General features: G+C 35.8%; 2 long non-coding RNA genes across 2 annotated transcripts; one reads left to right on the top strand and one right to left on the bottom strand.

The window, feature by feature from the left end:
- The first annotated feature begins 81,325 nt into the window (after positions 1-81,325).
- Positions 81,326-134,677, top strand: LOC134472123 (uncharacterized). Its single transcript, XR_010041987.1, has 2 exons — positions 81,326-81,463; positions 132,703-134,677. It is a non-coding gene; the product is annotated as an uncharacterized LOC134472123 (long non-coding RNA).
- LOC134472124 (uncharacterized) lies at positions 132,725-142,580 on the bottom strand. The gene is made up of 3 exons (XR_010041988.1): positions 142,488-142,580; positions 136,974-137,055; positions 132,725-132,859 (listed from the first exon to the last, which is right to left on the bottom strand). It is a non-coding gene; the product is annotated as an uncharacterized LOC134472124 (long non-coding RNA).
- Between the last annotated feature and the right edge of the window lie 1,599 nt (positions 142,581-144,179).

Here is a 144,179-nt window from a genome sequence, read left to right as displayed (position 1 = left end):
TTTTGTGTGAATTTTATTTTAGAAAGAAAGAAAAAACAGATACATGCACATGTAAATGTTTCCTGGTTATTATTTTCTAAGTCTGCTGGTAATCCCTTACAGATAATTAAATGCCTTCAAGATATGAGTAAATGTTCAGTTCAGCAGGATTTCTCCAGAATGCTTTATAGTGCTTCAGCTTCCAAATTAACACATTTTGCTTTATTCAACCTTATAAAATATTTAAAGGAACATAAAATTTTCATGATGAAAATTTTGCCTACATGATAATAACCTACAATGACTCTTATATTCCTTTTGGCAGTGTCTACATCTTTTCTTTAGCATACAGTTTTACGATACAGAGAATAAATGTACAAATCATGTCCTAACTCCATACAATCTAAGATATTAGATCAATATTGTCTTTTTATGAGATATATTTTAAAAGACAGCATTTGATTATTTTCTAAGAAGAATCCTCCAGGTCTTTTCTATCATGCACTTTGTACTATTTCTTTTGCTCTTAATTTTTTAAAAGGCTTATATTAGTTTTCTTAAATATTACTAAGAGAAATAATTAAATATTGAAATGCACAATCAGCATTGATGTAGCACATTGATAATATTTAACTATAACAATAAACAGAGTTAACTTTAAAAATAAGAGTAAACGTGAATTGTTGACTTTAAGAATTCATTTAAAAGTATAAAAATATTACTCTAGTCTATACCTTTGAAATTCACAAATGCATAGTCATTTTGTAAAATTAATAGAAATCCTATTCTTTAAATTTATTTGCACACCTGTAGCATTTCTTCAAACATAATCAAACTGAGTAAGAAATCAAGATACCTTGACTCTTGGAGCATGGGCTGCCAGTGTTATCTCCTGGTAAACAGGATTCCCGGGACTCCCCAGCTCCTAAGTACTAACTATCTTTAATCTGTCTCTTAGATTCAAATTTTCTTCCAAAATCAAACAGAAACAGAGTGTCAAGAGACTCCTCCAAGTGTGATGATCTTGCATCTGAGTGTGCAAAAGAGCCAAGGAGAAGCAGGGTGGAGAAGAAAGGGGAAAACAAAAGAACAGAAGAGACAGTCCCTGCCAGAGCTCAATGGGTTTAGGAGCTATTTTTTCTCAGGTTTGCTCCTTCAAATCCATTTAGTGTTTAAGATCCAATTCTTGGTTTGATCCATCCAGCATTCTTTCTTCTTCAGGCATCAGGGTACAGAACCTCACTCTATTCTGCTTTTAGGCAAACTGATCTCTTATGTCACATGGTTCTGCTGGCTGTGACTGTCAATCCTACTTGGTAACCTTCCTTACCCTGACAAATAAAAAAATGAGATGCACTCTGTCCCATACAATTTCATGATGATCACAGTTCTGAGAGCTAATGCCAGCTAATTAAATGTCCTTTGGACACAGTACACCTACAGAGGACACACATACATGCAGAACACAGCACACGGACATTGGGCTTCAGGTTCCTGGGCTTCAGGTTTTGCCTCTGGTGAAGTCTGGTTTTTCAAATCTTATTTTAATTCTGTAAACAACCCACCCAGTGTACAGCTTTCCTTTACTGGCTCAAACACAGGCAGTTTGCTTTGTTTACAGAAGAGAACACCTACTGAAGTGCTAAGGCTCAGATATAACCCATTTTGAGACAAATGTAACTTGTAGGAAAAGCCTTGGTTTTGGCAAACGAGATGACAGAAAGCATTTCCAATCTTGGTTGAACTCTCATTTTTTTATGTGACTCTGAGCAGAGAACTTCTCTGAGGCCTATATTTAACACCAGAAGAATAGTTTTTTTTCCAAACAAAAAAAATCTAAAGTTTTATTCATGAAAGAGGATTGAATGGAAGACTAGTCATATAGTATTTGGCATATATTTGTTTGACCAATAAAACTTGCAGAACACTTAGAGGAATAGTTTCAAAAGAGTTTCAGAGCATTTCAGGCTTGCAGCCCATTACAACTGAGAAATCTCAGTTACCAGCTGACTGAAAGTTGCTTCCAAAAAGAGTATTTGCCAATAGGACCAGATGCCATCTTAAAATGCATATCATGCTAATAGAAATTGGTGCTGAAAAGAAGCAGTTTCCTAGAACTTAAACTGGCCCTTCCAACAGCAGCCATTTCTGGAGAGATGTCAGTCTGTGGTGACCTTATATTCTGACATATTCAGCTTTTTCCACCTTAGTATGAAATTCTCTTCTGTAGGAGAAAAGACTATCTGATCTGGAATAAATTTCTAGGGGAGAATGAGCACAAGTTTCAGCCAGTTAGCTTCATGAGTTTTACTCCATGGAGATACACATGGAGGAAAACAGATGGATGTGTGAAAATGTCTCCAGGCAGTCTTCACAGTGGGGACTGTCGAACAAACATGCCACAGCAGTGCCAGCGGAAAACCAGATGTGGTAGAAGTTATCACTAAAGACCACAGAGACACAAAACAGGAGTTGTCACAAGATGCAGAAGGCTGGGACCAGATGGAGCCCTCTCTCTGGAAAAGAAGAAAACGACTGCTCAACCATTACACTGTATTTATACACTCACGAGGCTGATGTCAATTTCAATTCCTCTGCTTTACAACTTGGTATAGCTCACCTGAGCACCTCATGTTCTTGGAGCTGTAACAGCTTGTTTACTTGGTTCACCTCAGGTTTTCCACGTTCTCAGGGCTGGCTGTGCTTTAGTCCTGCACATGAGACTGACCTCAGGTTTCAGCTGCTCCCCATATCTCCTCCTTTTTTGTTTTGTATTTGCAAGTGACTAGTGATCAGTTGAAGTTGGAGGAGCTGTGTTTGAAGGACCCTGTAGAAGACCTTCACATTCTTGAACACTTTCCATTCTGAGTGAACTTACTTGTTTAGCCTAAAGATTTCCATTCCAAGGATTTTAAGTCCCTGCGTTCAGTAATTTAATTATGTACAGTCCATTAATCCATAATAGTAGTCAGTTTTGAGTGGAGCTGGAAATTGTCAGAAAGTGTTAGTAATTTGATAGTAATTTGATAGCTACCATATTATTATTTTGTTGTTTTATACCTCTTATAGTCAATATTTTTCTGTAGGATGCCCAAAACCAAATTAAGGTGATACTTGTATTAAGTACAGTCAATCTCTTGCTATCTTTCAAGGTCAGTTAAATCTCCTTAGGAATTACCTGTGAACCATGCACAGCACCTCTTAGTACTTATGTCAGTGTGAACTATCTGGATGGGTCACTGCCATTGCTTAACCAAGTTGCTCCCATGAAAGTTTGTGAGATTTTTATCTCCTGGTGACTCTGCTTAGGCACACTACACATTATTCATCACTTATCTTTGTGATTCCATAATCTCTTAGGTCAGAAGACTGAGGATTTGCTAAATAATAGGATCTCAAAGAAGAGGCTCTCTTATGTCCTGGGTCCTCACTGACCGTGGATGGCAGGGACCAAAACATTGATTGTTCTCCTACTCTGTCTATCTTTCTAATTTTTGATCTCTAAATCTCAGTTGTTGAACATCCAGAAGAGTATGTTGATGGCATTACATTGTAATTTTATCTGGAATTCAAGAACTTTAAGATACAAAGTAAAACTACTATTTCCACTTAATCTTGAATAGTCTAGTATTTGAATTCTTCTCGAATGTTAACAAAGTTGCATATTTTACACAAAAAAATAGGAATCAAACACCATGTGACAATCATGACAATCATGGCAATGTGACAATCATGATGGCATTTTGTAATATTCTTAAATTTCCATTTTGACATAGTATAACCTTTAATCAATCATGTCTATCTGAAACATAAGAAACTTTTACCTGGCTGCGCCTGGCCACAGGTCTGCAGAGGAGGAGCTGGGCAGATCTGGGGTGCCCTCACTGGCCTCTCTGCGTGTCTGGAGGACTCTGGATTTCTGCGCCCAGACTGCTGGAGTTCCCTCAGGCTTCCAGGTGCAGTGAAGGAGAGAGGTGGGTTTGAGGCTTCCACATCAGCCTCCCCATTCCCGGCTTCATTTGGAGACCTGCTGAGCTCCCGATAGGTGGGCTGGCCCACACTACCAGCCTAGCCCAGCCTGTTTAGCAGCCGCGCCTGGCCATAGGTCTGCAGAGGAGGAGCTGGGCAGATCTGGGGTGCCCTCACTGGCCTCTCTACGTGTCTGGAGGACTCTGGATTTCTGCGCCCAGACTGCTGGAGTTCCCTCAGGCTTCCAGGTGCAGTGAAGGAGAGAGGTGGGTTTGAGGCTTCCACATCAGCCTCCCCATTCCCGGCTTCATTTGGAGACCTGCTGAGCTTCCGATAGGTGGGCTGGCCCACACTACCAGCCTAGCCCAGCCTGTTTAGCAGCCGCGCCTGGCCATAGGTCTGCAGAGGAGGAGCTGGGCAGATCTGGGGTGCCCTCACTGGCCTCTCTGCGTGTCTGGAGGACTCTGGATTTCTGCGCCCAGACTGCTGGAGTTCCCTCAGGCTTCCAGGTGCAGTGAAGGAGAGAGGTGGGTTTGAGGCTTCCACATCAGCCTCCCCATTCCCGGCTTCATTTGGAGACCTGCTGAGCTCCCGATAGGTGGGCTGGCCCACACTACCAGCCTAGCCCAGCCTGTTTAGCTGCCGCGCCTGGCCACAGGTCTGCAGAGGAGGAGCTGGGCAGATCTGGGGTGCCCTCACTGGCCTCTCTGTGTGTCTGGAGGACTCTGGATTTCTGCGCCCAGACTGCTGGAATTCCCTCAGGCTTCCAGGTGCAGTGAAGGAGAGAGGTGGGTTTGAGGCTTCCACATCAGCCTCCCCATTCCCGGCTTCATTTGGAGACCTGCTGAGCTCCCGATAGGTGGGCTGGCCCACACTACCAGCCTAGCCCAGCCTGTTTAGCAGCCGCGCCTGGCCACAGGTCTGCAGAGGAGGAGCTGGGCAGATCTGGGGTGCCCTCACTGGCCTCTCTGCGTGTCTGGAGGACTCTGGATTTCTGCGCCCAGACTGCTGGAGTTCCCTCAGGCTTCCAGGTGCAGTGAAGGGGAGAGGTGGGTTTGAGCCTTCCACATCAGCCTCCCCATTCCCGGCTTCATTTGGAGACCTGCTGAGCTCCCGATAGGTGGGCTGGCCCACACTACCAGCCTAGCCCAGCCTGTTTAGCTGCCGTGCCTGGCCATAGGTCTGCAGAGGAGGAGCTGGGCAGATCTGGGGTGCCCTCACTGGCCTCTCTGTGTGTCTGGAGGACTCTGGATTTCTGCGCCCAGACTGCTGGAATTCCCTCAGGCTTCCAGGTGCAGTGAAGGAGAGAGGTGGGTTTGAGGCTTCCACATCAGCCTCCCCATTCCCGGCTTCATTTGGAGACCTGCTGAGCTCCCGATAGGTGGGCTGGCCCACACTACCAGCCTAGCCCAGCCTGTTAAGCTGCCGCGCCTGGCCATAGGTCTGCAGAGGAGGAGCTGGGCAGATCTGGGGTGCCCTCACTGGCCTCTCTGCGTGTCTGGAGGACTGTGGATATCTCTGCAACCAGGGAGGGTCCACAGGTTCCTGAAGCACTGCGGCCTGTGGTGAGTACCCTAACCCGGCTGCGATTGAAGAACTGTGGAGCTTCCAGGGGGCAGGTGGGCGCACAGTGTCCCTGAGGCCCAGCTTGTCTGGAACTGCGGAGTTCTGAGCAGGCAGAGGAGGGCCACTGGTTCTGTAGGCCTAATGGCTTGGAGTAGCGCGGCGCCAGAGTCCCAGTAGCTCCAAACATAGAAGGGGATTTTCAACAGATCCTGAGGAAGCTTTCAAATAACACTTGAAACACAGAAATATAGGAAAATGACAAAACGAAAGACCAAATTACAACCTCAAACCTCCAGCCCATTTCAAGAAACCCTAGGAGCGATGTATATAGAAGAAAATATATCCCATCCACCTCATATATCGGACACAATAGCCACTGAAATTGACAAGCAACTCCAGGAAGCTTTAAAGAAATTCAAACTCGAAATAATCTCCCAGATAAAAGAAGAAATGATAAAAGAAATGAAAGAGATTCTAAATATATCTAAAGAAAATACAGATAAAAAATTGGAGGAACTAAACAAAAAGATAGAATCCCTAGACGAGCAATATAAGAAACAAACAGAATACATAATGCAGATGCACAGAGATATACAGGAAATAAAAAACTCCACTGAAAGTTGTAAAAACCGCCTTAATGAAAGTGAAGATAGAATTACAGACCTTGAAGACAGGATTGCAGCTAGTGAACAGGAAAGGAAAGATCTTTCGAAAATAACAAGGAACCAGGAAACAACAATTCAACAACTGCAAGACGATGCAAAGAAGAATAACATAAGAATGATAGGGATTAATGAAAGAGAGGGAGACAACATGAAGGATGTCAGGAGGATATTTAGAGAAGTAATAGCTGAAAATTTCCCAAGCATGAGATCAGAAACTGACATCAGGATCAGTGAAGCATATAGAACTCCAAACAGTCATAACCAAAATAAAACTACACCCAGACATATAATAGTCACCATCCCAGAAATCCAACACAAGAATAGATTATTAAAAGCTGTCAGAGAGAAAAGACAAATCACTTATAAAGGAAAACCTATCAGAATCACAGCAGACTTCTCAGCACAAACGATAAAGTCAAGAAGAACATGGAGTGAAGTATTCCAGATCCTAAAGCAAAATGATTTCCAACCAAGACTGATATATCCTGCAAAACTATCATTCAAAATAGATGGTGCAATACGATACTTCCATGACAAAGAACAGCTGAAGAACTTCATGAACACCAAACAAACCCTGCAAAAAATATTGAAAGACAGGTTAGATACACAAAGGAAAAAACAACTAAGCAAAACAAATAATTAAACAGAACCAAAAGATAAAGATGCAACAGCAGAGAGATAACATTCCTACAATTAACCAGCATTTAACAGTAATAACCATTAATGTAAATGGTCTCAATGCACCAATCAAAAGAAACAGACTAGCAGAATGGATCAAGAAACAAAATCCAACCATATGCTGTTTACAGGAAACCCATCTAACCCAGAAAGATACTCACAGACTGAAAGTCAAAGGATGGAAAACAATTCTTCATGCAGCAGGAATCTAAAAAAAGGCAGGAGTAGCCATTCTGTTTGAAGACAACGTGAACTTTAAACCAACAATGACCATAAAGGACAAAGAAGGTCACTACATACTCGTAAGGGGAAAACTCCAAGAGGAAGAGATAACTATCTTAAATATATATGCACCAAACTCCAGAGCACCCAGTTATATAAAACAATTATTAACAGAAATGAAAACTCAAATTATCAGTAACACAATTGTAACAGGAGACCTTAATACACCACTGACACCAAGGGACAGATCAACCAGACAGAAAATGAGCAAAGAAATGACAGAACTGAATCACACCTGTGAACAAATGGGTTTGATAGACATATACAGAATGTTCCACCCAACAACATCAGAATACACATTCTTCTCAGCAGTACATGGATCATTTTCTAAAATAGACCATATATTAGCTCACAGAACATATTTAAGCAAATGCAAAAGAGTTGAAATCATCCCTTGCATATTATCGGATCATAGCGCTCTGAAATTAGAAATTAATGACAAAGGATACTGCAAAAATTCCGCAAACACATGGAAACTAAATAACACACTCTTGAGTAATCAGTGGGTCACAGAAGAAATTAAAGAAGAAATTAAACAATACCTAAAAGAAAATGAAAATACAGATACAACTTACCGGAATCTGTGGGATGCAATGAAAGCCGTTCTGAGAGGAAAATTTATTGCACTGAGTTCCCACATCAGGAAAACCGAACGAATACAAATAAATAACTTGATGCTACACCTCAAACAGCTAGAAAAAGAAGAGCAAGTCAAGCCCAAAGCCAAAAGAAGAGAGGAAATTATAAAAATCAGAGCAGAAATCAATGCAAGAGAGACTAAGAAAACAATCCAAAGAATCAACAAATCAAAGAGTTGGTTCTTTGAAAGAATAAATAAAATCGATAAGCCCCTAGCCAACCTTATTAAAAAAAGGAAAGAAAAAGCTCAAATTCATGCAATAAGAAATGAAAAAGGAGAAATCACTACAGACCCCATAGAAATACAGAGGATCATCAACACCTATTTCGAAAACCTCTACTCTCAAAAGTTTGATAACACAGAAGAAATAGACAGATTCTTAGAAGCATATGAAGTACCAAAGCTAGATCAAGAGGATATAAAACTGTTGAATAACCCAATCTCTGCTAATGAAATTGAGAATGTAATTGGGTCCTTGCCCACGAAGAAGAGCCCAGGCCCAGATGGATTCACTGCAGAATTCTACAAGAAATATAAAGAAGACCTAATGCCGACACTCCTCAAACTATTCAATGAAATTGAAAGGGAAGCAATCCTTCCTAAGTCATTCCTGGAAGCAAATATTACTCTAGTACCAAAACCTGAGAAAGACCCAACTATAAAAGAGAACTATAGACCGATCTCCCTAATGAACACAGATGCAAAAATCCTCAATAAAATATTGGCAAATAGGATCCAGCAAATCATCAAGAAGATTATACACCATGACCAGGTGGGATTCATCCCAGGAATGCAAGGATGGTTCAACATACGCAAATCAATAAATGTAATCCACCATATCAATAAAGCCAAAAATAAGAATCACATGATCATCTCTATAGATGCAGAAAAAGCCTTCGATAAGGTCCAACACTTATTCATGATAAGAACTTTACAGAAAATTGGAATAAATGGTCTTTACCTCAATATAATAAAGGCCATTTATGACAAACCAACAGCCAGCATCATACTAAATGGCCAAAAATTGAAAGCCTTTACTTTAAAATCGGGTACAAGACAAGGATGTCCTTTATCACCACTCCTATTTAATATAGTACTGGAAGTACTAGCCAGAGCAATTAGGCAAGAAAGAGAAATAAAAGGGGTAAAGATAGGAAAAGAAGAAGTTAAATTATCATTGTTTGCAGATGACATGATACTCTACATAGAAGACCCCCTAAACTCCATTGAAATACTCTTAGATACAATAAATAAATTCAGTAATGTGGCTGGATACAAAATCAATACTCAGAAATCAATAGCATTCCTCTACACGAACAACAAAATTACAGAGAGGGAAATAAGAGAAACTGGACTATTCACATTAGCAAGCAAAAAAATGAAATATTTAGGAATTACTCTTACGAAAGAAGTGAAAGACTTATACAGTGAAAATTATAATACACTGAAAAAGGAAATTGAAGATGATCTCAGAAAATGGAAAGACATCCCTTGCTCATGGATAGGAAGAACAAACATTGTGAAAATGGCCATTCTCCCAAAACTGTTATACAGATTCAATGCAATCCCAATAGAAATACCATCAACATACCTTATAGATCTAGAGAAATCACTCCTAAATTTCATCTGGAACCAGAAGAGACCTAGAATCGCAAAGGCAATTCTAAGCAGCAAAGACAAAGCAGGAGGCATCACAATCCCTGACTTGAAGTTATACTACAAAGCAACAGTAGTAAAATCAACATGGTATTGGAATCAAAACAGAGCTGAAGATCAGTGGAATAGGTTAGAAGATACAACCACAACTACGAACACACTCAACCACCTTATTTTTGATAAAGGAGCCAAGCAGGTTCACTGGAAGAACGACAGTCTCTTTAATAAATGGTGCTGGAAAAACTGGCTGTCCATTTGCCGAAAACTAAAGCTAGACCCATGTCTATCACCATGTACTAAATTAAAATCTAAATGGGTCAAAGATCTGAATATTAAAACAGAAACACTAAATCTATTGGAAGACAAAATAGGTAGAAACCTTGGAGACATAGGAGTAAGTAAAGAATTCATGAACAGGACTCAAACCGCACGGGAAATACTTCCCAGAATCAATAACTGGGACCACTTCTTATTAAAAAGTTTCTGCATGTCAAAAGAAATCTCCAGCATAGTGAAAAGAAAACCCACAAACTGGGAAAAGATTTTAGTGAACTCTCTCTCAGACAAGGGCCTCTTGTCTAAAACATACAAAGAATTAAAGAAACTCAGACCTCCGAAATTCAAAGATCCAATCCAAAAATGGGCATCTGAGATGAATATGCAATTCTCAGATGAAGAAATGCAAATGGTAAATAAATACATGAAAAAATGCTCATCATCATTGGTCATTAGAGAAATGCAAATTAAAACCACACTGAGATACCATCTCACTCCTGAAAGAATGTCCAGGATCAAGAAAACCGACAACAAATGCTGGAGAGGCTGTGGGGAAAAAGGAACTCTCCTGCACTGCTGGTGGGAGTGTAGACTGGTATAGCCTTTGTGGAGATCTGTCTGGAGATTTCTCAAAAAGTTGGGACTGGAAATCCCATTTATTCCAGCTATTCCACTTCTAGGCATATTCCCAGAAGAACTGAAAGCATCATACCACAGTGATATATGTGCACCTATGTTTATAGCAGCACAATTTGTAATCGCCAGATCTTGGAAACAACCCAAGTGCCCATCAACTGAGGAATGGATAAAAAAGTTGTGGTATTTCTATACAATGGAGTATTATTCAGCTATAAAGAAGGATCACATTGAGATATTTATCAATAAATGGGCACAGCTTGAGACCATACTCATAAGTGAAATAAATCACTCTCGCATGTGTGAATACCGAGTAGTTTCCCTAATGTAAGTAATGATTCAAATATATAAAAGTATGTGGTAATCATGATTCCCCATTAGGTGGCCTTGAAGCCTTATAAAGTTTTCACTCATTAATTAGAAAGGCTTTATTCTGGGCTTCTTGATATGAAAATATTTGAAGCTAGAGTATATGAAGTTTTACCCAAATATTTCAAGGAAAAAGACACTATGGTAACTACTATTAAGTCAGGTTATAAGGTGGTGAAGTACTAGGTTATTGAAACAGTCATGCTGTGACCTCTATTGTTATATTGTTATGTCCTGTTTTATCTCAATCTCCCCCTTATTGTTTCAAAAAAAAATTATTTAGTCATTTCTTATGTTTGTCTTAATTAAAGAAAAAATTCAAAAAAATTAGGATATATAAATAGTAACTCTTTTCGATTTCCTATTAACTTGTTTTGAAGTCCTGTAGTACTCCCACGATCTAGTTTTGACTGATTAGACTCTGTTCCATTCTATATGATAGTATCAAGTTTGAAGACATAGGCAACTACTTTGAAGACAATAAGATTCACTAAGATACCCATTCTGGTTTGACTATTGTCTTCTTTGGAAGTCCTGTAATGTTTACAATGCCTAAGTTTTATTGGTCTTGTTCTCTACTGTTTTGTCCAACTTTATAATATCTAATAAGATAGACAATTCTTTTTAAGGAAACAAGGGACAACGTTGATAACCATTGTTGATAAACTTGTACTCTGTTCTACACCATGTGCTATGTCTATCCTTGGTATTGACTGACAACTTTGTTTTGCCATATTTGACTGTATTCTCCCCCCCCCAAAGAAAGTAATAAGCACTAAGGAGTAATAAAATCCAAGATGTGTAAATTTTGTTGTAAAAAAGAGAGGGAAAAAAAAAGAAAAAGAGCTCTAACGGATATAACAGCAAGTGTGTTTGGGGGTGTTAAATAGCTGACTTTATCAATGTTTTTGGAACATTGAACACAGCTGTTTGCAGTCTCCCTGTTTGAATGTCCACCTTGTGTTCTTTGATACTGTGATTTGAGGAACTATTTTCAAGAAAATAGTGTGTAATCTACTAGCAGGTAATTTCTTACTGTTATGGTTTTTTGTTTTGTTTTGTAGTTCTGTATTGCGTGTACCCTTATGCCGCTTTGGTCTGTTTTGTGTTTTTCTCTTTTTCCTCTTAAATAAAAAAAAAAAAAAAAAAAAAAAAAAAGAAACTTTTACCTAACTTCTTGTCATTTAATGAAATGTACACCATGTAAGTTTTTGTTAAAAGCAGATATCTGAATCTGAAAGGAAAGTCTATCACTAGAAGCAATCTTCTTTCCACACTTTGGAAGACCCACACATCTGCAAGCATGAATGCATTCAATACACTACAAAAATCAATGACAATTATAGCCACATGAAAACCTTTGTAACAGAGCATCTTCAAATCAAAAACCTTACTGCCTAAAAAGCTTAATTCATTGATGAATGATCATTTTAAACATATTACAACAATATATTTTAATAACATTTATTGGAGTGTTTCCCATTCATTAATTAATAAGAACTTGATAATGTTTTCAGTCAGCTGTTTTCTTATTCATCAATTGGAGTCCTATTCAATTATTTCTCCCCACTGTAGGGACTTTTATTTAATTATCTTAACAACTTTTGATGACCTATAAGAAAACCAATTTTGAAATCATTTTGCCAGTTGTAAACCCCGATGGAATCATGCTTTTTAAAATAATAAACTAAATTAAATCACTAATAAATGGTTCAATATGCAAAAGAAAAGAAAAAAATTGATGACTTCAAACAAAAAACAGCAGACAACTTATTAGGCAAATGGACAAACAGATACACATCTTAACAGACTGTACAAATAGACAAATATCTGCACAAGCAGACTGACACACATCTTACAAAATCAGAGTGCACTCAAATTTATTTTCCCCAAATTTAACTATCATAGCTCTCTTACAATTTTTGAAGTTTTCAATTATAAACAGACTAGTCAGAATTATTTATAGTTTATTAGAGAATTTGAAAGGAACATAATCTTTTATTTATAATATATAATTTTTGCATTTTATTTAGTCTTTAAAATATTGGTAAATTTTTATGTCTCCTTCTTTCATGTAACTCAGTTATCTCCAAAAACTCTACCACCTACTCATTCTCATTTTTAGTTACCACCTCCTGGGCATTCTGAGTCGATTCCTTCCATTGGCTCCAGGTTGAGTCTAGCACCATCCTTGTCTATTGGTTGTAGAGCAGTCTCCAAGGCATCACTCTCATAGGACTGCCTATCAGCTTCTTGAAAGGTGAAATTGACTCCTCCTCCAGATCTAAGCCAATGATATAGCTGGAAAGCATGCTCTGGCATCCAGATAGGCCATTCATGTTCTCTGGAAAAACACAAGCATACCCTTGACCCCAAATTAGCACTGGCTGGGTCCCTTCCATTGTTCACTATGAAGATCTTTTCCAAGGACCCTTCCTGACTTTTTTCTATGACATGATTGAATTGTCTGTCTGCTGCTGATGTCCCATCTCTCACAGGATTTAAAAAGTTAATAGTATATACTGCCAAATTAAGTCTACTATGAGGTGTAAATTTTATAGGAAAGGATTCCCCTTTTTGTTTTTGCAATTGAATTTTGAGAATCCATTGAGCATATTTAATAATTTTTAGACCTTGAAGAGCATAAGGAATTCCTGTGGTAAAGGAAATAAGAAAAATTTTACAAAACCTTTGGAAGACAGCACTTGGATAGACAGGGCCATTGTCAGCCTTAAATGCTCATGAGCAACCATCGGCACTAAAGGCATCCAGACATGCTTAGCTGCTTTGCAGGCAGGAGCAAAAGTAAATCTGGAGAAAATGTCTACTTAAATGTAGACCCAATATCAAGAGGTGAACTCAAGAATGAGTGACATCAATTTGCCATTGATAACAGAGGTGTAACATTTGAGAATCAACCCCCACAGAGTGTAAGGGAAAATGAATTATGCATGGAGAATATTGTTTTAAAATTTGTTGAGTTTGTTCCTGGCTTAAATGGAACTGTTTGCATCAGACAAAAGCATTTTGATGGAAGGAGGCATGGGAAATAAACCTGTTGAATGACATTTGGGGGAGTAACATTTCATGGTAGAAAAAGACAGTGAAAGCAGCAAAAGCAGAGAGAGGAACCATAAGCACCCAAATAATTCTGACCAGTCTATTTATAAGCATAAGCATAAGCATGCTACAATGCAAACAGACTGCCCCCAAGAGTGGGCAGGATATGACCCCATCTCCATACCCTCCTCCTGCACAGAACAAGGATGTTTATAAATGAGACCCCTGGCCCCCTGCTAAGTCACTTAGGTAAACTTGTAAACTTCTCAAGTTGACACAACAAGCAACATCCCAGAGATGTAAGTGTATGTCCTATAAATTCTATTGCACCCAAGGTCAAAAAGGCTATAGGACCTCAGTAGCAGCAGCCTGTTTTAATTCTTCTAAAGTCTTAAAGGTTACAAGATTATGAAGATGCACAATTTGTTCTGGGTTTTTGGAACTTGAACTTCAGTAGCAGAATAACCCTTCATGGACTGCCCAACTCGTCTATCTTGTTTTAATGCCAGCTGCAAGGAAGAGAGAAAAAACAACTCTACTCCCCAAAAGGCAGAAGTTCCAACCTATGACACAAAACTTTCTCTGAACTAAAAAGCAGAAATTGCCACTGGTGGCTCAGTTAAGGTTATAGGAGTGGCTGTTACTTTGCCATACTTTTCCCACTGATGACAATTTTAAATAGTGTTTTGACCCAAATCTTTGTGATCATCCCAACAAACTTATGACTTTTAAAGCATACCCTAACACAACTCACAAATGTAAATACAGAAATCAAGAATATAACAAGCATTTCTAAATACATCTGTGGTTCTTCACAACTTATTTGTCCTATGTTTTACACCTGATATGGGATTAGTATTGATGATATTGATAGGCTTGCTATTGAGGATATTAATAAACTTTTGGGCTCAATATTGATGATATCTATGGGTTCAGCACTGAGAATATTGATATACCTCTGTCTTTTGTTTGCCCTCTAGAGGTATTTCGCACCTGCTAAATGATGAATTTCCTCGAGTCCCTCGAGGAAACATTCTGCCACAACCTACATGGCTCTCAAGCTTCCCAGGATGAGGACCATGAAGGGCAGCAAGAAGATGAAAAAATAAAGACAAGACACGGAAAGCTAGGATCGTGTGGAGTCTTCTCTGCAGGTGGGAAAAAAAGAAATACTCAACCATTGCACTGCATTCATTTATACATCCTGCAAGTTGATTTTTTTTCAATCCTTCTGCTTTTCACATTTGTATGACTCACCTGGGCACATCATGTTCTCCAAGCTTGTACGGCTCACCTGAGCACCTTGTGTTCTTGGAGCTGGAACAGCTTGTTTAGTTAGCCTGCCTCAGGCTCTCCATGTTCTCAGGCTGGCCTTGCTTTAGCCCCACACTTGCAGTTGACCTCCAGCGTCAACTGCTTCTCATAGTTCCTCATCTTGTTTCTGCACCTGTCTTTGGAGAAACTCTGTGGAACAGAAGGTATTTTGCAATAACAAACAGCCTGTATGCATTTTCCCAAGAGTGTAGTAAACCTCCTAAATCCAATGAACCTCAGTAGTGGCCCACAGGAACCGAGATAACTAAAACGCCATTTCAAAAATTAAGTGCTATGTAAATTATCCATTGAGACAATGAGAAGTATTTCATGAAATCATTTTTGGTAATAACTTATAAAACATTCTTCTCATTAAAATGTTCAATGCATTTTATCATCTTAAAATCTCTGGGCAGCCCTACATTAAAGTAGCCTGTTTACCTCCATGTAACTAGTGCTTCCAAAATTTATTTCGCTATTAATTATTTTTTTCATAAAATTAAAATCTTTCTATGTAGCATTCAAATATAGCTGCATAAATTAATTAAATTTACCTGAAGGTTTAATTTCTAAAAATGGTAGATGTGTATTTTTAAAAATTTATAAATGATATTGAGCTTTATTCATAAGAGCTTTTGTGAATTAATATGCAATGTGTCATCACTGGAAAAACAGAATTCTAATTTTTTCAGTCACTTACTGGTTATGAAATTGAGCAATGAATCTATCTTTAGAATTCAGAAAATTGCCATATAAAGTATTTGTAAGCCATTTAGCACTCTATCTAGCACACAGTAAGCACTCAATACCATAGCTACTATAAAAAAGTGACAAAGAAGTGGATCCATAAATATAGAAAAAGACTGATTTTCAACAACAACAGAATTTTCTTAAAATATTTCATTTTGCCAGTGTCCCAACAGATTACTGTTTAACAACCAATCAGTATTTTTATTATTGCATATTGGTTATACACACAAATGGGTTTAGCTTGGTAGATTTGTGCATGCAGATAGACATGCTTTAAATTATTTTTACATGATAATACTACCATTTTTGTATGGTAATTTACTTATGCTATACACCATGAAATATTTTTTTTTGGAAAGCGTATATATCTCTGAAAGATACCAAATATTCTCCTGAATTAGACTTCATATTCATTCCCTTTGTCTGGAATATTTTCTCCATGATTTACTGTAGTTTCTTTCCTGTCTTTCTTCAAAAGCCCTTTATGTGCAGCACCTTAACAGTGCTGTCTTCCATGATTACTTTATACAAAATAACAACAATCCTCACCCATCCACGAAAAGCAGTATTCTCTGGTGCTTTTCTCAAGAATCTTACATATTACATAACTTAACAGTCTTGGTATACTTATTTGCTTGTCTTTTCCCTGTTTCTTCTATAAAAATAAAATTTATTGAACTTTGTCTACTTTGTTCATCTTCATACCTTAATGATCTGCTTCTGACCCTTAGTATATATTCATAAATAATTAAATAGGCAGTTTGAAAATAAATCATGTCTACTTGTCTTTTCTCTTAAACTCCCAAGGACAAAAGTGAACAGGAGATGCCAATTTTAAAGTCACTGCCATTATTCTTATTCTACCTTTTATCTAAAAGAATTTAAAGTTTCAAGGTAAAAACCTTATTAACATAAATATTTATTCCTCATCAATCATAAAGTTATCTGTTTTACTTCTTTTCCACACCATACACAAACCTTATATCAATAATTAACCCAAAGGCAGTTCCTGGACTGTGTGTGCTAACCTTCACAAATTCTCACTAACTCCTAAAATTTTAAATAGAACACTGATATGGGACTTGGTCTCTCCATTTGGGCAATCTAAGCAAACTAGCGTCTGCAAACTGTCCAATGAACTTGCAATATTATAAATTTTCCTTATTTAACCTTCCTCTTGGCTCATGGCTTGTCTGATCTCTAATACTTCTAACCAGCCAGTCTCGCACTGCATCTTCCTTGGAATTTCCTTTTTTTAAAAAAATATTCTCACGTTAATCATTCACAAAATGCCAGTTTCCAGGTCCTCCACTTATCTCTCTTTAAAACTGCACTACTACATGGAAATAAACACAAGCAATCGATGGTTTCTTATGCATTTAATGGCAACTATTTTTGTGTTAGCCTTAGAACACATAGTTTTTAAAAAGTACAGTTTATCTTTATTCACCTTAGCATGAGACATTCTATTTAAAATTTCTACAGCATAAATTAGTGTTTGTCTTAGTTACTTTCTCTTGATGAGACAAGCTATGACACACAGAGTTAAAGGAGGAAAGTTTTGTTTCAGCGTACAGTTTGTAGAGATTTTGGTCCATAGTTGGCTGGCCCGAAGGCAAGGTGCTATGGCAGAGGGGATCACAGAGCTCAAACAGCTCATGGCATGACAGGCAGAAGGCAGCAGCAAGCAGCAGCTGCAAGGGAGCCTTCCTTTCCTTTTTGTCCCAAACAAGCTATGTCCACATCCAGGTTGGGGCTTCCGTCTTCAATAAAACCATTCGCCTACACCTAGAGCTATGCTAACTCTACTGAATTAGTGCCACACGTCCTTAGTCCCTGTGTCACATACCCTAGATCCAGCCAACTCTGGAAAGCATCATCTATGCTTGAGTTCATGTGGCTTTGGATAGACACCTAGATAAAAGACATAAGCATATTTTATCTAAATTCTCCATACTACATAAGTGTCTTTGCATAACAAAGAGATTATTCAAATTACTCTAGTCTTCCTTACACTTATACATCCATTCATCTTACAGTCTTAGTATTCCCTCTCTAATCCATACATCTGCATGCTCAATAGCATCAACAGTAGTTTCTATGAATAGAACATTTTCTGTTTCCAGATCAATCGAGTACATACTTTAATTTTTGTGGTCATTACGCCAGTGATATTTACAGAAATGTCAGTGATCCATGATGTTTTTTTTCTCTTAATTTTTTCTTAAGTATTTATCAAGTAAGAAATACAGGTCAGAAATAGCACTTGCTTGGCATGTGCAGTACTCTGGGTTTGTTCCCAGGTCTATAAAAATATTATGAAGCATTATGTACATATATATGTAAATATAGATAGATACAGATACATACGGCAAAGTAAAATGCTTTTAGCATACAAAAATTGGGATCTCTATCTACATAAATCTGCAAATAAGGAAGATGATTGTCATTGGTGAAATATTAGTATTCCCAACTTGTAAGTCAAAGAATAATGCAAGTTTCAATATATGCAGCTTTCATAATATTAAAATATATTAGAAGGGCTCCTAAGCCATGCCTGAAAGCTGTACTTTACATGAAATTTAGGAAATCCAAACACAATGACTGTAATTGTTATTAATCTTTAGTCATCTGACCAGGAGCCTATCCTGACCCTGAGTCACCAAGTAAAAAAAAAAAAAAAAAAAAAAAGGTAGACATTCATCTTTCCAGATTTGTTTAATTTTAAGGTAGCCATGAAACACGATTCTGGAAAAAAAAAAACTCACTAACAAAAACCTGAACGGCTTCGGAAAAATATTTTAGCCTTGAACATGGAATGATTCTTCTTCTCTCCCTTTCCTCTCATTGAGTTCCAGGTGCCATCACAGCGAGCCTCATGCCAGGAGCGAAAGCAGTTTTCTGTAAACATTTGTGAACCAAAGACCAGGACTGACACCCTCACTAAAGACTTAAACATGTCAGGATTCCCCCACCCTCTTACTGCCTATTCCTATGCATCCTAAATAGGTTTTAAAACACCTTAGGTTTTGTAACCTAAAGTTAAAAAAAAAAAAATCTTCCTGATTTATTTGAATCTCTTTTATGTATGGATCTCAAACAGAAACAACTATTCTACCAAAATAATGATAAACTCTACCTTCACATAGTGAATCAGGGTAAGCTGACAGCAGATAACATATATATAACCAAAAGGTGTTCACAGAGTTCCCAGGTCAAATAATTGACCACAAAAAGATTCATTCGTTAAAGTCCTCAGGATTTCTGCAACAATAAAGAAATGAAGCAATATGTTTATATAAATCAGTTGATAAAGACCATAACTGATCAGCTTCATTTTAAAAATTAGAAAAAGATCAAACACTGAAGAGGGACAATTACAAAATTTCCATAGAATCCCTAGGAAAAGATCAGTAGAGCCAGGGCAACATAAAGAAAATTAAAACCCCGAGTGACTAAAACAGTTTCACTCTTAGGACTTCTAGCTATGGGTCATCTTTATATATAAGATTATTTTTAGCTATATCATTTATATCATTCTATCAGATTTCTTTTATATCTCTACATGATTTATATCTTTAGTATCTCTCTCTATAGAAGAGTTATCTTTAGTATTGTTGGCCAATGAAGAAAATTTTTAAAAATTATGTTTGTGCTTTACATTAGCTTATAATAAAACTAATATTGTTTTAAGATTTAAGTATATTAAATAAATCTCCTAATTAATCCAAGTTTAAGAAAGGAGGCTGCTGTTTTACACTGGTATATAAAAAGATTTCTATGAAAATTTCTACCTAACAGAAATTGTTCCAAATTTTGCTGACTGTAGCAAGTAGCCTCCTTGTGTCCAGATTAAGTATTTATATAAAGTTATTTTTCTTTCTTGTAACTTCTCACAATATATTTCTCTAGGTCGAGGAACAGTAAAGTCTTATGACATTGTGAGAAACTGGATTGTCAGCTTCAGTGACAGTAAAGGTATATCATGGATTGGTAAAATGCACTTGTGTTAAAGATTGATGACCAGGTTCTATGTCTGGTCACTGACACCTTTTGCTTTGGTGCTATTCCCCTGTTCAGCTTTCCACCCTGCACAAACTAAGTGGCTTTGCCTCTTCGTGCCCTTCCACAATCATGTTTCTGCCTTGGAACCAGCTGACTATGGACTCAGTCCCCTGAACCTCGAGCCAAATAAATCATTTCTCCCTTTTAAACTGAAGTTGCCAGATATTTGGGCTCAGCAATTGGAAAGCTGACAACACAGATATTCAAATAGGTGCTTGAGGGCTGGGGATTTAGCTCAGCGGCATAAGCACCTGCCTTGCAAGTAGGCAGTCGTGAGTTTGATCCCCGGTACCATTAAAAAAAAAAAATAGGTCCTTGATGCAATGTCTCTTAAGTAAAATGTGAGCTAATAACTTCAGGGCAAAATCTATAGTTCCAGTCTTTTGCCACTAGATCCAGAAAATATAGACAAAACCCTTTCTGAAAGGACTCCCTATTAAAAAAGGGAAAATGCTAATATGTAATGACATAATCTTTAAAGTACCCAGATCTTCAGTATATTTAAGCCTTTATAGATTTTAAGATTTGTAAAATAAAACTAGTTAGCTGCTCCATGGTCCCAGCCTTCTATCTCAAATAGCCTTTTGCTGTCTTTCCTACTGCATCTCAGAGTTTGAACATTCACATGACAAATTCAGCATGTGGACTTAGGGAATACACAGTGCCCGATATAGGAGAAACTCATAAAAGGCTGGTTTCTTCTGTTTAAACAGATGTATCACTGTTGTTTTTTTAACAGTATGGAAACTACTCAAGAGCATTTTCTTGAGCATAAAGGACAATTGATAACACATTTCAGCCTGGTAAATAATGGAAGAGAAAAACTAAGACAAAAATGTTCCTCTTTCAGAGATCTCAAGAATATTTCCATGCAAATGTAAAAATATTACTTAAATTCTGGGCATTTTTCATAATGTTTCCATTAATATACACCCAAATTCAATTAGCATTTAGTTATCTGAAAATAATGCAAGGGTTTTGTTTTGCATCTTTTCTGTCCAACCTAATTTGAGTTATTCAACTCACATTTGCTATCACTTGGTAGGTTTTCTACTAAAAATTTATTTTTGCCATCTCTAGCCTGTCTTGGACTGCAATTACTATGTTAAAAAATGAACCATCAGTACCTTAATTAGAAAATCTTCTGAAATCTGAGTTACATATCTGTAAATTTGAAAGCATTACACTGAATAACAAACCACTGATCACGATTCTTGAGACCATCAATAATTAGTAGCTTGTATTTGAACCAACTGAGTGTCAGGAATTGTCCAAGCCATAAGATAGACCATAATTTATATAAGATTCTTCTTTCCGGATGTTTTGATACTACTTACATTTTATTTTCATGTTGATAACTGTTAGACATATATTATTTGTTTTCTTTTATACATGAAAAATTTTGTGACAAGCTACATGTCTCTGTACAAAAATAAAATAATAGCTTAGTGTTGCAAAGACACCAAAGGAAAGAACAAAGTCTAATATTATATGCTTCTAATATTTCCACATAAAATAATTTTCCTGAAATTACAATACAATTACAATATATTTCTGAGTGTTAATTTTTTATAGTGCTTTTCATACATTATCTTATTTGAACCTCACAACCATACTCGGATGTGTGTCCACAAATTGTTTTTATTTCCCCCCATGTGGGACAATAATATTTTAGTTCATCTAGCAAAATTAAGCATAATGTAATTTCTAAGAAAAAATACTAAATGAAATTATTGTGGCTTATCTGTGTTCACTTGGACTTGTAGTAGGTATCATACTCTTTACCATGCACACTGTAACCGAATTTTCACTCTTTATTTTTCTTTTAAAGTGTTGCTCCCATCTCTTAAAATCACTGAAGAATCTTTCAGTAGCCATTAGCATTTCTTTAACTCTCATTTGAGAAGTGAAGACCATAAACACCATGACATGCTAGAAATGGTAGCCAGCATAACAGCTACTAATTCTAAAATTATCCTTCAGAGCAGTCACCTTGAAAATCTTAAGCCCCATTACAAGAATACCTCCCTATTCAAAACGTGCTTAAAATGCTTTGGAAATTACTTTGAAAACCAGGTTACAAGCCACAAAAGAGTATCATTTTCTTTACTTAATAATTACACCTCATTTTTTAAAAGTAGTAACAGTTTAATCACTCACTTTCTTTACAAGATGAAACTCTGATTTCCTTGGACCATTTCCAGGTATAATATTTTTGTTCCAAGCATGATAAAAATTCACTGTTAAATAGAATTTTTAAAGTTTGCTGTAATCTTGAGGGACAATTCCACAAAAGAAATTCCAAGAATAGCTTATCCAAAGGCAGCATGCCTGAAATGAAATAGAAGGTCTGCCGAGGAGATGTTTTTGATGGGACTAATGTTCTCTTCATGTATAAGTTTTGAAGTTTTATTCCAAATTAAATTTAATTCAATAATAAGTCACATGTCATGTACTTTGTGAGTTTGTAAAACTACAGTGCCTAAGTAAGGATTTGACATGAATTTTATCTAAAACAGGGAAGCCAAATACATGATTGTCAAAATTAAGTCCTCTAGAGGCAGAGCTTTACTGAACCAGCAATGATTCAATTGCCAAATAACCTCTGCTTCTTACAACTTAACAAATTTCAATTTGATCTATCAATTTTCCCATTATGCCACTTTTAAAGAGATCATTTTAACCCAGTGGAGTTTTTCAGTAAATTGCTCACTCTAGAAACAGTAAAGATGTGTTATAACACCTCTTTTCTTCCACAGAAATACAGCTTTCTGACATTTTGATGAGTTAATGAAAGATCTCTCTTCCATCTGAAAAATATCTGTTGACATTCCTTTATCAACCAGGTAAGCTTCCAAGTGTTGCTTAATTTGACCTTCAAAGCACCTTTTAAGATTTCTCTTATGAGTGATGTCAACTGACATGTGAACGACTTGGTAAATTCCCACACCTTTTAAAAATAATTCCATCACATTGGTTAATCCTAGGGGTATCTCCAAAACTAAGTTCACTTGTAAAACTATTCGTAGAAAAGGTCTCTTATTTCTGACTCTCCTTCCTTTAACACCTTGGTTGTATTTTTCTTGGACCAAGAAATGCATGAAATCTCAAAATGTACACTGTTGATCCATTTTTCAACTGCTACAAGTACCTTGTTTTCCGCACTCCCATCCTTCTTACTAATAAATTTGATTAAAGTAAACTCCCCCTTTATGAAACCAGAAACCAAATTTTTCAGCTCCTATTCCCAAAACTTGCATTTGGCTTCAGTCTCCATTAACTGGCTTTTTAAAAGTCATCACCTTTATTTTTCCTAGTCTACATATATATTCTTTCAAAGCCTGTCAACATTCAGTGCTACGTTTAGTCTTGCTTGAAATTAATTTTCCACTTTTATTGTTCCAATTATTTGGCAGGTTTTATGGCTTTCTATTAATTCCCCAGAGCCCTTTGAACCTGTTATGTATTATATGTTTGTACTTGATGTGTTTCCTTAGCAACACATTATTGATTCCACTGTTTGTGTCATGGGATTCAGACAGCAAACACATCGAAGATGTGACTATGAAGATGAGTGTCACAGGTGTTGAAGTTTTGATGGCCTAAAACAATTTTTAAACTATGGTGGGAAGTAGAAGTTTTTTTAAAAACTTCAGCCTTATGTTAGTTTAACAAATGTGTTTCCTATATTTCTTGATTCAATGCTGCTTTCTTTATTCAAATAAGCCAGTAACACTCAGCTAATTGATGAAATCAGAGAAATATTGCAATAGGAAAATCTTTGTCAATTTCAGAAATATTATAGTATTTTATCAATTCTATTTTATGAACTAAAAAGTTTTCTAAACTAATAAAGTGATCACACTAAAATCTTATGATAATATTATTGGACTGTACACATATTATCAATTCATTCAACAAGTATGTGGAATTTTTAAAATTATAAAACATCATATTATTACAGACTTTGCCTGGTTTCCTTGCAGACATTCAGACCATACTAGCCTTTGTGGCATCTGTAGAAAGGGCGAATCCCTCTTCAAAATAAGTGAGATCATTTTTATTAATTCTCTCCAACTAAAGTAATTAATCAATGACTGGTATTCCCTTCCTTTCCAGCTTCCTTGTCAATTTGAGAGACGACCATCAGTTACAATGAAATACAAATAGAATTCAATTTTTAAAGATTACTTCAAGTCATGTGTTTTCAAAGAAGAAAATAAGCTATGGATTTATTGGATTTATCAAATGAATTAGTCTCTGACCAGGGTACCTGATGACAGTGATTGGGAACACAAGATGGTGCAAACTGTTCATCACCTGGCCAGGAGACGAAATAGATGAGAAAGATCCTGTGTCTCACACTCCACTTTGAGTTAAAGCCCCCAGAGTCTAAAGGATCTCCCACAAGACTCCACTTCCTGAGCGTTTGACCACCTCTCAATAGTGCCAACCTAAGGACTAAGCCTTAACACATGAATCTTTGGGGGGCACTGAAGACCCCAAATACAGCACTGATGAACAGATCTGAGTTTAACCTATCTATGTCCCTTCTCATGTGACCTTGGGAAATTGTATTATCTTTTATGTCCCAGTTTGTATGCAATATGGATTAATAGTCTGAGTGACAGAGTAGTTGGTTTGCAGTTGAGATTTTTATTGGCACATGTTTGCAATACATAATGTTTATATTTCTTGTGTGGAGTTTTTACATGTACATAATATGACTTAATTCCTTTTTTGATTGCTTTTCCCTCCTCTCCTTCACTTTTCCCTCCATCTCTTGATTCTCTTCTCATTTGAGAAAGATCTATCTCTTTACTTTTTATTATCTTTTATTTTGGTCTTTATTTATAATCTGGACTTGTCATACTAGAGAAACTATACTAATGTTTCTAATTTATTTTATTGTGGAAATCTGATAGCAGGCCAAGTGGAGAACCTTTTGCACTGAGGAATTAGAAGGCAACTGCTTTTACGCTAGCAGGCTGGTGGGCCCAAGCCCAAATCACCAGCTCTGTCTGAAAGTGAAATAGAAACTCATATACATTTGTAAGCAGGAAGTACAAAAGCTGATGGTATGTTATCCCATCATTAGTTACATAAGTAAACTCTTACGTTGTCAGGCAGGTTTCCTCTGGGTGGGGTCATCAGCAAGGTTGTTTATCTTAAGGAGAAGAAAATAAGGAGGGAGTTGGGACTGAGGAGGTGGCAAACTCAGCATGTCCTTGTCTATATTATATCGGATGGACAGTCCTTGAAAACATAATACATTTATAAGTCAGACAGTCCAGGCAGTCCAGATGGATGTGGCCAGAATGAGTCAGGTGAGACTATCTCTAAATTGTAGCTGACATGGTCAATCGAGAATAACTGAGTCTAATGGTCTAACTATGTGGTGGGCTGGGTGAGCATGTCTTGTCTTAACACAGCATCAGACTGTTGATTTTTAACTTTCCTGTCACAATTTCACTTAACTAAATGGTCTCATGCTACATCCATGTTCTCACATCTGACTCAGGTTAATCTGTGTTTTTTAATAAGTATTTTAACACATTCCCAATAGAATTTCTTTACAAACACAGAGTACATGCTAATACCTTAATTGTTATATAATATTTCCTGCTCATCCATGAGATTTACATTCATAAAAGAATCCAGTGGTAGGAGAATTACCATTAAAAAGCTTAAGAAATTCCAAAAAACAAATGTGTAGTTATATCGGTCTTTCCTATGTCAATTTTGAACCTGAATTATTAGTTGTAAAGTAGGATTTTCTTGTCTTCTAATAAATTGATAACATATAACTACATTATTATATTACAATACATAAATATAATACATAACCTACCCATTTAATGTTATATAAGAGCTATTTATTCCTGCTAATAGTCCTTGTTTGAAAAGATGCTTTTGTATTAATACAGCATCTCCTGGTTTATTTTGATTTGTATCTGTGTGACACACTAGTTCCCATTCTTTTGCTTTAACTCTTATGTGACTTTATATTTGAAGATTTGCTTATGTAAGCAGGGCATAAAAGAGGATTGATTTTTATTCAGTGTAATGATTTGCTCTTTGTATATCATATAATGCATACACATTTGTATATTAGCATATTAAATGCATTTTGTTCTACCATTTGTCTAATAGTTTCCAAACTTGTATCTGTTCTTCATACCTTGAAGACATTGACCATATACCACAAGCATACAACTAAAACATGGAGGAGAAGAAATAAATGATCTGCCTTATTGATAACACTTTTGAACTCACAAAGACATTCCAAGTAATGTTTTCTGGGAATTTTCAAACTAAAAATTGACACAATTTCTCTTCCACTTCCCTCACATTTCTTCACTAATCACTTTAGAAATATTTGTTTAATTAAATACTTATATAAGATAAAGGCTGGTTCTTTTTCTAAGTAGAGCTTGTTTTTAACTTCAAAAATCAAAGCATTGATTGTGAAAATGTCATTGAAAAAACATGTTTTTGCTTCTCATGGTATTGCTTTTGTGGAAAAATAAACATCCCTCCTCCCTAAAGATATTCAAGTCTTTATTTCCCAGAAACTGTGAATACATTAGGTTAAATGGCAAAGGCAAATGAGAATTGCAGATGGAATTAAAATTGCTATTATGTGAATTTTAGGTGGGGAAGAAATATTGCATTACCCAGTTATGTCCAATGTGGTCACAAAGATCCTTGTATATGGAGGAGGAAGACAGAAGAGAGAGACAGATGGAAACACATATGAAGCACTTGGTTCACTGGCGCTGCTTTGCAGGCAGCCTCTGGAGGCTGGAAAAGGCATTTATCAAAGAAATTTCTTCTTTATTCTTTTCTTTCTTTCTCTCTCTCTCTCTCTCTCTCTCTCTCTCTCTCTCTCTCTTGCTTTCTTTCTTTCTTCTTTGATTTTGTTCTGACTTAAAAAAATATGGATATGTACATGTATAGCTAAAATCATATAATTTAATAGTAAAAACTATTAAATTTCAAAAGTCCATGTAGTCTTATTTTAGAATATTTTTATTACTCCATAATGTGGAGAAATTGGACCTCTTTACATTGTTTTTGGCACTGGTAAGTGATGGAAGCACTTTAGAAAATGATTTTGGGAGTTCCCGAAAATAAACAGACATATAGTTAACATTACAACATATAATTAAACACATTCTATTCCCAAAAGAAATGAAAATCTGCAGAAAAGCTTAAAAATGATCACAGTATCATTATTCATAAAGCCAAAAAGTATAAACAACTGAAATTCCCATTAAATGATGAGTGACAAATGTGATGTATATATGTAATGGAATATTAATGGGTTATAAAAACAAATAAGTTACTGATATGTGTTACAACATATAAAATAATTACAAGAATTGTGCTAGGGGAAACTAGTATGATGAAAATATATGGTAAATATTAAAATTAAAAATAATTATTATGATAAAAGACACATTGTCATTAATCCTTCCCAAAGTACTTCCTCTTGCTTCAAACACATTTATCCCATTGTTCTTGCCACTTTCTGAAGCTGTGCTAGGAGCTCTTTCTTGTGTATTTATGTTTGATTTTAAAAATACAGGGAGTACAGCTGTTGAGTGCCATCCAATGAAAGACAGGCTCATAATATTATTGTAGTGTGTTCTCATCCACCTTAAGTATCAGATCTGGCACTGTGAAACTTCCAGCTCTTTTCCAAAGTCAAATTGACTGTAAAAGGTAAATATTTTGAATTGATTCAGAGCTTTGAGTCAGTCATGATAGCTCAACTAATCACATGGAAAAAGACTTCCAGAACTGCTTCTGAAAGTGGCCAGAACAATGGTTAATTGCATTCAAAGTAATATGAAAGTATTTCAAGAGGATTAAAGGCAATCTTTCTTTTACTTTAATATTTTTAATTTAAATATTCACTGTATTTTTATAACACTGGTATATTTTATGATACCATTGTATGATACATCCTGAATAACAGTCTATGATAGAAAATAAATGAGTAGTTACATGGGGCCGTGAATCAGGCTTTCAAGTCTTAGTTTTCCTGGGGTGGAGTAACAAATACTCTAAACTTGTTACAAGTGCACGATGATTCTTTTTTTTTTTTTTTTTTTTTTTGGCTGAGACAGAAAATCTCACCACGTTGCCCCAGCTGGCCTTGAATTCATGGAAATTCTCCTGCTTCAACTTCCTAAGTGCTGGATAGTGCATAGTTCTGTGAATATACAGCAAACTATTAAATTGCATACTTTCATTTGGCAAACTACATAAAATGAGTCTTAAGTTTTAAAAGCTACTTTCAAAAAACACACAGGGGAAAAGATAGACTTCTCTTTTCTGCAATAAATATAAACTCCTAGTGAGCCAGAACAAAAATTGTAACATTTAGATTCAACAACAGTATGGGTAAGAATTCCATCGTATAATCAGATGGCCAAAATAAAATATGACTTACATTGATGGTTGAAAGCAGACTGGATCAAGAAGTCTGCTTATTGTTGCTCAGTTTGGTTTAAAGTTAGAACAAATGTACTAAGGAATATTCATTCATATTTAACATTATAGAATTACTGGTCTATTTTATCTCTAAAAAGGCAGGTAGAAGCAGGTTGGTTTTTAATCTGCAAGGAAATATAATTATTTTGTTCACTTACACTCCATAAAAACAGTGATGTTTCCCATAGTTTATGTTCCTAAATTTGTACTTAATTTATCAATGATTTTTCCCACTATCCCTATCATGGAATATGGCTTTCTAACATCCTGAACCACCCTCTCTCTAATGTTTAAGAAACCAAAAATAAGTGAAGAATCTTTTATGTGTTTTGGTTGACCAAACTATAAAATGGAAGAAAATCTTTCTGAGAAATAATGTTTCAGTCTTCCATATAAATTCACAAAATTCACATCTATTTACATATTACCCAGAGATAATGTATAACATATACTTTCCATCCAAGGCCAGGTATTATTTAAAGCATACAAAGCCATATTTTTTTAAAGTTTCTATTCCTTCATTCAAAGCATTTGTTTTCCACCCAGAATTTAATTAGGATTTAAAATAACCTGATAGTCTATTTTTCTTACTGGTCTTCACAAAGAAGTGTGCTTCTCAGAATTTGTCCCCCAAAAAAATACATCCTAGACCTTAAGTCTGAGGCTGATATTGTAGTGAGTTTAAATCTTAGAGTGTGACTTTCTAATCCTCTTTTAACAAATTGTGCTCCCGTATTCTCTACTATTTCAATTCTGCTAGTAAGAGTCATAAAGGAACCTTAGAAGCAGGTAGGATAAACTTTTCACCAACAGGGATTTTTAGTTTTTTCAGTGTACATAAGCTATAAGAATGATTTTCTTAATTTTAACACATTTGATGAAGTTATGTCTTCAATAATTGCTTCTGTCCTCCTTATTCACAATTTTTAGCTTTTACAAAATCTTCAAAGGTTTTCTGGTAATGTACAGTGTGAAGTCTCCATGTGGTTTTGTGACTTCATTGGCCAGAAGTTACAACTTACAAAAAGTGGGTTTAGAGAAGGTGAATCACCTGTTGCAATGAACTCATAATTAAATAGAATTGTTGATATTTTCTTTTAAAAGCAACTGTTACTCTTTAGCAGTCTTAGGGTCTTCTACAGTCTCAGCATTGAGTCTTTTGCCATTTTCAAAGAAGCTATTCAGTGATATTTGTTGTTTTATTTATTTTGGTCAGGATTAGCTTATCACCTTACCAAAACTGAGACTAACAGAAGTGCACAGTGTAGGAAATAGGAATAGATCCAAGTGGTAAATAAAATAAAGTGGACGTCACCCATGAACTAAAATACATTTGCCACTATAAAGTTGTCTCCAGATGTAGTTTAATTGTCAATGGCCACTCACTGATAGAGTTTTAATGGGAGTCTGCAAGCAACTGATTTAGTATAGTTTCTTCCCAGTCAACCTCTCTGCTAATATTAATCTGTATTTGCAACTGAACCTTAGCAGTAGCATCACTACCTCAGCTCCACATCTGATTATCTGGCATTAAATTCTCAAGAGGAATGTGAAACCCACATCTCTTACATAGACAGTTCACAGTTGGGTGTTCATTCTTATGAGAATCTAATGCCCCCACTGACTTGATAGGAAGCAGAGCTCAGGAGTAATGAGATTAACAGCAATTAGCTTTAAATACAGATGAATCTTAATTTCCTCACCCACAGCTTACCTCCTTCCAGGGGTCCAAATAGTGTATCCTTTTTGTACACAGCTAAATAATGAGCAAATGATGAGATGAAAACATCAGTAATTTTAGATGTTTTTTTCTATCCACCATCAATTTCTTCCCATACTTGATATATTTTGAAAGTCTGATCAGCACACAGGCTACAGGAAACACAAGTTAGGATTAAAAGTGCAGAGAGTGAACAGATGAGAATGTAATGGAATTAACTAATCGAGAAGCACAGAGAGAAAGGAAAGGAATTTGTAGAGCTCTTATGAGTTAAGAGAAAAACTATAGCCTATCCCATGAATCAATGCCAATCACTGACCACAGAGGAAGAGAACAAGAAGCAAGCCCTCCCTGCAAATCAGTGCCTTGTGCCACCAGGGGGACAGCCAGACCTCAGTCTTTTCCATGAGTCAGCATCATTTGTGCACTATGGGGGAAGAGAATAAGAAATCACCAAGGAGCAAGCATTCCCTGTTAATCAGCACCATGCTTGGGTTGCCAAGGACAGCCAGATCTCAGCCCCTTGTGGCTCATGGACTGGGAAATAAGAAGGGCCAATATCACAACCACCACTCCCATAAGTGCCAGACTGATCTGGAGAAACACAGGTGGAGGTGATAGGCATTGGCCAAGGAACTTCTCAGCTTCCTGTCACATTCAACTGGCTCCTCAGGTCTTGGGCATGCCTGTGCCACCTGCAGTGACCCTATCTCAATCCTGGGAACTGGATGGCCTGAGGTGAATGTCTGTGCACCCTCCGAAGCCCCAGGAGTTTAAGATCATGGCTCCCAGTGGTCAAGGAACCTCCCAGCTTCCTGCCACACTCAACCAGTTCTGCAGGTTTCAGGCCTAGCCTGCCTGAGCCACACAGTTAACTTCCATCAATACAGGCAACTGGGTGGCTGGAATCCCAGGAGCTAAGGACATAGAAGATGATTGCCAACAGGCCCAGGGGAAGCCTTGTAAAAACACTTGAAACAGGGAAATATAGGAAAAGGACAAAATAAAAGACCAAAATACAATCTCAAACCTCCAGCCCATCCCAAGAAACCTTAGGAGCTATGTACATAGAAGAAAATATATGCCATACACATGGAATACCTGAAATAATAGCAACTGAAATAAAGAAGAAACTCTAGGAAGTTTTAAAGGAATTCAAACTAGAAATAATCTCCCAGGTAAAAGAAAAAAATGATAAAAGAAATGAAAAGAGAATTAAAAAAATAGAGGAACAAAACAAAAAGAGAATACCTGGATGAACAATATAAGAAACAAACAGAATAAATGAAGGAGATTCAAATAAATATACAGGAAATCAAAAATTCCGTTGAAATTTTTCAATGCCTCATTGAAACTGAAGATAGAATTTCAGACCTCAAAGACAATACTGCAGCTAGTGAACAGGAAAGGAAAGATCTTGTATAAATAACAAAGAATCAGGAAATAACAATTCAACAGCTACAAGATGATGCAAAGGAAAAACAACATGAGATTGATAGGCATAAATGAAAAAGAAGGGGATAACACAAATGATATCAAGAGACTACTGACAGGAATAATAGCTGAAAATTACTCAAAAATGAGAATGGCCACTGACACTGGGGTTAGTGAATGATGTAGAACCCCAAATAGCCATAACCAAAATAAAACTACACCCAGACATAAAATAATCATCATCCTAGAAATCCAACATAAGAATAGAATATTAAAACCTGTTAGAGAGAAAAGACAGATCACCTATAAAGGAAAAGCTATCAGAATCACAGCAGACTTCCCAACCCAAACAATGAAGTCAAGAAGACCAAGGAGTGAAGTATTTCAGATGCTAAAGAAAAATGATTTCCAACCTAGACTGATGTACTCTGCAAAACGGTCCTTCAAAATCAATGGAGAAATAGGATACTTCCATGACAAAGAACAGCTGAAGATCTTCATGATCACCAAGTCAACTCAGCAAAGCAAACTGAAACACGGTTTAGATACACTTAGGAAAAACACCACTACGCAAGGCAGACAATCAAACAGAATGGAAAGATAAAAGTGCAATAGCAGAAAGATAACATGTCAAAAATAAACCAATATATAACAGCTATAACCCATTAATATAAATGGTCTCAATTCATGAGTTAAATGAAACAGACTGGCAGAATGGATCAAGAAACAACATCAAACCATATTCTGCCTACAAGAAAACAATCTAGCCCAAAGGAAACTCACAGATTGAAAGTGAAAAGATGGAAAACAATACTTTGTACAACAGGAACACCCCCCCCCAAAAAAAAAGCAGGGGTAGCTATTCGGTTTGAAGGCAATGTGAACTTCAAACCAAGAATGATCCTAAGAGATAAAGAATGTGACTACATACTGGTTAGGGGAAAACTTGAAGAGTAAGTGATAACAATCTTAAATATATATGCATCAAATTCCAAAGCACCCAGTTATACCAAGCAAATATTAATAGAAATAAAAAATCAAATTAACAATAACACAATTATAACAGGAGAACTTAACGCACCATTGACATCAAGAACAGATCAACCAGAAGGAAAATCAGCAAAGAAATAACAGAACTGAATCACATCTGTGAATAAATGGACTTGAAAGACATATACAGTGTTCCACACAACAACATCAGAATATACATTCTTCTCAGCAGTACATTAAATATTCACTAAAATAGACCATATACTAACCCACAGAACTTATTTAAATAAATGCAAAAGAATTGAAATTATTCTATATATGTTATCAGATCATCGCTCCATCAAATTAGAAGTTATGCTAAAAGAAACTGCAAAAACCCCACAAACACATGGAAATTGAATAATACACTCTTGAGCAATCAGTGGGTCACAGGGGAAGTTAAAGAAGAAATTAAACAATACCTACAAGGAAATGAATATACAAATACAACTTACCGGAATCTCTGGGATGAAATGAAAGCCGTCCTCAGAGGATAACTTATTGCACTGAGTTCCCACATCAGGAAAACAGAACGAAATACAAATAACCTGATACTACAAGTCAAACAACTAGGAAAAGAAGATCAAGTCTAGCAAAAAGCCAAAAGGAGGGAGGGAAATTATAAAAATCAGAGCAGAAATTAATTCAATAGATACTAAGAAAACAATCCAAAGAATCAATGAATCGAAGAGTTAGTTCTTTGAAAGAATAAATAAAATTTTTAAGCCCCTAGCCAACCTTGTTTTAAAAAAGAAATAAAAAACTCAAATTCATGCAATAAGGAATGAAAAAGGTGAAATCACTACAGACTCTGTGGAAATAAAGAAGATCCTCAACACCTATTTCATAAACCTCTACTCTCATAGGTTCAATAACACAGAAGAAATAGACAGATTCCTAGAAATATATGAAGTACCAAAGATGGAGCAAGGAGATGTAAACTGCTGAGTAAACCAATTTCAATTAATGAAATTGAAAATGTAATTAAGTCCTTACCAGCAAAGAAGAGTTTAGGCCCAGAGGAATTCACTGCAGAGTTCTACAAGAAATACAAAGAAGACTTAATGCTGACACTCCTCAAATTCTTCAGTGAAATAGAAAGGAAGCAATTCTTCCTAAGTCATTCATGGGAGCAAATATTACTCTAGTACCAAAACTTGAGAAAGACTCAACTAAAAAAGAGAACTACAGGTCAGTCTCCCTAATGAACACAGATGCAAAAATCCTCAATAAAATATTGGCAAATAGGATGCAGCAAATCATCAAGATTATATACCACAACTAAGTGGGGTTCATCCCAGGCATGAAGGATGGTTCAACATAGATAAATAAATAAATGTAATCAACCATATAAATAAAGCCAAAACTAAGAATCACATGATCATTTCTATAGATGCAAAAAAAGCTTTTGATAAGGTCCAACATTCATTCACGACAAGAACCTTACATAAAATTGGAATAGATGGTCTTTACGTCAATATGATAAAGGCAATCTATAACAAACCAACAGCCAGTATCATATTAAATGGCCAAAAACTTAAAGGTCTTTACCTTAAAATCATGCACAAGACAAGGATGTCCCTTATTAATGTCCTATTCATATAGTACAGGAAATACTAGCCCAAGCAAATAGACAAGAAAGAAAATTAAAAGGGGTAAAGATAGGAAAATAGGAAGTTAAATTTTCATTATTTGCCAATGACATGATATTCCACTTAGAAGACACCCAAAACTCCACTGAAAGACTCCTAGATATAATAAATAAATTCACCAATGTAGCTGGATATAAAATCAATACTCAAAAATCAATAGCATTTGAATACACGAACAACAAAATCACTGGGTGAGAAATAAGAGAAGCCACATCCTTCACACTAGCATCCAAAAAAAATGAAATACTTAAGAATTAATCTCACGAAGAAGTAAAAGTTCTATAGAGGGAAAATTATAATGCCCTGAAAAAAAGAAACTGAAGAGGATCTCAGAAAATGGAAAGACATTCCTTGTTCATGGATAGGAAGAATAAATATTGTGAAAATGGCCATTCTCTCAAAACTGTTATACAGATTCAATGCAATCCCAATGAAAACACCATCAAAATACCTATATATCTAGATAAATCATTCCTAAAATTCATCTGGAACCGGAAGAGACCTAGAATAGCAAAGACAATTCTAAACAGTAAAGGCAAGGCAGGAGGCATCACAATTCCTGATTTGAAGTTATACTACAAATCTACTGTAATAAAACCAACATGGTACTGGAAAAAAAAAAACAAATCTAAAGATTAGTGGAATAGATGAGAAGATATAGCCACAACCTTCAACACACTCAACCACCTTATGTTTGATAAATGGGCAGAGCATGTTCACTGGAAGAATGACAGTCTCTTTAATAAATGGTGCTGGAAAAACTGGCTCTCCATATGCCGAAAACTAAAACTAGACCCATTCCTATCATCATGCACTGAACTAAAATCTAAATGGATCAAAGATCTGAATATTAAAACAGAAACACTAAATCTGTATGAAGACAAACTGGATAAAAATCTTGAGGACATAGGGCTAGGTAGATAATTTATGAACAGGAATCAAACCACATGGGAAATATGTCCCAGAATCAATAACTGAGATCTCATCTTATTAAAACATTTCTGCATGTCAAAACAAATCTCTAGCATAGTGAAAAGAAAGCCACAAACTGGGAAAAAATCTTAGTGAACTGTCCCTCAGACAAAGGACTTCTGTCTAAAACATATAAAGAATTTTAAAAAATCAGACCCCTGAATTTCAAAGATCCAATCCAAAAATGGGCATCTGAGATGAATACACACTTCTCAGATGAAGAAATACAAATGGCAAATACATACATGAAAAAAATGTTCATCATCATTATTCATTAGAGAAATGCAAATTAAAACAACACTGAGGTTCCATTTCACTCCTGAAAGAATGGCCAGGATCAAGAAAACTACCAACAACAAATACTGGAGAGGCTGTAGGGAAATAGGAAATCTCTTGAACTATTTGTGGGAGTGTAGGCTGGTGCAACCACTCTGGAGGTCTGTCTGGAGATTCCTCAAGAAACTGATTGGAAGTCCATTCGACCCAGCTGTTCCATTTTTAGGCATATTCCTAGAAGAACTGAAAACATCATACCACAGTGATATACATGCACCCATGTTTATAGCAGCACAATTTGTAATAGCCAGATCCTGGAAACAATCTAACTGTCCATCAACTGAGGAATGGATAAAAAATTTGTGGTATTTTTTACAATGGAGTACTACTCAGCTACAAAGAATGATCACATTGAGATTTTTATAAATAAGTGGACGCAACTTGAGACCATACTTATAAGACAAATAAATCAAACTCCACATGCATAAATACCATATAGTCTCCCTAGTGTAAGAAATGGTAAGAAGACATGAGTTTATGGTAATCATGATTCCCCATTATCTCGCTTTGAAGTCTTATAACGTTTGTATTCATTAGTTGGAGTGATTTTATCCTAATTTTTTATTTTATTATCTGTGATAATATGAATAGCTATTTCGAAGAAAACGAGACATTATAAAAGCCAATGCTGATTTAATATCATCTTAATCTGAAGACCTACCATGATTTTTTTATTCTATTTTCATTGGTTCTATCATATTGTATCTTATTGGATTTTATTATGTGTGATAGTATAAACAAATTTTCTATGGAAAATGAGATAATATAGTAGCCATTGTTCATTCTCTGTTATTTGGTTATGAATGCCCTGTAATACTTTCATTCTCTTGAATGGTTTAATACTATTCTGTTATGTTTAATACTGTTGTGTATGAAATTATGCTCAACTATTTCAAAGAAAGTGACATTATAGTAGTTACTGTTAATTACGGGTTGTCCTGTGGTGAAATATTGTGTTGCTTACATTGTTCTGTTCTGATCTGATTTGTTTGTTCTCTTTTGTCTTAATCTCTTTTAAAAATAAGACAGGCAAGGCAAAGGGATAATCAGAATGGTATGACACACAGTGACTTTTCAGATTAAATGATTGCTCAGTGCTTCGTCCAAAAGAAAAATAAACAGAAAGCCTACAAAAATTTTAATAGATATGTAAGAAAAATATTTTAGGACAAATGAGCACCTAAAATTGTAGCAAGAGAGACTCATGGACCTTCAACTAATTCCCACAGTTGAGCAACTTTACAGAACCAAAATGACTCAAATGAAAAAAAGATTGCATCCCCTTAGGAAGGACTTGGTGCACTTCCAAATGTTATCCTGCAATCCTTTCCCTTCTTCTCCAAAAGTCACTAAGGCCTTTTGCCAAGGTAACTGTACTTGTAGAGGTAAATTATTAGACATTTAGAAGACAATTGGATACTGGTTCTGAACTAAAACCAATTCCTGGAAATCTCACATGTCACTCTGGCCCTGCAGTAAGCATAGGGGCCTGTCTAGCTCAGGACAATGGAGATTTTGCCAATGTCCTGCTCACGTGGGTCTTGTGTGATTCCAAATTCGTTCTGTGGTTATTTCCTAGGGTTTAGAATGCATAATTGAGGTACATAGACAAAGGACTTGGCAGAATCTTTACAGTAGTTCCCTAATCCATAGTCTGACAGTTTTTTGAGTTGAAAAGGCTAAACTGAAACCATTAGAGTTGCCTCTCCCTGGGAAAATAGTAAATAAGACAGTATCACATCCCTGGGGGTATTCTTGAGATTATCACCATCAACAAGGACTTAAAAGATATATGAAGGTTATCTGCCACCACACACCCACTAAACTCTATTTGGCCTGTGCAGGAGAAAGATGAGCCTTGGAGAACGATTAGCCTCAGAGAATTATGCTGGATCACCATTAGATTAATTAAGTAGTGAGTACAAATTCAAGGGTGCTTTCCTTGTGTGAGGAAACTAACACGTCTCCTGGTACCTGGCACGCAGACTGATTTGAGAAATGTAGTGTTCTCCATGCCTACCTATAACTCCTACTGGAAAGGCAGCAATACACCTTTATTTTCCTACCTCAGGGATATATTAATGCCCCAGCCTTGCATCACAACCTATTCGCTGATATCTTGACCATTTTTCTCTTCCATAAACTATCACATTGACCATCACATGGACAAAATTATGTTGACTAGATCAAGTGAACAGGAGGCAGCTATCACCTGGGACTTTTTGGTAAAGCATTTGTGTGCCAAATGATAAGAAGTAAATCCAACTGACATTCACGCCACTCTAATCTATGAAATTTCTAGGAGTCTACTTATACAGGACATAGAAATATCTTTTAAGATGAAAGATATTTATTATGTGTGATGATATAAACAGCTACTTTGAAGAAAACATGACATTATGGCAGCCATTGCTGATTTAATTTGATCCTGCTTTGAAGGCCTACCATGCTTTTGTTCTTCTGATTCCTTTCTTTGTACCATGTTGTGTCTTATTGTATTTTAACATGTGATAAAATAAACAAATTTTTAGAAAAATGAGATATTATAGTAGCTATTGTTCATTATCAGTTATTTGGTTTTGAATGTCCTATAAAACTTTCATTCTCTTGAATGGTTTTATACTATTTTGTTATGTTTGATACTATTTTGTGTGAAGGTATGCTCCACTATTTCAAAGAAAAGATACAGTAGCTACTGTTGATATCTGCTTGTCTTCTTGTGAAGTGCTATGTTGCTTAAATTGTTTGGTTCTGATTTGTTTTTTCTGTTCTCTTTTGTTTTATTTTCTTTAAAATAAAAAGATGAAAGGTTTTTTTAAAGTACAGTTTCTAATGACACTTAGTTCAGATCATTTCCTTTATATCATTCTATCCATGCATTGCAGGATGAGACTGTACTGACGGTGTCGCTCCCGGCCGGCAGGAAGAACACGCAACAATATCTGGCGGTGGTCAGGCTTTTCTTTATTCTCTCCTTATACAGTCTGCCCCGAAGCCTCTACCGGTCCGCTCTCCGCGGCTCCTTCCGTGCTTCTTCTCTACAGTCTGTCCCGAAGCCTCTACCGGTCCGCTCTCCGCGGCTCCTTCCGTGCTTCTTCTCTACAGTCTGTCCCGAAGCCTCTACCGGTCCGCTCTCCGCGGCTCCTTCCGTGCTTCTTCTCTACAGTCTGTCCCGAAGCCTCTACCGGTCCGCTCTCCGCGGCTCCTTCCGTGCTTCTTCTCTACAGTCTGTCCCGAAGCCTCTACCGGTCCGCTCTCCGCGGCTCCTTCCGTGCTTCTTCTCTCGTGGCGGGAGAGGCACTCACTTTTATAGGGTTACAGTGGCCAATCAGTTCAAAGCGCGTGATGTGGGCTGATTGGCTAACATCAGTTGTTGCTAGGCAGACTATCTTACAGGGCGGGTTGTTTACCAAGCAGGAAGCAGGAGATAAGCGCCATCTTAGCACACTTGATGGGAGGGGTAATCTAGCTCAGGCTTTGCTCTTTCTTACAGGCCTCACGTCCGCCAAGTAAGGCGACCGGGCTCGGCCGCGGCTCCCAACACTGTACACTCTCTCAAAAATCTGTTCCCTGTGTATATTTCTTAAATCTTCAGGACTTCCTTCCCTGCTTCTCTTGCCATTTTCAACTGCCATTAATTCTACTACAAGCTATCTTCTACCATGTTCACCTGGGTAAGTATCTAATGATACCTTCTAGGTATCATGGATTAGTTCAGTTAGACAAGACTGCATTTTAACAGGCATCACCATGACCCATACATTGTAGTAATGTAATGTAGTAATGGTAAGAAAGACCTTAAAAATCACCAAAAACTAAATCTAAACCAATCTCCCATCCTCTACCATCCTGGTTCTACACCCAACCACATCTGCATGGATGTTATGTGTACTAGTCTCTCTCCACTCCGTGGTTTCAAACAAAGGATCCCAGGATCAATGCAGGTTTCCTAGGGATATTTTTGGAGCAAAAGAACTTTACTAGCAGCCTTAAATTTACATTCCCTGAAGATTATCATCTTTGTGACTCACACCTTAAACTTTACTAAAAAAGCAGACAGCAGTATCTTTAGTTTGGATATAAAAATTATATTTGTTATAAAATCAGCAAGTACACTATTATGTTAGATATATTAAAAATTTTGGGTGAAAGATCCTGGATAAACAATCCACCTTACATTTTTACTATATTCTAAAATTTCAACAAGCTTCTTGTTCATCAAATTTCTTTGAATTTGAAGACAATCCTGTGAGATAATTGAAGAATTAAAAATATTACACTTTTTTTCTTTTACCTATTAAAAGTATTAATTTAGATTATAATATCTGGGCTAAATTACTCTGAATTGAACTCCATCTCTACTGAAGTATTACTTAAAGGAAAACAAAATTTCCCAGCTTTGAACAACCCCTCAAACTCCTTCTCCCCCATGACTGTAATTCCTTGTTCTCTTACAACATAAAATTTGCACCTATGTGCATATAAACAAGATTTATGACACCCTGAGACCTATGAGGAATATTGACAAGGAAGATAACTAAGTTCCTAGAAAGACCATGAGCAAGGATCCTGCAGCATTCAATAATTTGCCTTCTACCAAGGTTAACTTACAAGACTATTGGCCCTTGTTCTCTTTCTGTAAACTTACATGCCCACCTACAAGTTCTAGGCCAAAGACCCACACCCATCTTGACCAAAACCGTGAAACTAGATCCTTTCCTTTGTTCTAACAACCAGCACATTGGACATGTCTATAAAAGCAGAGGTTAAAATAATAATAAAAATAATAGCTATCTCTTAGAGTTTCTTGACGTTAGAACAAATTATGCAATAATAGTGTTAAGAACAGTGCCTAACATCTGGAAAGAACTTAGTCAAAGGAAGTTTGTTTGTTTTTCTTTAAATTGTCACTACAACCACTATCAGCAGCAGTAGCAGCAGCAGCAGCAGCACCAGTACCAGTAGCATCATAATCTGTGATGATTTACTAAAATAAAATTGAAGTCACTAGATGCCCATGAAGATGTGGTCTTAAAGCTATTGTTCACTGATAAGTTTATCTCTCCATTATTGACAATTATTGTCCTCTACCTTTGCCACAGTTTCCCAGGAATGTTGAGTAGTTTCATGCACCTAAACAACTTTAATAAGTCATTAATGTCTTCATTAAGAAGAACAGAGTAATATTTGAAGTGTTTGCATAGAAGAATAGATAAGCATTGTTATGACTTATTTCTAGATGTTCTCTCAAAGCTTCAGGTATGCACATGCTGGGATTTTCAGGAATGACTGGCTCCAGGGTGTGTAAATGTATATTCAGGGTATGTGGTACTGGAGTAGTCCACTATCGGTTTACACGTTTCTAGGTGTGGAAAATGGGAAGGTCCACCTTGCATGTGGATGTTACCACCCACAGGGCTTGTGTCCTGGATGGATTGGACACAAGGAAAGGAACTGGAAAGGAAGTCTCGCTGCTGTTACTACCACTGATGCTTTGCTGCTTCCTACCTACCCTGCCACGGACTGTTCGTCCACTGTGATCACCCTCTGCAATGCCACCCTGCCTTGGAGACAGCCAACTATGAACTGGAAGTTCTTCACACTGTGAGCTAAATAACTTGCGTTGCTGTTGAATATTTTGTCCCAGCAATGAGAAAAGTAACCAGGACAAGTATACACAAAAATGTTCTCCCTATCAGGAATATAATAGTAAAATATTCAGGATTATGATTTAGTATTATACAATATCCAAAAGTTTTTAAATACTCTTATATTTGGTTTCCATTTTTAGTTATATTGTTCCTTATAGGTGCTCTTATAGATTTATACGATGTAATGAATAATATATTTGTGCTGAGGTTTGAAGTGGTTGAACCCAGAAAAATAAAAAATGGCTGAGTGTCTGCCTCCTGATGAGCAAATAAAGATTAATTACTCACAATGATTGTCATAATGATAATGAAACTGATAGGCACTGAATCCATTTAACAATGTTAGGATTCCAAAAATAAAGCTATCTCAACCAGTCGTTGCACTAGGGATGAAATATTTAAAAGAACAATTTTCTGACTTTTTGCTCTTTAATAGAATTCCAAAAAGATACAGGCACGAAAACGCACAGCTCCTGTGATGGTAAAGTTGAGTGTGCACCCTTGGTAATTTGACTTAGGAAATTGAGTGACGTGTATTACAAATGCCAATAATTTTCATCAAAGATAATTTTCTGTATTAATCCCTTTTCCATTCTTAATCGATTGCCTTTATATATTATTTAAGTAGTCAATGTAATACCAAGGCCAAATATATTTTATTAAGTGTAGTAATACTTTTTATACATTATCTCTTCATTTGAGATTGATGAATTCATATTCTGCAAGGTGAGGAGGGATGAAATTGCCCCTGGGCACCCATCTTTCTTGACTTCTTCATTTTCATTTGATAATGTAAATCTAAAGCCAGTACTCCCGTCTGCTAACACAAATGTCCCTGATGCCTGTTCTCCAAGTTCTTTTCAGGAAAGCAATTTTATATGAAAATCCCTCCAGACTGTCTGATGTCTTTTTTCCATTGTTAATCACTGTAAAAAAAAAAAGTATTACTAAGTATTGCTCCCTCTGATTCTTCATATTCTAGTGAACAACCAAATCTGTAGATTGTCTTGATCCCCTGAGTTATACATGTAAAGTTATTGCAATAGAAAAAAAACTGAATTCTTAATGAAACAATATATCTGTATGGATAATTAGCTCAGGAAAAGATTAGCAATACCATTAGGCATCAAAGAAATACGGATGAAAACCACAACAAGATAGCACTATATAGCTAATCTAAAATAGACTGATCAGGAGTCAGGCATGTTGGCTCACACCTGTAATCCTAGCACTCAGGAGGCTGAGGTAGAAGGATTGCTGTCAGTTTGAGCCCAGTCTGGGGTACATAAGGAGTTGAAAATTGGCCTGAACTACATAGTGAAAACCTGCCTCCAAAAAATAAAAATTAAAAAATCAGACTATACTAAATATCAGTACTACGATTTGCAGGCTCTCCTTCTAGGAAGGTAAAATTTTACAATAACTTTGCAAACAGTTTCATAGTTTCTTAAAAAGTTTAACATGCACTCATTCTATGATGTAGCCCTTCTCCTGTTAGATTCAACCAAGAAAAACAGGAAAATATATTCATACAAAGAATCATCACTTCAGTTATCATATCAATAAATAGAAATAATTCCTATATATAGCAACAGATAAAAGCATGAACTGTGGTGTAGCCATTGAGTATAAAACTCAATAAAAACAAGTGAATTATTTATTTATGGGACATCAGTAAATGTTAAAATAATTATGCTGAGTGAAGAAAACAAGATAGATGAGAGTATAAATAATTTAATATCTTTCATGAAAAATCTTAGAAAACACAAACTAATCTCCAGTCCCAGAAAGTAGATCTGTGGGGGCTGGGGATTTAGTGCCTGCCTTTCAAGCAGGCAGTCGTGAGTTCGATCCCTGGTACCGATAAAAAGGAAAAAGACCAAAAAAAAAAAAAAAGGAAAGAAAGAAAAGAAAAGAAAAGAAAGTAGATCTGTGGTGACCAGTGAATAAGGAAAAGGAAAAAGAAATGAAGGAGGAAGTTATTAGCAAAAGGCACAGAAAGTTCTTTGGCATAATAAACATGGTAATTATCCTAACAGCAGTGATGACCATATTTATTGCAAAGCATATAAAATTGTACACATTAAGTATATGCAGTATATTAGGTAACAAAGACCATAAATTTTTCTCAAAAATGTTCACAGCTAGTCATGCTGGGCTCAGGTCACAGCCTGTTGGTACCACCCATTTTAGATTTCTTGTGCTAGTAAATGTAAAATTATTAGTGGACATCTCAAAGCAATAAGAATTCTGGTGAAATATTAGTAAGGACCATATTAAAATATTTAGCAAGAGAGAATGTACTAAAATTTGATTCAGGTAGAAAGAAATAAATTTTAGAAAGAAAATAGAAAAAAACTGCCAAAATTTAGCTATGTAGCTATTAGACACTATTATATAAACTCACAAGAATCTTCTAAATCACTGTCTTCACAGTACAAACTTGTCTAGCTATAAGACTTCAACTACTGTGGTATGCATTAAAATAAATATAGATAATTTTGTAACTGGTTAATATATACAAGTCTTAGCTGCATTCTGAACTTAGACATTTCTAAAGACCTCAAGGAAATGATTAATTACAAAACATAGGAAAGAATACATCCTGAAGTGACATCCTGAGAAATTAAAAGAACCATAATGCTGAGAAATAAAAGACTGGATTTGCTTTTAAAAAATCGAAAAAGAAATACTTAATTTTAAAATATAGCTGTTATTTCTCTCAATTGTTATATTTTTAATGAAATAATTAGGATATTATCAAGCCAACTCCAAACACTGTAAATCTATTATGTAAGCATTTTTAGAAATTTATAGACAAATTTTTATAGATTTTGTGTAATGTTGGCTAGTAGTGATTTTGGACTGAAAATATTAATAGTTTTGAATAATTTCAATTAACTGACAGATATTAGCAACTGGCAGTTAATTTTCCTCATGTTATGCATTAAGGGAGTTTATAGAATAGTTTACAATCCTATCTATGAATTTGATCCAAGTATCAAGTAAATGTTCCCAAATTTTTTTATGTGTACATTTGTAGAAATATTATTGAAATAAAAACACATTTATTGAAATAATAGCAGTGTTTATAATCGTAATATTTTTAAATGAGCAAAATCAGATATATAAAAAACATGTTTCCATAATTTAGCTTAATTGGTACATGTATAAATCTTGAGAGAGCCTACAAGATGGCAAATAACAATTTTTACCAACTATTCTTCTGACAAAAGATTAATATCTAGAATATATGAAAAACTGAAAAATTAACTGCAATGATGACTAAACTTATTGCAAAGCATATAAAACCTCCCAAAATAAATGGAAAAATGAACTGAACAGACTTTTCTTTTAAAAATGCAAATAGACAGTAAGTACATGAAAAAATATTGAACATTTTTAACCATCAAGGAAATGCAAATTGAAGCTACACTGAAGTTATATCTCATCTCAGACAGAAGGTCTATCATCAGGTATACAAAAAAAAATATAAAAGCAAACAACAAATACTGGCTAAGATGGGGGGAGGAATTCTATTCACTACTGGTGGGAATTTAAATTACTAGAGTGATTATGGAAATCAGTAAAAGTTTCTTTGGTAAACAAAAAATAGGTTGACTGGTTGATCCCACTATAAGACTCCTTGATACAATTCCAAAGATGTTTTTCTCAGTCACTTCAGAGATTGTAGTTAAGAGAAACATGAGCTCCACCAATTCAAAATTAGACTCTTTCCTTGGCTTAGGTTTCCACGTCATGGGAAGTGGGTGAAGATGTCTGGGGTTGAGTTGGTGGTTGATCTTGGGTATGGCCACCCTTCTTTCACTGAATTAGGATTCAAGAGTTTTCCCTCCTATATCAAAGAGGAGATGGGCACTTCAATTCAGTCTGCCGGGTAAGCTCTTGACTCATAGCGTGGAAAAACAATTTTAGGGTATTTCAGTGTGAGGAAGGCATGGAAAGGTTAATTAAGCAGAGGTAAAAAGAGAAAAAAAAAAAGATGCCAGGTGGAGTAAACTACAAGTAACTGACACAGAATTTCAGACGTTCAAAAAGCACAAGGATTAGCAAAGGTGAGCAAGGATTCAGTTAGTCACTATCCCAGTTCTGGTTGCCGTAAATCCTGAAAGGTTCTCATACTTTAAGTGACAATTGAGTCTTATGAGATGACTGTCCTTGATAGAAGGCGACTTACTTCATTCCAGTCATGGAGTGACGGTACCTGCTTGGGAGGGTGATCAGTCATGGAGTGGTCTGTAAGTCTCATTATTCCTGGAATCCAAGGTAATTAGAGGTTTGTGGCTTTCTGGAGATCACTTCAGGCAGGACCAGAACTGGACCTCGTGAAAGCTGGCAATTTGAAAAGCCTTGACAGTTACTTTAGTTACTCTTAGGTCGATGTCCTCAATCTTAAAAAGAGATGAGATCAACTATGTAAGTTGATGAATGAATTTGGTAATAGAGACACTCTGTGTGATTAACATGTATACCTAAGTGCAGAACTGAGCAGGAATATGTCCCGAAGCTTTCAAATAGGGAAGACAAAAAAACGGACTTTCCTTGTGTCTTTTATAGTAGTTTTCATTTCTTCTGTCCTGTCACACTTGTACCAGTGCAAGACACTGTCCTGTCTGTTGTGTCCACTTGCACTGTAGCCTCTTTGTCCAGTCCGGATTCCTCTCTCAAATCTTCTCTTCAAAAAATGGAAAACTCTTCAGTGATCACTGGCTCCTGAGTGACTAGTGCTCTCTTTTAAAGTCAAATTTTTTGGAATCATGTTGATATTGGGCCTCACAAAGTAATCGGGCACAGTGTTCTTAGGCATTTTCCTGAGCTCCAAGGAAGCAGCAAGTAAAGATCTCCAAACCACCGTATTTTAGAACATCTTATTACCTGGTAAAAGTGGAGCAGGGATAGGGGTAAATCCTATTGTCCTCCTGAATTTCCTAGACTCCAGGAACTCCCAAATCTTGCTTTCACTGAAACTCCTCTTGCACACTTCCTCCACTAATGCAATATTAGGTTCTCAACTAATAAATCAGGCATGGCTTATAACAAAAGTTATGCCACTATAGGCATGGATCCAACAAATGACACTTGCAAACAAAAGGGACACAGTTTGGCTGATTATATCATACTCCAAATGCATTCAAAGCAAGTGGCTGATACATTTTGCCATCAGTCTCGAAAATTGCTACATAAAATAGCTAACTGCCTTTATAATTTTCTGAAAACAAAAACCTTCACTTCTCAGTATACTTTATCAAATGTAACCTTCCCAGATAAAATTTAAGCACCGTTTTTCTTTCTCTGGGTTCAGAGTTGTTGATACATGATAAATCATCAATAGATGAATAGCCTTCTCTTGAAGAAATTCTTTCCAAATAATTAATTGTGGTATTTCATTCATAACCTGAAAAAAAGGTGAAGTTTTGACAGTATCATCACCTATCTAACTATCTTAATTTGGGGTCATACTGGTTCTAAAATAGCTTGCTCCTCTGGTAAAATGTTTTTATTTCTCACGCATGTCCTCATTTTGGTTAGACCTAGTACCAGAATGAAATACTGAGCAATTCCAAGATATCCCAAGCATTTCCAAAAGAAGGGAAATGATCAAATGAGGTTTCTGCTATGTTCCTAAAAATATCAGTCCTTTGAGAAACACACATTTTCTTTCACTGCATTACAAGGCTATTTGGCCATGTTACATATCCAGAAATTATAGGCATCATAGAATTAAATGGATGCCAGATGAGGCACTTATGCCACTTTCCAATTCACAGTGGCCTTAGAACTACAATCTTTCATTATCTATTAAAGTATCCGGGGAATTTCCTGAGTCAATATTTTTATTTCCTGTTTCAACCTCCCAGTGATGAATGCTTTTCCCCCCATTTTCTGAACATCCGACTAAATTTAACAGGGAAGCTATGACAAGACATGCAGAAAGCTTCCCAGGCCACGTGAGCTGAAAAATCCAAAACATGCTTGAGTGCTCTGCAGGAAATCTTGAAGTTCAGAAGATCCTCATCATAGTCTATAACTTTACCATGCTATAATTAGATATGAAACAACTTCCAATCCCTTAAAAAATTTAAATCTAAAACATTTCAATTCTATATTATAAATATGTGTAAAATATTTCGTGCATTTGCTGTTGCTGAATTGTAAACATGTGTAATATCCACCAGTTTTTACTTTAGTTACTGAAAGCAGCATAATGCAACATTTGTCAGCTAAACATTAAATGAAATACTAAGCTGTTCACTCGTAATATTTAGTTTTGCACATGAAATCTTTAAAATATTTGCAATTTTTCTTAACATTTTATGACTTAAAATGCAATTATATTCAGTTTGGGATAGCAAGTCATCAGACATGTAATCTCCCAGTAAATAATTGTTCACCAATTCAACATTTTTATACAAAGTGAATGTGCTATTCTAACAAAGAAAAATATACTGATTTTCATAATCCCCTTTGCATTTTTAAATTTCATAAAATACATATATAAAATGTGTATGTATCTCTTTTTGTATAACCAGTTACACTAAACCTAAGACATTCCTACTCAGGACTGAAATTCAAAATTGAGTTTAACATAAGAGTAATTGGGCTTTTCTTGAAATGCTTCATAAAATGTGCATGATTAAAGTGAGTCTGATTTCTCAGCCAAAGTTGTCTAGCAGAGAAGGGGACAAGAAACAACTGGCGCCTGGGGAGATGGCGGACTGGGCGATGATGTGTGGTGAGGGCTCCTCCTGAAATAGATAAGGACAGAGGTAGCAAAGTGGGAAATAGAGTTTAACTTACCAGTTGCATAGATGATGATTTGAAGTCACTGTGACAGACAGACAGACCTCCAATTCATAAGGCATCTAAACAAAGCCAAGAATTTCTTATGCTCCTGCACTGTGATAGGTTTTCAACCATCTTAATTCACTAGACTAGATTCCCACCCACACTTATCATAATGGGAAAGTGAATTTTGTGTGTGCATTTTTACCTTTGTTAAACTATATTCATTTTGAAGAACAATTCTAAACACTCCCACCTGGGCTTTAAACTATTTTTGTATCTGAAGTTTCATAATTCTCAGTGAAAATCACCCATTCTCCTCATTAGGAAAAAACCTACCCACCAGTGTGAACATTCAGGTGAAACTGATCTTTTCAGCTTGATGGAATTCTGTGAACTAATTTTGTATCTGAAATTATTACTTTGACATAGAGAAGGTTGATAGAAGGCTGAGAAATTATCCAGATAATGCAACATTTTGAAGAATGTTAAGAGTTTATGTACAGTGCATTTACAAACATTCTGCGTAATAGAATGAATACAAACTCGTAAAAGGGAGTCTTTGCTACTGAGAAAGTCATTTTTAGCCTCACAATAAAAGTTTACAAAGTTATTAAGCATGAAAAGGTACCCAACATTGTTCTAAGTATTTGCTATGTACTGTCTCTTAATTCTGAAAATAGTCCTGTAATAGTTCCTACATTTTGGGCATTCTGTTCATCAGCCAGGTAATAGATGGCAGAGGCAGCATACATTCCCAATCAGTTTGCCTCTGTCATATTTGCTCTTGCCACAGCACAGTACAGTTTTTTATGTCATTTAGTTCATATCAAACTTCCATTTAGGTGTGATCAAAAGACCTGGGGGATATCAGTACCACTGCCAAGTGTCATCCAGTGGAAAGGCAGGAATCTCCCATACAAGATGCAAGGCATCAAAACTCAGAAACAGTGTGTGACAATTTATTATGTACAGTCAGTATTATTTTACAGTGTGACCTAAATCAAGGATCGCAAACAACACATTAACATGAAATATTGACAATTTCATTGGAGTTTCAAGATTATGCCACTTCAGGTTCAATTTTTTGAGAAATACCATGATGGGAGACAAAACTTAAGTCTGTGATTATGATTCTAAAACAAAGTCTCGTAGCTCTTAATGAAAAACATCTGGTTTTCCTCATAAGAAAAAGTTCATCTACCAAGATCCACTAAGGTGAAGTTGGTTGCTTTTACTTGGATGAAATTATGTGAGCTGATTTTGCATTTATAAGGACAACAATGCACTGAATATTCTATACCAGTTTATTACAGCATTTAAAAACTGATATGCATAGAAAACAGATTGGTTCCACCCTCTATCATGATAATACTTTGTGCACACATCACTGCTGATACAGCAATTTCTGTCAAAAAACATTGTGGTTTACCATCCACCACCTTATGCACCAATCTGTCACTGCATCAAAGTGAACATGAAAAGTAGACATTTTGAATCAATTCAAGACATTGAGGCAATCAAGATAGCACAAGTAAATAACTCATGAAAGATATCCACAGACTGCTTCAGAAACGCCAAGATGGAGAAGTATGTTCAAAGTGAGAAAATTTATTCTGAGGCAGGTTAATAGTAATGTGTATTTTACTGGAATGATTTTTTTAATTTAAATGTTCACTGTGTTTTTATAATACCCTCTATAGTAACTATTACATATATTTTTCAGATAGAGAAATTAATGCTCATTGGGATTAAATACCTTCCAAGTTTCCTCTAGTGAATATGTGAGAGACAAGAGTTAATTTTTTTATTTCAAAATCCATGCACATAACCACTTGTGAGATTATAAATCAAATATATAAATTTGTAAATTATGAAATCTTAAATACAGGACCACTATGTGAAATGTGAATGCTACCAAGACTATTAAATACAACCAAAGCAAAAGTGAGCAAGTTATCACAGTGGTCTGATCCACATCACCTTACTGATATGACTCAAGTCTATATACAATCAGTATTTCCATGGCACTGACCACAGGGCAGTGGTTCCAAGCCAAACACTTCATCTGGCCCAAAGCTACTCTGTCAACACTAGTAACTGACTTTATTTTAATAATCCTTATAAATCCTCATGGCAATTTTGCTGTCTCCAGGAGTGGCCACAAGACTAGCCAAAAGGAAATTCAACCCAGGGAGCCAATATTGGATTCAAAATGGGAACTGTCCACAAGCCTAAGTCAGGAATTGTGTGCCCACAGAGCTCTTTGATCCTGGGAAAGACAAACTGACTGGAACAAAGGAAGAGCAGCGTAACACAGATGAGAAGCTCTTTTTTGCTAAAGGTCTTTCTCTCTGGAAAAGTATCATTAACATTAGACGGGCTGTTCCTGCTGAGCCTCGATGAGTCGGGCCATTGCTCCTACACAAATGAGCAGAAGTTTGAATTCAAAAACAAAAGCACAGCAGCAGGCCATGGAGTGCACAGCTCTGGCCTGCTGGGAGCCCCAGCCAGTTCAGACACCATATGTGCCCTGCTTATCCATCTGGTTCTTTGGGTAAAACTAAATACAACAATGAAAATGAGTGGCAGGTTGGAGTTTTTTCCTCTTGCCTGACTTCATCTTACAGTTTCTTGGTAAGTCATTTTGATGACAAGTAGTTTGATACAAACAGTAAGAACCTAATCTATATAAAACTTTAAAATTTTCGTCTAGTTATCACACTAGGCATCTTACATGTACACACTTAGCAGTGTTACATCACAAAACAAAATCTGCAAATCAATGAATTCAAAGTATATTGAGCACATGAGAATCCAAACCAAATACAGCCAAATCATAACTCATATGACTGCCACAAAAGCTTCTACCTTATTATATTATTTCTTAAAATGAGAATTGGGCTCACTCATTTAAGCAAAATTCAAAAAATAAGTGAACTTTAGTGTGATAAGAAGATTCTCTGAAAAGCCATTATTCTACATTTTAATCGTGTGACATGTAATTTGTAGTTTGATTAACTGTAGGTGATTGCTAAAATTAATATATGTTTAGGGCTAATATTGTCATTAAACTGAATGTGTGTGTACATGTGCATGTGCGTGTGCGTGTGCATGTGCATGTGTGTGTGTGTGTGTGTGTGTGTGTGTGTGTTTAAACTTCATGTCAACAAAACAAACATTAACCTTGGTCTATATCTAGTTTTTCAATATCAGAGTTATTTCGGCTGGACAAGTTTTTAGTGAGGCACTATTCTATGCCTTGTAAGCGGCCAGCACACCTGTCCTCTACTTACTAAATGCCAGTTTATTTGTGAAAATCCATGATGTTTCCATATATTAGCAAATGACCCTGAGAGCTGAGTCAGAAACATCTTTGGTTGAGAGCCACTGGCATGTGTGAAACTAAGAATAAGTTTTAAACCCTGATCAACTCCTCATTTACACATGCTCATCTTGTACCTGGTAATACTCCCTATTAGTGGTATAAGATAATGACGAGGCTTATTTTTAAATTTTTAAAATAAATTTATTGGTACATTTTAGATACATATAAAATCATATTCATCATAGGAAATTTCTACTCATACATGGTATATTTTGGTTCTCCGTCTTTTTCCCAATACCCTCTCCTTTCTTCAACCCCTTTTCACCTCTGGGTTTACAAAGTTGTTTCCATTTGATCCCTTTTTTAACCTTTATTTTTATTTTCCTTCCTTCCTTTCCCCCGACCCACTCTAGTTCCTCTTTCCTTTTGAACAATTTCTTCCCATTTCACAATATCTATAGTACATTTTGGTGCTTATTTACTCTTTCAGTTTCTCATACTAGGCAGACAATGTGATGTTTACACATGTGACTAGATTTATTTCACTTAAGAGTATATTCTCAAGCTGAATATATTTAGCTAGAAATGTCTTAAGTTTATTCTTCATTTAAATCTAAGGTTGATACTTGGAATGTTGTAATAGTTTGGCATTGCTGAGTACCATGAAAATATGGGTCACACACAATGCAACCAAATATAAAGTTCTTAAAATCTTGATTTTATACTGCTTCTAAGCTTGCTAATAAAGCACATACTTCAGCCAGAATGAATATAGTATTTTTCAAGTCTAATGAAATACGCAAAATATAATGTGAAAAAAATTAGAGGGGTTTTTAAAATATAAGAAATGTCAATAAACTAGAATAAAAAGAACAGTCCCTGAAAACCTATATTTTTGTCTGGAATATTACATTGGACTTTATGAGAAATATATGAGAATGAGGCAGTCCAACTGCAGCCTTCACTTAAAAAGGCAACTCAATGATAAAGAACAAGAAAACCTAATTACTTCCAAAATGTGGTATTCGATAAATATTCCTACATAAGTGGTACCTCAGTTCATGAATATTTTTGTTGGAGAACAATTTGCTTTGTGAACAAAACATTTGGCAAAGTTTAGTTTTTGTTTGCAAAACTGTACACTGGATGACAAACACAACCTTGACCATCATTCCCAGACAAACACAAACATGGGCATCTTTTCCAAAACCATGGAACAAATTAAGTTGGTGAACCAAGGTACCACTCCAATGAGTAGAAATAATAAAGCAAAAGAAATGCATAGAAAACTATAGATAACAAATAAGCTCATGCATTGGAAACTTAATCTTTAATGCAACCATTGAGAAATGAAACCTTGAGGACTTTAAACAGGTAATTAGATCTTGGGGGTTCTGCTCTCATGGATGGATTAAGGCTACTGTCATGGGCATGGGTTCCTTATTTCCAGAATATGTGATTATAAAATGGCTGTCTTTCTCTCCTTTCCTCCCCTCCCCTCCCTCCACCTCGTTTCCTCTCCTCTCCTCTCCTGCCCTCTCCTCTCCTCTCTTCTACTCACCACTTTTCTCTTCCCTCCTCTCCCTCCCTTTGTCTCTGTCTCTGTCTAGATCTCTCTCACTCTCTCTCAGGCACACACACACACACACACACACACACACACACGCACGCACACACACACGCACGCACACACCCTCGTCTCTCACCCCTCCACCTTCTGCAGTGTAGTGATACAGAACAGACTTCACCAGATGTAGGCTTCTTAATCTTTCATGTACCAACCACCATAATCACAAAAAATAAATCTTTTTTCTTTGTAAACCGCCTAGACGCAGGTGTTCTGATGAAGCAAAACAAAATGTGCTAAGACAAAAAACTGGTACTGAGAAGTGGCGCTGTCGCTATAACAGATACCTGAAAATGTAAGAGCAATGCTGGAACTGCATATAGAAACTGGAAGAATTTGAAGGCACAAACTAGAAAAAAAAAAGTCAGCATTGCTATAAATGGAACACAGCAATTCTCATAAGCACTCAAAGAGTGAAAGAAATACAGGCAAGGTCTGAGAGCATGACTCTAAGATAAGAGGTTGTAGCGGTTTATGTCTGTGGCCTCCAGGCCTCATGAGTTTGCAATGGGCATTTGTTATTCATTCTTGTCTAGTGCTTGGATTGATGGTGTCAGTGCTCCACCCACAAGGGGGTGGAGCCAGGATGTGATGTAATGGCAGGAAGAAGGTGTGTCTTGCTCTTTGCTGGTTCCTGCTTGCTGTTTGCAACTGCCATGAGCTGCAACCCAGCCATGCCCGCCTGCCTTGGAGCCAACTGAGTATGGACTGAAACCTCCAAAAACTATAAGAAATAAACCTTTCCTTTCCCAACTTTGGGCTTCAGGTATTTTGTCTCAGTGACGAGTAAAAAGTAACTAAGAGAGAGGTTTAGAAAATACTCAAGTGGTCATGACAGGAATACTGGTAGAAACGTGAGCATAAAAAGTCCATCTGATGAGGTTTCAGGTGAAAATGAAGAACACAGGAGTAAAGGCCATTCTTACTACACGTTGCAAAGAATTTGGATAAATTTTGCCTGTAGCCTAGCACTCTGTAGAAGGTAGAACTCCAAAGTTATAGCATAAAGGAAACTTGGAAGGAGTATCTAAGCAGCAGTGTGCTCATGATGCCCACTTAGAGGAGAGAAAATATGTGTGAAGATGTAATTTGAAAAAGTAAACAGAATGATTGAAAAGATTTGAAAAATGCTCAGTCTGTCAGTCTAAAGAACAAAGATACATGATTAGGAGAGAGACTGTTAAGGACACAGCCAAGAGATCCTTGGCTACAGATTAGTGCATACAGAAGGAACATGTGTTCTATTTCCCAAAACAACACACGTTCCAAAGGCCTTTCCATCATTTTCCAGGTTGTCCCTTCCATTGCAGACAGTAACCTAAGAGTAAGTTCACCAAATACAACATCTCAATAAACTCAGCATTCACTAACTATAACCGACATCTTCGGATTCTGTTCCCTGAATTCTAGTCTAGCGCCCTTCAGCTTACCTGCTGTGGCTCAAGTGGGCCCAAGTGGAGTTTGACCTGCTGCTGTGTAAGGTATAAGCCATACACCTTAGCAGTCTCCATGTGGTCTAACTCTGCTAGTATACAGAATGCAAAAGTTATGGTGGCCTCATCTAGATTTCAAAGAACGTTGTGAACAAACAGAAACCTACAACAAAGACGTATCTATCACAAACAGCTCCTAATAAGTCAATTCCCAGCAGAGTGTGAGAGTGAGGCTATGATAGAGCTGGTCCCTGAGCGCATTGTCTCGTGGAGCCATGATAACCAAGCAGCATCCAGACTCCAAGACATCAGTGGACCACTGATATGCAGCTCCAGCCATAGCTGCTGCATAGGCTGAGCCCAGCAGAGCCGTAGAGCAGGGGCTGCCTGAGGACGTGGGGGCCCAGGTTTTGCCCTAGTATGGCCAGGACTTAGGACAATGGAGATTATGTTCCAGTTATGAAATTTAATACTTTCCCCACTGAGTATTAGTCTTACTTGGGAAAGGTACTCCTCTTTCCTTACCTATTTCTCTTAGGAATGAGAATGTTCAGCCTGACCCCTTCCCAGTATTGTATTTTATGCCTAGATAGATTGTTTTGGCTCATGGCTAGAGGGAGCATCCCTCAGTGTTACTCCTGTCTTGAGACTCACTTATATCTGATTTACAGAACACATAGATTTGGACTTTGAAATTGATGTTGGAATGAGTTAAGATCTTAGGGAAATTGGAATATAATGAATATGTTAGTATATGCAAAGGACATGGATTTGGGTAATCAGTATGGTTTGAATACGTTCTCCAATATTTATGTGTTGGTAATATAATGTTCAATGCAAGAGAGTTGAGTGGCGGTACCTTTAAGAGAGGTTTAGGTCAAAAGGCTTTGATTTTATGAACACATTAATGTAAGTATCATTGGAGTGGCTTTACTATCATAAGAGTAGATTGTTACAAAAAATATTTACTATTCTCTCTCTCTCTCTCTCTCTCTCTCTCTCTCTCTCTCTCTCTCTCTCCTCTCTCTCTCTCTCTATCAGTCTCTCTCTCTCTCCCCCCATAGGATGACACAGAAAGAACCTTACCTTCTGTGTCCTTACCAGATATAGACTTCTCAGCCTTCAACTTCTAAGCCTCCAAAACTGTAAAAAAAAAAAAAATAATAATAATTCTCAGGCCTGGGGACATCACTCAGAAACTCAGAGGGGCAGCATTTTCCTAGTATATGCACAATACCGTGTTTGACTGCAGAAAGAATGAATAAAGGAAGAAGGGAGAGAGGAAAATGGAGAGGGAAAAGTAAAGAAGCAAAGAGAAGAAGAAGATAGAGAAAGATAAAGGAAAGCGGAAAAAGAAGAAAGGAAAGAAAGAAAGAGAAAGAGAGAAAGAAAGAAAGAAAGAAAGAAAGAAAGAAAGAAAGAAAGAAAGAAAGAGAAAGAAAGAAAGAAAGAGCAACCTGTGTTACCTATATATTGCCATGTTCTGTGGTTTATATTTAAATGTCCCCCAAAGCCTCATGTGCATATAAGTGAGGCTTTTGATATCTGACTGTTCTGAATCACAGGGGTGTAATAGTCAGTGGATTAGTTCACAGGTTGAGTTTATAGGTAAATGTAATGTTGAGAAGTAAATCCTCTCTGGAGGACAGACATGGGTCAGGGGAGGACTAGTATGCAAGACTGCCTCCTTTCCTCCTCCTTGGATCTGTTTCCTGCATACACCATGAGCTCTTTCTCCCTTGCCACGCCCTTCCTTCTGCCATGGCCCTCGCCATACCACCTTGCCTTGGAGCCAACCGATTATGGACTGAAAATTCTCTAAATTATGAATCAAAATAAACCTCTCCTTCATCGCTGGGTATTTTATCCCAGCAATGAGAGAGTAAGTAGGACACAAGCCTGAGATTATGGTATATTATCATAGCACAAAATGAGCTGTGACACATTATAAAATAAGATAACTTAATTAGTCTACATTACGGAATTGTAGATTCTACACAAAGCAAGTAAGTACAAGGGTTGGGAGAAAGAGGCAGAATAAGTGAGAATTCAAAAACTGTTGAAAACAGATCGTAGAGTGCTTTACTCATATTTTTAAGACAGGCTTGTTCTGTAGTCAATGGAGAGCCATTGAAAAACATGATCCCAAGTGATACCAGAATTAAACAGTGAGAAGATGCAGGGGTTTTATTTGTTTTTTATATTGCAAGCATTGAATTCATCTGTCACCTATAGGAAGCTACCTATAGTTGGACCTTGCTTGGCTCATCAGAGAAACTGGCCTGATTCTAAGACCTAGCATCAGGCTATTTTTGGAAGTCATCTCCTTCTCAGTTTGTACTAACGTGACAATAACTGCCTGCCTTATTTTAAGGTATGGCCTGCCGTAATCTCAGTTGTAAAACTTGAGCCCTGGCTTGTGCTCTTTCTTTATGAACTTACTGCAATTTTACGTGAATAAGTACTAAGACTTGTCCCTACAACAGCTTTCATTCTACCACAAAATGTAGAAACCAAACCACTCTGCCTGGAATCTAGTAAGACAGACATAGCTTCGCCCTAGCTGCCTGCTGCATCTTCCTGCTTTGCTTTTCCTGCTTCCACGTGGCCATCCTACTTGAGCTTTCTGGCTCCCGTGTCACCCTCGTCTGGCTCCCTTTGATGTTTAATGGTTGATATGCAGTGACTGCCTGTTGTCTTATTCTGTAGACACTGACTTTCTAAATTTGCCTCCATGCCCTGAACCACCCAAAGGGCAGCTGTATCCAGGCTGACTTTCAAGTGCATCAGTTTTATGCACGTCTGGGAAATACGATGAAAGATGACCGGCAGGTGGAAAGTTGGGTGGGAGGGAAGACCTAGAAAAAGACTAAGCAGTACTAAACAGTTAAGAGTGGTACCAAGGATGTATTATTCCTTAAGAAACCTAGAAACATATATTTTAATGCAAAAGCAAATTTTCATATTATATTTTTATGAAAAAAATCATTTGAGTATGATGCATAAAATTCCCATTTAAATGTTCTAAACTTGCTGTTTTAACTTAGAGAAATATTTAGTAAACTTTTATCATCCTGCTTTATTTAAATCATTGCATTCTAGATTTTTCCAGATGTTACGTTGCCTTTAAATAATTGTAAATATGCCAGATCAAATTAGCCTTCGATTTTCAGAAGTGAAAAACCCCACTAAGTAAAGACAAATGAGTATGGCAAATGGATTAATAAAGGACTGTCTCAAGAGAAAATTGACTCCTAATGTCTAACAGCTCCTTTGGCAATCTGAGTATTTCCGGTTTAACCACAACTCATCACACTGGGATTGTTTCTTCACTCCCATATTTAATTAAAAACAAAAACAAACAGCACTATGGCCTTTCTTACAAGCAACTGGTTTAGTTCTATCACCACGATGTAGCAGAATTTTACCTCTGCCTCAGTGATAATTTCCTGGCATTACTCCGATAGTTCCCAATCTTACTTTTCAAAAAAAAAGTGTTTAAAAATTAATTTTAAGGAAAATTTTAAAACAGTGCCTGAAGCAATGCCTTATATACTTTTTAACCTTTACTTTCAAGGATAGTTTATATGCACTTGTAAAAAAGAATGATAAAAGAGCAGTTAAAAATGCCTTTCAGAATAAGACATTTGTCAGGATTTGCTACTGTGATGACCAACCGTTGAGTTTTAATTTAAGATTAAGTCCAAATCTATGGAGATTAGGTGTAACCATCAAAATCTCTGGAATCAAGCATTGGTACTTTGTCAAAGTCCTTTATGTCACTCCAATGTGCAAGCAATATTGAGAAACACAGCTTGAACCAAGTACAAGGAAAAAATATTTCATAACTTGAATTTCAAAAAAGCTAACCACCTCTGCTCTGTATTCCATTGGTTTAAAAATGATACCATTTGCTAGAAACTGTATGTTATGTCAAAAATGTAAAAAAAAATTAATGAGACAATTATCAACCCTCAAATACATAGCAATAAGTTAGATGGAAGAACAAATAGAATAATTTTTAATGGCAAGGATGTATCAATGAGATATATTAAAGAAGAGATGATGGAGTTCTACTAGATTCACACAAAGAAGCCTCAGAAAGCTAGAGAAACATGAACTGAACTTATAAGAAAAATAAGATTATGTTGAGTGAAAAAGGAGAGGAAACACATACTGGACAGAAAAGAAAGATGTGTCCAAAATGTATGAAAACAAGAAATAGCATACAGTGTTTATAATTTATGAAGAACTACGAGTTTAAGCAGACGATAAAGATGGACAGATCAGCAGCTGGGCTACAAAATCAGGTCAAGAAATTATGACATTTTCTTGTAGTAAAGGGATTCAAGGATAGAATTTTTTAACGTATAACATGGCTATATCTGCAGTTTATAACTCTTCTGTCTCCATAAGCATACATACATACACTTAGGTTCTCCCACCAGCATGCTGACGTGTGAAACCAGACTTCCTGCGTGCCGTGACATGATTCTTTGAAAAAACAAATATACGATATCTTGGAAGTGTAAATTTTAATCATAAATAAAACTAAGCCAAGAAAGCTTTCCTATAAATCTCCTTTCACAGTTTCTTTCTAGGGAAGCAAACAGAAAAATGTGTATTTGTTTACATTTTCAAATGCAAGCTTCTGATTTAGATCTAGCCAACATTTGAAATACAACTGGGCTGAAAGAGAGAGAAAGGTAAAGTGTAGTACACACAGATGTGATAAAATGTTTTTAAAAAGTTATATAGTTAGAAATATTGCAAGATTATACAAGTGATTCTTAACACAGTATTTTCTTAATAAAAGTTTCCTTTGAAAATAATACAAATGAGAATTATTTATTTACGGTAGATGTGGAAACATTGCATATAATATTTATTGATGTCTTAGTATGTAATCAGTACTAAGCTTATTGCCTTTACAATGTCAGGGCTATTTTTCAGGTCGGCTTTACAAATAAAGAAATCAAAAATAAGTACTTTTAAATAAAGATCATAAGCCATCAATGTTCTGACATTTTACCCAACTTGAAAGCTAACAGATTGCCTTGCTGTTTTTGCCAGTGATTACAGAAGGCACAAGACTCCTACATCAGGACCAAAGAACTTTGTTGCCGGTCACAGAAGCAGTAGTTTTTGTCTTTTTGCTGAACCCCGGTTCCCACAGAGCAACACAGAAATGATTGGATTGAACAATCAGTAGGTTACATCACAGAAATTTTATAATGAATGGAAATTTTTATAGTTTATGCTACAAGACTTTTTACTAATGGCTCCTATGCAAACTTTCCCTTTGATCAGGGAGACACTGACTCTAAATTGAAAGATTTATTACTATACAAACATAGCTGAAAAAAGTCTGAAAGCAATATGATTATTGCCACTGATTGAAAACTAACAAATTTAGGATAAATTGAGAGAATTGTTACCTAACAATTAACTGCCCAAGTTCACACACTTCGTAAATAATAGATCCTGAATTTGAACATAAATTCATCTCATTTGCATGACAGAACTATCGTAAAATATTGAGTCATATCATGTAGAATGGCAGGTGTGGTGGCACACTGCTCTAATCTTAGCCCTCTGCAAGGCTGAGGCACAAGAATCAAACTTTGAGCTCAGCCTGGGCAACTTAGCAATTCAGTGAGGCCTCATCTCAAAGCAATAAAAAAAATTCAAACAGAGGTGGGAATGTAGGTCAGGGCAAAGATACTGAGTTCAGTCCCAGTACTAAATGAAACAAACAATGGATGTTCCTTTGTTCAATTTAAAAATACAGGTTTTCCAATGTTCTTAACGGAGAAAAATGAAAAAAAAAAAAAAAAAACCTCCAAAGACCCTTAACTATCAAGGTTGGCTAAAAATGTCTCCTTTCTAAAGATAGAAAAATGAAAAACAGCCTCTGGCAAATCATATATCTCTTTATATAGTTAGGAATGTTTTAAAGACATTTTCAGTATTAAAGTGTCAGAAAATAATAATCTAGGATTTTTTTAATGTCTCCAGATATGGAGGTTTTAATTCTAGCCTAACTTAAATAGCAGAAAAATTTAAATGCTGTGTCAATAGTATACCTGAATTTTCTCACTATAGACTATTTTGAATCATTACACTCACCACTTCAGATACGAAAAGATGGAAAATTTGATCATAATGTATGTCCTCAAGTTTAAAGAATGAAAATTTCATACTCTGCTACTCAAAGAGAAGAAAGTCTATTACAGGTATAGCAAAAACCCATCTTCTCCAAGCAAGCTCATTTTGGCTACAGCAGGCTTTTGTGAAGTTGGTTGTGAATGTGAACACAGGGAGGGCCTCACCCTCTCCTGGCATCTCTGCCATGTCCTAAAACTGTTCGTCACTGTGGAAGAGACCGTGCTACTTCATTTGGAGTTAATGCCAATGAAAACACCTGTTCCACTACCCGTGTCTATGTGGCTAGAGCTCCAGGCCCTTCTGACAAATGAATTTTTCCTATTTAATACTCATGCCTAACTCTTTATTATTATTATTTTAATGTCCACTGATAAAGATAAACAGTGTTTACTGACCTTCTAAGACAGTAGTACTAACTTTAAAAAGGGAAATGGTTTCTTCTGATCTTAACATGTAAACATTCAGGATAAGTCTCAGCAGGAATGCTGGCTTTGAGAGCTTTAGATGAGGCTGCACCACAGCCAAAAGCTTATTTTTGCATGCTCCAAAGGCCAATTTCCTGTTTCATAGTCTGTACACAGCCACTCTCAAAAGAAACCTGCTGGAAATTTCTTTCTGTTTCTGAGAAACAAAGTGTTAAGAGTGACATGGGTCAGTGAAATTGGTTGGGTTTTTGTTGTTGATGTTTTAGTTTTTTCGTCTTTGCTTAGAGTAAGTCCAAGAAGAACAGAAGATTAAATCCTGCTTCCAAAATTTGAAATGTGTCCTGAATCTATGGCCTATGCAGCTGCTGGTATTTTTGGATTTCTTGATGATGAGTATAATAATGGCCAAAACCTTGCTTGGTTTCAAAGAAAAAAAAAAAAAAAAAAACAGAGAAAAATAAAAATGTACTTTTGTTGGTAACACATTGTGGGGTCAGGATGTTGTTCTAATGACTCACTTGAAGAAAAAAAGTGGTAGGAAAGCTAAATTTAATCCCATGACAAAGTGCTATGGTTTTTGTTTAACAGTAATTCTAGCCAACTTGCTAACCAAGATTCTTTTCATATATGCTAGGGCTGCGCAATTCTAAAATATCTCTAATTATAAAATCTAATACAATAACCTAAAAATTTTGCTTACGAATTGTTAAGCCCAAAATGAATGAATTTAGACAAATAATGTATGTAATACATACACTGGGTACATGAGTACTTGATTAATAGTAGCCCAGAATATTTGAATATTTTGGTGTTTTTCAGACAGGTTCATGGAGCTCACTGCTCCTGTAATCTCATTACTGTCATGCCTGGCCTGAGAGTGACCTGAAAGAGAACTTCGTGCTTTTGCACAATAGCCTGCTTACTACTCACAACAGGCTACCTCTGCAAACAAGAAGGACTGTAAAGAAATTTAGCACCTGTCATGGTTTATGTCTGTGTCCCCAGGCCTGATGAGTTTGCATTGTGCATTTGTGATTGGTTCATTGTCTAGTGCTTGGATTGATGGTGTCAGTGCTCCACCCACATAGGGGTGGAGCCAGGATGTGATGTGATGGCTGGAAGAAGGTGTGTCTTCCTTTTTGCTGGTTCCTGTTTGCTGTTTGCAGCCACCACGAACTGAGGCCCAGCCATGCCCGCCTGCCTTGGAGCCAACTGAGTGTGGACTGAAACCTCCAAAAACTGTAGGAAATAAACCTTTTCTTTCCCAACTTGGGCTTGAGGTATTTTGTCTCAGCAATGAGTAAAAAGTAACTAAGACAGCACCTGACCTGAAGTCTTCCTGGTGCCAGTGCTACGGATATACCTGTGCTGACTGCCTGTAGAGTTTTGACTTCAAACATTTCAATCAGACTCTGGAATTCCAATCCCAACCCAAGAGCCCTATTTATACTCAGATTCCCCTTCAGATATTCACTGATATCACTTTGATGTCAGCCTGGAGCTGAAATAGTACCTGATCTTCCCCACGTCTTGGTCTCTGGGTATTTCCTCACACCGTTGTTACCTATCAGTTATCATTTCTGTTTCTTGTCTCTACATTGGACAGTACACTGTCTTTCTCAATGAGAATACCCTCTGTCATTGCAATGGAAGTGAGAACTATTGGAGGGTATAACTGACCATCTCTGGGCCACACCCTCTTCCATCCATGTAATAGTCAAGTTTGGGAATTTGTTGTTCTTATTGTTGTTTTTAATCCTTTTACTACAGTCTTGGATCATTGTCTGATTTTTTGTGTCACTGTCTTCCATAGCCATAACTGAAGACATTAGGTAACCTTCCCAGGCACATTACCCTTCTCTGTGACCTTCATGTGAATAAATTTTTTTCCAACTTCAATTCTCACATATTCAGATTTGAAGTTCATACCAAGGCTAATTCTTCTGTAAAATAAGCATAAATCCTCTCATGTGCGATGTAATAATATCACTAAACTCCATTAGTAGTTTTATAATAGCATACTCTATCTGGTGTTCTAATTCTTTTGGGTCCATGTCTAGGTCACCTCTAACCTGCTAGCCCTTGAGCACTGCACCTCTTTTTAGCACAGGAGCCCATTCTCTTGGGACACATGTATTGCACCAAGCTGAATAATTCATACGCAGTAGATGAGCAAGTAATATATATTTTTAAATTTAATGAAGCTAATATTCTCTCATTTTTGTGTTATATCCTAGTTTTTCCTTTAGTTTAATTATACACAAATGTCCAATTTAATACAGAATACAAGATGGATATTTTTCCTTGGCTCCTTTTTGAACAAACTACTCCATTACAAATTGAATCTTAATAAAGATCTTTGCCCTTTCTCTTAACAACAACCACATTCCCTGTTTTAAAGCAATAATTTGAAGCCTAAATACTCTTGCCGTCAAGACAAAGAAGGGAAAGGGCAGAGCCAGTAAACTAATATCACAGAGCGCTACCCATTAAAATACAACTCACATCAGAATGAAAATGATTCTGAATGGCTGATTACTGCTACAAACGAAAATAACATACTCAGAAATGAAGTACCTGTACACAAGAGTGGCACTTTGCAAATGAAAAATTTAAAGAGATAAAATTACCCTGCATTCATTTTTCAACAAAATTCAGCAATTTTGAGGAACTAGGGATTTTTTCAGAAACTATCATTGCCCCACAGGCAAGTATATTTTCACTTTAGAAATCTCCAGGATTTGTGTTTAGCCACCTATTATGATGGTTGATTCTTTCATTTCAATTGCATGACACTGATCATTTGCTGGTCTTGTTATTTTAACAGAGATGTAACTGACCTGAAACCTTTGACTTGCTTTGCCTATTTAAAAAGGTCTAGGGGTTTTATACTTTGCTTCACAAACTGTGATCCTTCGTTCTCTGCCAGTACTGCACTTGAATTTTCTGACACTTAGCAATTTTCTAACCTTGTGGTTGAGGTCATCTTTGAAAGAACTACATTTATATTTTCCCCTTGTGATGCAAAATCAATACTTCGCTGGCTGACAAAAAAGTGAAACACTTTATTCATGTTAGATTGCTGAGTGAAAATACAAATGGGTGGGCAGCAAAGCTCACATGTTGTGAAAACATAGAGGCTAAAAATACACCACCGATTGCTGACTCTTGCTGGATATATTAAATTCATTCAGCTTCTATAACCTCATCTTTCTGGACTGCTTTTAAAAAGGAATTTCATAAATGAGTGCATCATTTCCAGAAGAAAACCTACAATATTCATATAACATTTCCCCATAAGAATTTCATCTAACTTTCCACATCCTGTCTGTAAACTCAAATCCGCTTACTCTCTCTCTCTTCCTCCTTTTCCTCTTTCTCTTCCTTCTTCTTTTACTTATTTATTTCGGTAGCCAATAATAAGTCAAATAACATAAATGTAGATAAAAGCAGATGCACAAGGGGTGTAATGGAAAGTCAATTAACTGATAACATGGCAGACAGAACTAAAAGCAAAATGAGGTCTCGGGAATTTAGCATTCTCCTGAAAAGTGCCCATAAGGCCAGCCGCTTAAATTTGATTTGCATATAGAAAAAAACAAGGCTTCAGTTGATACCGAAGAGCTTGAAGATTTAATCATTTGTTTTGGCCAAAAGATAGCAGCAGCTAACCCTTCCTTCTGCTCTCTGCCATAGGAATCACGGTCTTGACATGATTCATTCTAGGACAGTGATTCTCAAACATGAGCAAATCTCTAAAATTCCTAAAGGGCTGGGTTCCACACATAGATGGTGAATTCTGTAAGTTAGGGGTTTTGCTCAAGAATTCATATGTGTAATGTGTCTACAGCGAATGCTGAGCTGCTGGCCTGAGAACCACACTTGAGCATCACTGTTCTGAGGAGAAAGAGCTCAGGCAAACCTAAGGGAAAAATCTAGCAGCATCCAGGAAAGAGTTTTGAAAAAGGAGTTGAGACTAAGACCTTACGCTTATTGGGCTGTATCAACAGCCGATCTGTGAATGAAAATGCAGTTTTAAAAATCATCCATGTGGTCCGATTGAACCAAATCTTCTGAGGAGAATCACAGAATTAGGGCATAAATGCCAGAAAATTTTAAGAAATAAGAGAAATCACAAACAAAGCCCTTTATAGAATGGTAGCAACTAAAACCGATTACAAGGAAAAATTTCCCTATAAAATAGAATCTCCCAGCCTTCTCTTCCTTCTCTGTAAAGAAATGTGTAAGAAACTCCCTTATATAAGCTAGTAACACAGGTGTGAATCTCAGTATTCACCATCTGAAGAATGCAGAAAACACTTTCTTCAGATGGTCTGCGGCTCAACTTTATTGCCAAGTGCTATCCAGACTGAGACAACAAACCTCAGTTCTCTATGAAGAATCCTTCTTACCCCAAGGTTGTGACATCATTCAGGGATCTCAGGGCAGGTCCAGTTGTGGAGTTTAGTGATCTGTGGGCACCAAATAGTGATCACTGCTGAGGTTAGTCACAGTCTTGACTTCATCTACTGCTTCCTCATAATGTTATTGCCTTACGAATTTCTGATGCAGCAGCTCACGCTTCCCAAAATGAGTTCTTCGTGGTTTCTCGCTACATCGTTCTGGGACTGTGCACCCATCTCTCTGCCTCAAGCCGGGAGGGAATCTCTAGGTTGGAATTGGAGTTCTTGATCTCTCTAACTCCTAAACACATGCTTCTCTAAACCCAAGAACCCTTTACTTTCTTTGACTTCCTTTACAGTTTTCTAAATTTGTATGAGTTAGGCACGAATGCACCCACAGGGATAGTGTAAATAAAGAAGCAGGAGAGGTGTAATATAATAAACAGTGATGGAGTGTGCCTTGCACTAGAAGGGGCATGTGCATCAAAAAGCATCAAACTAACATTTAAAGAAAAAAAAAAAACTCAGAGGGCCAAACAACACATAATTTGGGACCAGTGGTACATCAGGGTTTTCATTTGGGAACATGTCTGGAGTTAATGGAAACAAAGATGTGGTGTCTATTTCTTCTTTCCTCTTGGCTATTCATGAGGATTTCAGAATAGTGCAAGCTCTAGATTCCTAAATAGAGGAATTTTCTTTGCCAGCCTTATTTAATGTTGTATTACTAGGAGTTAGAACAGGGCTAGATGCATTGTAGATGTACCCAGTATATAGCTGTTGAATGGCAGAATGAATAAATCAATACATAAAAGAAACAAGTACATCCTTATGTTAGAACATTATCCAGCTCAACTCTTGTTAATCGGTAAAAATCACAGTGATGACTAAATGATACATTGTACAAAAGAGCAAATGAAACAAGGATCAAGCATAGGCAGTCTCACTGGCAATAAATTTTAAGTTCCTGGTGAAACATTGAATGCATTGGTCTAAAGCTAAATTAGACAATTTTTATGTCTGAGTGTGGTCTATTTGGTGCCAAAGGAAATTAGAAACCTGAATAACAGTGCTATTAGAGATTTCAAAGAAAATTAAAAGAGATTTCAAAGAAAATTAAGAAATAATTTTAGTCTGAAGAATCCAAACTTAGACGCTTAATGCTTATCTGAACTAATGTCTATTCTGTTCACAGTCACTAAAAAGCTGTCTGACCTGACTTTCCCTTGAGAAAAATTATTGTTACAATGTTGCCACCTATTCACCTTTCCGCTTCCGCCAACCTCGGGAGTTCAAGGCTTTCTGCCCAAAGTTTCTTCTTTTATCTGAAGCTATTGTATGAGATCCTGAACCACTGGAGAGAAAGTTAATCACCGATCTGCATGGTCGCTTGCACCCAGGGTGAAATGTTTAGCACTAAGCCAGGAGTGTGTGAACTCTGATAAAACACTCTGGAGGAAGGGAAGATTTGCTATTGCAGCTGTTCATTATTTGTGGACTTCTGCAATGTTTGTCCAGTTACTATTGCCCAGTCTGAGGGAAATTTTAGTAAAAAAAAAAAGAAGATTGTTAGACCGGAGTGTCCTTGATCGTGGATATCTGAAGCCACTGTTCATTTGTACTTTGTAATGTGGATCCTCTCCACTTTTTTGAGTTCCAGGATCTCTATTTCAGCTCAGTGCACATTTGAGGCTCCTTTCTCACGTGCTCCCTAACATACGACTTTCCACTAACTTCTAAAATGCATGTCTCAGTGAAGAGGTAAGAAAAAATGGTAAGATCTTCGTGACATATGCAAGAATTAAAAACATGAGGAAATACTTTACAAGAAGTAAAGAACAATGAAAATGTTAGTCATTGCTGTAAATGATATTCATGTTTTGAGTAGGAGTCAAGGAGGAACTTATAAAGGAAAAATTAATTGTGGTTGTAGCAGGAAAGACAAAAAGGCTTGAGACACAGGCCGCTGCAATGAGTGATAATGGGGGAGAGCACATAGCATCAGGGAATCAATGTGAGTAATCACTGTGTGAATAATTCACTAGTCATTGCCACAGAGAGAGAATAAATAACTTGGCCTGCAAAAGGGAGTGGGTGGAAAGTTGATGCAAGTAGTGTGGAAGTCCAATAATTGGGATCTATTTTTAACATGGCAGGGTCCATGAAATTGTTCGAAGGGGAAACGTGAATATAAGCAGTTGTAAGCCTGGGATAAAATGATTGGGAATGAGCCAGACTAACGCCATCTTAGGTCTCAATTGACATCAAAGCTATAAGAAGGGTATAAGACCCTGTTCTTAGAATTGTTTCTTGCAAAAATAACCTCATGGGGCAAACAGCGAAACCTCTCTTTTGCTTCATGCTGAGGTGTTGTAAGATGATTGGTCCTACCCTGCCCTCCACCCCAGATGAAAGTACCCTCTAGATTCCCACACAATAGATCCTTGCCCGTATCTACCCAGAACTAAAACTGTATATAAACCTAACTCAGTTGCTCCTCTGGGTAGATGACCCAGCCATCTGCTGACTAATAAAGCTTGCTTGTACCAACTATTTGTCTCCATGCATGATTTCTCACATTTCTCTCTGGCATACATGGTCATTATGGTCCTGCTTTGATTAACAACAGAACAGACTGCTGCAAGGAGTGGCTACACAAACATCTTTTCTACCCTGCCTTTCTTGGTATTTTTTTTCCTGAGTATGTTAATATACAAAGGAAAAGACTACAATCCCAGTCACCATTACACTTGGTGATGAGGATGAAATTTAATTCCACCTGTGACATAATGTGACTTCAGGTATGTGCCTTAAATGGAACTGACTTAGCTCAAAGGGCTGTATATTAATTCTGTCTTTGTTACTTTTCTTTCATTGCTGGGACCAAATACCTGACATCTGAAGCTAAGAAAGGAAAGGATTATTTAGTTCACTGTCTGTGAAGATTTCAGTCCACAATGAGCTGGCTCCAGGCAGGGTGGCATGGCACCAAGGCAGTACTTCAAGGCGACAGAAGACAGCAAAGCAGCAAGAGCAGAGGTGGGGAGAACAAGCATCTTATATCCTCCCTTATATTGTACCCAGGGTACCCCCTTTCCAGGGCCAGTGTAGCACTCACAAAATCTCCTTGCCCTCCTCTTGTACAGGATGAGGATGTTTACAAAGTAAGAATCACGGCTCCCTGCTGAGTCTCTTAATTAAACTTCTCAAGTTGACACAATGTGTCAACTCTAACATTTAGGGTTCACTGGAGGAAAAGATTTAATATAAAAATTTATAGTTATGTAAAGCATGTACTATATATGCTTCCAATAGTCATCTATGAGACCAGAGAATGCAAAAAGAATGTAAATATTTGTGTGTGTGCTGAAAGGTCAGAGGATTCAGGCCAATGTCAAAAGACTGAAACTTACTGCAGAGCCTGGTGTAAGTCTACATGAGAAAGCCAATGGGAGCCAGCCTGGGGACACACGCCTATAATCCCAGCACAGGGAAGGCTGAGGCAAGAGGATTTCTGTTAGTTTGAGGCCAGGCTAGGCTACATACTGAGGTCAAAGCTAGCCTGAAATACACAGCAAGATACTTCCCCTCTCCCAAAAAAAATGCTCTTCATTGGCAGGCTGAAGAGTCTTTACAGGAAGCCTGAAGAAACTGGAGACAAACATCCAAAGGTAATGGAAAAGACAGAATCTCCACGGAAGACAAAAAAGGAAAGATTTCCTTCTTTCTTTTTGTATTTTATCCAGTTGACCAACCTATCCAGTGGTGCCGTTCATTCCCTTCTCAGTTTGTGGCTTCCGTGTCAGTCAGCCACAGACACAATCAGAGGGTTACAAATCTACACAGGCACTTCCTACTAACATCAAGACAATGTGTCACAATAAATGATCACAAGTTCCTTTGGTGCCACTCTGCTCTCTTCCTTTCTCTGGCCATCCACATAGGCATGATGTTGAGGCACTTAAATTCTTCATGTCTGTGCAGTACAGTGGAGTTCCTAATAATCCATCTACATTAGTTCAAATAGCACCCCATGAAAACAGGAGAGCAATAATGTGGACCATCATGCCAAACCAAACAAAGCCAGGGAAAAATAAGGGAATCCCTAATGGTACTGTGTGTCTTATAAAAGAGCTTTAGCAAAGAATGAAAATGTAAGAATCAGAATCAGAATCTAGAAAGGCAGCACTACGTTAGGAAGATGAAGTTTTCCAAGAATCTAAAGATTGCAAAGGGCACCAGGTCCACCAAATATCCTCATAGTCCTTCAAAGTAATAACATAGAAAAGAAAAAGACCCATCTTGACTCTGAAAACTTGTAAAAAAGAGTCTGCCTCACACAATTATTTACAAAACCACACAGAAAAATATCTAAAATAAATCAAAATTCATCTTACTCTTCTTTTGTTTTCTTTATTATTGTTATTTTATTGCTGTTGCTCTTGAAGTAATTCTTATTCTGACTACTATCCTAAAAATAAAGCAAAGATGATCTTTATAACACAGGAGTAGAAAAGCATAAAATATGTATAAGCTAACCTGAAAAATTTCAGAATGAGATTAAAAAGTGCACAAAGGAAGTTTCCATTGTAGTGGTTAAGAGTAGAATATGTTTCTGTAGGTGAAAATAATAATATGCAAGATGAATTCAAAAAGCAGTTTATGAAGATGCTGAGGAAAATTACAGAGTAAACAAACCCAATACACAGGGCAGAGACTATGGAATTATCACTCTGATAGCTGCTACATTAAAGAAAAGCAAATAAATTGGACAAAAATAATAATCAAAAATATCACAGAAAAACAATTTCTTGAATTTAAAAAAGGATCATTAAAGTGACTGATAATAATACAGCATGATCTTTTGTGTTTTAAAATAACAAAGCAATGCTTAAGAATTTAAACTGAATATATATATATACATTTGTTCAAAAGCACAAGAAGAAAGTAAAAAAGAAGGAAGAAAGGAAAAGGAAAGGATGAGAAATTTCAAAATTCTATGTTGTTACAGCGGATTTGTATAGCCTAATCAAGAAAATGTCATAACCAGGTCAAAAAGAAACTATGATCTAATTGATATAATCATAATTCTATAACCCTAAGAGAATAATCCAACATTTTATTAGTAATCCAACTCCAAATGAATGATAGCTATCAGTTTTTTTTTATTTTGAAAGTTTAACCAGTGAAACATAACTCCAGAATTGAGAATTTTGTTTAATAGATAAATATATACTTGTTTAATAGATAAATACATACATGTCTCATTAGAAATGACTAAGGGAAAAACAAAAGTAATTTACATGTCTCAGTTCAGACAGTAGAAATAAAATATATGAAAGCTAACCTGAAAAACCAGAATGAATTCATGAATAAAGGAAGCATCTTCCTGCCCCACACTCAATAAATAAAAACTTATGGAAATACAAAGCCAAAAGCGTGAAACTTCATGAAACAGCAGAAGATACACAGGCAGATGGCAGAGATGAATTGAAATCCCAGCAACACTGTCAGAAGCATTATGCCTTCTTGATAAATTGGAAATAGTGAGAAAAAAGACATGCTGAAAATCATATTAATGGGTCACAGAAAGGCTTCATATAGTATTAGCATCAGAAAACAAGTTCAAAAGAAGCTGATAGAGGAAAAGTTGGTATAATAGATTGGTATTTTATGCTTTTGTCATTGGAGCCCAAAAAATGAACAGAAGATAATTCAAAAATATTAAAAATTCCATGAAAAAAAGAGAAATGCAAATTAAAGAACAGATCTTCACTGAGAAAAAAGACAGAGAAGGATTAAAAGTGTACACATCCTAGTTAAGCTATTAAAATTCAAAGATACAGAAATACTTTTTCAGCTACCCAGGCAGAAAAAAACAATGACACAAAAGGGGAGAATCAAGTTGATTGCCGACATCTCCACAGCAGCATATTAAGCCAGGAAAAACAGTATTGTGACACCTATTATATCCTGAAGGAAAAAATAATCTTCAAAATATAATGGACAAACACATTAGTTTAGGAATAAGGAAAATCATGGAAATTCTAAAATAAAAATTTAGGAAACATGCATGTAACTTCCTTGAAGAAAACAATTGCAAATAAGTCAAGGATACCAAGAAATGACTAGGCAATCCATGACCAAATGACCTGTTCAACACGCAGGGCCATGAAAAAGATAGAGAAATGTCAAAAAAATTGCAAGGCTGGAATAGCAACCTCTTAAGCCTAAGGAAAGAAAGAAACAATTTGTCAGTAATTGAAGCACACTGGATTTAGTGAAGAGTGCATATCCAGCAGTTGAGGCTACAACAATAAACTTTTGCACTGAGTAAGAAATTTAGTAAATATGACTTATTATCATATCTTTGGATGTTTGTGCAAGAAGCTCTGGCAATCTATACTTCTGTGCTTACTAGTTATATAATTTTAAATTGTGTTATGTACAACAAAATCTGTTTACTGAACTAGCTAGTGAGTGTACTACCCGTAAAATTGAACTGATCATTTCACAATGGCTACCTCAATTACTTCCTGGTAGATCTGATGTGTTTGCAACAAAAGTAGTATACATAATGCATATGCATGTGCATGAGATGGCAAGAAAGGTGGGAAAAATTGAGGAACACAAGTATATTGTAATTTTACAGAGATATCAAAAGTCTCTAGTATGGTCACAATTATTTCTCACCTTACGAGTACAATAGAAGCCTACTTCTGCATAGCCTAGATAAGTTTGGTATTTTCCCTCAACTGTCATTTTTTCTACTTCTAGTCATCCCCTTGGCAGAAGTAGACCACCATCCTACCAACTACCTGTAAAACTTAATCATGACCACCACAACTTGACTGGAATAAGAAACACCGGGCATACTAAGGAAGAACACTTTTGGATGTGTCTAGATTGGTCACGGACATGTGACATTGAGTGTAATATTAGGTCCCTAGCCCTTCTCTTTTCTGTCACTGTTCTCTTTACTGATTCCCAGCTGCCACAGACTTAGAATCTTTGTTCTATCACACTCTTCCACCATGCTGTTTTTGATTTGAGGCATGTCACTATTAACAGAATTCCCTGGAATCATGAGCCAAATTAAACCTCTCTTTTAGCTGGTATGGGTTGGGTATTGTGGCTCAGAATAAGAAAACTAACCAATACATTATCTTTTTTTACAATAATTGTACAAGTTAGTCTTTAGTCAAGTAAAAAGGACACAACACAATATAACTTTACTGTGTCCTATGTGTTATATAGCAACACATTTTTCATATCCTATCTTCATTTACTTGCCTCTCTTTCCTAAAACACAACCAAAAATACTCTATGTTTATCTCATATGCTGTATCTGTGGTTGCATCCCATTTTCAAACCTTACAGCAGCATTTGAAGAAAACCTGGAAGATCCAGGTAATCCTTATATCATGGGAGCTGTATTCAGAGGACATAGAGACAGAACAAACAAAGCAAGTCGTGAACATTATGTTCATATCTTGTAGTCTAAAGCAAATGTGAATGAATTATTTTTATTTAAGTTTTCTCCAAAACTGCAGTCATGGAAGGAGGTGGACACAAAGACAGATATAACTCTAACTTGTGGTTTAGAACACAATAATTACAAACTGTGATACCATCCCTTAAGTCAACTTATTTATTACTATCCAAGGGATAAATGATTATGTAGAAAGCAGCGTGGTGAAGCATAAAATTTCAAAAGAAGAACATTTTGTTCATATTTGTAATCATCAATCATTTCATCACTCAATCATTCTTCCCAGTTCAATAAGTAAAGTACAAGAATTCAAGCAAACAAATAAAAAGACAACTCATACAACAATGGAATTATAGAATCTCTTAACTTTTATTGCTGTCTTTGCTTTCTTCCCACAAAACGAGGTAAATGATTAACAATCAAGGAGAAAGGAATGGAACAAAGAATTCAGCATGTCCAAGACCCCCAAAGATGGCAGCTTCCTTAGATGTATCATTGCTAACGTGATTGTAAGAACACGCAAGAGATTTAAGATTTGAACTAAATAGAATGATCATGACTCGTGTCTTTTGAAAAAAAATTCATTATTAAAGTTTTATCTAAAAGCATAGCAAGAAGACACTCCAGGACTCTCTAATATAAATTTATATACAAAACTGAACTAAATATCATATCTAAGAATGTTACTTTGAATTTTCAATGAAAATTTAATATATGAATTGAATTCTTTTATTCCTCTATTGAATTAAATACATAGTTTCTATTCTTTTTAAGATTTTCCAGAATTCAAATTTCATTATTAGTGAACAAACTATTAGTGTATTTACAGAATGTCAACATTTAATATTGTCTAATTTTTAGAGACATTTCTAATAAATACTTTTAGGGTTATTCAATACCAGGATGTTAATGGCTCGGCTTTTCTTTGCTTTATTTTTAAACCAGTCTTCTAGTACTTGGTTAAAAGATGTGTAATTGCCTAAAAGACATATGTGAAGTCTTAAATCATTGAATCTACAACTTCAAAGAATAAGATGTTTATTAGTGAAGATGTTTATTCAGTTTTATAGGTTCCAGGACATGAAGTCTCCAGCTGGAACTGTCTAGCGTATGACTCTGCTTCAAAGAGTACAAAAACTCAGTATCAGTCTGAAGCGGAGGAGGATGAATAATAATTTGTTTGGCTAGGTGTCATACCCAGAAACTAGTTCATTTTAAGGTTAGTTATATCATTCAGTCTACATTCACTAAATATTTGAGTATCTCCTACACCCCAAAAAACTGCTAACAGCAGAAGCTAAACCTACATAAAGGAAATTTAGATAACTCTGACACTTACAATGTTAGTGTCCTTTGCTAATTTACTTAGGCATTAGGATCCTGATTTACACTTTATAAAACATTGTGAATAATATCTAATACAGTGTTACAAGAGTGGAATTGTGGCTATAAGCATTAATAAAATAAACATTACAAATGATTTTATTTCAAACTTTTCTCAGCTGTAAGTATGATAAGAATTAGACACAGCATTATTAGGGAGTATCTTTACATATTCTCCAGAGCCATATTTTGAGTAAGACCTATCCTAAAACAGTCTTAAACATTTAAAGGGAAAGAGTGAGCAGAAAGAAATAGAGAAAAAAACTTTTTAAATGTGGGGCTATTTTTTCTCTTTCACATCATTTTGGAATTCAACTCTAAATATAGAAGAGCATTATCACCTGAAAAATCTACGAGGTGAAATTGCAGCCACCTTCAAAACTCTCTTCACATGCTGTGGCAAAATATATTCATCACTGGGAACTTACTGCAGAAATTTTGTATGTCAGCAATTTCTCCTTGGAATAAATACTTATTAATACATAAAAACCTGTTGAAAGCTCATAATTGTCTGCATATATTGCATACACTTTGTGGAACATCCATAGCATATTTTAAATTCAGGCTGGCTCTGCCCCAGCAGCTCACCACTAAGACAGCTCGCCAACAACTGGTATGTTCTCAAGAAACACAGACTTCAAAGCTAGCATAAGTTAAAAGAATCAAAAATAAGTCTTACAAGATCATGGAAAAATGATTTGAGAATTAACCATTAATTTGGCTGTAACTATGCTGCTAGGTTTTTCCTTTATTTGGATAACTGAGTTTTAGCTATCTGCCCTATTTCTCCATAAAGTCAGAGCATAGATAACAAAGATTACTTGAAAAATTGATACAAAGATGAGTTATCAGGTCTCCAAAAAAGCTTTGACAGCTTTTTGTTTTGCCTCTTTAGCATCTCTTAAGGTAATATAATGGACATGTGAAAATGCCTGTTAGTGTGTTGTCCTACACAACGGCGTTTTGAAGTTTTTCTCTGACTCTCCAAGGTCTATGAATTGGGAGAGAAAAAGAGAGAGTTTAAAGCAGTTCCTTCTTATTAATCCCCATGTTGACTATTTTCGAAACCTTTTATATTTTCAAATCTACATTTTTAAGATACACCAGCACAAAATTTTACATAGCTCTGAATAACACAGAAAATAGTTTTTAAATATAAATAAGTACAATTTTCCCCCAAAATCCTTAATATCCTTGAGAAGTCATTGTAGCATAGAAGTGTTGCTTTTATGTGTTTTATTTATAGCACTACTGACTATAAAGTAGTGACTAGTGACCAGCTTGTGGTCACTATAATAAAATATTTGAGAAAATCAACTTGTAGGTAGAAAAGATGACTTTGGATAATGGTTTCATAGGTTTCAGTTTGTTGGCTCTGTTGTTTTGGGGCACATAGCATGGTAGGGAATATGTGGTAGATAAAAGTCACTCACCTCCTGGTGGACAGGAAGCAAAGTGAGAGACAACTCCAGTGATCTACTAGACCCTATCTCTTAAAGGTTCTATCAACTCCCAACAGTTGCACAGACAGCCAACCAGTCAACCACACTTTCAACACATAGCCTTTGCGGAGCATTCCCAATCAAAGCCGTAACAACAAGAATCTTTCAAAGTTTGTGTAAGGAGCAAAACTATACCTGGGTAATAGCACAGATTTTTAGTAAGCACAAAACATTCAGTGATCTGGCAGTATGTCTGTCTGCTTAAAAAGCTAAAGACCTACCTGAACTCATACTGAAAATATCTTCATTCTATTTTCAGTGAATTTTGGAAGCTCAAAAGTTAGAAAGTAGCTAATTAGACATTAAAATTTTTACCTTTAGTAAGCAGTTTCCAAAAGTTTAAAGAAATTTTCTCAAATTGTATTTTTTTAGTGTCAAAATGAGGACTATAACCCAATCCTTTCTTCAAGCCCAGTATGTAATATAAAATAATTTTAGCAAAATATAGTCAAATAGTATGGGTTATTCTTAATGGCAAAGGTTAATCATTGTTAAATTATCTTCTAGTCACATTTCCCAAGATTTATTTTTTAATTTATAATCATAAGTACATATTCTCCCCCAAACCACCCAACTGCTTAGAAAATATTATCTGAACACCCATCTTAAATCTTGCTAAACCAAAAACTTAAGTCTACTCATTACTGATTCTATTCTTGTGACATACTCTGTGGATTTTCTTTGGCAGTCTAGTAAAAAATCTCACATGTTGAAATAATTCATTTTGAAACTAATATTCTTCCAGAAATTCTTCCATTTGATTAACATTTTTCTTTTTATCTCTCATAGAAATTTTAAAGGAATATGAAAACTATTCATTTCTCCAGTTACAAAAATAAGTACAATGAGAAAATCCAAGGAAAAAGAAAGAGAATTAACTTTTATAAATGTGCTAGACATTATAAGGGATTCAAATAATTTAAATATACTTTCTTAAGTATTTCATTTGTAATTATTTGTAATCTGTTTAAGAAAAGTTCAGGTTTAACGGTTATTTCTAAGGTTATTTGCTTCCACTATTAAAGTACCCACCTACAAGCCATCCTGGAGGCCACCAGGTGATGAGTGCAAGCTAACTGAAGCCTTCAAGATGGGCTCTGGAACACTTAAAAAAAATAATAACATTAGGGTTTCCAGGTTAAACATTTTAAAGAAAGAAGAATTTTGTTTTTTTTGTTTTTTTTTTTTTTTTCTGAGTGCAAACAAGTGACAGGGCTGCTTAGGCTGAAATTCGGGGAAAATAACTGGGAACACATGTAGTATTGGCTTTCTTTTAAGCCTTGACTTTCTGAATCTCTTTCCCCCAGAGCTGGCAATATCTTACAGGAGTTTCTGGTTTATCCGATCTTCACTGCAGCCATTCTAGAAAAAAAGGAAAGGACGTGTGTGAGCTCTGTCTTTCATACCTCTAGTTCTCAGTACCATTGTTTGGAATCAACTAGCAAGAGAGTGGTACTGAGTCCCACATCAAACGCTGTCTCCTTCCTGTAGCGCAGCAAGAGGAACTTAATGGCTAACACCAAATGTAATGGTAGCTTGGAATATAATGAATTGACAGGTCTGAAGAGGAAAGAGGTAGGTTTAAAAAACTTGATGGAGTTAATGGGAAATTCACTGAAAAGAAGCAACCAGTATCACGGTAGCTATGCACTGCTATTCGTGCACTGGTAGACATAATGCACCTAGTTAACTCTATTGTTTTTATTTTACTTTGAGTCTTAAGCAATTGATAGGTTGTCCATTGACTATTTGCACCAACATGCTTGGCCAGTGCCTTTTTGTGAGAAAATGAGTTCATGCATTTTCAGGGCTAAAAAACCCTCAGACCTGGGATATATCTATGTATCTTGAGATACCTTGAAATCTGTGTTTATATAAACAAGTACATCCAGTACGTTGAATAATACCTAAGCAACTATCACGTAATCAGGTCCCGGAAAAGAACAAATGAGGACTGCTTACTCTTTCTCATCTCACTTGCATTTCCAGAAGTACAAACAAAAAGCAATTACAAAAACAGTGTTGAAACTGAGTAGGCAACCAGCTTTCATTGGGGATGTCTCATTATCGTATTGCTGAAACTTAAAAAACATAAGTGTTATAACATGTTTCCTCTACATAAGAGAAATTTAATCTCTATCAAATTCACAGTTACAAAATTCCCCTGTTGAACTATACAAATAGTAAGTATTATGTAGATATAGTGTTAGTGTTAAATCAAAAGCTCCAGTGTGCTATTTTGTAAAGTACATTCAAAGAGTGAGTCCAGAGAGAATGTACTTCACGGGAGGCCCATTCAGATATCCAAATTCTGCAAAATATTGACAAGGCTCATAAATTTGGAAAGCCCAGAATATTTCTTAGAAACAGAAAATTTTTGAAAATAATTAAATAATACTCATACAACTATGATCTAATATCAAGAATCAGTCAACACAAGAAACAAGAAATTCTGCCAGAGTAAGCAAATCAACATGATCTGACATTCAGACAATCCTATTTGACAAGGAAAATATAAAAAACAGATCTCAGTTCATGTCCACTCTCTGTGTCCAACTTATACACTGAATTTACACATTCAGAACTCTTCAACTGGTAAAGAATCATGGTCAGGAAAGCATGGTATTACCAGAAGAGGAGTGAGAGGAAAGGTCAGTTGGGGCTCTTCTATTTGATCATAGACTACTTGAGTTTTGAAGAAATTAAACCTGGACAATTTATGACCAAAATTGAGTCTCTGCTTCCTTTTGGCACCTCTCTGACAGTTTTTGAAGAACAAATTCAATTTTATTATATGAGGTTTTGCCAAATGAAAAACATTTTCCCACATTAAGATAGCATGTGCTGAGCAGCTTCTGCTGAGTTTCCTGGAGTTTCTATTAAATATCTTAGATATCCCAGAAATTGCCGCCAGTTAACAGAGTCTCTTAGCTGCACCGTTGTGGGTTTTTTGTTTGTTTGTTTGGGGGTGTTTTTTTTTTTTTTTTGTACCATAGATCAAACTCACAACCTCGCGCTTACCAAGCAGGTGCTTATGCCACTGAGCTAAATCCCCAGCGATGCACCCTGCTACTAATCTACAAGAACTAAGAAGACCCAAGAGCATCCAAACTTCTGTAAAGAAAGTTCTAAAGGGCAGAAGTATAGGAAATTGGTGAGTCACTGATAATTCCACTAAGTCATCCTTAGGTGAGGAATGTCGGCATAGAAAACAATCATAATCTTAGCTCCAGTGTTGAATTTGAGTAATTTCACAACAAAAAATACATGGCTAAAAAAATTACAAATATCATTGTCTTTTCTCAAGAACAGATATTGAAGCTAGGAAAATATGAGAAGATGTCTTTTTTCCTTAGGTCAAGATTTGGCGTGCTCTCTACATAGGGACATTGTGGAGCAATTGTCTTCCAAGAGCCCTCTGTCCATGTTCTTAGTAAATCTTTCTTTGGGAGCTCCAAACAGAAGATTTCAGATAAGAGCCTAATGCACAGTTATAAAAAGTCATTCTCTCACTTTTCCATTTCAGTCAAACCATTCATAGTGCGATGTATGACATATAACATCAAAAATATTCATACATGCCAACACTTACAGTTAGAAGGGTGTTATAATTGTCCAATTCTCCACAGCCCTCACCAGCACTAATTTATTCTGTTTTACAAGCGCATAGGACTTTCTGTTCCTTATTATATTACATGCATTTTATATCTGATTATAATCACAGCAAACACTCAAGTTTTAATCACTTTCAGTAAAATATTTCTAGTATCTATATTCTTCAATATACATATCAGTCAAAATACTGCTTTTGAAAAATTGAATGTTTTAAACTCATATTCTCTTTCCTATTTTATAAGGCAGAAACAAAAACCTTGGAATGCATAGAGATTAAGTAATCTGCCCAAAGACATATAGACAGATGTGGGAGAGCCACTTGCTTTTCCTTAAGTATTAACAACTTCAGTTCTTGGTAGAAATATGTATCAGAAATAATGCTATATGTGAGAGAATACACAGGTATATAATATTCATTACATATGACATCTGTTGACCATATCCTAGAAGAAATATAAGTCCTGCTTCAAAGAGTTGCTTCAAAAGGAAATATTGGCAGGAAAGTTCTAGAATACCTTCAAGACCTTCATTTTGAGTGCACTTTGAAGTGAGCACTGGACATTGGCTGTCAATATAGGTTAAATCCCAACAAGCCATGACAGACTGGACACTGGGGGAGGATCTACAGATGATGATAATGATGAGAATAACATTAAACACCTGGCCAGTACTGACTATGGACTCCATGCTCATCTAAGCATAGGAGTTGTCCCTAATTCATCTTACCCACAAAGAAGCCTATAAGGTATATACTATTATTATCCCTATTGTGCTGACCAAGAAACTGAGGCTCAAACAAGTTAGACAACTTGCTCAAAAATATGCAGCTGACTGCATATAGGTGAGCCTAAAGCGAAACAGGATGCCTAGCGTGAAACTCTTGCTTAAGTCCTGTACTTTTCTGCCTCAGAAAAATAATGTCATTTGGCAAATTTTGTTCTCATAGGCAACATAGAAAGGGTGGGTGGAATCAAAATAAATGAGCAGATTTCAACTTATATTAAGGAATACTAATTAAAGAAAGAGTGGCAATCTAGAGGAAGATTTTTCAATACATAGTCATAAGTTTCATTCTGTTCAGTATCCACATCATGTAAAGGAATCCACCGAAGGCATGCTCACCCACTGTATTGGCTGAGAGGTTCTGCAAAGATGTGGAAATCATAACTTTAAAATAATTTATGTAGTACTCCCCTTATAAGGAGTACAACAGAGAATAACAAGTTTGCTCTTGAATTCTCCATCATCATTCCCCTACATGAGTCTTTTCCTTTCTATATATTGGCTATGAAATATTAGACGTATATGTGTTCTCCCAAATGTGGTATTATTTCTGGTGCATATTTCTACCAGTAGCTGAAGTTGCTAGTGCTTAAAGAAAAGCCAGCAACTCTCCCACATCACCATCTATATGGCTTCAGTAGTCTACTAATTCTGAGACCGAGGGTGGCTTTTTGTCTCTGTTCCATAAAACATAAAATTTTCACAAAGGCAGTATATACTATATAGTATGTATGTTGCATAGTCTAGGTACTAGGGGTATTTTACTCAAAGTGATCTAATGAGCTGTAGAAAAACTACCATTCACACTGAATTTGCTGCAATTCAGAATTACTAATGTTAGTGACTTTTCTGTTTCTCTGCTCCTTTCCGAATAATGAGCTGTGGTAAGTTACACAGGTGCATAAAAAATTAAAATATGTAAGGAGAAACAGCTTGTAATTCCCCATCTTTTCATGAGACCTTTGAATTCACTCAATTATAGTTACCAGGTCAGCAGAGCACTGTTCCCTTTTCAACTCACATTAACTTTTAATGTTTGATTGATTTAAATGCATAGAATTGCAAAGTGCACACACAAATTCTTGGTAGTTTCCATTAGAAAATAGAAGGATGACTCATCAAGCTTTCCTTTTCCTGTAAACACATTTAGCACAAAACACTCAAGCCAGTGTGCTTTCAATGTCTCTGACCTCCAAATGTTCCTGCGTTGTAGGGGTGGATTATTTGCTGAAACTACGTAACACTGGCAGAAAACAAGCAACTGGATTGGAAGCAGAATTGCTCACTTCCAGCAGACAGGTAGGAAGAAGCCTCCTTGGCTTGGAGCTCCCAACGCGCCCTCTGCTGGCTTCTGGCCCAAGCGGCCTGCTTTCAGGGCTTTGGTCTCCTCCTTAGGCCATGAAAAGAGCTTAAGTAGGAAATAAATGAATAAGAGGAAGTAGTTAATGAGTTCCAGAAATTCTGCCATTTTCCTAACCTAGAAACACATATATAGAAGCAGAAGTCGGCATTTCTAAAAGAACTTCCTCACCCCACTCTCCGCATCTGCTCTGTCTACCTGATACCACCTGATGTGCAGTTAAGGAAAGCATAGGACAAGTCATAATGTGAATTACAGAGAGATTTGTCAAGACTGGGTTTGACATAAGCTTGATGGGTAGAAGATCTAAGCTACCTTTAGCAAAGAGCATCATTTATTAATGCTTCTCTGAGCTAAAGCATCTCATTTGTTATAGTGTCTGGGAAGTTGCCTTTGAGCTCATTTCTGAAAGGAAAGGAAAGAGAACACTGGAAAATGTTTCCTCTTGGACAGACATGCTGATGAAATCCTGCTTGGTACAAGTCCAGATTTCGGTCTCTCGCTGAATTTTTAATAGTGTTTCTCTTGGACAAGTCCCCCACCTCTCTGGTTTTGACCACTGATACTTGCAGAGGGGATTATTCTACTCAGAAACTATAGATTTTGTTTGAAAGAGACAGACATTGCACCTGGAAAAACTGGCTAGAGAAACAGAGATATTGTTTTATTAACTCCCTAAGTAGTCTCTAGTCTTTACAACTTGAGAAACTGTGCTAATAATGAAACACATTTTCAGTGAGCAGATATAGTTCATAGGCTTTTCCTTGCTTTGTTGAAAGGCAGTGCCTTCAAATGAATGCCAAAGAGTAACCCTGTGTATTCAAACAGAAAAGGGAGCTCTATGCATTAGAACTATCTAAATCACTTCTGCTATTTGCAGTGTGGAAAAGAGAATAAATGTCTTCACTTAAAACTGAAAGGAAATACTGGAACAATCACTCTCATAGCAACAGATATTTTAGAAGCTCCTGCGTGATTACCAAGTGTGTTTCATCTTTTCCTTTGTTTGAAATCAGATCACAGGCTGCTAAATCGGCAGGTCAAAATAAGACAAAGACTTTCACTAGAGGAAAGTGTCATTTCCTAGATTTATCGTGGTGATGTGTTGAATTATTTTCTGTATAGTTCATCTTTTTAAATTACTATCTATGCTTAAATGGTTGATTGTCTCAGAGAATCAGAAAATATTTGTAAAATCAAATACTTTATCTTCACTTATATTTACATCAATTAATTGGCCAAGATACATTTTGATGAAGTGGCAAGTGCTAGAACTCACTATCAAGATGTAATGTGATTATGACAACTGACTTTTGAGTCTATGGGCCCTGAGACAGGCATTCTAAGGTGGAGTATTTATTAAGGAAATCTCAGGATCTCTTAGCAGAGAAGGCCACTCAACAACGCCAATAGCCCTAGGGACCCCACTGTTGGCCCAAGGTCTAGAAAGCCCTTGGATCCTAAATGGGTTTCCATATGTTTTTTATGTCTATTGGATGCAGGCTGCCTCAGGCAGGGGTGTAGCCCCATCTCCAAAGAGGTCTTGACTGCTAATAATCTTTTCCAGTTACACTCCCAGCTGCTAAGAGAGCAGTTTCTACCTTGGCAGTACATGGAATAGTCCATCACATTGTGTGTGGAATCATCTAACAATCATCATCTCATCAGTAGATTACAATGAAATTTTGGAAATTATTTGGGTTCACTGCAATGCAAACATTATAAAACACCTTAGAGTTATAACAACTGCCATTTCTTTAATATATCTGGGAAAGAAACAAATTTAAACATTATTGAATTCTCATAAATAATAAATGAAGTCAGGTGTGGTGGTGTATCCCTGTAATCCCAGCATTTGGGAGGCTAAGACAGAATCATTTGCAAATTTGAGACCAGCATAGGCTACAAAGTAAGCCCAAAGCCAGCCTGAACTGCATAGTGAGACTCTGTTCAAAAAACCAAAACAAAGCAAAACAAAAAAGTAAATGTAACAACAACTTCTGAGAAGACAAAGATCATAAAATGTAATTACTCAAATCATATGGAAATTAAGATCTTTCCCACTTGTGTTAATTTCTAAAGTAAATGTCCATGCAGTGGTTATTTTAACTATTGAGCATCCATATTTGCTATAAAGATACTTAATATGATAAATGGAAATTCTCTAAAAGCCCTGTATTCATGCAATGTCAGATATATTCATTATCAACTTAGAGTCTGCTTTTGATTAAAGTCTGCGGGCTTAAAATGCAAGTGGAATACACAAATACTGTGTCTTATTTTTGAATATTTGAATATGACATTATCTGGTAAATTCGTATATCTTTATTTGGTAGTAATCAAATGTAAGCATTCAAGAACACGGGGAGATTCCACATAGATTTTTATATAAAGCAACATTTTTTCTAGTACTTATTCTAATGTTTTACTCTTAATTTTTGCAAGGATCTTCCCAAAGAATTATTTAAAGAAAACTACCCTGAATATTCAAATAGTAACATTTTATATCACTCCCATTAAGTTGTACTTAGTTCATCTTGTAGAATCTTAAAAGCAAAGCATAATATTTTGTATCTCTTCATACTTGAATCTGTCCTAAGATGATATGATGAAGAAACCTATACAATTACATTGAAAGGTCATTTATCGGTAATGAGGGAGGAAACATTTATTTAGCTCACAGTTTGTAGAGGTTTCAGTCCGTAATCCATTGACTCTAAAGCAGGGTGACTTGACACTGTTTCTCTGCAGGAGAGAAACAGTGCACGGAGAAGCAGAAGACAGCAAAAACAAGAAAGCAAGTCACCTTAGCAACATTTTTCTGCACATTTTATACTCTCACTAACCTACCAAGATTAGGGCAGTACCAAACAATCACTGAACTGATTTAGTAATCACACAACCTTAATTTCAGCATTATACCATGATTCAGTAGATTCAGCCATCTCTGAAAAAGCCCCACCTCCAACTACATGAGGTTTTGGGGGACATCTGAACACAAGTTTTGGCAACGTACAAATCACATTGTAAACATAAGCTTTGGCAATGTATAAATCAATCACATTGTAAAAAGTAGATATGAAGAAAATGTGTGACGTCTGTGAGCTCCAGCACAGAGTCTGCATTTGTTTTACTCACCACTGAAACTCAGAGCTTTAACAGGGCATCTGATATATTCCAGGCCCTCTGTAAACATTCAGTCAATGTTGAGAGAATTCTAAGTCTTAGAGCTTAAAAAAGTAAATTGTTTTCTCTTTCCAGACATGAAGGAAATTTGTTTATTACTATTTTCAGATTTAGATAAAATGTTGAAAGTATTTTTTAGCTAACAAATTCGAATTTATGTATTCAGATTAAAACTTTTTTTTCCTTTTGTTCAAATTAGGACAAATTCCTTTCTTACTGAAAACAAAATATTTATTTCCCCTGCAAGAATAGCAAAATGAAGACAAATTTTAATTTTAATATCGTTTCCTACCAAATATAATAGGAAACAAATGCTCAGCATTTTGAAGAAAGAACTAGTAAAATTTTGTTTAACAAAAAGCATGTCCAGAAGTTTCAAATATTTGCTCTACACCTGCTTACTTCTGGTTTTTCCAGAATGTTCTTAGAATCCAAATGAATTTCTCCAACTGTAAGTAGGAAAAAATTAAATGAAAAGTATAGATTGAGTATGTAAACCACATTCCCAAAACCCAGCTATGTTATTACAAAGAACCAAGATAAACTCTGAATGAACATGACCCTAAAGAGTTGCGAATAAGTATATCTTGCCATCTTGGAAGTTCCAAAATCCAGGCACCTCCATGTGTTAAGTACTACAGTCACCACTCTTTTCTCTAGAAATAGAAACTTAACCACTCTATGTTTATATTCTATTAGTGGCTGAGTTTTGGAAGTCATGCCAAGAGGATTCCAGAAAGGGGAAAAAAAACTCCTTGTGTATGATTCATCTGTTATAAGCCTCCATAAATCTACATCACTACCAATATGACCAAAATTGCTATATAAATACTCAAGAATTGGAACAGAAGAGAAAAACAGGGTATTATGTCAGAATTCAATTAGTTTGGTAAGGAAACATTGTTGTTTGTGGGGTTTTTTTAGTGGTATGCTAACTTGAGCATAAGACTGCTGCAGGAGAAAGCCCAGGGCATAGTTTACACCCAGACTTTAACTACAGCAGTAAGCAGGATGGCTACGTGCTCTTTCATCTGCAGCACTGCATTTCAAGGCTTGATTTAAATGGTCAATACTTTAAAATATATGAAGGCAAAAATATTACTCATTTGCATTACAATCTTGAAAAGAATGACTTTGCATTAATTTTAATATGTGCTGGCCTAATTTACTTCTAGGAATGTTTCTGCCAAATTATACTCACAGTGAAAGTCTGGAATACAAATAAATATCTAATTTCTTTGAGTCTATACCTCTGAATCATTTGGGAAAATACATACTTTGATATTTCTTCTAATATTTTACTCTTAATTTTTTTATAAGAATTTTACAGAAGAATTCTTTAATGAAAACTATCCTATCCAGATAGAAATAGTTCATATCATTCTCACTGACTTGTATTTAGTTTATCAGGTATAAACTTAATACTGCACACACATAACACACACACATTGATAATTGTTATATCAGAATATATGGCAATTTCTCCCAGTAACATGGATAAAAACCAACAGATATACTGAAAGAGAAAAAGTTACTTCTTTACCTAATGATCTGGAAGATGTCACTCTGAGAACTTTTCTAAGAGACAAGCATTTAAACAAACTTCATCAGCTCTATTCTAGAACCAAAACAGTGTTAATGAAAATGTTCTAGCTCCATGTAGTCTTTTGAAAGAGAATATAGATAAAAGACATCAGTTAAAAGAAAACTTTCTGAACGTTTTTCTTGCATGTATAAACATATTATTTTTAGATTTCAAAACAATAATAGGTAAAGCTATCTTTTCACTGGTATATTCATTTTTAAGAAAAAAACACTCTAAATATTTGGAATGATTAAATAATATGAAGCAGTGGGTGATTAAATGTCTATGTTAAGTGATATGAACAAGGAGTTTTACAGAATTCAGAAAGCAGGACAGTAATATGGAGGAGAAGAATTTGAAACCATATTTCTCAGAGGCCAGGAGAATTGGGATATATCTTCAAATTTGAGTCAGAATTGAGCAGTCATATTGGAGAAGAAATGGTATACCTACCTGGAAGAAAACAGCTAATTTTTGGCTCACTAAGTAAAAATTACAATTTATCACCTAACTTGTATAAAAGTTAAAGGACACATGAAGCTGTTTAAGATCATACTGAGACAATATTGATTACAATTAAAGTTCTTTATTGGGACTCTTACTAATATTTAAATTAATGATGTTTTTGAATACTTGTGATTCTATATACATGAAATCAAAGGACGTAAAAATCTCAACTACTGGGATGGACATCAGACCAAGAGACTAGTTTTAGGCAGGGAGTAGCAGCTAAAAAGGGAAACCATCTGAGGTGTTTAAAATACTTGATGTCATGAACTAGGTGGTGATTACACAGACACTTGTAAAATTCACCAAGCTCTACACTTGAGATGTGTGCATTTACAAACTTATTATTTGTGGAATGTATCTCATAAAATAAGTAAAAATAGATTAAGAATGACTGAGGAAACAGGGTTACTTAGTATAATATAAATTTAGCACTAGACTAAAGCTTTTGAGTTAGTTACCTCACCTCTGGTTTTCACAAATAAGGGAACAGGCTTCAATCAAATGCACAGATTTACTCCAGGTCACAGGGACATGCACTGCTTACATTTGTCTTTTAAAGTTTGTCTATTCTTTTCTCATGCCTCCAAAATATGTTTCATATGCCACGTTTTCCTAAAAGAACACCCTAATGAAAGAGTTTTGGCCCAGACAGGACACTGTAGCAGGTAAAGCCTCAGGCGAAACCAAGGAGCTCCATCTCCCCCACCCCTAGGAATTTACCTGTGACCCTAACTTCTCTGCCCCTAGGAATTTGCCCCTGGTGCCAAACGAGTGCCAATGGGCGACCTGTGCATCCCTAATGCCCCCCCTTAGGTTCCACCCCAAACCTAAGCTACATGTATGCCTTCACTCCACATGTCCCACAGAGAGATCGCTGACCCCAGGGGGAGATGCCGCACCCCAGGGGATCGGGATCTCCCCGCATTCTTAAAATAAAGGTCATTTATATTTCATACTTCTTATCTTTTCAGCCACCGCTCCACAGTTCTATCACCTAATATTTCATTAAATTCCAAGTAATATTTATTTACCCCTTTCTATATTGTTGCTTATAGTCGTCACACTTCTTTTTTGTCTTTATTTTGCCATCTCTAAACTAAGTTATTCCAATTCCTTCTTTATTTTAACCTTACTTTTCATGCCTATCTATTGTTGGAGACCACTACAAAGTGTCCCTGAGCAGGATTTAAAATTAGCTCATTGGCTTTCTATGTTTATCTGTGAGTCTGTCCTAAGCCAAGGCCCCTTGCCTGACGATGGGAGCTGATTCTTAGTAAGTGAACCTCTAAAATCACTGGTCCTGGCTGACACCTATAGTGGCCTGTGATGCCAGAGATATCACAAAGGCCTGATAAGGCCACAGCTGAGAATACCTGGTTCCAAATGCAATTAACAATATAGAGACTGAAACTGCAGGCATCCCACTCCTGCTATCTCTTTCCCACCATAAACATCATCATGGAGATAAGACGGTTCTCCTAAATTGGCATAATTTACTACATGGAGAAGACTCTGAAGTGACTCCCAAGGTCCTGCTCATTTCCCACACTTTCCTCAGTATCTTCCCTCTTTGCTTGAAAACCTGATAAATATGGGCCTCCCAGAGAAGCTCTTTGTCTCAGCTCCCAGAGTGTCAAACTCTGCTTTTGATCCTCCAGGAGCCCTAAACTCACACCACTTGTCTCATTTATTTAACCCTTCACCACACCTTCATTTGGGAGATACCAGATCTCGGCCAGGTCCCCAATAATCTGTATCAGTCTAACACACTTTCTTTAATGATATATTTTATGTGTAAAAATCAAATCTTGTCCAAGTCATAGAAATTTAGCAAATGAACCTGTTCTAGACCTTGAAGAAATCCTATACATGCCTGAGGATGATCTTTTTATGAATGGCTATATATCTATCACATTAGCGTTATTTCACATGTATAATCTTTGCTCTTCTGCTCTATAGATAAAGAATGACAGATGGCATTGTTTTAGGTAGATATAGCCCCTTATTCTCCTGCCTAATTAGTTGGTCACTGACCTTTTCCAAAGTAGCTACTCACATTGATATTTTCTGCTCTACCAGCAAGAAGCACTATTTTACTATTCTTAACTACTTGAGATCTTAACACTGATACCTGTCTATTAAAAAAAACTTCTAAATGATTTTTCTTTGCTTCTTTTTCCATTCAAATGACTTTCAATTCAAAATAGTATTATCTAAATGCTATGGTATGTATGTGTCTCTTTAACAGGGCTCTTGACTCTTACTTAGATATGTTAAGATTTTCTGAAAAGTTTTAAAGAAAATCCACATGCCATGAATTAAGTAAATTACCTATGGAACAATACTTTGGCACCCTCATAAACAACTATAAAGTAATCCAAGTACAAATATTCCTGACATTACTAGATGAAAATGTCAGTTCATTTGTTGTAATTGTGTTCATAGATGAGTTTATTCTAAGAGTTTTTAAAAGTCTATATTTTGTCTGCAAGTGGAGACACAACAACCTTGTGGAATCCATTTCCATAATCTTCAGAAGAGTCTATAGCCAAAGAAAGCAGATGCCAAAACTTTGCTATACAGGGAAAAACCTATCAGGGGGCCAGTTTGGGACATATTACTCTGTGTTGACTTAATTATGACAATTCAGACTAAGGAAGATTCCAGAGACCTCTAGTCCAGAGCAGCATGGAAAATCCTATCGTCACTCTAGATGGACAGTGCCATATTTTTTTCCCATTAAGATCTATTTTTTACCCTGATTCATCCTACTTTGTGTTCCAAGAGTCTGAATTGAATGGGCCTTATTAAGGACCTCTTTTGCCTCTGGCTTCCTTGGGATAGGCCAATGAAGGGCAACAGTAACACAATGTGAGAAAGAGCTTTTCTCTGTCCCCTAAGAAGAGGTCCATCTCAGTTAACTACATTCCTTGACTGAAGGTTACTTATTAGTTTGCTTTCTGCACACATTCTGTAGTGTCTCTAGATTCCATCAACACTTCTTGTTCCTTCAAATATGGGGATAATAACAGACTTTCCACCAGCTTTTGTCCTACACTTATATAGATTTTCCATATTCTGTCCACATCTACTCAAATGATTCTTTAATAAATTCTTTCAGAATGTTCAAATTTTATCTGCTTTTCAGGATCCTTGACTGATACTTGAATTCCAATTAGTCAATGAAAGTCACTTTGGAAATATGACCCATCTTGGGTAAAAAAAAATGTGTAATACACACACACACACACACACACACACACACACACACACTCACACAGCAAACAAGCACAATGGCAGTATCGAAAACTAGATTTTTGCTTCAACAAAGCTTTCATCCAGTGTTGTGTCTGAGAGAAGAACTAGGAACTATAATTACTTCATTTTCTTCACACCAAATAGGGCACTTCTGAGGTGTTAACTGCACTCCTTTCAAAACTCTCTTGGTGAGAGTGAGCTAAAGTTACCCTTTGTAGGTATTAGGTTAAAGCACTCATTAACTGTTTCCTTTCTTTTCTTCACCGACCCAACTTCTTCATTTCCTAGTTGGGTTTTCCTGAGAATTTGCCTTGGTATTTTTCCCATGAATCATCTCATAATCTTTCTGAAAATCCCAAATTATAACAAATGAGCAGTCAATTTAATAGACTTCTAGGATAAGTGACTAGGTCACCTAGCGCTTGAAGAAAATGTGCAAGTTACATAGCAGAAAAGACAGAGAAGGCAGGAAATGCCAAGAAGGTAACTAAATCTTTAAAAACACATAAAAAGAAGGCTGATATGTATGGAGTCGCATTAGCTGCTTAAGCATCATGCATGAGCTGTCTAGGCAATGCAAGATAATAGAAGACTTTTGCATCACATTAAGGTCTAGACTTTAAAATTATAACTGGGAGAAAAGTGATCATACCTGCATTTCAGATTCACCATTTGGTGGCTGTATGAAGGATGGAGCTAGTTCTATCAAAAAAATTTAGCATAATGTAATACACTGAAGTAAGATGCAAGTTAGAAGAAATAGATTCAAGAAATAAGAAACAAAACTGTCAAGTTCTAGTAGATGTGGGAGCTGAAGGGGAGGAAAGAATTTTAGATGACTCTAAGTGGAAGACTGGATGGACACAGGTAAGATTGACTCTCTTGCTGACCGGGCATGAGGAAGGTTAGAATTTGACATGCCCTGAGGCTGTGCAGTTCAAGAAACTCACAGGAAGAAACACATAACTGGCAGATGAAACGAACAAGGAATGAGTGTAGGAAAAAATATTTGAGAGAGAAAAGTATGTTGTAATGGAAATTATACAAGACAAAATCACTTCAGAATGAGCATGGTGAGAAAAGCAGTGGTATAAGGAAAAAAAAAAAAAACCTGTAAATTCTGGCGTATTATACTGAGGAAATAAGGGTCTCTAAAAACGTGGACCCAAAAAGTCAGCAAGATCTGAGGACAACTCATAAATTACACTATCTTCCATTTTCCCCCTTTGTTTATCCCCCAGTTATTTATGGAATACTTACTCAGGAAAATGGTAATGTCCCTTTAATATTTTTATACTCTGAAATTTTCTTATGGCAATAAATTAAGTGTTCCTTAAATTGAACAAAAAGTTCACTTCTTTGCTTAAGGTCTAACTAGGTCAACAAGGAACTTAATTTTTTCTGTTTGTGAATCCCAAGCCAAAAGAATAGACAATACCATTTACATACTAATATGAATGCTCCAAAATTTCTCTATTTCTTAATATTCCTTTGCCTATTATGAAGACCTACTTCTCCCTTTAGCATTCCCTTAAAACAAAAGGAAACCAATTCTGTGGAAGATGTATGTATCCCGGGAGGATACATACTGCTTTCTTCACTAGCTATCATTACATTTGTTGCATAACAAATTGAGTCACAACAAATATAAGTCTGGAGAAATAAATATAGAAAATGGGAAGTAATACAGTAATAGGATGATTCTGACAGTCATAGAGCTAACCATATATTTCGGTCACTTTGTTTTTTATAACTAGGACAAAATTTCACACCAACATATAAAAAGGAGGAATGATTTGTTTTGACTCATATGTCATTCCATAATCAGCTGGCTTCAAAACAAGGAATAAGATGGCAGAGTCGTGAAAAAATAATAGCTGGTCATGGCATCAAGGAAACAGAGAGTAAATGGAAGAGCAAGAGAGGCAGATATACCTTTTGAGGTCTCACAGATAGTAACTGACCTCTTCCAACCAGGCACTAACTCCTAACAGATAGTAAAATATAATGCCCCAGAATCTAGTCACAGTGTGAATGAACTTAGAATATATTACACTAAGCAAAATAAGCCATATGTAGAAAAATACTGTACAGTGTCACCTCTATGTAAAATCTAAATCTCTCTCACCCTTAGAAGCCAAAAGTAGATTGATGATTACCAAGGAGAAGGAAGGAGTGAGAGGAAACAGGAGATGTTCACCAAAGGGTAACAAGTTTCAGATTAAAGATAAACAATATAAGGACCTAACATTCTGCATGAGTGGAAGTAGATATATCAATTAATTTGAGCATGGTAATCATTATACAGCATATATATATATGCATACATATAAAACATCATATTGTGTACCTTGAATGTGTACAATGTTTTTTGATTAAATATTTTTAAATTAAAAATGCAATAAAATGATTTCAAAAAGGAATGCAAAGATACCCAAATAAAACATAAAAGAATATTGATTTGAATCAGTGTTCTTCTGTCTGACTAAAACCCAAGCCTCTAAGCATCAGGCTACACTAATTCCAATTCTCTCTCTCCTGGGAACCTCAGTGCCAGGAGGTTTGATGAGTAGGAGAAAGTTTGAAGATTGGGAAGTTCAAAGACTGGTCATTACAATATTAGAACACTTCCTCAAGTCTAGATTTACTTTTCATATTTCTAAAATGACCATAGCTATACATCTCAGCACAGTTAACTCTCTAATAGAACTTATTAAAATGCAGAAAATATTTGAAGCACAGATATAAAATTTTAAGTATATAAAAAATAAGAGATTGAGAAAGCAATGTGAGTTTATTTTAAAATTAATGTAGACCAGTAAATTTCAAACTTAAAACTTTAGTGATACAATGATAAAAAGAATTAATAATAGGAAGTTTACCTAACAGAGATGCTTAATCAGAATAGCAAAGAGGGAAACTAGTCAAATACATAATAAAACATTTTTAAGCAATTAATCATAGACATTGGACAAACCCGTGATAAAAGAAGATAGGCATCAGTATAGTCTCTGTTCCACTTCACTGAACAGAAGTAAACCATTAGGAGGCTAAAGCCATGAGCTTTGTGTTTCTGTGTCTATATCTGCATTATAAGCCTGGATTCCTCAGCAGGGAATTTGCAGTTACACATTTAAACTCTGAAGACTCATCTTGTGAGCACACATTTGATACCTTCACCACTCTTGGGACAGTTTCGTTCCCATAAAAATTTGGGATGCATTTTTCTAGTCTAAAATCAAGCCTTCCTGGGAAGAGAATAACTTTTTAAGGAACACATCAGCATGCTGTTGTTTGTCTTCTGCCACTGCTGGTCATTCTTGGGTTTAGGATGACCACTTTCCGAGAATAGAAAATCTGAGTGAAATGAGCAATACGCTTTGAAATTGCTTCATTGCTATGTTTGGTTTTCTTTTATAATTATGGTTGACTTATTCCATAAAATGTGTTGCTACGATAGTCTCATAATTGCAATCCAGTCTAACCAATTTATTATTCACTAGAGAAAACGGTCACTAGCCTACAGAATGTAAAACGGCTTGTGCCGAAGACACTGGTTAAGTTTTCCAGAAGTTTTGCTTGAGTTTTCCATAGGAATTGGCCTCGAGGCAGAGCTAAATTTGAAGTATCCTAGAAATAACATGAAAAATGCCGTTCTAGCCTTATTTTCCATCTTAAATACTGAGCAGAACCGTGTGTTGAAAGGGAACCATTTGTGTTGGACTAAGCAGAGAAGAAGGGGGAAAAATGTGGGATGACCAGAATAAAAGTAGAGTCTGAAACATTCTCTTTCTCTCTCTCTCTCTCTCTCTCTCTCTCTCTCTCTCTCTCTCTCTAATTCAAGCCACTGTCAAAACTACAGGCTTGGTTGGGGGGAAAGATCCCAATCTCTGAAAACAGTAGAAGCATAATTTTGTCTTGCAAAATAAAATTGCAAAAATTGCAATAAAATTGCACTACTTAATCTGAATGAAAATTATATATAATATTGAGTGTGTATATCATTATCTCACTAATCAAATAATATAGATATAAGTATATCTGTATATCTATATTCTATTACAGTTTCCCAATTTCCCTGCCTTCTACATTAAAAGCAAGATAATAGACAGTGCAGTCTGAAATGCTTAGCAAGAACCTGTTTTAAAACAAGACAAAGCAGAGCAAAATGTAGGTTGTGAATAAAATTAATTCGGTTGCTCCCTCAGAATTTCCTAATCTTCTGAAATTCAGATCCATAGTTAGTAAGAAAGAGAGTACAATAATAACTGAACATGTGAACATAGTGATATATGTTAACTATGGCTAAAATAAGTAATAAAAATACCAACCGTGCCTTCTCTGAAACTTGGATTCTGTCTGTTTTATAACCAATGATGTACATCTATAGTATACATCTCTTTATTTAACTCATAAGCAATGTTTTATGCATGAATGAAGAAGTAGTTAAGAAGACTGGGTCAGGAATAAATATAGCTCTTACTGAAAATATGAGGGAAATAATATGCAGATTAAAACGCCTTCAGAAAGAACTTACAAATCCAACACAGATGTTCTGTAGTTTACAATGATTCAAACAATATTTTTCAGCATTTTAAAGGTGAAAAATCATTAGAAACTGTACTGTTGATTTTGAAGTTTGATTCTTTCCTCAGCTAACAGTGTGCCATATGATACTCTTCTTAAGTAGGGCAGTGGTAGAAAACCTCAGCTCCTAATCATCTATGCAGCAAAGAAAATAGACAGCCAGTGTTCTACAGTGTGCTGCATTGCTAGGCTGGGATGCAGAACAGGTTAAATGTCAATGCCTGCTGGACATTATGGTCCCCTGGTACTTATGTCATCTGGAAAATATAAACTTATCTAACTTCATATTTTGTTATGATGAAATTTCCAAATTTCAGATTTTTTTCCTCTTCAACAATTCTAATTTCCTCAAATTGGTGTAATTTTCTCATGTACTCAATGATTTCTGGTTTCCTTTTTTTGAACTAATAAAAAATAGTAGGCTGGGAGTGATGGCAGAGGCCTATGGTCACAGCACTCAGGAGGCAGAAGCAATAGAATCACTTCCGGGTCAAGGCCAGACTAGGCTACACAGTGAGTTGCATACCAGCCTGTGTTACATAATGAGACTCTGCCTCAAAACAAACAAACAAAAAGCCCACATATAGTAAATAAATAAATAAAAATAGGTAAAAAGTACTTTTTTAGAGAAGTTTTAAGCCCACAACAGTATTGAAGGGAAATATGGAATTCTTATACATTACCCTGTCTGTCCATATGAATAGCCTCCTCCACTGTCAATATCCTGCAACAGAATGAAATCTTTGTTATCAGTGATGATCCTGTACCCCGGGTTTCAGTCTCCAGGTTTTATATTCAATGGGTTTTTGACATATATAATGGCACACATCTGCTATTACAATGTCAGCCACAGTAGTTTACTTTTGCTTAGTAGTACATGTCATGGTTCATGTCGGTGGCCCCCAGGCCTCACACATTTGCATTGTGCATTTGTGATTGGTTCATTGTCTAGCACTTGGATTGGGGGTGTGAGTGCTACACTGGCTGAGAGGTAGAGCCAGGTTGTGATGCAATGGCAGGAAGAAGATGTGTCTTGCTTTTTTGCCTGTATTTCCTTGCTGTTTGCAGCCGCCATGAACTGCGGGCCAGCCATGCCACTCTGACTTGGAGCCAACTAAGTGTGGACTGAAACCTGCAAAAACTGTATGAAATAAACCTTTCCTTTCCCAACTTTGGCCTTCAGGTATTTTGTCTCAGCAACAAGTAAAAAGTAACTAAGACAGTATACTTCAAAGGTTCTTCTATACTTCTTCATTAAACAGGGTGTGTCTTTTCTTAGTGGTAAATGATATCCCATTGTTTAAATCTACTGTAGTTTATTTATCAATTCACCTACCACAAGATATCTTCATTTCTTCCAAGTATTGAAAATCATTACTAAAGCTGCTATAAACATTTGCATTTAGCTTTTTACATAAGCATAAATTTTCAACTCACTTGAATAAATACCAAGGAAGATAACTGGATTTTTATAGTAAGGATATATTTCGTTTCATAAGATGCAACCAAACTGTCTTCCAAAGTGCTTGCACCATTTTGCATTCCCATAGCAATAAAGGAGAATTCTTTAATAAAATACAGATTTCAATGTATTGCTCATTTTGAGTTCTGTTTCTTTGTATTTTATTTTTTAATATCTCCTAAGAACGCCATACATAATGAAGCTAGAAAGTCACACAGATCACACCACCTTTTAACTCAGTCTGAATATTACTAAGAAGACATCAGATGAAATAAAGAGTATGCATACTTTCTCAGTGCTTTAAGTTTATCAAAGTAAGTTCTAAGAATTATTCATTGCATAGTGAGTAGATTTTCCATATAGTAACCCTTTCCATCTGACTTTTTATTATTTTTTCAATAACTATCAAATGTATTTAACTGTTCTTTTTAACATAATTTAGGGATTCTACCAGAAACTTGAAAAATAATGATCTGGGTCCTGGATACATGAATTAAAATGATATCAAACTGAATTATGTCTCCAAAATCTATCAAAGAACAGAAACCAATTAAACAGCAGTGGAAAAATAAGCAGGATCCACACTGATTCCCCAAGTTTATTCTCAATTGTCTAATGTCATACTATAGGGAACTTTCACTTTTCTGTAAATGCAATTTGAGAAGGAAATGAGTAAATGGAAAAATGGTTCAGAATCATCATAATGTATCAGGGTTCCTCAGCCTTAGCACTGTTATTTATGGTTTCTCAGCCTTAGAACTTTTGAGGCACATAAGTCTTTGTCATGCAGGATTATTCCGTGCAGCAGAGGATATTTAGCAGCATCTCAAGCCTCAATTGTGCCAAAAAGATCTCCTTTAATTTTTGCAACCAAAATATTCTCCAGACTGTCAAATATTCCTAGAGTAGGGGCAGAAGGCATTATTGCTTAATTAAACCAAGTGATTGCTTTTCCTAGAAAAAAAAAATGATTAGGAAGTTGAAAAAGTTTAAAGACAAAGTAATAGTATGCCACACAATTTTGCCTTTTATTCTTAATAAAGCAAAAATATGACTTTCACAAAGAATAATCAGTTGAATATAAATCTTTCATTTGGTTCAAAGGTCTGCTCATGACACATAGGGATAAGAAATGTGGGTTTTGTGGATTTTCTATGATTGGTATTTCAGAAGCACAGCTGAGGACCATAAATCATCAGATGTTGTCACTTGCTTATTTGGCAGTTCAAAAGAACAATACTGATCTAATACCAAACAAAATGATACTTCAAGAAATGATCTGTTCTTTCTAAATCTTTACAAGATTTAATTAACTATTATACCATTAATTTTACCTCCTTAATTGCTTTTACTGTATTTTGCCAGCATTTCTGAGTAAATTGCATCAATGTGATTAAAAGAAAGTGAGGTTTCAGGAAAAATTATGTAACTTTGAAGCTAAAATTTATACTAGATTCATAGGTCTTTACTTTCTCTATTTGTTTCTTTCCTTCATTTATAAGAAAGTAAAATTGAAGTGTATTTGTTAACAGTATTGCACAAAAACAGAACCATATGTAACTGGAATTGGCTCTTTACAGAGTCAGAGAAATCCCAGGTGGTGGTAGCATTGGTTCAATTTCTGGAATTTGAAGGTCCAACAACCAAGAGGTCTAGTATCTAAAGGCAGAAGAAGAAACACATTCTATCTGAGAAAGAAAGAAACGTTTCTCTCCTTCAGCTGTTGGTTCTATTTTATCTCTCCCCCATTAGATGAGGCTCACCCACATTGAGGAAGGCAGTCTTTTTTATTTAGTCTACTATTCAAGTGCTAATATCTTTTCACATCCTCTCAGAAATAAGCTTTAACTCTTGGTCTAGCCAAGTTGATACATATGTTAATCAACTTAATAGGAATTATTTTAAGAATTAAACATTCATTTATTTAAGAAAATGTTACTAGGAATTTACTATGTACCAAGCAGTGTTGTATCATAGATACAAATTATAGGAAATTATTAGAGAAGCTATTATTGTTTGTGTCTAGATGTCTAACCAAAGCATGATGCAGTTTTAAATTGCTTTTTTAGAGGTAGCTAAATCTAGAGTATGTGATTGATCCATCCACAACGCTAGCCTTGAGGGTGCTGGATTAAAAGGTGAGGGATTGCCAGGTCAGTCTGTTGATTGGATTGACACCACCCTAGTCTTGGTGGACTAGACCCAATATAAGGGGCACAAAGACCCTAAAAAGGCCCTTGATTGTTTTTCTACCTTGCTGGTTGCCATCAACCATTTCTCTGCCAAGTCACTTTCCTTTAGAGTCAGCCAATTATGCACTGAAACATCTATAAACTGTGAACTAAATAACTGGGTGTCTGGGTATTTTGTCTCAGAAAAGCAATAAAAATAACTAAGAATTTGATACAGAGAGTGGGTCATTGCTGTGACTACACCTGACCATCTGATTCAGAAGCTTTTGGAGGTAGGTTGTGGAAAGTGTTTAGAAATGGTTGGAGATGCCAGCTGAAGCTGCACAGATTGTACATTTAGGAGATTCTGGTTAGTTCTCAGAAGACAACAAGGCCAATAGAAATAATTTTGGTAAAGACCAGGCTCAGGAAGTTTCTGCTGGCAAGAATGACTGCATGTACATTTTGCTGGACTGCAGACAATGTGTGTGACAGCCCGGCAGAGACTTTGTCTGCATTTTGCCTCAGTCCAGAGATTTTGCCTACACTGAGATTAAGTGTGGCACACTAATTAATTTGGCAGAAGAAATTTCAAATCAGACTAATGTTGAGGCAGTGACACGGCCACGGTTTAAGGCTTTTAGACAGCTCTATGTTGAGTATCAAAAAAAAAAAAAAAAAAATGATCCTCTTGCATGTGAAAGCAATTGGCCAGGACTTATCTTGGTGATGGGCTGACTGACATCAGAACTCAGAACTTCAACCAGCACCATCTAGCAGCTCCCAGCTGGACTTGGACCCACAGAAGCTGTCCAGGTGGCTGTGAGCTGAAATAATCTGGTCTCAGCCAAAAAGGGCAGGCTTTCTGAGATTATCTAATACTCCACCAAAAAGCTACTCCCGGATTGCTGAGATAGGTCAGCATGGACCAGTTCTCTCTGTCTATAGATTGTGTGTACCAGTGACAGCAGAGGCAATCCTGGAAGTGGACTTTTCCTCCCTCCCTCTTATTTGTTTTTTGTTATTGTGGTGATGATTTTGTTTTGGATTTTTAGCTACTTGGTTTTATTTTTTTCTTATTCATTTTTGAACTTGTTTTTATAAGAATGTGAATGTGATTTCTAGCCTCTTTGTGATTGTGTTCTGTTCTGTTCCTTTTATCTCTTCCTTTACTCTTCCCTCCTGACTTTTGCACCAGGTATTCAAAGTTAGTTATTCTTCTTTGTTCTCTAATCTTACTTCTAATCTCTTCCTCTTCTTCTACTTCTCTATTTTCTCCTTAACCCACTTTGAATTTTAACCCCAGATGGCAAAGTTCACATATTAAGGACTTGTATATTGCATTCAGTCCTCTAGTTTGTTTTAGATTTTTTAACATAACCAAAAATCTAGTTCATATGGTTAAAAGTGGCAAATTAATGGTTACCTCAGTTTGTCTTTTCTAGGCTGTGTTTCAAACTATTGGTACACTGTAGCCAAAAGTGACATAATTGCTTTAAATAGCTGTTCTCAGTATTCCATGACTGAGGTTCACTAATGGTCACAGAAAGTATTGCAACACACTGCCAAAGAACAAGGGACTGGACTAAATTAGCAGCAACTTCTCATTTCCAACAAATTGAGCAGGTGGGATCTTCCAACATACTTAAAATCCAAAAACCAGCTACACCTGGAAGATATCTCAGAGAAGTAATCATTACTTAAGGGTCCTAAAAAAATAGCAATAAAGCAACCCACTATAGGCAATTTACAAGCATCATCTTGGGAATTAAATTGTAAAAACTAAAGAAAATGAGAAGACATTTAAAAGAGATGCAACCCCAGACATCTGGGTTATCAAAGGTAAATTCAGGGGGGCAATGAGGAGGTAAAATCTTAAAGGCTTCCACCTGTCTTCTATAAAGTGGTAACAACAAAGCAATTGAATGAGGCTCTGGTAAAAATAAAATCAGAAATAATGTCTCAGAGAACTGCAGAAATGGTGTTCAAAATAAAGACCATGCTTAGTGACAAATGCATGAGCAGATACAGGCCAAAAAAAAAAAAAAAAAAAGATGAGCTTAAGAAAATTGTGGAAGTCATGAATGCTCAGTATAGGAACAAAACAGATTCTGTGAGGCAGATTCAAGCAGGTATCCAGGAAAATAAAAATTCCATTGAAAAAATTTACAGCACATTAAGCCAATGTGAGGATAGGATCTCAGATATACAAGACAGGCTTGCAGTTAGAAACCACAAAAAGGAAGATTTCTCAAAAATAGCAAGAGACCATGAGAAGTCAACCTAGCAACTGCTAGGTAAGACAAAGCAGAATAAATTTAGATTGATAGATAGCAGTCAATGAAAAAGCAGACCTCACAAATGATATTAAAAGTAAAATTGTTCACAGATGTCATGGCAGAAAACTTCTCTGGTAGATAAAAACAATTTGACATCCAGATAAGTAAGGCATATGGATTTCCAAATAGCCATGCTCAAAAAAAAAGCTATGGCAGGCATATCATAGGCAAGATTCCAGAAATTCAGCACAAGAATAGAATATTAAAAGATGCTAGGGAAGCGAAACAAATTACCTGTAAAGAAAAGCCCATCAGAATCACAGCCGACTCCTCAGCACAAATTCTCAAGCCAAGGAGAGCTTAAAGTGACACATTTTAAGTTCTAAAAGAAAGCAACCTTCCACCTAGATTGATGTACCTCACAAAAATATCTTTCAAAATGGATGGAGAAATAAGATATTTCCATGACAAAAAACATCTGAGAAAATTTATAGCCACCAAACCAGCACTCCAAAATATTTTGAAGGACATTCTAGAAAGAGTTAAGAAGGATTACAACTCCATTAACCTCACTAGAAGTAACCCAAAACTCAAGGCAAAAAAGTAAAGAGAATGAGGGGGAAAAAAGAGGGGGAGCCAAAAACAGAAAAATAACATGACAAAGATAAGTCCATACATGTCAGTTATAATCATCGATGTTAATGGTCTCAGTCGAAAGATACAGACTGATGAAATGGATCAAGAACTAAGATCCAACAATATGCTGCATACAAGAAACCAAATTAATCAAAAAATACATTCATAGATTAAAAGCAAAATGATGGAAAACAATGCAAAATGATACCAGAAAACAAGAAATATAGCTATTCTATTTGCAAACAAAGTAGATTTCAAACCAGCACTGACTAAGAGAGATAAAAAATGTTACTATATCCTTGAAAAGAAAACAGTCCACAAGGAAGAGATAACAATCATAAATATGTATGTAACAAATACCAGTGCATGCAACTATATAAAACAAATACTAATAGGTATGAAAACTCAAGTAAGCAATAATACAATTGCATTGAGATATCTTAATGTCCTCATGTCACAAAAAGATAAATCAACTAGACAAAAATTCAACAATGAAATATTAGAACTAAACCAAACTTTTGAACAAATGGACTTAGTAATTGTCTACAATGTTCCACTCCACATCATGAGAATACACATTCTTTCCAGCTGCATACAAAACATTCTACAAAATAGATCACATACTGGCTCACAGAGCATGATAAAGTAAATTCAAAGGAATTGAAATTGTCCCATGAATATTATCAGACCATTGTGCAGTGAAACTGGAAATCCATGGTGAAAGAAACCATAAGAACTTCATAAAGACATGGAAATTAAATAGCACTCTCTTGAACAACCAATGGGTCATAGACAATATTAAAGAATAAATCAGCATTTACAGTTAAATGGTAACAGCCACATGATATATTGGAACATGTGAGACACAATGAAAGCAGTCCTAAGAGGAAATTTTATAGCAGTAAATACCCATATCAGGAAAATAGAGTGAGCACATATAAACAACTTAATGATGAACCTCAAACTTCTAGAAAAAGAAGAGCAGGCTAATCCAAAATCTCATGTAAGGGAAGAAATTTTAAAAAGCAGAGCAAAAATTAATGTATTGGAGAATGTTATGGTTTATGTCTGTGTCCCGCCTGGCCTCATGAGTTTGAATTGTGCATTTGTTATTCATTCATTGTCTAGTGCTTGGATTGATGGTGTCAGTGCTCCACCCACAAAGGGGTGGAGCCAGGATGTGATGTAATGGCAGAAGAAGGTGTGTCTTGCTCTTTGCTGGTTCAGGCTTGCTGTTTGCAGCCACCATGAACTGTGGCCCAGCCATGCCCACCTGTCTTGGAGCCAACTAAGTGTGGACTGAAACCTCCAAAAACTGTAAGAAATAAACGTTTCGTTTCTCACCTTTGGGCTTCAGGTATTTTGTCTCAGCAACGAGTAAAAAGTAACTAAGACAGAAATTTGGTATCGTGGAGTGGGGTCATTTGCTGTGACTGTATCTGACCATGTTTTTTGAGAGGCTTTGGAAATGGCTTGTGGGAAATGGCTTGAGAGTTTGGAAAGGTTCAGACATGTTGCTTAGATGCATAGAGCTGGAGCAGCTTAGGCTGTTCTGTAGAGGAGATTCTGATCAGAGCTCAGGAGACCAGAAGGCTGATGATAGAAAGCCTCATGGTAATACCAGGCTTGGGAGGTTTCTGCTGGGAGGAAGGACTGCATTGGTCATTGGACTCCACATGATGTGTGTTATGGCTTGGCAGAAAGTTTGTCTGCATTTTGCTCCTGCCCAGAGACTTTGCCTGAGACTGAGACAAATGGCAATGGACTGATTAATCTTGAAAAAGAAATTAAAAAGCAATCAAACATTGAGGCTGTGGCTATTGTTGGGGGCTTTTAGCCAGCTATATGTTTCAAATCAAGAGCAAAGAGCCCAGCAGGATAATTCACAATGCTGTGAGTTTGGCCAGAAGGAAAATTCCAGGAAGGCTGTGGATTGTAAAGACAGAGTTGAGATTTTGATTCCTGAAGAGAAACAGAGAGATAAGAAAGATGGCCCCAGGGCATTCCAGGAAGCGGGTCCCCACCCTGTGCAGCCTCACAGCAAAGGTAAAAAATTTGCTCAGAGGGAAAAGCTGCAAAGCGCCATGTTCCAGAATGGCAACAGCGGCCACATGAGGTTCCAGAATGGCAGCAACGTAGAGAAGCTTTTTCTCACAATCAGGTAAACAGAGCCCTGCAATCCAGGCAACTGACCCTTACAGCCAAGAGAGAGAAACGCCTGGCTACTGCTCCAGCTAGCAGCAAACCTTGGCAGCATCCACAAGGTGCTGATTTTAGGTGCAAGAAAAATGCACAAATTCTGAGGGTAAAACAGCTTCCACCTCAATTGCAAAGGGCCTGGGAGGCCAGCAGTGTGCCCCTGAGAGGGTAATCTGTGAAAATGTAACGGTGAAGCTGAAAGTTCAGTGGAGACCCCAGAAGTTTGGAAAAGCCAGGAACGTGGGTGATCCAAGGAAAGCTGCAAAAAGGGAGCAGAGAAGATTTAAGAGAAAAGCTGTGGGAGCTGAAATTGCCAGAAGTGCCATAGGGTGGAATCACCCAAGCTTTTTGGAGCTTGCAACCAGATTGTTTCAGATGCTGAGCATGGAACTCTGGGACTTAATGTTTGTCCTGCTGTATGTTAGACTTGCTTTGTTTCAAATGCTTTCTATTCCCCTGTTCGTAACTTTTGGAATGGTAATGTTTATCTTGTGCTTTTGCATTTCAGAAATGTTTAACCTTGTTTTGTTTGTACAGGGGCTTACAGTTAAGAGTTTGCCATAAATCTTAGAGGAGACTTTGGACTTGGACTTTTCAGCAATGCTGAAACTTAGGACTTTGGCAACTCTTGGAGGTGGACTAAATGTCTTTTGTATAAAGGATGTACATGAGTCCTGGGGGTCAGGGGTGGAATGTCATGGTTATGTCTGTGTCCCCCCAGGCCTCATAAGTTTGAATTGTGCATTTGTTATTCATTCATTGTCTAGTGCTTGGATTGATGGTTTCAGTGCTCCACCCACAAAAGGGTGGAGCCAGGATGTGATGTAATGGCAGAAGAAGGTGTGTCTTGCTCTTTGCTGGTTCAGGCTTGCTGTTCGCAGCTGCCATGAACTGCAGCCCAGCCATGCCTGCCTGTCTTGGAGCCAACTAAGTGTGGACTGAAACCTCCAAAAACTGTAAGAAATAAACCTTTCCTTTCTCAACTTTGGGCTTCAGGTATTTTGTCTCAGCGACAAGTAAAAAGTAACTAAGACAGATACTAAAATAATAAGAAGAAGAACCAATCAAAGAGCTGACTCTTTAAAAGATGAAATACAATAAACTAAATCTTATCCAGTCATATAAAAACAGGAAAGAAAAGACTCAAATCCATGTAATAAGAAATGAAATGGGTAAGATCACAATGGACCCTGAAAAATCCATCTATACCGACTTTGAAAACTTGCATTCTAATAAATTAGAAAATGCAGTAGAAATGAACAGATTCCTAGATACATAGGAGTTGCCAAAGGTGAATCAATAAGATATAAAAATCCTAAATAAACCAATAAAAATTAATTAAATTGAATATTTAATTAATAACATACCAACAAGGGCTGAAGATTTAGCTCAGTAGCACAATGCCTAACTGACACTCACAAGTTCAATTCCCAAATACCAATAAATAAATACTAGCAAAGAAAATCTTAGGGCGTGATAGATTCACTGTTGAATTCTGCATGAAATTTAGTGAAGACCTAACACCACTGCTTCTCAAACTCTTTAATGAAACTTAAAGGGAAGCAATACTCTCAAAGTCATTCCTGGAAGCAAATATTACCCTGATACCAAAACCAGTGAGGGACCTAACTAAGAAAGAGAATTACAGGTCAATCTCCCTAGAGAATGTAGATGCAAAAATCCTCAATAACATACAGGCAAACAGAATGCAACAAATCAGCAAGATTATACGCAATGACAAAGTGGGATTCATCCCAGTGGTGCAGGAATAGTTCAACATACATAAAGCAATAAATACAACATATACAAAATCATATGATCATCTCAATAGATGCAGAAAAAAAAATTGGCAAAACACAGCACCCATTCATTTTTTTTAAAAGTACAGAAAATTGAAATAGATAGTCTTTCTCTGAATCTGATAAAGGTCATCTATGATAGACCAATAGCCAACATCATATTAAATGGACCAAAACCAAAATCTTTCTCTCTAAATCAGGAACAAGAAAAGGATGTCCACCATCTCCACTCTTATTTAACATACTACTGCAAACTTTAGCCAGAGCAATTAGAAAAGAGAAAGAAATAAAAGAAATAGCCATGGGAAAGGAAGAAGCTAAATTGTCATTATTTACAGATCACATTATACTCTATGTATATGACCCCAAAAACTACTAGCTTTAATAAGCAAATTCAGTAGTATAGCTGGATACAAAGACAATACCCAAAAATCAATAGCCTTACTATAAATGAATAACAAACTCACAGAGAGAAATAAGGGAGACACATTTCAAAATAGCATCCAAAAAATGAAATACCAAGGAATCCATTTAACAAAAGATGTAAAAGATCTCTACATTGAAACCACATACTCTTAAAACTGAGTTTGAAGAGGATAGTAGAAAGTGGAAAGACATCCCTTCCTTTTGGAAGGATTAACCAATATAGTGAAAATAGCCATACTTCCAAAACCACTATACAGAGTCCAATGAAAATTTCAATAGCATATCTCACAGAATTAGAAAAATCAATCCTTAAATTCATCTGGCACCACTTTCAATCCAGTAGACTGGATGCAATAGAAGGGACCAAAAGATATTGCTAGAGCCCTTTGCTACTCTCTGGCTGCTATGAACTGTTTCTCTGACAAGACACTCTGTCTTGGAGCCAGCCGGGTATGAACTAAAATCTCTACAAACCGTGAGCTAAAGAAACGTTCCCTCTTTTAACTTTGGGTATTTAGGTATTTTGACTTAGCAAAGGGATAAAAATAACTAAGACAAAAGCAAAAGTAAGTAAACGAATAAATTAGAACTCCAAATGAAACATATACAACAAGTCAAGTACCAGAGAGGGAAGGATCAGGTTAGAACATGCTTTACATACAATGGTCAGGAAGAACTGACTGTCTTTCTGAAGTCACGCCAATTGGTTTTGCGGTGTGTTTTGTTAAGTAACTATAAGATTAAAATAAGCTTATAGAAATGCTGTTAGCATATAGTAAGTAGCAAGCAACATGTAATAAACTGTCAGCTGTTGTCTTTGTCAGTTTTCTCATCACTAGAACAAAGTGCCTAGTATCTGGCACTTACACATAGAGAGCTTATGTTGGTGGATGATTTATTCCACAGTCAGCTAGACTGAAGGCAGCATTGGCATGGTGAAAGGCTTGATGGAGGAAAGCTGCTCACCCCATGACTTCCAGAAAGCAGATGAAGAAGGAGACAGAGAGAGAGAGAGATATAACCTCTCCAGAGGCTCAGCCTAGGACCACACCTCTTCTAGTCAGGCCTCACCTGCATTTAGCTATGAACTCACATATCAATCCCCAACATCTAATCACCTTGCAAAAGTACCACTTCTGACTACATGGGACTTTTAGAGGATATTCTAGACCTAAGCCACAAGAGAATTATGCTCAAATATTAAATTTAATATAAATCTTACTGTAAAATTTGGATATCATTCTAAACACCTCTTCTATAGATTTCATAAAGTTTTAATCTTAAAAAAAGTAAAAGCACTACAAACAATGAATTTTATGGTTAGCGAGACTTATTACTGAAGGAAAGTGCTAAGTGTCACAGTAACATTTGCCATGAGTTGTCATGCAATGAATGGCAGGTACCTTGAGGACAGGCCCTAGGATTTGCAACTCATTTATTGAACTTTTTTTTTTTCACATAGTTGAATGAAAAAAGAAACCATTAATGTAGAAATGTTCTGCCACATTTCCAATAAGACCACCCTCCATTCCTCTTGTTTTTCTTTCTTCTGTTCTCTTTTGCAAGGTCATGTACACGAAATAGGCTTCATCTCGTAGATGAATGATTCTAGTAATTTAAGAAAATTTTAGTAACAAAACACACATATTTGCTAAAAGTTTCCAATTATAAACAACTAATCTTAGGTTTAATATGTTAGTAAAGGAAAAAATTAAACAAAGTATAGAAATTAAAATATAAATACAAATTAAAAGTAGAAGACTTAAAATTTTACTATCCCATTCTTTCTAAAATTTTTTTAAAAATACAAAACAGAAAAAAGGTAGAAATATTACAGAATTTCAAAAAATAGCAGTAAGAAATCAACACTATTATTATACATTGTTATCTTAGAAGTAGTTGCTCAAGTTACAAAATCAAAGTCTAAAAAATGAATAGACAATCAAGCAATGACAGCAGAAGCTATTATTTTTTCTGATGAACTAACAGAGAATTAGTAGTATGGTTGTCTACACTGCACACTCACAGTTATATGTGTATACCTACAAGATGTCCTTATAGAGTGTAATCTGCTAGATAAGCTATGATATAGATATTTTAGATTACTTAAGCTGCATAAGAATGGAATATTAAAATTTTATATAGTAACTTACCTAGGATATTAGTATATTATACATATATAATGACTATACATAAACAAATTCACAGAATTGCTGTTAGAACTGTTTTAAAACAAGAAATAGCCAAAGATATTTGGAAAAATTGATCTACTTTTACACAGTGTAGCAGTACGGATCCATTTTGGCCATTACCACCTCAAAGATTCCCAAATGATTAATTCCCTAGCTTTATGAACTAGTGACAGTACATTAAGCTTAAAGACCTTCTCTAGTTGGATATGTATACTTTACATACCCATCTTATGTACTAGTCACCTGGCAAAAGGCAGCACACACGAAGGCTTTGATTTTATGAACACAGTAATGTAGGTATCATTGGAGTGGGTTTGCTGTCATGAAAGTAAGTTGTTACAAAAATAATTACTTCTCTCTCTCTCTCTCTCTCTCTCTCTCTCTCTCTCTCTCTCTCTCTGTTTCTGTCTCTCTCTTGCCAAAGATGACACAGAAAGAACATCCTTACCAAATACTTTTCAGCCTTCAACTTCTCAGCCTCCAAAACTGTAAAAAAAAAAAAAAAAAAAAAAAAAAAAGGCAGCACTCAAATATTCTGTTTAATTACAACTAGATATTCCCAGAAAGACAATAAGTTCTGCTAAATGCTTTCCAGAGTGACCGTTAGTGTAGCTGACTCGAAGTGTTAACAAATTCCAGGTACTGTATAATAAACCTGCTCTCTTCCTTTGCCTGATGTTGGTTATCACCCCTGTAACACAATATCCAACACCCAGAATTTAAAGGAGAAGAGGTTATTTTGCCTCATTTTTTAGCTATGATCAGCTGGCTCCAAGGAAGAAACAGTGGAGAACTTTTGTTGAGGACAGTTGCTCACATCTCCATGGCTAGGAAATGAAGAGAAAAATGGAGAATCCAAGAACCTCCATACAGGCTGAGCATGGATTTCAGCCATGGAAAATGGTACAATTCCTGTACCCAGATACTCCAAGATTCAACACAACTTACACCCAGTTTGTAGCTAGACCTCAAGAATCTGTAAATAGAGGAGCTGGGAAGATGGGGGACCAGTAAGCAGCGAAATAGAGATCCTCTCTGGAGAAACAGCTCAAATACTGGTATAAAACAACCTGGAGAAGACCAGACAGAAGGGGATGGATCCTCTCAACCCAGGAAGAAACTAAAGGAAAAAGGGAAAAGAGGAGAGAAAAAGGGAAAAAAGAAAGAAAAGAAAGGTGTGGACAGAGGATTCTAGTCAGATTCGCTCTCACCAGAGACAGTCCCATTGTGTATGAAAAGCCGCTGGAATCCAAAGATGCAAAGTCATGATGAAGTTGGGGACTGAAAAGCCTGGGGGCCTCAGCAGGAGAATGCAGTCATGGAGGTGGGTGGTGGAACAGACAATGGTACTTGGCTCGGAGATCTGTGCTGGCTCACAGTGAGTGTGGGGAGGTCAGTCCTCCCATGGGAGTGGGCGACTGTTTGGTAACATTTTGGAGTCGGGTAGGTTAAACCCAGAACCAGAACTGCAGCAGCTTCAGTCAGCCACTCCTAGTACAGAGCAGACTGGTGAAAACTGCTTGGACCGAGTCTGTCCCTGTGCACAATCCAGTAGCGAAGGATGAGGTCCCCTTGAAGTTATACCTAACCGGCCCTGTCTGCCTGGCACACATAATGTGGTGAAGACTCCCTGAGCTTCATCAGCTCAGAAGGGAGGGGCCAGCCTGCCCTGCCCCTGCTTGTACTTCAGTGGTCATCAGCAGACTGGGAAAGGCAGTGGTCTCTAGCTAGCATGCTTCAGAGGAATCATTGTCTGTACAGGAAGTTCCAGGGACCCCCACTATCCACTCATCTGGAGGAAACCAGAAATATGACAAGAGGAAGAACAAAAGAATGTCTACAACCCCCAGCCCAAACAACACTGGCGCAGGAGACGTAAACACAGAAGACATCAGGGGTTGCATATCTGCGGTGCCTGTAAAAGCAGCTTCTGACATAAAAAACTATCTTCATAACATTATAGAAGAACTAAGAACACAAATTCTAACACAAGTAAACGAAGATATAAGAAAAATAATAAAAGAAATGCTAAGTACCTCTCAAGAAGACACAGAAGGGAGAATGGAAGGGCACAGAAAAAGGAGAGAAATCTTCAACAAAGAATGTAAAAATATCAGAATACATGAAAGAGGCTCAAAGAGACTACCAGAAAATTAAAAACTCCATTGAAAGTTGGCAAAACTCCTTGAAAGAAACGAAAGATAGACTATCAAACCTTGAACCCAGGTTTGCAACATGTGATCATGAAAGGAACATCTCTTAAAAGTAACAAGGAAACAGGAAGTGGTTCCAGAAGTGAAGAAGCAGGGGTAAACTCAAATGAAATACATAGGTTATTTACAGAAATAATTAAAGAAAACTTCCCAAGCATAGGAAAAGGAAATGACATCCAGATATATGAGGCATTTAGAACTCCAGCCAGCAATAATCAAAAAAGGTCTACACTCAGACATATAATAATCAAGATCCCAGAAATCCAACACAAGAATAGATTATTAAAAGCTGTAAGAGAAAAGAAATAGATCACTTATAAAGGAAAACCTATCAGAATCATGACAGATTTCTCGACACAAACTATCAAATCAAGAAGAATTTGGGGCAAAGTATTCCAAGCCCTGAAAGAAAATAACCCAACCCAGATTGATGTACCTTGCAAAACTGTCTCTCAAAATTAATGGAGAAACAAGAAGCTCCCTGACAAAGAGGAACTGGGGGAGTTCGTGACCACCAATCCAAATATTGAAGGACTTTATATATAGAGAGAAAAAGAGACCATGTTTTCAAGAACAGCAATAAAGGATGCTTACTGACCAGGGCAGACAGTGGAATGAAGGGGAAAAGTAGACAATCAACGGCAGAAAAATAGCATGGCAGAGATGAGGCAGAGAAGGTTGGCTATAATCACTAATATGGATGGCCTCAATACACTAGTAAAAAGAAACATAGGTAGAGAGGATCAGGAGATAGGGCCCATCATGATGCTCTATATAAGAAATATATTTAACCTGAAAGAGGGTGTATGTACTGAAAGTCAAAAATGAGAAAATAATGGTCAATGTGACAGGAAACCAGAAAAAATGGGGGTAGCCTGCCCACCAGCTGCAGATTGGTTGGAAAGAGATAACACCATTATACAATGGAAAACTACTCAGCTAAAAGGAAGGAAATCCTTGAGGCTCATGTAAGTAAATGGATACAACTTTAGACAAAACTCAGGAGTAAAAAGGTTCAGAACCACTTAGATAAACAGCAGGTTACCACCCTAACCTAAAAGCTAAAGGAGTTAGTGGGATACAAAATGGACAGAGCATCCTGGGAAAGTGAAAGGCAAGGAACTGTCTAAATGGGAAGGCAGAGGACATTGGTAATCTCGGATCATGATTTGAAATTCATATTGCTTTCATCACTCTGTTCTGTTTGGTTATACTTTGTTCCAGTGTGTCTACTTGTACTAGATTTGAGGGCATGGGGAGCTATTCCAAAGATAGCAGGATATACTGCAGTAAACATTTTTAATCTCCTATTAACTTAATCTGAAACCCTGTATTGCTTTCATTCCCTTGTCTTGACTGATTTTATTCGAATCTGCTGTCTGATAGTATCAAGTCTGAGAGCATAGGCAACTACTCTGAAGACAAAAAGATTTATTATGATACCCATTCTACTTTGATTATTACCCTCTTTTGAAGTCCTACATGTCTGCAATTTTTTGTTTTTATTGGTTTTATTCCATACTGCTATATTCAATTGTACTATACCTGATGATATGGGCAATTTTATTGAAATAACAAGAAACACCATGCTAACCATTTTAGATCACCTTGTAATGTGGTTTTAAATTATGTACTATGTCCATTCTTTTGATTTGAATAACCCCATTTTTTTTTCTTTTTTCATTCGGTTTTATTCTTTTCAAAATTAAAAAAAAAAAAGAATCTCAGGATAGATCCTTCTAGTCAAATTCCCACAGTCGTTGTCCTCTTGAGATCTGATCCCACCTCCTCACAGCAAGTCAGCTATATCATCCCCAGTCACCTTCCAAAACCCCACCTCTGAGTTGGGGACATTCCTGATCTAAATAATACCATAAATTCTGTGATTGAAGGAAGTGAATTAGTTTAATGTAAATAAAACAAAACAGCTTTGTGTAAGGATGGAAAACATAAGAGAGTGGTAAGTAGTTGGCATATAATAAAGTATGGCTATGATTGGGGCTGGGGGTTTAGCTCAGCGGCATAAGCACCTGCCTTGCAAGCAGGCAGTCCTGAGTTTGATCCCCGGTACCAATAAAAAGGAAAAAGACAAAAAAAAAAGTATGGCTATGACTGCCAATATAAAGTTTCCTAGTAAACTCTTTTGTAGATTTCATTAATTAAAATAATTATTCCCATTTTAGTTCCTAGAACATGGCAAGGAGAATCCTGATTTTAATAGCAATTATTTTTTAATGTTGAAAATATAACTTATTATGTACCAGACACTCTTCTAAGTGCCTTGCATAACCATGAAAGAAATATCATTATTATTTTCATATTACAATATAGAAAAGAGAGATGGAACGATAAAAAGTTGGCCCAAGTTCAGACAGCCATACCTATGGAAAAAAAGACTGAAACCTGATCAGTGTGGCTGCTGAGTCTTCAGATTTTTGCCCGGCACTTTCCTCCTCAACAAAGGGAACAGCTTCAGTAGCAGCTATCAGCTCCCGTGTCATCCAGATCACAGGACTTCTGTGGCCTGGTAATAATATTCAGCTTTTGGTCTGATAATCCTGCAAGAAATAACTGATAGCCATTGACTACTTTCATGGGCAATAAACGAAGTATTTAAAAATAAATAATTCTCACTCCTCAAAAAGATATTTTGTGCTACAGTTTTGCTTTGATTTTTCTTCTTGTCTTAGCATGACAATGCAAACAAATTACAAAGCACTATAAATTAATTGTCTTAATTTGACAATGAATAAGTTGATAATGTGCTTTCTTTAAAGCACCAAGTTATTTCAGTGTTTTGTTTTTGTTTTGTTTTGTTTTGTTTTTTTAAGCAGCTAGCATATGGAATTGCTGGCTTAGGGAAGAGAGGAAAGATTGGAAGTCAAGGGGAATATAACAGAAGAGAAATTTAACATTTACCAGTCAAGTACAAAACCAGACACGTCCTTCAAGACACAAAGAAGGAGAAAAAGCTATTTGGAGTGAACATAGTTTGAGGGAAGAAATATAAAGAAAAAATGTTAACAGAAACAATAGAAACAGGTCATTGGAAGATATTCAGGACTGTTGGTACTTTAATGTCCCAGACTCTGCCATGTTCAATCGTATGTCTTTCTTACCCTCCAGATTAGCATAAAGGACTAAGCAATGTTTAGTTTCCTTTGGGGCTGTCCTCCACCCTGTCATGATATTTTATGAACTTTTGGGATGCAGACTTGGACTGGAATGACAGTGCATCGTTTCAATAAATCCTTTTCAGCATTTCTGGGAAAAGCAGACACACTGGCATACTTTGTTAAAATGATAATTTTTACACAAGTATTTTAGGAAAAGGAACATAAAGTGACCCATTTGAAAGTATTTCTGCATAAAACAGAAAATTTTTATGTTATGTAAGTATCACTGAAAGGCAAGTTTCTGCCAGAAGTGGACCTATTCTGATGACTTTGGATGAAAGCACATTTTACCTCTGAGAAACTTACTAGAAAGTTAACTTTTCAAAATCTCACTGTTACTTGAGATGTTACACTACAAACAGTGGAGGAAATTGCAAGGTTGAAGGAAACTACAGTGAAAGCTGCAGTTCAGTTCAAAGGAAAACAAACGAAGCATGGAGGGAGAAAATAGTAAATATTGCAAAAGAAGAACACTTCTTCCAAATTTTGTAGCCAAGGCTAGCTTTCCTCCAAAAATTTCTGGGCATGTGACTTGTGGCCTGTGAAACGTTTCTCTGATTTACTTTCACATGTTGTGTGGAAAAGTTTTAGTGTAATGTCAACCTTATTAATGTCAACCTTGTTTCTTAAAAGAAATCTTAAATTTGAAAAGGTCAACTCCTTATCCCTTATAGTCCAATGTTTCATTGTTCTATACTATCTTACATGTTTATTGAAAAATTTTATGAATGAAAAAATATAAAGATGTCAAGTATTACCCATTATCCATCCACGTAAACCTAACTAAAATTAACTATTTTTTCAGCAATTCTTTGATGTATTTGTGTTTACATTACAGATGATACAAAATGAAAACTGGGAACAGACATCCCTACAATATCTGTATCTCTTTGTATGAATCATTTGGATAACTAAATGATATCTCATATCTTGCATTGGAAAGTTTCTGGTTATTTCCAGTTTTCTTGTGTCTTCTAGAAAATAAAACCAGACCAGAAATTAAGCATCTTTAAAAAAGAAGAGGTCAAAAATGCCAGCCTGATAAAGTAGCCACCAAGGGAGAGAACAGTGACGTAGGCAAGGCAAAGATGAACTGATTAGAGCTGACATGTTTGATCTCTTGTTTTCTGGTCCTATTTCCAGGACCTATTACTGGAATTCCTATTTCCAGGTTGTATATAACATATGGTAGAGTGGTAAATACATTTTCATATATTATTTCCTACATTGCATTTTATTTTCCTCAAATAGGTTTCCACAAGAGAGAGGTAAATGCTTATATGTTGATTCCATAACTTACCGCATCGTCTTGTATTGATGAGTTAATGTATGTCTTCAATGATTCAAGTGAGAACTTAATACATTTCTTGAACCCATTGGAATCTGAAATGCCTTCTTGTGTGTTGTGCTGATTTTCAGTGGTGGAAGGATGAATCTGCATGATACTCTGAGTTTTATACCAAGATATTTATAGATGTTTTTGTAAAACAAAACAAAACACAAATCTGTAGTGCTTAAATGTTACAAAGATGGGATAGATATATTTGCATTGTTTTTTTTTTTTTTCCTGGAATTCAGCTAGCCTTTTTGAATTGCATTGCAAGGTGTTTTTAAACACTTCAAAAAAATCCACCTCAAGTGTATCTTTATGTTGTCTCTGTTGTAATTTCTTCTTCAGAAGTGAATATTTAACACACATAAGTCATATTTCCATTATCTGATGTCTACATCTATTATCATGTCTCTCAGTATTTTACCTTTTAGGTTTGTAGTAATAGCTTTAAAGGATCCTTCACATCAGTTCTCATTATCATTTCTAGTCTTTATTGTCAACTTGATACATTGTGTCAACTTGAGCAGTTTAGAAGTTTAACTGAGCAACTCAACAGGGAGCCAGGGTCTTACTTGGTAACTATCCTCCTCCTGTGCAAGAGTTGCTCACAGAAATTTTGTGAGTGCTACACACACTGGGGTGGACGTAGTTCATGTACCATGTAAAAGAGAAGGGGCTTATTTTCTCCCTTTTTGCTCTGGCTGCTGCCTTGAAGTGTTGCCCAGTGTTATGCCATCCCGCCTTGGAGCCAGCTGGGTATGGACTGAAACCTTCAAAAACTATAAGAAATAAACATTTTATTCCTTCATGTTGGACATCAGGTTTTTTTTTTTTTCTCAACAGTGAGAGAAAAGTAATTAAAAGTAACTAAAGTCACTACAACATCTCCAATGCAACTGTTAATTTATGTACATTAATTCTACTCTATGCTTTGCTCCTCTAAAATTCTCACCACAAAGTTATAAATCTGTAAATGTTAAATACATTACATTAGTTCAAATTCCAGGGTATCTACTTCATCGTTGTATAGTTTTGTACACCTCTAAACCTCATCAAACAGGTTAACAATGGCACCTAACAAGTTTCTTGAGAGGATTAAATGAAATAATATCTGCAGAAAAAGCATAATCTAGTGTCCCACACACAATAAAGAATCAGTAAGTACTAGATCTTGCTACTGTCATCATATCATGGCATATTTTCATCTCATTATTTTGTCTTTGTAATATTTCTCCTTCTGTATCTGCTCAAGAGTATCTATCACAATGGGATGACCCTATAAAGTTTTAATATTTAGTTGTTTTTCAAGTCTATTTTGGCTACAAAGTCAAGAGATTGGTTGATACATAGACTTTAAGTCTAAAGCATCTGTGCTTCTCCATCTTAGTTTGCCAGAATTTTACTAAACCAGGGCTGTACCTGATTTGCTTCACATCTCAGACTTCATTCTGGCGGAAAAATACTCTGCGCCCAACACCACAAATGTTATGTTAACACAAAGTTGCAAATAAATTTAAATCACCTTCTTAACCAAAATGTATTCAATAGGGCACTAGCACTACATTAAATATTGTAAAAACTATTTTCCTAATACATTTTACTAGAGGGAATAAAAATTTATAAATTATGCCATTTATTTCATTCAAATAGTACCTATTAAGCACTCACCTGTAAAATGAGTTTCCTATATTCAGCAGTGTTTTCACTGACATTACTTCCTTGTTTTCAACTTGTGTAGGAATATAATTTTTCCAGGAGCCTTACAAGCATGTAACTTGCCACTACAATACTAGGTGAGTCACTTATGTTTTCTTAAGCACCCGCTCCCTAGATTCAGTCAGTGATACTTAGTACTAGAGAAGAATCTCACCATTCAATTGATTTGCTGATGGTAACACTTGAAAGAAAGGTAATAATCAGAAACAAAGTAGGCTTCTAGAACTCAGTGAGTGTATGCATTCTTACTTTTAAACAGCAAGACTTGAAAAGCGATGAGGTGAAAAAGAAACACACATAACAAAGATTACAATCTGCCATGCAGGATTTAAAGAATTGACAAAGTTGTACCTGCTTCAAAAATGATAAAAACCAGAATAACCAAAAGAAAATACTAAAAGAATTCAGGAGTTTAAAATCTTTCATAATTTAATAAATGTATGGGGACCAAAAATTGGCTTGTTTTTGTTCTAGCTTAAACATCAAGGAAAACAAGATAAAAATATCATAAACTTTTATGAAAGAGTCTAAACCCATTATAAACAGTATTTTTAGGGCCCAGGATTTAGCTTAGCGGTATAAGCATCTTCCTGGCAAGCACACAGTCGTGAGTTTGATCCCTGGTGCCAAAAAAAGCTAGTATTTTTTTCCTGTATGCACAAATTACTAAATATACTTTTTCAATGACAGAAGCCCTGTGAATTAAAGTGGTAGGATCAATGACTAACAAGGGCAAAAAAACACATTTGCAGAAAATTTGTTGAATCAAACAATGTATTGCCAATTTTAAAAGCTTCACAAAGAAATTAAGATAAATATCATATATTCATAGCGCATTAGAAATAAAATTTCTTTATAAAACCACTTAGCCTTTAGGATTTTTGTTTTTTCTTTCTTTTTTTTACATTTTATTTTAAAGACAATAAAACAAAAGAGGACAAAACAAAACAGATCAGAACAGCACAATGCAAACAACACAGCACTTGACAACAAGGCAACAATTTATGAACAGTAGCTACCATAATGTCTCTTTCTTCGAAATAGTTGAGCATACCTTCACCTACAATAATATCAAGCATAACAAAATAGTATAAAACCATTCAAGAGAATGAAAGTATTAAAAGACATTCAGAACCAAATAACAGAAAATGAACAATAGCTACTATAATACCTCATTTTCCATAAAAAATTTGTTTATACTATCACACATATTAAAATTCAATAAGACATGATAGAACCAATGGAAACAGGAGAACAAAAGTGTGGTAGGACTTCAAAGCAAGATGATATTAAATCAGCAATGGCTGCCATAATGTGTTGTTTTCTTCAAAGTAGCTATTCCTACCATCATACATGATAAAATGAAATAAACAGAATAAAACCATTGCAACTAATGAATGAAAACATTATAAGGCTTCAAAGCAATGTAATTGGGAATCATGATTGCCATAAAATCTTTGGTACTCTTACCATTTCTTACACTAGGGAGACTATACAGTATTTATACATGTGAGTTTGATTTATTTTGCTTATGAGTATAGTCTCAAGTTGCATCCATTTATTCATAAATATCTCAGTGTGATCCTTCTTTATAGATGAGTAGTACTCCGTTGTATAAAAATACCACAACTTTTTTATCCATTCCTCAGTCGATGGACACTTAGGTTTTTTCCAAGATCTGGCTATTACAAATTATGCTGCTATAAACATGGGTGCAACATATATCACTGTGGCATGATGTTTTTAGTTTTTCTGGGAATATGCCTGGAAGTGTAATAAGTGGGTCAGATGGGACTTCCAATCCCAGCTTTTTGAGGAATCTTCAGACTGACCTCCACAGTGGTTGCACCAACCTACACTACCACTAACAGTGCAGGAGAGTTCCTTTTTCTCCACAGCCTCTTCGGCATTTGTTTTTGGTAGTATTCTTGATCCTGGCCATTTTTTTCTGGCATGAGATGGAATCTCAGTGTGGTTTTAATTTGCATTTCTCTAATGACTAATGATGATGAACATTTTTTCATGTATTTGCCATTTGTATTTCTTCATCTGAGAACTAACTGTGTATTAATCTTGGATGCCCATTTTTTTATTTGGTCTTGAATTTCAGGATTCTAAATTTTTTTTAATTCTTTATTGGCAAGAAGTCCTTTGTCTGAGGGAAAGTTCACTAAATTTTTTTCCCAATTTGTGGGTTTTCTTTTCACTATGCTGGAGATTTCTTTCACCATGCAGAAACTCTTTAATAATTTGTAATTCCAGTGATTGATTCTGGGAAGTAGTTCCCATACAGTTTGATTCTTGTTCATGAATTCTCTACCTACTCCTATGTCTTCAAATTTTTACCTACTTTGTCTTCCAACAGATTTAGTGTTTCTGTTTTAATATTTAGATTTTGACCCATTTAGACTTTAGTTTAGTACATGGTGATAGGCAAGCATCTAGTTTTAGTTTTCAGCATATGGAGTGTCAATCTTTCCAGCACCACTTATTAAAGAGACTATCGTTCTTCCAGTGAATGTGTTTGGACCCTTTGTCAAAAATAAGTTGGGTGAATGTGTTTGTGGTTGTGGTTGTAGCTTCTAATCTATTCCATTGATTTTCAGATCTGTTTTTAACCCAGGACCATGTTGATTTTATTACAGTAGCTTTTGTAGCGTATCTTAAAGTCAGGGATTGTGATGCCTCCTGCCTTGCCTTTGCTGCTTAGAATTGTCTTCACTATTCTAGGTCTATTCTGTTTCCAAATGAATATTAGGAGTGATTTCTATAGACCTATGAGGTATGTTAGTGGCATTTTCATTGGGATTGCATTGAATCTGTATAACAATTTTGGGAGAACAGTCGTTTTCACAATATTTATTCTTCCTATTCATGAACAAGGGATATCTTTCCATTTACTGAGGTCCTCTTCGATTTCTTTTTTCAGGATGTTATAATTTTCCCTAAATAGATCTTTTACTTCTTTCTTTAGATTAATTCCTAAGTATTTCACTTTTTTGTATGCTAGTGTGAAAGGTGTGGCTTCTCTTATTTCTCTCTCAGTGATTTTATTGTTAGTATATAAGAATGCTATTGATTTTTGTATCAGCTACATTGCTGAATTTATTTATTATATCTAGGAGTCTTTCAATGGAGTTTTGGGTGTCTTCTATGGAGAGTATTATGTCATCTGCAAATAATAATAATTTAATTTTCTCTTTTCCCACCCTTACTTCTTTTATTTCTCTCTCTTGTCTAATTGCTCTGGCTAGTATTTCCAGTACTATGTTGAATAGGAGCAGTGATAAGGGATATCCTTGTCTTGTGCCTGATTTTAAAGTAAAGGATTTCAGTTTTTGGCCATTTAATATGATGCTGTTAGTCTGTCACAGATGGCCTTTCTCATATGGAAGTAACTACCATCTATTCCAATTCTCTGTAAAGTTCTTATCATAAGTGAATGTAAGCTTTTTCTGCGTCTAGAGAAATGATCATGTGATTCTTACTTTGTCTCTATTGATATGATAGATTACATTTATTGATTTACGTATGTTGAACCATCCTTGCATTCCTGGGATGAATCTGACTTGGTCATGCTGGATTATCTTCTTGATTTGTTGCGTCCTGTTTGCAAATATCTTATTGAGAATTTTTGCATCTATATTCATTAGGGAAATTGGTCTGTAGTTCTCTTTTTTATCTGGGTCTTTCTCAGGTTTTGGTACTAGAGTAATATTTGCTTCCAGGAATGGCTTAGGAAGAATTGCTTCCTTTCGATTTCATTGAAGAATCTGAGGAGTATCAACACTAAGTCTTCTTTGTATTTCGTGTAGAATTCCACAGTAAATCCGTGTGGGCCTGGGCTCTTCTTTGTAGGTAAGGACTTAATTACATTTTCAGTTTCATTAATAGAAATTGGGTCATTCAGCAGTTTTACATCTTCTTGACCCAGCTTTGGTAGTTCATATGTCTCTATGAATCTGACTATTTCTTCTGTGTTATCAAATCTATGAGAATAGTTTTTTAAAATATGTGTTCATGATCTTCTGTATTTCTGTACAGAGTCTGATAGTGATTCCACCTTTTTCATTTCCTATTGCCTGGATTTGAGTTTTTTCTTTCCTTTTTTTAAATAAGGTTGGCTAGGGGCTTATCAGTTTCATTCATTCTTTCAAAGAACAAACTCTCTGATTTTTTTTAGATTATTTTATTAGTCTCTATTGCATTAATTTCTGCTCTGATCTTTATAATTTCTTCCCTTATTTTGGCTTTGGGCTTGACTTGCTCTTCTTTTTCTTGATGTTTGAGGTGTAGCATCATGTTATTTGTTTCGTTCTGTTTTCCTGTTGTGGGAACTCAGTGCAATAAATTTTCCTCTGAGGACCACTTTCATTGCATCTCACAGATTCCATAAAGTTGTAGTTGTATTTTGTTGCTTGCAGATGTTGTTTAACTTTTTCTTTAATTTCCTCTGTGGCCCACTGATGGCTCAAGAGTGTGTTATTCAATTTTCATTTGTTTGTGGGGTTTTTGCAGTTTCTTTTATCATAATTTCTAGTTTCATGATGCTGTGATCCAATAATATGCATGGGATAATTTCAGTTCTTTTGCCTTTACTTAACTATGTTGTGTGGGCTAGTATATGGTCTATTTTAGACAATGTCCCATCTACTGCTGAGAAGAATGTATAGTCTGATGTTGTTGGAAGGAGCACTCTGGACATGTCTATTCACAGGTGTGATTCAGTTCTGTTATTTTTTTGCTGATCTTCTGGCTAATTGATCTGTCCCTTTGTGTCAATGGCATGTTAAGGTCTCCTGTTATAATTGTGTTTTTGCTTATTGGATTTTTCATTTCTGTTAATACTGATTTTGTATAACTAAGTGCTCTGGAATTTGGTGCCTATTTGTTTAAGATTGTTATATCTTCCTCTTGAAGTTTTCCCCTAACTAGTACATAGGGACCTTCTTTATCTCTTCAGATCATTCTTGGTTTGAAGTTCACATTGTCTGCAAACAGAATAGCTACTCTCACTTTGTTGGGTTCCTGTTGCATGAAGAATTATTTTCCATCCTTTGACTTTCGGTCTATGAGTTTCCTTTTGGGTTAGATGGGTTTTTTGTAGACAGCATATGGTTGAATGTTATTTCTTGATCCATTCTGCCAGTCTGTCTCCTTTACTTGCTTAATTGAGAGCATTTACATTCATGGTTATCACTGTTAGGTATTGGTTTATTTTTGACATGTTATCTTTCTGCTGTTGCATCTTTACCTTTCCAGTCTGTTTAATTGTTTGCTTTGCTTAGTATTTTTTTCCTATGCCTATTTACAATGTCTTTCAGTATTCTTTGCAGGGTTGGTTTGGTGGTCATGAAGTTGTTCGGCTGTTTTTTGTCCTATAAGTATCTTATTTCTCTATCCATTTTGAAGGACAGTTTTTCAGGGTACATCAATCTGGGTTAGAAGTTGTTTTCCTTTAGGATATGAAATACTTCACTCCATGCTCTTCTTGACTTCATTTTTTTGTGTTGAAAAGTCTACTGTAATTCTGATCAGTTTTGCTTTATAGGTGATCTGTATTTTCTACCAAGTTTTAATATTTTGTTCTTATCTTGGATTTCTGGAATGGTGATTATTATATGTCTGGATGTAGTTTTATTTTGAGTAAGACTATTTGGAGTTCTTTATGCTTCAATAATCCATATGACAGTTTCCATTCTCATGTTTGGGAAATTTTCAGCTGTTACTTCTGTAAATAGCCTCTTGCTATCATTCGTGGTGTCCCCTTTTTTTTTTTCATTGACCTCTATCAATCTTATGTTGTTTTTCTTTGTATCATCATGCAAGCGTTATATTGTTATTTCCTGATTCCTTGTTATTTTTAAAAGATCTTTCCTTTCCTGTTCACTAGCTGAAATCTTGTTTTCAAGGTCTAAAATTCTATCTTTACTTTCTTTGAGGCAGTTTTGACAACTTTCAATGCAATTTTTTATTTCCTGTATATCTCTTTAAATCTTCTTCATGTATTCTGTTTGTTTCTTATATTGTTCATCCAAGGATTCTATCTTTGTGCATTATTCCTCTAATTTTTAACTGTGTCTCCTTTAGATGTGTTCAGCCTTTCTTTCATCACTTTTATCATTTCTTCTTTTACCTGGGAGGTTATTTCTGATTTGAGTACTTTTATTGCTTCCCAGATTGTTGCTTCATCTCAGTTGATATCATTTCAGATATTTCAGTGTATAACTTATATTTTCTTCTATGTACATGGTTCCTAGGCTTTCTTGGGATGGGGTGAAGTTTGAGATTGCATTTTGGCCTTTTTCTTGCCATTTTCCTATATTTCCATGTTTCAAGCGATGTTCCAAATGTGTGTTGGAAATCACCTTCTGTACCCTGGGCTCCTGGACTGAATGGGGGTTGCTGAGTGTAGCCCAGTCAGGCCCGCAGGAAGTCTTGTGCCACCTGTGGTGTTCCAGGAAGCTGGGCAGGCTCCTACCCACTGGAGCTGATGGTCCAGAGCCCTCCCTAAGCCAGTGCCAGCATGCTGGAACTCACTCACGTGCCTTGAGCTCCTTTGATTGGAATAAGGTCACTAGGCATGGTCTAGTCAGGCCCTTGGAAACCTCCTGAGCCCTGTCCAATGTTTCAGGAAGCTGCAGGGCATCTAACCACTGGGAGTGATGGTCTTAAGCTCTCCCTGGGCCAGATCTGGGGCACTGGAACTCATCTTGCATGCCCTGAGCTCCCTGGATTGAAAGAAGGTCACTAAGCATGGCCCAGTCAGGCCCATGAAACCTCCCCGGCCTTGTCTAGTGTTTCAGGGAGCTTTGCAGACACCTAACTGCTGCGAGCAATGGTCTTAAGCTCTCCCTGGGCCAGAGCAGGCATGCTGCAACTCATCAAACACAGCCTCAGCTCCCTGGATTCTATTTTTGATTTTTTACAGACATAGTTTCTGCAGTATTAATAAAATGCTCATGCTCCTGCCCCTTTCAGTGGACTATGGCAGTGTTTCCAAGATGATAAAAGCATAGAATTTACTTTGAACCACAAAACAGTTGTACATTTGATAGTCAAAGTTACTATTGCCTCCATATATCTAAATGGACTGTAATTAAAGTCTTCACAAAATTACTGTAACCAGTTCAAGAACAAATAAAGACTGAGAAAGTAGGACCTTCAGGGTTAAATAAATGACTGTATTGTTAGTCTAGAGTCTCTGTACCTTTTGCAAATAAACATAAGATTATTTAAAAACAAAAAAAATTAATAAATTTCTCTAAACAATTTGTCAGCTACCTCCAGCTCTGTCTCCTGTCCTAAAATGTATATTTACAAATCCTACTTAGCAACTTCACGTAAATACATACTCTATCATCAAGTATTAGCTCAATTGCTATCTCTCAGTAGGCCTACCCTGGCCATTATTTGTAAAATTACAACATACTCCTAGACTCCTCATCCTCCTCCTCAAATTTAGTTTTCTCCAAATCATAGATCCCCATTTATATTTTACTTATTTTGATTCTTCCTTTCCTCACTTATATTCTAGCACCTGTTACACCTTTTCTAATTAGTGTGCAATTAAAAATATAAACACAAAAATAAGCTAATGAATAAATGAATTTCCAAGAAATTCCTACATTTACAAGAGTCTTTTGTCCAACTATCTTTCAAAAACTAGTTCATGAATATTAGTTGATCTGATTCTTTAAAGTATAATAGAAGAATGTTTCTAGATTTACATGAAGTGAATCACTATGGAAATTGAGTTATAGATTGAGGTTTAAAAGAGAAAATATATCTCCTACACACTCAAACAAACTATTTTTTTTAGCAAAGCCTATGTTTGAGTGTGTAGGATGGAAAACCATATTACTGAGTTTTTCTTGGATCATTGAACAGAACTGTCTCCAATATCACTGTATGAATGTCCACTTTACATGCTTTAATTTTATAATTTGGACACCTGTTTCTAAGAAGACAATATGTAACCTATTAACTAGTGATTTCTTACTGTATATTTTTTTTCTTGAAATTTTGTATTACTAGTACCCTTTTACTGCTTTGTTTTTTATGTCCTTTCTTTTTTCTCTTTAAATGAAAATAAATAAATAAGCGAAAATATATCTCCTTGTAATATAAAGCACATTACTAAAAATTTTTTTCTCATGCTTTTACTACTTGATTTCAATACAAATTTAAGCAAATTAATATGATATTGTTATTTTTACTCAAATATTAAAAGTAAAATTATCCTCAAAGTATCAATACACAAATAGGTAGAATATTTAGAATTTCCTATGCCACTTGACAGCACACAGGATTTTCTTTATGCTTTGCCAACTAAAATCCACAGTGAGACAGCAGGATGAAAAAGCCACTTTCTAAAAATAGTGTCATTCAGTCCTAATATCCATTCATTCTCTATATTTATGATAGACATTATTTCAAAGCGTGCTTTTATTTTCTGTTCAGAAGAACTTTAATATCTTAGAGCTCAGGAGACTAAATTTAACTTTTCTCATAGTATTCCATCCCTTTCTTTCCATTTTGGCTCAAATACCCAAGCTAAATTTGTGATTAAACTCATGAGACACAGTGAGATTGTTTCTTTGTCTGGTTCTAAATGAGCAGTCCACAGTGCAAATCGCTGGAGTGCTCATTCTTTTTTTATTTCCTGAAAAAAATGTATGATGAGATCTTTTTGATTTGTTTGTTTGTTTGTTTGTTTAGGTAATGCAAAATAGCCCAGAAGACATTATTAGAACTTTTTCCCTTTACCTATTTAAAGGTAAAACCTTAATGCTCCATTTTATGAAATTTGGTTTAAAACTGGGAAGCTTTCAGATAAACATAATTTCAAAAACTGTATGAAAACCCTACTGGCTAATACCTGGATGCCTTGACTGAGGTCTAAATAAAGGACAATTTGTGTTAGTGGCATGCATAAGATGTACAATCAGAGATTTGCATATGGATGTATTGTGTATATGTGTACACATGTACGCTATGAAGAAAAAATGGAAGACTTTCATAGATATATTTGAAAATCAAATTCAAAAGGTAATGCTCATCAAGCTCTTATTTACCTTGAACAAAGAAGGCAAAATTTTAAACACATTGTATTATTTAATCCTCATATTATCTCTTGGAATAGGTAGACATTACTCATCTTACAGATTATGTTGTTATATCTTCGTTGGCTACTATAATGAAGTACTACCAATTTGGTGACTTAAAATAAATTCCTTCTTTAGACTTTTTAAGAATAGAAGACTGAAATCAAGGCATCCACAATGCTATGTATCCCTGGAGGCTCTTAGGAAGCATCAGTTTTGTTCCTCTCCCAGCTTTGGCAAAGTTTGGTGTCCTTTGGTATGTTGATGTATCTAGTTTCTCTTTATCTAAGCATTCTCCTCATGTGTTTCTCGTAATATCCTCCTTCTGAATGTTTCCTATTTTTCAAAAAGACACCATTCATAAGTATTTATGGCCCACTCTTGTCCAGCATGACTTCATCCAAACTATTTACTTCTGCAAAAAACTAATTTCTGGATAGTATGATAATTCAACCCAATATAAGGTCACTAAGATTCACAAAGATATCAACTACTATAATTATAATTTGGAGTCATTTGTGGGAAAATGCACGAACCTTAGAAATATAATAGTAAGTGAAATAAATCACACACACAAAGTTAAATACGGAATAGTTTCTCTTATATGAGAAATTCAGACTATAAATAAAGAGGAAAATAAAAGACCATCTTTAAGAATCTTTAAATATTTTGAGAAGAAAAATGGTGAATAATGTTTAGCTAAACTGGACTAATTCCCTTCTCTTCAGACTCTTGACCATTCAGAATTTAACTATTTCATGATTCTCCAATGCCCTTAAACAGATATTTCACATTTTCTCTGGCTTTTTTAGTTGTTTTGGGGGAAAAAATGATTTTATACATCCTAATCCATAATTTTGAGAAGAACAACTGGATTCTAACAAGAGCATACTTTTAAACAATGATTATTTAAGGGAATTTTGAGAGCATTTAACCTAAGAGAATGCCATTAAAAGCAATTTTGAAGAATGTTGAAATCAGAAAAAATGATATTCCTTCCATACTCATAGAATAAGAAAAATATTTAAATCTATTTTTAAAAGACAATAAAGGATTTAAACAAAAAGAAAAATAGAGAAAAAGAAAACTTCAAATATTATAAATAAAAACAAATTTAATCTGAACCATGAGTGTAAATAAATTAAATGTGCCATTAGACCTTAATAATTGTCTAGATTATTTTAATGAATCTAAATTGAAGAGATATACTTGAAGATACATATTCAGAGAGAAAAAAGTAAATTCTAAGCAAAATAAAGTGGTAATTATATTTAAATCAAACAAAGAAAATACAACCATTCTATACTTATATGCACCTAATAATAATGAAAAATTTAAAAACCATTTTAAAATGTGCAAAAAGTAGGAGAAATGCAAGATGAAATTTGTTACAACCTGGAAGGAAACATTTATAATACAAGAAGTGTTGGCTGCCCTGAATGTAGATGAGAAGAACGTCCTCAAATTTCTTTTTTTTTTTTTTTTTTTTTTTGTCTTTTTCCTTTTTATCGGTACCGGGGATCGAACTCACGACCGCCTGCTTGCAAGGCAGGCGCTTACGCCGCTGAGCTAAACCTCCAGCCCCTCGTCCTCAAATTTCTTGCATCAGGAGCCCTTAAGTTTCTAATGAACCGGTAAATCTACCAAAGGAAAAGTGATGACGTCTCTGTCCTAACTGTGCAGAGAGTCTGAGGGGAGCTTCTCCAGACGGCTTGCACCACTGAACACCCAGATCAAGGCAACAGCACCCAGCTGGCTGTGCTGAAGCCCCTGAGGAGCTGAAGCCCTTCCAGCTGCGAAGCCCTGTCCTCTCAAATCCCTCATCAAGCAGACTCGTCAAGCCTTCCAGAGACTGACAAACAAAAGCTTTCTGTTCCATGATGTTAGGACTACTTGTTATATAGTTGAGAAAAATAAAATGTATACCACGCACCATATACAAAACTCAATTCCAAATGAGCTGGAATCTTACTTGTGAAAAGCAAGATTCTAATCTAGAACATTTAAAAAACGTTTCCACCTCACTGGTATTGAAATCATATGGATTTTAAAAATATTTTTCAGAGTTATAAAAGCGTGTAATAATGCTATAAAGCAAAGCTTGTGAAAGACAGAAAATGTTGCAAGTAGATAATCAATGGAGGCCAACGGGAAGGTAGTTAGGGCAGGCCAGGAGCTCGTTTTCAAAATATCAACAGCTTTCAATTTCTAGGGCTACATGATTGGATACACATATCTCATTAGTTGAATTATTTTCATACCATATATAAATAATTTATACTATATATATGATAGAAACATTTCTAATTATGTCTAATAAATTTAAATGTTTATTTTTCAAGAAAAACTTTGTCAATGCAAATGAATATAAGTATGTACATAAAATATCATCAGTCACAAAATGCACAGATTTGACATTTTATGTACTTACCTTCAATATGGACACACTGCAGCTATAAAAAATGCTATTATGTGACAAATAGAAATGACTCACTTTACTCATAATCCTAAATCTCATCTTCCCCAGAGTCATTTCTATTTGTCACATTATAGCATTTTTATAGCTGCAATGTGTCCGTGTTGAAGTAAACATGTATAATACAATATGTGGATTTCTTATAATTACAAAATTTATTCTATAGATTTTTACTAATAAAGATATGTTCTAATACAATATAAAGCAAATATGTTCTAATAAATATAAAACAAATTAAGAGACAAATATTAGAGTGTGAGGCCATTTCTTCTTTCTAATAATACATACTGAAGTGAAAATAAACTTCTAAAATTCAGTACAATGGTTATAGTTTTGTCTGGAAATCAAAGTTAAGAAAGAAAAGATGTTTACTCATTATTGAATGAATAAGGCTACAATTTCATTGTAGATTCAAGGATACAAAATACATTTTCATTCTCAAACCAGATATTAGACAAGGTTTATATAAGTATATTTGTTTCATTTGGTAGATTCCCATATGTCTAATTCAGAAAGAAAATACATATAAGCCACTTCTTCGCACCATAGGGAAATATGTACTACCATGTAAGAAATAACTATCAAATTTGAACCCTTAGGCTAAAACTTTCAAATCTGTGCCATGTCAGTGAAGTGTCAAGAAACATCTACATACTGTACACCTACATAAGACTTCATGCCTTTATTTTATAAAATGATATCACATTGGCTTCAAGACAGTGACATTCTAGTGGGAAAGGCAATGTAGGTATAAATTTAATTCTGCTCAAAGGACTCTCTTTATATTAGGGAAACTAAAATTGGTCTTGTATCCTAATTGTTCAAGCTACCCAAGTAATAAAGTAGGACAATTAAAACAACTTAAGGCAAATTGAAAATATAAGCAAAAATTTTATTGAATGCTGATCAAGGTGCTACAGTTCTAAGAATTTTCTGATAACAAAGAATAACTTGCTTCCTAAACAGTGTGTCCAGTGAAATGTATTTTTCACTTTATTTGATTCTCTGTAAAAGGCTTGCCAAGTTTTTCTTCAAAGTCTGAACTATAAATTTAAGTCCATGAGTATCGAGCTAGAAAATCTGAGCACGTTATGTTCAAAGACAGTCCGTTATGACACACCATAATGACATTCAAAATTCTCGGGTAGTTGATTTCTCAAGCTCCTTCCAACCAGTACTGCCAGTTCAGTATGCTATACTTCCACAGAGCATCTTGAGATCACTCGCTACAGGACGTGAGAATGTGAGCGCTGTTATGATTGAACATGGTAGGGTCTCCATAGTCCATATGTTGAAGACTTCGCCCCCAGGAATTTGCTAATGGGAGGTTGAGTAGATATATTTGAGAGGCAGGGCTTAGTGGGAGTACCTCAGGTCTTTGGAAACAGTCTTGAAAGGGTCCTTCCTCTATCTACCTACTCAAGATGGTACAAGTTGCTTCTACACTTACTTCCTGTGTGTGGTGCCCTCCTTACCAGGAGCCAAAAAAAGATGAGTTTCCAATGTTTAATTTGAATCTCCAAAAATGTGAGCTAAATAAAACTTTCTATAAATTTAGCTCTTTTAGATAGTTGCAATAACACAAATATGATAAATACAAGAGGGCTTTAATAACAAATTTTCCTGTGTTGAAAACAATTTTCCTTAGCATGCCTATGCATTCTTTTCTACATGCTGCAATTCTTCAAGCCACAGAAAAAATACGGCCTCTTCATGAAACCCTCTCTAATCCCCACTCATGTGCATGTATCCTTATCCTTAACTCTGATGAGACTACTTGACTCACGCTGAAATTTCAGCATCAGATGATCAACAGCAGTTTTTCAACATTTTTTATTGCTTTTATACTTCTAATTTTACTAACAGGCTTGCATAAGTAATCAAATGTCTTGCTACCAAATTAAAAAATTAAGAGATCAAAGGCCTCTTTATATTGGGGAAACTAAAATTGGTTTGTATCCCGATTATTTGATGATGGTTCACTGAAAACATATAGTTGAATGAAGTAATTCATACAAAATACAACTTTCCTGAGGGATGAAGCCTAGAAGGTTACTGGTAGAGAAAATGAGATTTTAATGGGAGATGAATAAGTTACACAGAAACATTTTGGAACAAGCATGACCCAAAAATGCCCTGACCTTTAAAATCTAAGCAAAAAAACTTTTAAACACAGTCAAAAAATAATCCCTTGTTTCCTTAGTTGATAAGTCAATTTATAGCATATTAATATGCACATTTCTGAAGCTGATCCAAGATAGGAAACTGAAATTTCCTTAGCTACATCTAATCCTTCAGGAAAATGAAAAGACCATTAGATATGTTGCTGGCAAAATATCACTCTTGGAGTTCAGTTTTGTTTCTATATGAAGGAGATTCGATAACAATATGAAACAATTGCTATTCCCTCAGACTGGGTTACTAATAAGTGGATTTTGACAGTTGGAAAGAAAAGCCTATTACTTCCAGCTTTATTTTAAAGAAACATGATTGATGAAAAATTGTATCTAGCAAGACATGAAGAGTGAGGCTCTGCTATAATGCATGAATTGTGAAATTATTTCCACAATCAAGCTAAGTGACATGTCCGTCATCTCATATAGTAAATTCTTCTGAACACATATGTGCTGCAAACACATGAAATTGCCTTTCTTTTTTAAAATATGATTTTAAAGAGAAATGAACAGTGAAACAAAATTTCAAAACAAGTTAATAGGAAAGCAACAATGGTTAATACAATGTGTATTGTTATATTCTAAGTAGTTGCTCAGAATGTAAGAAAAAGGCATGAAAAATTAACCAGACAATATTAGCATAATTTTTTCTTCTCAATGAACTAAGAAAAATCAGTAGTATAACTATCTTAACTTTCTTGTATAGTATATATATATATTTTTTTTCTTTTCCCTCCCTGTTTTTCTTTTCCCCTATTCCTGTTTCTCTTTCCTTTTGAACCATTTCTTCCCATTTCACAATATCTATTGTACATTTTGGATCTTATTTATTCTTTCAGTTTCTTAAGTAGGGAGACAATATCATGTTTACATGTGTAAGTGATTTATTTCACCTATGACTGTGGTCTAAAATTGTATCCATTTACTTATAAAATCCTCAAATTTATCCATCTTTGTGACTGAGTAGTCCTTCACTGGATAAAAAGACAACATTTTTAAATCCATTCTTCAGCTGATTGGCATTTGGACTTTTCCCAAGATTTAGCTATTAAAAATTGTGCTGCTATAAGCGTGGATACACATATATCCTGTGATATGATGCTTTTAATTCTTCTGGGAAGATACTTAAAAAGGGAACAGCGGAGTGGAACAGGATCTCTAATCTAGTTTTTTTTGTTTTTGTTTTTTTTGTTTTTGTTTTTGTTTTTTTTTGAGAAATCTCCATGCTGATTTCCATAGTGGCTGCACCAGTCTGCACTCCCATCAACAGTGGGAAAGGGCTTCTTTTCAGCCACAGCCCCATGAGCATTTGCTATTGGTTGATTTCTTAATGACAGCAATCTTTCCTGGGGCAAAACAGAATCACGATGTTCTTTTAATTTGCATCTCTCAAATTACCAATGATGTAGAGCATATATTTCATATATTTATTTGCTATTTGTACTTTTTGAACTGAGAAGTGCACATTCATTTCAGGTGCCAATTTTTGAATTGGGCCTTTGAATTTGGGGGGTCTGATTTTTTTTCAATTATATTTTCAGTTCAAGTCTTTTGTCTGAAGGACAGCTGGCTATAATTTTCCAACTCTGTGGGCATTTTTACTCTGTTGGTGATTTATTTCACTGTGTAAAACAATTTTAATGAGGTGAGATCTTATTTGTTTATTTTTTGTAGTGTTTCCTCATGTGGTCTGTGTTTTAGTTATTAAGTCTCTGCCCTACACCTATGTCTTCAAGATTTCTATCCACTTTCTTTTCCAGTAGACTTGGTGTTCCTGTTTTAATATTTAGATCTTTGATCCATTTTGACTTTAGTTTATTGCTTGGTGATTGATATGAATCTAGTTTTAGTCTTCAGTATGTGCAGAGCCAGTTTTTCCAGCACAATTTATTAAAAAGATTGTCTTTCTTCCAGTGAACTTAGTTGGTCCTTTTGTCAAAAATTAAATGCTAAGTATATTTGGAGTGTATTTGGAGTTGTATCCGCATCTTCTATTCCATTCCACTGATCCTCAGGTCTGTTTTTTTGTTTTGTTTTGATTTTTGCTAATTCCATGTTGACCTTATCACAGTAGATTTGTATCACACTTTCAACACAGATGCTGTGATGCTCCTGACTTGCCTTTGTTGTGCAGAATTGTCTTTGCTATTTTGAGATCTACTTTATTAACAAAGCATGTTTTATATTATCTACTATAGTTAAAGTGATACAACTCTATTACATTATTAACAATAGATACAGTGAAGATCTCATTCACCTCTCTGGAAATATCGATAGCTCAAAATTCCCTAACATAGAATCTCATAAAAATACAAATGCCGGATGTCTTTTTCCCATAATACTCCAAAAATTCTTTGTTAAAAATATATGTAAAGAGAAGAAGTAAAAGCTGTAAGTATATTTGTATGCATAAGTTAGGATAAACACAGAACATTCAAAAATATATGTGAAAAGAAGAAATATACTTTACTTCCTTTTGAAACTTGCCTCATGTTTTGTAAGAGAAATCAGAAATTACCTAGTAAAATCAAGAAATTTTATAAGATGTCAATAGTGAACTAAAGGTCAAAAGCTACCAGCTAAATATGTCTGAGATTCTTTTATCAAAAAAATATGGTGATGTCAAATTAAATATCAATGTCCTTTTAAAATTCTTATTTTATTTCTTTTTGGCTTTCCTATCCTACCTGCAGGTTCAGCCACAGTGACTTGTGATGAGACGTTGCTGCCAGGAGACAGTGGAAATGTGACTGGTTCCTGAAAGACTAGAGCTGGCTTACTGTTTTTCTATGTCCTCTTCTACTTCATCATCAGCAAAGTTAGCATTTGCTGTACAAATGCACCTGCAACCTGAAAACAAAGAAGTCCAATTTCTCCATTTGTTTTATTCTCACATTTACTGAATATGTAATTTGTTCCAGAGAATATGTTTTCACTGCTGGGAAATTATTATAAATATTAACATTTCAATGAAGAAAAATGGTGAAAATCAAAGATACAGGTTTTTATGGAAAGCATTACATATGTTTTAAATATCCGTTACTATACTTGAGTTGCCAGCATATTAACTGATAGAACGCATTCAGACATTTGAACCAGTTGCATTGAAGTTTTAAAGCTATGAGATTGAAGACAGAAAAGAGTGTAAACAGTAAAATGTATTGTACATACAAGGTGGAAATATATCTGTAAGAGACTCAAATATCTCCTCTCAGTTTCTCAGCTTGCCCTGTTCCATATGTCAACTGCTACGGGATTTCTCCCACAGTACAGCAAATGTGTCCACACAAGATAACATGGTAGCCTTTTGAAAATAACTACTGTACTCTACAGATTCTGGCCTCCTCTGTTTCTTCAAGATTTGAGAAAGTGCTGCCACACATGATGCATCTGGCTCCTCAAGATACTGCCAAGGAAGCTGGATGACCCAAACTGAAATAGTTAATTTCCCCTGGCACCATCTTGACCCAAGACAGGCAGGAGAAAAATGGACAGTTACTCTCCTTTCTGTTACTTGATCCAAAAAGCCTACCCATAGATATCCTGTGTGATCAGAAGTACCACTTTCCAAACAATAGGAAGAATCTCTGTGAAAGAAATTAACTTTCAAATAATGCTTCACTTAACTGGGTTGCCCATTCAGCCCTGTCTCACTTTTTCCCTTTTGCTCTCTTGGTAGAGAGACTTTCCCATGTAAATCACTAATACTGAATCCTTGCAGATCTATCTTTTGGTTTTAAACCATAGTACTGACACATATTAAAAATATGGAAAAGTAGCACAGTAAATAGTGCAGCTTCCTTCTGAGATGAAATCCAATGAGATTAAAGAAATAAATCAAAGTAGCATTATTGTTTTTTACTCACCCAGTGAACGATCTACCTTGGGCAGGAATGAGAAGAATTTTTATTGGATAGTGAGGTTTCCTTTTTAAGATAAGACAGCAGAGTAATTGTTTATAGAAATCGTAATAGGTATTAGTTTATTGTTTGATTAAGTCAGTATTGGTTCATAGAGCTACATGAGTCACTGATGATATGAAATTGACGAAGTTTCAGCTGTAAATTGGAGCTGATTGTGCAGATGCTGACCGTGACTACAGAAAGAATCCACATATTTGCAATGTATGCTTGATGGAAGCAGGCACATAGGTCTTAGAACACTAACACTTGGTAGTGGATAGAAAAGCAGAAAAGCCTTCTTGAAAGAACTGAGATTTTGATATTGAACTTATTAGATAAGGTAGGAAAGGTAAGAATTTTCTAGAAGGAGTAAGCATAAAGGGGTACTAGATTTTGAATATTCCAATTAGAGGGAACAGCGACTAGACTGGGCTAGAACTTTACTAGCTGCTTACCCTTATACTAATCTTCTCACGTATCTGAATTCCATTGCTCCCATTTGTAAAGAAAATTATACTATTGTGCAGAGAAATTGTAAAAATTTAATGGGATAATGTGTTAAAAGTTATGGCATGCAATTTACAGACAGTTGTTTTATTTCTTGAAAATAGCCAAATTATTTTTTTCTTCTACTTAAAAACAGGAATATGGAATAAACAGCAAGGCTGAGAAAATCCAGTCACTTTCCAAATTTGAAAAAAAAGCAAATATTGATAATCAAATCATAGCTCAAAAATAAAGCTCTTAACTGAAAGTAGTTAATATCTATCTTTCAAAATCCTTGTTCATTTTATTTTCAGATAAGTTTTGTTCTCAACTAATTTCCTCTACATTTCACTTATAATGTATATACAAGCTTATTTGAGGCCTGCTAAATCGCAAGTCTCAAACATCCTGTTTATAACCAAAAAGTGCTGTCAAACTGAAACACAGCTTGAACTCAGATGGAGTATCCTTAAATTCTGAGCAATTTTTCAATTTGGCTAAAAAGATTAGCCTCCCTCAAATTTTAATATTTTCCAAATTTTTTTAAAAAATGCAGCAAAGCAAATCTTTTACTTTACACAGAAGGATTAAAAAATGGCTATTTAATAACAAAACCATAATTCATACCAGATTATTCAAAATGTTTTCACATATTTAAACCTTACACAAAATCTAATTCACAAAATATGTGGTTTTTAGCTCTTCACTTACTCATCTTTCCTTTGTAGCTTAATTTTGGATGAACATCACTTTAAACCTTCTAAAAAGTCCTGTAGAATTTGAGAGTCCAGCTCTGCTACACATTTGACTGGTTCCATTTCTCACGCAATAGCACCAGGATGGAGACTGGTCAGCAAGTTCACAGTGGTTTGCTCCCAACACTTCACAGTCTAATAGTTTGCTCCTGGCAAAACTACAAACAACTAATCCCAAAGTTCATGTGAAAGAAAAAATCTATGGAAATAGCAAGTCCTCTTGGCAGTCTGTAGCCACCGAAAATCTTGATTTGATTCTCACAAATTTGTGGAGCATTATGTCTAATGTTATGAATTCCACAAGAGTTTTCAAAAATTACGAATGTGGGGTCAAGTATTTGCTTGGCTTCAGAGAACACAGGGCACCTAATGCCTCTAAAAAGCAATGAAAAATCTCTCTCCTCCCTTGGAGAGACACGGAGAAAATTCCTGATGTGCTTGCTGTTGACTTGAGAGCCCCCAGTGTGTAGCTACTTTTATCTCAGTTCAATTGTATAAGACCTCTCTATTATTCTCCTATCTGGGATATGAACTGAGCATATACCAGCAATTGAAAGCTGTTCCAAGTGACTCATCCAGTGTTTAGTGACTCTAAAATAAAGCATCATCTTTGAGCCACTGAATTTTCCTACAGTTGTAATTGAACAATTGAGTAGTTAGTTCCAAAACATATCTATTAATTGACTATCAGGTACCAAGATCTAGGGAACACATTAGGGAACAATTCCTTCCAGTGGTTAAAGAAATAGATCTTAGAGTGACAGAAATTAACATATCCTTCCTTCCTTCCATCCATAAAAAATAAATGCATCAGTTACTGTAGCAATAATATGGTAATAAGGAGTAATAAGCAATCTAGATTAAATTCAGATCTAGATTTGAAAAGAAGATCAAAGAAGTCTTTCCAAATGAAAAGCTCTTGCAGCTGGTGGAGCAAATAAATAAGAACATATGAAAAACTCAGAAAAGAAATAGAAAATGGAGCATTTAGTACCTTTGTCATTTCAATGTAGGGTAGAGAACAAGCAAAAATATGGCCAAAGATGAAACTCAAGCTTAGATAGAAAGCGAGGAAGGAAGGAAAAAAGAAAAAGGAAGAAAGAAAGAAAGAAAGAAAGAAAGAAAGAAAGAAAGAAAGAAAGAAAGAAAGAAAGAAAGAAAGAAAGAGAAAGAAAGAGGGAAGGAAGGAAGAAAAAGAAATCATTTCAACATAGTTGACAAGAGGGGGTGTCACATCAGAGAAGCTCAGAGAAGATTTACTGGGAAAAAATGTATGTTGCAGTATGGGGAGAGGCTTTCATCCTGAAACAGAAAATTAATAGGAAAAATAATACATACAAATAGAGATAGATGAGATACATATAGAGATGATGGAGATGGCGATGGAGGGAGAGAGAGAAAGAGAAAGCAAGGGATAATAGATATCAAACCAAATAAAGGACAGTGGAGAAGGGGAAGCAGCACTGCTGCTGCTGGCCCACCCTTCCACCTTACCCTGCAACTGTGGGTAGCCTGAGGGACTACCTAGCACTGCTGGGACCAGACGGCCCACTTCCAACACAGGCACCCAAAAAGCTGCATTCTCCAGCACTTACCGTGGGAATCTCTACCCAAACTCTGACCAGAAAAAGGATAAACAGGTGAACATCATCTTAACTGACTCTACTTGGTGCTAACTCAGCTCATGCAGCCAAATGCTGAGTCACCAGCTCACATGCACAGCCATCTAGCAGCCACCCTGCTAAGTCACAGGCACGTTTGTCAAGTCTACCAGCGCAAGCAAGCTTGCTTACCTGCTGAGTAACACGCACATGCACTCACCTATGAGTGGAGTCCACTCTGTCACCAGAGTGAGGGGCAAGTCCCTGGAGTCCATGCATGGCCACCTCCAAGGATACTGCAGCTAAGACAAGAAAAGGATTGTGTGGGCCTCCTGACATAACAGACCTGAGAAACTGCTTGTGGGTTCACTTGGTAGAGTGCTGGAGATGGATCCCTTTGGAGTGATTTTTCTTTTTTTATTGTTGTTGCAGTTTTTATTGTTCATCCTCTGTTTTTTACTTTGACTGAATTTCTATTTTCTTTCTCGTCTTCTTACCTACTCTTTTTCTTTAACTTTTGTGTCTGTAGCAACACTTTTATTGCACACTTGTTTCTCTCACTTTTCAACTTCCTATTTTCAAGGCTTTTTCCCCTACATCTCACTCTCATGGGCTAGTTTCATCTTATCTCACATTCACATTTGTTCTCTCTAGCCTACTCCCCTCCCTACTCCTTATTTGACCAAGCCTCATGTCCTCCCTGCCTCTTCTCCACATTACAGGTGCACAAATAAACGGACAGGTCCTGACACCTTGCAGCATCCTTTAATCCCTAATTACACTCTCTCCTCTAAATCCCCCTGCTGTCCCCACAAATATCTTCTTAACATTCTCCCCATTAGCCTTTCATTTGAATCTTAAAAGACCTCTACCAGAATCTGATCTATTTTTTGTTGTTGTTAGCTATTATTATGTCTCCTGTCTACCACTTGTCTGGTTTGGCTACCACTTTTCTTATCTGTTTTAACCCACTGTCTTGTTTCTTCCCTTCTATACTCCTTCCACACTGTAGACTAACCAACTGTAATAAAATAGTACAATCTAGAAAAGTTATAGATAAAGAACTGTAGTTATGATGTTTGATTTAATCTGTTGACAGCTATTATAACCAATAGTAACTCCCTCCCATGCAGTGGTAGGATCCAAATTATTTTAATCAAAGAACAGAAAGGGTGAATAATATCTCTGGACAAATATAATTGATAACAAACTGCAGAAAAAAGAATCTAAAAGCTCTTCACACTCACTCTGACCTCAACTATCAGTATGCGTGCATATGGGCACACACAAATATGTATGCATATAGAAACATATATACATACTTATAACATATACATGCAAACAGGAAAATAGTAAAACAAAGTCCCCATGTTCTTCTAATGCCCAAGACAGAACTAGGAAGCACCAATAGAGGTGAAAGCAAATCCCAAGCAGCAGAGCTTTATGAATTGATGAAAAAAGAGATAAAGAAACTTGGCAAATTCAAAGAGGCCATGTCCTAAAATTTCATGGAATTCTCATACAAAATGACCCATATAAATGTAAGAGAAACAAATAAAAAATTGGAAGACCTGAACAAAACAATTCAAAACATGAATGTCAAATTCGCCAAAGATACAAAATCCACAAAAGTCTAAAAGACAAAAATATTGGATATAAAAAGTTATATAGAATTTATAAATTACAAAAATGACCAGTGTTAAGACAGGGTTTATGAAATCAAGGATGAAATGGTAAATTACAATAAATTCCTGAGAGAAGTCTCCAGAACAATAAGAGAACAAGAAAAATTTGACATACAACCACTAGCCAACACTAAGAAGACTGACCTAAGACTAGTTTGAGTTAGAAAATAGAAGACAGCACACATGGAATAGGAATATTTATTTACAGAAATTACAATAGAGAACTTCCCAAGAATGAGGAAAGAATTCAACATAAAAGTAAGTGAGACTTAAGAGAACACTAACCATGATGAGAAGCCCTTCACAACACATTATAATTAATATGCCAAATGTCCAACAAAAAAACAGAATTTTAAAACTGTAAGAGAAATGCAAAAGAATCAAACGTAAGGTAAGCCTATTGGGACTACAGCAGACTTATCAACACAAACTTTAAAGGCAAGAAAAACTTGAACTATATTATTATTAGCCATAAAAACAACTTTCAACCCAGATTAACATATCCAGGGAAATTGTCTTTCAAAGTAGATAGAGAAATAAAGACATTCCATGAAAGAAAACAAATCAGAGAATTTATGACTGCCAAACCAAGACTCTAGAAAACATTTTTAAAAATATCCTAGACATTCACAATGAAGTCAACAAAGCCAAAAATCCAGAAGGAATGAATTTACCAAAGAAGATGAATAGATAAACAAAATAATAATAATAATAATAAATAAGTAAAAGAAAAAGAAAGGAGTCATCACAAAACAAAATGATGGAAACTAATCAACATTCCTCAGTAATAATTCTTAATGGCCCAAAAATACCAATTAGGAGAGTAGGCAAAAGCATAATCTGACACTGTTCAATGCAAGAAAACCATTTAGCCAGAGAAAATGTTCATAAATTACAAATGAAAGAACTAGGTCTCTGAAGTCAAACAGATACCAACTTTCTGAAATAAAAAGTAAACTTTAATTTAAAACTGATCAGAAGAGATTTTAAAAGACCACTTCTACCTTATTATAATAGAGTATCATTCTGCTCTGTAGCACACAGAAGTTTCTCCAAAGTGGAGCAAATACTAGTCCACAAAGTCTACTTACACAAATATAAAATAATGAAATCACTCCATGTTTATTTTTAGACCATATTGCAATGAAACTAGAAATCAAGCAGAGAAAAAAGTGACAAAATTTAGAAACACCAGGAAACTTAGTAACACCCTCTTGACCACCCATTGGATCACAGAAGAAATAAAGAAAAGAATTTAAACAATTTTCTGTAGGCAAATAACAGTTCCAATACAATATGCCAAAACCTATAAGGAAAGCAGTCCAGAAAAAGATATTTATTACAATCAATGCTCACATTAGAAAAATAGAGCAAGCTCAAATAAATAACCTCAAGAAATATGAAAGTTGACCAACAATCCATGTGCAAACCAAAATTAAGGAGAGCAACCATAAATATCACAGCAAAAATTAATAAAACTGAGACTAAGAACACAATAAAAAGAATAAACAAATTGAAGTTATTTGCTAAAAAAAAAATTTTAAAGCCAAACTTATCAACAGAGAGAGAGAAAGAGAGAGAGAGAGAGAGAGACTTATCAATGCAATTAGAAATATAAAAGGCAAAATCACAACAGAGGAGAAAAACATATTTGAAAAATTGATAAATTTTAAAGAAATACAACCCTACAGGCATACAAATTACCAAAAATAAAGCAAAAAGATGTAAGACTTCTGACAATCCAATAATAAGCTATGAAATTTAAGCAGTAATTTTAAAAATCTACCAGCTAAAACAATGCCCAGGACTTCCTGTATTCATTCTATAAAACATCTAAGGGTGTTATATCTCCTATACTCCACAAATTCTTCAATGAAATTAAAATGGGAAGAGTGCTTCTAACTTCATTTCAGGAAGCCAGCATCACTCTGATCACAAAACCAAACCAAAGTCCAACTGAAAAAGAAAACTACTGGCCAATATCCTTTCAATCAACATAGATACAAAACTTGTCAATAACACATGGCCAAAGAGAATGCAACACACCATCTAGCGATCGTATATTATGACCAAGTAGGTTTCATCCTAAGGCTGCCAGGATTGTTCAACAGACACAAATCATTAAATGAAATATACCAGATAAGCAGAAGGAAGAACAAAAACCATGTAATCATGTCAATAGATGCAGAAAAGCTCTCAATAAAGCCAAATCCCTTCATGAAAAAAACCCTAAAGGAAGTAGATACACGAAGCACTTTACTTGAGTCTGAAAAGCTGTTTATAAGAAATCAATGGTGTATATCGTATTAAGTGGAGAAAAATTAAAAGGTTTCTCTCTAAAATTAGGAACAAGACAAGGATGCCCACTATAACTATGTCTCTTCAACAAAATCCTTGAAACATTAGCCAGAATAATAAGCAAGAGAAATAAAAAGAAGGGATACACAGAAAGAAAGGAAGAAGTCAAACTGTCATTATCTCAGATGGTATATTTTGTATAGAAGGTCCAAAAAAATCCATCAAAACTTCTTAGAACTAATAACATTTCAGCAATGTGACAGGATACAAGATCAACCAAAAAATAAATGAACATTTGTGCATACTAATAATGAATTCAGTAAGAAATGAATTAGGATAATAGAAGATTAAAGCTGGACCTAATGTCTTTCATCATGTAGTAAAATCAAAATGGATCAAAGATCTAACTGTTAAAACAGAAACAATGAACCTACTGGAAGATAACATAGGTAAAACACTTGATGTCAAGTGTAAGCAAGGGTCTTCTGATCAGAATCCCAACTGCACAGGAAATAATAGCAGAAACCAATAAATGGAATTATACCAAATTAAAGAGCTTCTTCACCACAAAGAATCATCAGACTAAAGAGACAACCTACAGAATGAGAAAAAACTTTTGCTAGATATTCCTTAGACAACTAATATTTAAAATATATAAAGGATTTTTGAAAGATTAAAAAAGACCAAATTAAAAATGGGCAAGTGAAAAGCATAAACACTTCTCAGAAGAAGAAATACAAATAGTCAGTAAACATATGAAACAAATTAAAGTAAAACAATAAATTAAAAAAATACTACAATCTCTTCTTATGTGAGAATAATCAATAAATTAATAATAAATGCTGGTGTGGCTGTGGTGAAAAAGGAACCTTCCTACATTGTTCATGGGAATGTGATCTAGTACACCATTACGGAAAATCACTACGATTTCTCAAAGACCTAAAAATAGAAATTCAATTTGACACAGATATTCCCCATTACATTTTTTTACAAAAAGAGCTATAGACATCAATAAGCAATACACTCAAACCAGTGTTTATAGCTGCACAATTCATAGTACTTAAATCCTGGAAGCAGTCTATGTCCATCAACAGTCAAATAAAGAAAATGTGGTACCTATAGATAATGGAAAAGTACTTGGCCATAAAGCAGGATAAATTTGAGACATTTGTAGGGACATTGATATGACTGTAAAATATTATTTAAAATCAATCAGACACATGAACTTCAATACTTTATGGTATTTCTTATTCAAGTAAAGCAAAGTGTAAATAAAGAGCAAAATGAAGGATTGATAAAACATAAGGAGACAGATCCTTTGCAAATGGGAAAGAATCTACAATGTGGAGGGCTGGGGTAGGGTGAGTGGGAGTAAGCGGATTTATGATGTGTCATGTGTACATGCCAAATATCCACAATGAATATAAGCATTATATGCCACAAACATAAACCAAAATAATGAATAATGGCAATGAAAATGGGGAAAGAGGATATAGAAAAGAAGGAGGGTAGAGAGAGAGAGAGGAATTTAAAAAAAGCAAGATGTGTTGTGTACATGTAGCTAGTCCTTAAAATGAATGTAAACTCCATGTATTGCAAATATGTACAATAACATAAAATTTTAAAAAGACAAAAAGTAAAAAAAATATGAGCATCCAAGGTATGGTATAATGATAGTTTTAGGAGTTTGAATTATACAAAGATGGTGGGAAATGTTTGAAAGTCTTTAATCGGGTATAAGAAATGATCACCTGATAGACTCTGTAATACTTTACACGAAAGGATGTGGAGACAGGCTCTGGGATCTCAGGCAGTCCTCAGCAGACAACTAAAGGTGCTTCATCTGAGACTGTAGAGATGAATAGAGAGAGAGGTAAACACAAGAAGGCATTAGACTGTGAACATAGCATCTTAGAAATTGTTCATTTGTGGGGAATAATGGAAGCAGAGGACTCATGGATGCTACCGAGGTTTTCTAATCAGCCAACTAGATGTTGCTGGTCATTGAAACAGAAACACTGGGAGAAGCATGGCAGAGAATGAGTCCAATGTACATCTATTAAATTTGAAGCACCAGAAAATTATCTGAAAAAAAAAATAAAATGCTGGCAATATGAGCTTCCACTTCCAAAACTAAAGATTTTTTTTTAATTCTTTGGTCTATGTTTAGTAGTTGATGTCATAAATGGATAATGTTGCCAAAAGACTGTGTGTGTAATATTTAATATAAACAGCTCATAACAAAATTAGAGGAAGACTGACTGTTGAGGAATCAGTAAAAACAGAGAAGCTATTCCAAGGCACAGTGGAGAATCTCTCTGACTAATGATCACAGAAGCCAAAAATGTTTCAAAAGAGGAGAGTTCAGGCAACAATGTCAGATGTCACAAGGTAGTCAAGTAAGATAAGTAAGATAAGGTCTAAAACTTGACCATTTGACTCTGTAATTTTGGACAACAAATTATCTTGTGTCAGAATATTATCTCAACAGAGTTTATACTCACTGTGGAATAGAGCTCATCACCTTCTTACAATAGCAACTAATTCTTCATATCAGTTATTATTTACAGCTGAAATATCCTGCTAGGTCACAGAGCTCCAAGTTTCTTTGGATCTAATATTGTAAAGGGCTTGGGGTAATTTTCTTTTTCTATCAGGTAGTGAGCCAATACTTGGATATTCTTTACTCAGGATGTAATAAATTCATCCACTGTTTAGGGTGGGGTATTCCAGACAGCTTTGTGGCTGTGTGTCCTTAAAATGAAGGTCAAATAGAGTTTCCCAAGAAATATAATTTAGGCAAGGACTTCTGTATTAGTATTTATATTGGAAATATTCATTTTTAATAAGGAAAATTTTCTCCAAGTTTGCTTTCAAAGAATATGTGGGTAAGTGTATTCTTAGTTAAAATATGTGATTTTTGTCTAGAGCTATGTGAGACATACTCAATATTATTTGAGGTATCTCAATTAGAAAATAAAATATGATTTTTCCAGATAGTTAAACGTTTTTTGCTATAAATATGTCAACATTCAGCATGTTGAGAGTATACAAAATGTAAGCATATTTCTTAACATTTTTCTGATACAGATGCCATTGAGATAAAATGATTATTCTTTTATATCTCAGTGTTAAATAGCCCTCAAAAACTATGGGAAACACATGAAAATGATACATTCTGCCAATTTTTTAACTTAAATTCCAGTTCCATTGACAATAGATCATCTTTATTTATTTTGAATGGCTAGGGAAATGGCTTATGGTTCCAAGTTGTCACAATGATTTGGAATCACTCAAATCAGCTAAAACTTTTGTGCGGTTACATAAGCTTGAAATTCAACCTTTAAAAAAGATAGTAAGAATGGTGGTTTCATATTTGGGGGAAAAAAGTGATGGAACAATATTGTCACTACAAAATATTCATGTGGTCAACTTTCCAAGAG

Source organism: Cavia porcellus, unplaced genomic scaffold (assembly GCF_034190915.1).
Source record: "Cavia porcellus strain 051 isolate PalLab524CR breed Dunkin Hartley unplaced genomic scaffold, mCavPor4.1 scaffold_22, whole genome shotgun sequence".
NCBI lineage: Eukaryota > Metazoa > Chordata > Mammalia > Rodentia > Caviidae > Cavia > Cavia porcellus.
The sequence above is the reverse complement of the archived record's forward strand: the minus strand, read 5'-3'. Positions and strand labels throughout refer to the sequence as shown.